General features: G+C 39.5%; 11 protein-coding genes and 1 pseudogene across 24 annotated transcripts in view; all 12 read left to right on the forward strand.

Annotated features, from left to right (window-relative positions):
* Positions 1–892, forward strand: part of LOC114827627 (proline-rich protein 4-like) — a 2709-nt gene extending 1817 nt beyond the window's left edge. Inside the window, exon 2 of the mRNA XM_029109725.2 lies at positions 1–892. This exon is cut by the window's left edge and continues 510 nt beyond it. Coding sequence (XP_028965558.1) covers positions 1–536 — 536 coding nt within the window. The 3' untranslated portion in view covers positions 537–892.
* A 28509-nt stretch (positions 893–29401) lies between these two features.
* On the forward strand, positions 29402–29989 carry LOC114827410 (uncharacterized). The gene has a single exon (XM_029109195.1). The coding sequence runs from the start codon at positions 29402–29404 to the stop codon at positions 29987–29989; it is 588 nt and encodes a 195-aa protein (XP_028965028.1).
* Positions 29990–31200: 1211 nt separating this feature from the next.
* On the forward strand, positions 31201–80433 carry LOC103428372 (uncharacterized). Of its 9 annotated transcripts, none has more exons than XM_070806621.1 (28): positions 31201–31442; positions 31561–31734; positions 32248–32343; positions 39642–39711; positions 39819–39952; positions 47979–48119; positions 48200–48357; positions 49245–49413; positions 49514–49612; positions 49806–49883; positions 49969–50028; positions 50166–50323; positions 50576–50774; positions 61637–61722; positions 61819–61923; positions 70554–70631; positions 71948–72036; positions 72269–72417; positions 73844–73965; positions 74057–74164; positions 74549–74659; positions 75209–75891; positions 76065–76172; positions 76460–76573; positions 76935–77319; positions 78159–79651; positions 79784–79993; positions 80107–80433. In XM_070806621.1, exons 1-20 carry the CDS (start codon positions 31335–31337, stop codon positions 74085–74087), a joined length of 2304 nt encoding a protein of 767 aa, XP_070662722.1. In that variant the 5' UTR covers positions 31201–31334; the 3' UTR covers positions 74088–74164; positions 74549–74659; positions 75209–75891; positions 76065–76172; positions 76460–76573; positions 76935–77319; positions 78159–79651; positions 79784–79993; positions 80107–80433. The 9 variants fall into 9 exon arrangements, with proteins under 9 accessions (XP_070662722.1, XP_070662724.1, XP_070662723.1 ...); XM_070806623.1 differs by having other exon boundaries at positions 48233–48357; XM_070806622.1 differs by having other exon boundaries at positions 31567–31734.
* LOC139188799 (protein ANTAGONIST OF LIKE HETEROCHROMATIN PROTEIN 1-like) lies at positions 43477–44960 on the forward strand. The gene is made up of 3 exons (XM_070806631.1): positions 43477–43968; positions 44062–44287; positions 44382–44960. Exons 1-3 carry the CDS (start codon positions 43498–43500, stop codon positions 44837–44839), a joined length of 1155 nt encoding a protein of 384 aa, XP_070662732.1. The 5' UTR covers positions 43477–43497; the 3' UTR covers positions 44840–44960.
* LOC139188800 (uncharacterized) lies at positions 45069–46067 on the forward strand. The gene is made up of 2 exons (XM_070806632.1): positions 45069–45376; positions 45474–46067. The coding sequence occupies exons 1-2, from the start codon at positions 45278–45280 to the stop codon at positions 46008–46010; spliced, it is 636 nt and encodes a 211-aa protein (XP_070662733.1). The 5' UTR covers positions 45069–45277; the 3' UTR covers positions 46011–46067.
* A 2271-nt stretch (positions 80434–82704) lies between the features above and the next one.
* On the forward strand, positions 82705–83549 carry LOC103428365 (peptidyl-prolyl cis-trans isomerase 1-like; annotated as a pseudogene).
* Positions 83550–84889: 1340 nt separating this feature from the next.
* On the forward strand, positions 84890–88889 carry LOC103428366 (probable magnesium transporter NIPA6). Of its 4 annotated transcripts, none has more exons than XM_017330382.3 (9): positions 84890–85474; positions 85665–85721; positions 85822–85912; positions 86007–86167; positions 86273–86400; positions 86499–86549; positions 87152–87244; positions 87365–87488; positions 87976–88889. In XM_017330382.3, the coding sequence occupies exons 1-9, from the start codon at positions 85351–85353 to the stop codon at positions 88068–88070; spliced, it is 924 nt and encodes a 307-aa protein (XP_017185871.2). In that variant the 5' UTR covers positions 84890–85350; the 3' UTR covers positions 88071–88889. The 4 variants fall into 4 exon arrangements, 3 of the variants coding, with proteins under 3 accessions (XP_017185871.2, XP_008364693.2, XP_017185872.2); XM_008366471.4 differs by having other exon boundaries at positions 84987–85474; positions 86499–86636; XR_011572096.1 differs by having other exon boundaries at positions 85015–85474; positions 86499–86636; positions 87138–87244.
* A 1938-nt stretch (positions 88890–90827) lies between these two features.
* Positions 90828–93404, forward strand: LOC114827628 (eukaryotic translation initiation factor 4B3-like). Its single transcript, XM_029109737.2, has 2 exons — positions 90828–92221; positions 93044–93404. Exons 1-2 carry the CDS (start codon positions 91032–91034, stop codon positions 93150–93152), a joined length of 1299 nt encoding a protein of 432 aa, XP_028965570.1. The 5' UTR covers positions 90828–91031; the 3' UTR covers positions 93153–93404.
* Positions 93405–94612: 1208 nt separating this feature from the next.
* Positions 94613–97046, forward strand: LOC114827411 (pollen-specific protein-like At4g18596). Its single transcript, XM_070806634.1, has 3 exons — positions 94613–95375; positions 95576–96041; positions 96489–97046. The coding sequence occupies exons 1-2, from the start codon at positions 95303–95305 to the stop codon at positions 95959–95961; spliced, it is 459 nt and encodes a 152-aa protein (XP_070662735.1). The 5' UTR covers positions 94613–95302; the 3' UTR covers positions 95962–96041; positions 96489–97046.
* Positions 97047–97973: 927 nt separating this feature from the next.
* On the forward strand, positions 97974–100858 carry LOC114827629 (probable amidase At4g34880). The gene is made up of 5 exons (XM_029109738.2): positions 97974–99085; positions 99367–99581; positions 99712–99948; positions 100039–100234; positions 100337–100858. The coding sequence occupies exons 1-5, from the start codon at positions 98543–98545 to the stop codon at positions 100697–100699; spliced, it is 1554 nt and encodes a 517-aa protein (XP_028965571.1). The 5' UTR covers positions 97974–98542; the 3' UTR covers positions 100700–100858.
* A 4614-nt stretch (positions 100859–105472) lies between these two features.
* Positions 105473–108740, forward strand: LOC103409876 (probable amidase At4g34880). 3 transcript variants are annotated; one of them, XM_070806635.1, is made up of 6 exons: positions 105473–105686; positions 106383–106867; positions 107103–107317; positions 107421–107654; positions 107738–107927; positions 108096–108740. In XM_070806635.1, exons 1-6 carry the CDS (start codon positions 105650–105652, stop codon positions 108594–108596), a joined length of 1662 nt encoding a protein of 553 aa, XP_070662736.1. In that variant the 5' UTR covers positions 105473–105649; the 3' UTR covers positions 108597–108740. The 3 variants fall into 3 exon arrangements, with proteins under 3 accessions (XP_070662736.1, XP_070662737.1, XP_070662738.1); XM_070806636.1 differs by having other exon boundaries at positions 105519–105686; positions 106401–106867; XM_070806637.1 differs by having other exon boundaries at positions 105520–105686; positions 106410–106867.
* Positions 108741–108893: 153 nt separating this feature from the next.
* On the forward strand, positions 108894–111807 carry LOC103409899 (probable amidase At4g34880). Its single transcript, XM_029109739.2, has 5 exons — positions 108894–109621; positions 110036–110250; positions 110448–110687; positions 110759–110957; positions 111106–111807. Exons 1-5 carry the CDS (start codon positions 109067–109069, stop codon positions 111682–111684), a joined length of 1788 nt encoding a protein of 595 aa, XP_028965572.1. The 5' UTR covers positions 108894–109066; the 3' UTR covers positions 111685–111807.
* Positions 111808–142144: the final 30337 nt, after the last annotated feature.

Raw genomic sequence — 142144 nt, forward strand, 5'->3', positions numbered from 1 at the left:
CTCTCCCTCCCCACATCCCAGTGTACAAGAAGCCTCTTCCACCACCAATCCCAGTATACAAGAAGCCTCTTCCACCACCAGTCCCAATATACAAGAAGCCTCTTCCACCACCAATCCCAGTATACAAGAAGCCTCTTCCACCACCAGTCCCAGTATACAAGAAGCCACTTCCACCACCAGTCCCAATATACAAAAAGCCACTTCCCCCACTAGTCCCAGTATACAAAAAGCCTCTTCCCCCACCAATTCCCATATACACAAAGCCATTTCCACCACCAGTCCCATTCTTTAAGCCAAAGCCAAAGCCACATCCATTCTTTAAGCCAAAGCCAAAGCCACATCCATTCTTTAAGCCTCACCCTCCACTGCCAAAGATTCCTCATCCATTCTTTAAGCCTCTCCCTCCATTGCCAAAGATTCCTCACCCATTCTTTAAGAAGCCACCAATCCCACCACTCCACCCAAAATATTACTTCCCCCACCCAAAGGATGGCAAGTTCCCACCCATGCCACCTTTGGTTCCTCAATATCCTTAGGTTATTAAAGTACCATATACCATTTCCAGTTATAAGTAGGAGCATGAATATTGTTGTGTGGTGAAGTGAAAGCATGAAGGAAATTAAGATCAAAATAAATTAAGCCTTCAAAAGTTCAAGCCTTGAAGAAAAAGAGAAGCAAAGATCAGAAAGATAGCTAAGAAAGTGGAACACTTGTTTATTTATGAGTTAATATTTGACTTGTTTGGATTTTATTTCTTTAAATTGTAATATCCCATTTGTTTTTGTAGATTTTCGTATGCATATGGCTTCTGTTACAGTGTTACTTTTCATGTGTTTCATAGTAAATATTCACTATTCTGTTGTGATTCCTTTTGGGATTACAGTTGTGGGAATTCAAGTTTTATGTATTGTATATCGCATACAAGTTAATCATGGCTCAACGTAACATCTTAGTAATCAAAATTTTTAACAACTAAATTTTTCGTTTCATTAGACGTTAGTTGTGTGTATTTACCACTTAATACATTATTTTTTTAATACAAGTGATATCAGGAGGTAGGATGATTTGAAAGTGTTGTCTACAAACTTAAGAAGGGGGCAATGCTAGATTCAATTCATTTTCTTCTCCTCTGGGATTTGATGACACCTTACTATTGTCCTTTTCAAAGAGGCGTATTTAGCTATCATCCCCCATTGAACTATTGGTGCAACGATCGATTCTTGGTGTGGATGCAAATTTCTGCCTTTTCTTCCTTTAACGAAAATGTATCTGCAAAATAGTAACACCTAAGATTAAGGTCAAAAACCTCACGCGCCCATGATGAATTTGGGGGGGGGGGGGGGCATTGGCCAAAGAATCTTTGATGCCAAAGTTAGAATTCTAAAAAGAATGTGTTAGGGGTTAGCAAAAAAATCTCCTGAATTTTAGAGATAAAGTGGATATTTATAGAAGAAAAGGAGAAAGTGGGACGGCTTTCTAGGGTTTAGGGATGGCCGGCCCTGGGTTGTGTTTACGTTGGAATATTCCAAGATATTTGTGTAAATAAATATGTTGGAGGAATGTATTAATGACAAGAATAAGAAATTATTCTATTATAAATACCTTTGACTTTTTCTACCTGCTCATTTAATATGGGCATTCTTGTCCTTCTTGAGAAATAATCTATGTGTCAGCTCCATGATTTTTGGGATTATTTTTAGCCCCACAAATGCCCCCACATCTACTGGGCTGCTCGCAGGAAAGGGTTGGAGGTGTAGAAATCCAAAGCTACACAATTTAAGGTAGATTCTCACTTTGACTTGGAATTTAAATTCTTCTAGGAAATGGATTTTAATCACCACCAAAATTTATTTAAGCCTACCTTAAGCAGGGTATTAAATAAACTTGGAGGTAAATTAAAATTCCTACAAGAAAGAAAGAAAGAAAGCCAAAGGATATTTGTTCCCTCTCCCCTAGCAATCTTCTTTGCTTGCCCGTGCAAATAATTGTGTTTCGTTGCTTTACTTCTCCAAGATAAGAAAAAATTAATCTTCTCTTTCTTCTTAATTTTTCAGAGCCATGGGGCTTGAAGTAATGTCATGGGATTAATGACTACAGGCTCAATTGGAAGTACTTTTAAAACAGATGTAAGTGCTTTTGCTGAAAATATTTTTGAAACTAATCCATAATTAAAATGCAAGTGAATCCTTAAAAAAACACTTAAAGTCATGCCTACAAGAAGTACATAACTTGTTTTTGTAGGAAAGCACTTCAAGTACTCTTGGAACCCAATCATTTTCTCTAAAAGCGATTTAAGTCATTTTAAAAGCATTTCCAAACGAGTTATACTTCAATTTCACTCTTGTTCACCATTTAGTGTAAAATCCATTGTATGCTTTCAGTTATGCTAAAAGAACATAACAAAATATCAAAAGTTTACTCACTCCAATTTAAAAGCCTTGTACTATGATAATTAATTTGGAATTTCTGGAGCAATTGTAAATATCATGTGCATATGACAATTTGAAATAGTAAACTTTCAAAATTTTGCCTAGCCGGGAAATCCAAAAGTGGGCCAAATTTTGAACGGCATTTTTGAGTCTTAGGATAGGTACAAAATATGTGGTTGTCCTTTGATTTTGTGTCTATAAAAGACAACACAATACACTCCATTTCCTCATCCCTCAAGCAAAGAACTCCATAACTAAGGATGGCAATTTAACCCGTCAAATCCGATCCCCGCAAGTAATCGATCTGAATGGTTCGGTTTCGAGCATAAAATTTCGAGTATATTACGGTTATGGGTAACCGTCGGGTAAATTTTTCGGTTTCAGGTTCGGTTATGGTTATTGGGGTATCCGCCCTAAACCTATACACAAAACTGAACCATTTCATCTATTAATAAAAAACTATAAATATTTATTATATGAAAAGAGGTTGTTAATAATCATGCATTGAAGCTGCACAGATATGGAGGTGGACAAGTGTGAGGAGACGACTCTGCATGATGTGAACATGGAGGAGGATATGAGGAGGAAGCAGCAACAGGCTCAGCATGAGGCCCATGATGAGGACGATGACTTGCCTGGTGGTGCTCAGAGGGTGCAATGCGCCCAACATTGATGACTAATGCTAGTTTTTTAAAACTTGTACAAGTTAATAATATAAATAAATATATAAATATCATAATGGGGAAAACCATTCCCCAATCATAAATCCGTCACCCAACGGGTTTGGTTATGAGGAAAACTCGTTCGGGATTTCTACGAGTTGGGGTTCGGGGAAAATAAATGGGTTTGGGAATGGGGATGACACATCTAAACCCAATCCACCTCGTTGCCATCCCTATCCATAACCACTCTCAAACAATGAAATCTTCATCTTCATGTTCACACTCTTGCTCCCCTCCCACCTCTCTTGAAAATCTTTTTCTTCCCGTTCTCACTCTTGCTCACCTCCCACGTCCTCTCGAATCGAAGACATAGGTTCTTGGTGTTAGAGTAAATGTAGAAATATAGAGAATACTCCGAAGGATGACTTTGAGGTATGACTTGAATCGTTTCTTTAGAGTGTTATTTGCCCCCACTTGAATGAGTTTGCTAAAGGGTTCTTGGCAAATCACTTCCAGGATACAACAAAGTATAGAATATTTGATTAGCAAAACCGAATTATATTCCCTTAGAAATAACTAGAAAGAAATTGTATGAATGTGATGGAGAGAGAAGAGAGCAAGGAATGTAGAAACAAATTTCTGAAATTGTGTGTGAAACATTATGCCACAATAGGTATTTATAGACATTAAAGCACACGTTCATCGAGTCATTTAATTTTAGTTGAAGATATACAACCCTTCTTAATAGTGTTAACTCAAAAGACATGTATTCTATTTGGAATTTTCAGAAAATAAATATTGACTAATTACATCTTTAAACTCTACTTATACAATTTAAGTAAGCATCATGTCTTTTAACCAAAAGTTGCAGTTCAACCAAAAGGTACAAGGTTGAATTAAATCCAACCTTTCTATACATATGTTGCCACACACATGCTGCGGATCGTAGCAGCACCAGGTCATATATATTCATATATGTTATGGCCTATATTTAACTAATAAGGGAAGGGGGCTGGTGACACAGAGAGAGAATATATATAGAGAGAAATGTATGTAGGGTTGTGTGGAGGAATGTGTGTGTTATTCCTCTTACATAGTGCATTTATTTATAGTAATTGTTTGTACCATACTTGACCAATCCCGAAACTACAGAGTACCAGTCAACGTTATACCGTCAAGAACCCAGAAGATTTTCCCTCCAACCAGGAGGCCAATCACAACGCAACACGTGTCGACATCATAAGCCAATCAAGCGCGACACGTGTCAACATCAGAAGCCAATCACAACACGACACGTGTCAATGTTAGAACAAAGCTAGAAACTCTCATCTATAAAAGGAGATCATTCTCCCACAATATTTCCTAATGTCATTTGTACTAAATCATTCACTAGTACTCACTAAAGGAGAGCTTGAACCTATGTACTTGTATAAACCCTTCATAATTAATGAGAACTCCTCTACTCCGTGGACGTAGCCAATCTGGGTGAACTACGTACATCTTGTGTTTGCTTCCCTGTCTCTATCCATTTACATACTTATCCACACTAGTGACCGGAACAATCTAGCGAATGTCACAAACTTGACACTTTTTGTTGTTCCAAAGTCTTCACTGATTTTGTGCATCAATAGTAATAAAAGGGAGAAGAAATCCTTCATCCCCAAGGAATACAAGTTCATATAGGAAAGAATAACTAGAATAAAAACTAATCTAGGATTTACACAATTACACTTAAACTAGAAAGTTTACAACACTCCCCTTTGAGTGTGTAAATACTTAAGGTAGATTCAACATCATGTAGAAGTTGAGAAAGTCGACTCATTGGCACTGATTATGGGAACACGCTAATCTTAATAAGGTAGGAACTTGCATAAGGAAGTAAGTCTCACTAAAAACCCCTATGGCTATAGTAAAAACCCAAGTGGGGACAAAACCCATAGTCTAAGGAAAAATGCGTGAGAAATGCAAAGTCAAATGAAACGTCTACGGGACGTCATCAAGGATATGATAAACCCAATGTGGGTGTCTCGTTAAAATCTAGTTAGGTAGCAAAAACCCAGTGGGAAAAATGCTCATAATTGTAGGGAAAACAAGTACATTAAGATCAAGCATGTATACTTCAAGATACTCCCCTTGAGTCTGACACAATTCTAAAGAGAACTAGCAATGTTACAACTCAAAAAATTTATGCATACCAATTCCATGAACAAGCTTCTAAAACGTCGTCTTCGATAGTGATTTGGTGAAGAGGTCGGCTAGATTTTCTTGTGAACGGATTTGCATGACTTCAATCTTCTGATGCTCTTGTTGTTAATGTGAGAAGAAGAACTTCGGCGTAATATGCTTAGTGTTGTCTCCTTTGTTGTAACTCTTCTTGAGCTATTCAATGCATAGTGCGTTGTCTTCATAGATCATCGTCGAGACATCCATGATGGGGTAAGGATCGCAGAAGCTTCAAATAAGGCCCACAAGTGCTTTCAACAAAAAAAATTCCTAAGTTGCTTTGTGTAAAGCGAGAATTTTAGCATGGTTAGACGAAGTGGCAACTAAGGTCTGTTTAGTTGACCTCTAAGAGATTGAGAGCTCACCTTGTGCACGGTAAAGACATAACCCGTTTGAGAGCTCACCTTGTGCATATCAGATAAGTATCCTACATCGACATACCAACAAGGTGAGAATCGACTCGAGATAAGGGGGTGTGGCATCACTCAAGGATCCGTAGGCATATAACAAGCCCAAATTCGTAGTACCCTTAAGGTAGCAAAAAATCTCTTTAACGCCAATCCAATGTCTACGTGTTGGTGCATTACTGTAACTTGTCAAAAGATTAACAACGAAGAAGATGTCGAGTCTAGTGCATTGAGCTAAGTACAATAAAGTGCCTATCTCACTTAGATAAGGAACTTCAGGCTCCAAAATCTCTTCATCATCCTCATTTGGACGTAAGAGATATTGGTTTGCATCTAGCGATCGAATGACCATAGGAGTATTTGAAGGCTTCAGTTTATCCTCGTTAAAGCGGAGCAACACCTTTTGGGTGTAGTTCATTTGATGTACTAAGATTCTATCCCAACGGTGCTCTATCTCGAGACCGAGACAATATCGAGTCTTTCCTAGATCTTTCATCTTAAATTCTGACTTCAGGTGCACAGCAGTTCTCGCGAGCTCTTTAGAAGTTTCGAGATAAGGTTCATGTCATCGACATATATTGCAACAATCGTAAAACAGAATGTGACTTCTTAATGAACACACAAGGGCATAGTTCGTTGTTCACATATCCCTGACTAGTCAAATATTCACTTAGACGGTTATACCACATTCTTCTGGATTGCTTCAAACTGTAGAATGAACGCCTCAACTGAATTGAGAGCGTGTTCTAAGGTTTGGAAATATTTGATCCAATCAATGTAAGTCCTTTGGGAACTTTCATATAAATTTCCGTATCAAGATCCCTATAGAGATACGCAGTTACTACGTCCATGAGCTGCATACTCAGTTTTTTGGAAACTACCAAACTGATAATGTAGCGAAAAGTAATCACATCCATAATGGGTGAATAAGTTTCGTCATAGTCAATCCCGGGGCGTTGTGAGAATCCTTGCGCAACAAGACGAGCTTTGTAACGCATAATTTCGTTCTTCTTATTAAGCTTCTGATCAAAAACCCACTTGTAGCCAACAAGTTTCACATGTGGAGGAGTAAGAGCTACAGGTCCAAACATCTTATGTTTCACAAGCGAATCGAGTTTAACTTGGATTGCTTGTTTGTAGTTTGACCAATTGGTTCTATGTCGACATTCATCAACGAAACGCGGTTTAATGTCATCGCTCAACATGATCCCAGTAGCTACTACATATGCTAATGCATCGTCGACGATCATCTCATTTCTACACCACACATCATCTAGGCTAGCATAATCTACCGACCAAAATCTCACGATTATCGGGAGGTGGATTCATCTCTTCAAGAACACTTCCGTAATCTAGAATTTCCTCACTAGTTGGATAGAATTAGTAAGCGACGGTCAGATTCACAGTAGGCTCTTCAGGTGCCTGTGCTATGGGCTTCCTTTTTTGGGGGTGTGAATCCTTTGAACCAAGAGGTCTGCCACGCTTATGTGTAGGGGCAGATGATTAGTTAACCGCTAATGTACGTGGATCGGCCAAAGTGGCGTCCCAAGCCTCTAGGAGGGAAATTCGTCGTACATTTGGTACATCCATTTTTACAGGCATATTCGCAGCTGGAATATGTCATCTTGTCACTTGCACTAGATCAGTGAATGCATCTGGCATGCTCTGAACTATGCTTTGGAGATCTAATATGCGCTGCACTTCAGTTTCAGATTGAGCGGTGCGGGGATCTAAATGAGACAAAGTGGGAGTCGTCTATGATAATTCGCGTCGTTCTTCAGGTACGTTGACGTTCTTATCTCCCCCTAATGACGGGAAGACTGTCTTATAAAAGTGTCAATCCGTGAAATGAGAAGTAAACAGATCATCTGTCAAAGGTTTTAAGTAACGAATGATCGAAGGAGAATCATATCTGACATAGATTCCCATCTTTCACTGAGGCCCTATTTTTGTATGTAAGGACGGCGAAATCGGTACATAGACCGCATAACCAAAAACGCTCAGATGCGATATGTCGGGTTTGTATCCGGTAACCAACTGAAGAGCACTATATGGTTAGGTTGCAACAGGCCTCAAGCAGACCAACATGGATGCGTGCAATATTGCATGACCCCAAGCAACGATTGGGAGCTTGGTATGTGTGACCAACGATTGAGTAATCATTTGTAAACGTTTAATGAATGCCCTAAACTTGATAACATGAGCCAACAATTTAGAGAATGCAGTGTTCCTTGTGGACAACAAGCACACATGTGACCACCATGTGGAAGCATCAAACAAAACCATAAAATATCTAAATGGTTCGCATGGAGGGTGAATCAGTCCATAAATATCCCCCTGAATCCTGTGTAGAAAAATAGAAGGATTCAAATGAATCTTGTCATAAGAAGGCTTAATAATAAGTTTGCCCATGGAGCATGTTTGACATTCAATTCATTGAATCGAACCTAAACTTCAGGTTAGTGGATGCCAGTGTGATGATTTGAGGATATGGCGCATCGCTGTTCGTCCAGGGTGTTCCAAATGATCATGCCAAAGTGTAATTTCATGCACGGTCCTAAAGGTAGGGCCGGCCACACAGTGGCTTTCTATAGGGCGTATAGTTGTAGTATACAGACCACTTGGGATATGCTCCATTTTTTCTAAAATACACTTCTGGCCATATACATAGGAAGTGATGCACAAAAATTCAACTTCGTTTTCTACATAGGCTTTAGCGTGATAATTGTGGATGCAAATTTCTTCCTCCTCTATCTTGGACGATTTTGCACCTACAAAACAATTAACACCTTAGGTTAAGGCCAAGAGCCTCACGCGCACACGATGAATGGGGGGCGCTTTGGCCGAAGAACCTCCGATGCCAAAGTTAGAATTTAGAGAGAATGAGTGTTTAGAGAATTTTGGGATTTTTGCCAAAGTGTTGGAATTAGCTTTTTGGTGAGAATGGGAGTATATTTATAGGGATAGGAGGTGGCTAGGGTTTTTAGGTTTAATTTAGGTTTAATTAGCCAATTTATTATGATAAATTTGCTAATTAAACATAAAGGGAATAAATGGATGGTTATAGAATCAATTAGCTAGCTTAATTGGGGTAGTAAAGTGGGAAAAGATAGGGAAGGTAGAAAGCTTAAGAGGATGGCCGGCCATGTGATGTTTTAGGGTTGAATTGGTTGTATTTTGTGGTTATTTGGATATAATGGATGGTTTATTGAGAATTAATGGGTTAATTAGGCAATAAACCCATTAATTAGCCAATTAACATAATTTAAAAGGAATGTGTTTGGGAATTACCTTGTAGAAAGGATTTGATGAGATGGACTTTGAATTGTTACCTATTTTGGGCACTTCTGTCTTGGTTGAAAGAGGGTTGCCCGCTGCTTGCGCGTAGTAACCTCGTTGTACTGCAAGGGTATTTTTTTCCTTTTTGTCCAAAAAACACACGTGTCGCCTTGTGAATATTTTTGGCTCCACAAACGCCCCCACACCTGTTGGGCTGTTCGCAGAAAATGGCAGCAGGTGTAGAGATCTTCTTGCTTTAGGAAACTTAAGACTGCTTCCTATTTTGATGTTGATTCTCTCTTTAATAGGAAATTAGATCCTTCTAGGAAAAGGAAATAAATTTCTCTCAAAGCCTATTTAAGTCCACCTTAAGTCTTTCGTTGCTTTCTTCGTCTTCTTCGTGCCGCACCAATGTAAGAAAAATTTAATTTTTCTTGCCTTATTCTTGGATAGTGCTATTGCGGGGTAGCCGTCGGGGTGGTGCGGCACGTCGGCTGGCAGGGGCCAGGAGCTGGCTCAGCATGAGCTGAGGAGATGTCGTGGCAGGGACCACTGCTTGGGCAGCTTGGCTTGGCTTGAGCCAAGGGCAGCTTGTGCAGCTGGGGTCGAGGATTGTGGCGCTAGGGCACAGTGTTAGGCGAGCCGCATGGCTCATGTCCTTTGGGCTCTTGGACCTGACTCGGGCCAGGCTGGCGATTGAGAGAAATAAGGAGATTGCGGGTCTCATGGGCTGCTGGAATGTTGGGCATGCAGGCCTTCTGCATGCTGGAATGCTGGGTTGAGCTCCCCTGCTGAGTACCATGAATGTCGTTGGCTGCTTAGTCTTCTTTGCTGAAAGAAAGGTGGGCTGCTCCAGAAAGATGAGGTAAAGAGGATCAAGGCGGATGCATTGGCTCGTTTGATCGCTGTCGTGGAGCTTACTATGAATGAAGATGGAAAGAAGAGATCTTGCCCGCCTGCTCATGAGATGCCTAGTTAAGAAAAAACTGAAGACTTCTTCTGCTGCTCATGAGGGTCCGCTTGCTACCGAGAGGTATGTGATTGACATGACTTCTTCTAATGGGAAGAAAAATAAGGCTGCTAGATCTGAGCATGTGGCGTCTTCCATGTTGAGAATGGCTAGTACAATTGTGGATAAGATTGCTCAGCGTAAAGGTTTTATCATGCCCCCAGTGCCGAAGTCTGTACCAGGACGTTCTTTGGGAGCCAAGTCCGGTTCACCTTTGTAGAGACTTGCTATTATGAAGAGTGGTAAGGTGGACTCTGCTGCTAAAATGGCGTCAAAGCCTGTTCCCTTTGCTGCTGAGATTGATTCGCCTCAGATTCAAGATCTTAAGCTTGCAATTTCTGAGCTTCGTTTCGCTGCTTATGCTAAGAAGGGAGTGGATGAGCTGCAGCGCGTCTGTGTTAGTCTGCTTAAGAAGAATGAGCAGCTGAAGGGTGAGAATGATGGGCTTGAGGTTTTAAGACCTTCTCTATTTCTCCGAAAGACTTGCTTGCTTTTACTTTTAAGGCTTCCATTGGTGAAGTAGTTGGAGAAGTTAGTGCCCAGACTCGGGCAGCCGGGGGTGAAGCACCGGATGATGCCGTTGCTAAGAGTGTTACGGCTGTTGAAGGTGTGGCGACCGAGTAGTCATGGGATGTCCAAGTTGCTGTAGTGTAGTATTTTAGGTAGCCTTTAGGATTTTCTTTGTTTTTCCTTGTAGCTCTTGTTTTGCTTGAACTCCTTCGGCCTTTGCTAGTTGTTTATAAACATGTTTTCCTTCGTTTTTCTTCATCTTCACTTCTTTTGTTCATGCCCTAACCTTTAGACTTGATAGACCAGTAGCAGGCATGCTACTTTTTTATAAGCAGACAAGCTCGCGTAACCTATGCAGCCGTAGGTGTTGGTGTAGAACTTTGCAAAGTTGTTAGCCATAGGGTTGGCAGCCGGATGCCTTACTTACAGAATAAGACAAGTCCGTGTAACCACTAGGCTGTTAACCTTGACTTTCTTCAATTCCGTAGGTTGCGTAGCAAGTATCACAACACTTTAGGACTTGGTGTAGGTTGTTCCGCGCTTGGCAGAGGTGAAGCTTATCGACTACGTAGCATGTCGGCAGTGGATAAAACTTCGTATATGCGCGCTAGCTTGTTTAACCTTTCACAAGAATGTGCGGTTGTATAAGTCTAGCGCGGCTTTACTGCTCGAAGGGCAAGCCGTAGGCAGTCTTCCGGAATCCGTAGGCTACCTTAGTACACTCGGTAGCAGCTTTAGGATTCCAGGGCAGCCGTCCATCGGATGTACTGCGTAATGTGCCCTCTCCGTCTCTAGGGCCCGGTTCCCCACGGATTAGGCTAAGAGACCCAAAATCCTTCAGTGAGCTAAGCCTTGAAAAAGACCATTGCGGCTACTTCTAGGAATCTCGGCGCAAGCCATCGTGCATCTAGTTATACTAGGGCAGCCAGGCTCATCCACGTCTGGATATTCGGAGTGTAAAGTTTATCCTCCCGTCTTGGAGAGATGACCCATATGGGTGTCGGGGAATTGGTTTACCCTCTCGCACTGGAGAGCATGGTTGGTCCCTCGGGGGGCGCAATTCCTGCGATGGGTCCCTAAGAAGGGTACAGTCTTCTTTTGAAGTGCTGGAGTGATCACTTGTTGTAAGCATGCAGCCGAGCCAAGTTGTGATTACTTATGAATTCCTCATTGAAAAACCAATGAAACGAACGAGAACTTAGCTGTAAGGTAGGAACTGCATAACAACTGGATAGTCCTCGACTTGTGAGGTGGTGCCCGTCGAGCTTCTTAAGTCTTCGGGCCTTGATGTAGTCGGAGGTCACACATGGTACTTCTTCAGATTGTAGGCGCTCCATTACTTTTCGATCTTTTTATCGCTTCATGGTAGCGGGGGTATAATTACTCTTACCGCCTATTCTGCTGAGCTTGTACGGACCTTCCCAGATGAGATCCATCTTTTTGGATGTTTCGGCCTGCCTATTGCCTTGAGGATATCTCAGCATGGACATATGCTGCTTGATGCCATATTTTTTGAAGAACTTCGCCAAATCTTTGCCCACGAATTGCAGGCCGTTGTTGGTGACGATGGATTAAGGGATGCCAAATCGGTAAATGATGTTCCTCCATATGAAGCGCTCTATGTCCGTCTGAATCGTGGTCGTCATGGGCTCTGCTTCCACCTATTTGGTGAAGTAGTCGGTTGCCACGAACCACGGCTGCTCGCAAGCCTTTGTAGTTGGATGCGTCGTTGACATGCGAATGCCAGAAATCTCCATTAAGGGAATATGTGCAGCTAAAGTAAGCTCGACTGCCTTCGGGGCATCGTTGGGCCGAGTTGTTGCGTTCGTAAAAAAACTTTGCATTTACGAGGGTCTACGCCTTTATCGTCGCCGGTTTGGATTCGGCGGAATAGTGCATCATGATGATGACTGCAGGTAACTGTAGAATACAGGTAGTCGGGCCCTCAGTTCTTCTCGCATGATGGTAGAGCTTATTGCTACTTTAGATACCGTCAAACATGCGAATAAGTCCTCCGCTGCTTCTAGGAAGGTGATGTCGGGTACTTCTTCAAGTCATTGAATGTGCATTGGCGAGCCTCATCCCAAAGTGCATGCTTCTCTGCTAAAGCAAAAGAGTCTGCCAGAGTTAGATCTTCTTTCATGATCAATTTTTCGAATAGCGGGTGGTCTGCTGCAAGTCCTTTTTGGAAGGCTGCTCTAGCTATCGAGTCATTGCATCCGACTATTTTTGCCTTCTCTACTTTGAACCTCCTCACATAGTCGCGAAGCGACTCCTTTGGGTTCTTCTTGACGTCGAACAAATGGTCAGACTTCTTTTTGATCGAGCGATAGGATGAATATTCTTTGGTGAAAACCAAAGAAAGTTCGTAGAAATTCCGGATGGATTGTGGCGGAGGGTGTAGAACCAATCTTGCGCCTCGCCTTGTAGAGTGGTGGCGAATATCTTGCACATGAGATCATCGTTGTTTCGATAAAGGATCATTGCACTTTGGTAACGTTTTAAGTGTCTCTCCGGGTCTTCATCCCCTTTGAAAGATGTGAAATGTGGCATGCTGAAATCGCATGGAGGCTCTGCCTGCTCAATCTCCTCCTTGAAGGGTGGCCTGCTTATGTTGGTTATGTTCCATCGTAGTGCCTCGTCGGTGACCTCGTTGCGTTGGAAATCATGCAATCGCTTGATCAAGAGTCTCTCTACTTCTTCCTGAATTTACCTTTGTTGGGGTAGCAGAGCTCTCGGCTGCCCCCAGTCATGACTTGCTGGTCTAGGTTGCTCTTCCATGTGTTTGGCTCGTCTATGCCGCGGATGCAATGCATGTGATGCGTTCCTAGTAGGCGAGCGAGTTCTTCGCATGCTGCTGGTTGAACTTGAGCTGGATTGAGTGACTGCTTCTCTCCGTCCGTCGTGCTGCCTACTCTGATGTGAGGTGGAGGACGCTCCTTGTGGGCTTAGCTGCGAATAGACACTTTGCCCGGAAGGTTGTTCATGTTGACTATCGGAGTATAACCCCAACCGTGAATGTATGCTCCTCTGTGGGCCTAGTCGAGAGTGCATGCTCCTTCGCGCTCTAAGACGGGAATGTAAACTGCCCAAACGTTCGGCTCGTGGCTGCTTGCCGGGATGCTGCTGGAAATGTCCGTCTGCCCTTGTCCTACTTCGGGATACCTCGTCCGGGGCACGTTGGATCCCAATGTGTTGCAAAAGTTAATTCACCAAGGTTGTCTGTTGTGCAAGGGCGCTCGTCAACTCTATGACTTGTCGAGACAAGTGTTGTTCGCCATTTGGATTGGAAGAGCTTGGAAGGAATGTGCCTCCTTTGGCAGTGAAAGGGTGGTAGACTTCGGGCGCGAGATTTGAGTTGGGAAATGTCAAACCCGTGAAAAAATGTGGTAAGAATGCCCCCGGTTCGATGGTAGGTCCGGATGGTTGAGATAGTCTTGGGCCGACTTGGGCTGCTTGGAAAGCCACTAGAGCAGGATAGGCAGTAAGAGTGGGCTGCTCGTCGGGAGCAGGCTGGGTCATGAAAGCAGGCTACTTGGTAGGAGCAGGCTGAGCCACGAGAATGGGCTGCTCAACGGAAGCAGGTTGGGCCACGGGAGTCGGCTGCTTGACGGAAGCAGGCTGGACCACGAGAGTGGGCTGCTCGTCGGGAGCAGGTTGGGTCACGAGAACAGGCTGCTTGGCAGGAGCAGGCTGGGCCACGGGAGTGGGCTGCTTGATGGAAGCAGGCTGGACCACGGGAGTGGGCTGCTCGTCGGGAGCAGGCTGGGTCACGTGAGCAAGCTGCTTGGCAGGAGCAGGCTGGGCCGCGAGAGCAAGTTGCTTGGCGGGAGCAGGCTGGGCCACGGGATTGGGCTGCTCAACGAAAGCAGGCTGCTCAATGCGCGGTGCATGTGAATACGAGGCTTGGGCTTGGGTCTACGTAAACTTGGATGGCACGGCTTGGGTCATGGTCTTGGTACCGTGAGCCTTGGATGGCACGGCTCGGGCCGTGGTGAAAGCTCCATGGACCTCGCCACGAATGGCTACTGAAGTAGCCACCGCGGTGGTTCCCATGGTGGCCGTGGTGAAGGCACCATGGACCTCGCCGTGGGTGGCTACCGAGGTAGCCACCGCGGTGGTTCCCATGGTGGAAACTCGTGGTGGTGATGTCGCTCCCCTTATTGTCGCATTTTGCCTCATGGATCTCCGCAATCCCATTTCTTGTATATTAGAATTTTCATTTGTGGAATTTTCTAAATTTCTAGCCATTATATTTTGCTTATACGTTTTATTAAAGAACCTTTGCAAGTAAAAAATTCTAATAATAAGAACGTATGAAAAATATTCAAATGGACTAAAAAATAAAAAAAAAACCTTTTTGTGCGAGAGTCTTCTACGAGTATGGATTTCAACTCTCAATGAAAGCACCAATTTGTGGATGCAAATTTCTTCCTCCTCTATCTTGGACGATTTTGCACCTACAAAACAATTAACACCTTAGGTTAAGGCCAAGAGCCTCACGCGCCCACGATGAATGGGGGGGGCTTTGGCCGAAGAACCTCCGATGCCAAAGTTAGAATTTAGAGAGAATGAGTGTTTAGAGAATTTTGGGATTTTTGCCAAAGTGTTGGAATTAGTTTTTTGGTGAGAATGGGAGTATATTTATAGGGATAGGAGGTGGCTAGGGTTTTTAGGTTTAATTTAGGTTTAATTAGCCAATTTATTATGATAAATTTGCTAATTAAACATAAAGGGAATAAATGGATGGTTATAGAATCAATTAGCTAGCTTAATTGGGGTAGTAAAGTGGGAAAAGATAGGGAAGGTAGAAAGCTTAAGAGGATGGCCGGCCATGTGATGTTTTAGGGTTGAATTGGTTGTATTTTGTGGTTATTTGGATATAATGGATGGTTTAATTGAGAATTAATGGGTTAATTAGGCAATAAACCCATTAATTAGCCAATTAACATAATTTAAAAGGAATGTGTTTGGGAATTACCTTGTAGAAAGGATTTGATGAGATGGACTTTGAATTGTTACCTATTTTGGGCACTTCTGTCTTGGTTGAAAAAGGGTTGCCCGCTGCTTGCGCGTAGGAACCTCGTTGTACTGCAAGGGTATTTTTTTTGCTTTTTGTCCAAAAAACCCAGGTGTCGCCTTGTGAATATTTTTGGCTCCACAATAATTATTATCTCTAATATCCTTGAAACTCAACAACGTTCTTCCGAAATGCGGAGAATAAAGTGTCTCATCAATGGTCAAAATTATACCATTGGACAACATTATACGTGCCTTACCATATCCTTTAATCAGGTTGGATGAGCCTGAGAGGGTTGTTAGAGGTGATTTTTTAGGTATGACGTTAATGAAATAGATGCGTTCACTCAAAATGGTGTGCATGGTTGTACTATCTGCCAGACAACTAACTATCTCACTAGTCATACCTAGAATAAAAATTAATTTGAATTGGTCACATGCATAAAAGTTCTAAAAACAAATATCCATTCAAAATAATTTTAATTATCCAAGGATGGTAATTAATTAAAAATCTAATATCCAAAACCAAATCACTAACAAATAATCCAAATATAAAGGAAAATTGTTCAAAATTAAACAAAAAAACAAAAAACAAAGAGGGGGTTCGGCCACTAGGTGGAATTCGTCCTCATTGTCTAAATTTCAAGTAAAAAAATAGTTTATGTCTAAGATTCTAATCTTCCATAGGGGTAATAGCCTCTTGAAAGTCAGAAACCTCCATCTTGGTACTCTCTGGTTCATCCACTTGCATAAAGTTTGATTCAAATTTCTTATGACGAGAATGATATTCAGCTACAACCTTCTAGGGAGCTCAGCAAATATGAAACCAATGGTCCTTTGAACCACAGTGATAGCACATGTCCGCATCTATGGTTTCAGGTGCTTTGCCTTTATTCTTGAAGTTTGGGGCCTTTGAAAGAGAGGTTAAGGCGCTTCTGGGCTCTGTTGCCTCCCTTGGATGGGCTTTGGCTCTATTGACCTTGATAGGTTGGCTTCTGGCCACCCCTACCATGCCTATGTTGACATTTTGGGCATTTGTTTGTGCTATAATGTGCTTCAATCACAGCAGTCACCTCAGTAGGTCGAGCTTGATGATTTTTCATTAGCAGCTGATTCTTCTTTTCAGCGAAAAGTAAACCAGAGATTAAATCTGAGAACTTAGTGAACTTTTGAGCCCTATATTGTTGCTACATAACAATATTAGTAGCAGAGAAGGTCGAATAGGTCTTTGAGAGGAGATCATTTTCAGTCAAAGTCTCGTTACAGAACTTGAGAAGTGATCGGATTCGACAAACTTCATAATTATATTCATTCATAGACTTAAAGTTTTGGAAGCTCAAATGCTGCCAGTCATGTCTTACTTCAGGCAAGAAAATGTCCTTTTGGTGATCAAAGCGATCAGCCAAAGCGACATATAGTGCTCGTGGATCCTCCTCAGCAAGGTATTTGGTTTGCACTGCGTCATGAATATGTCTTCAGATGAAGATCATGACAGTTGCCTTCTCAACTTCGCCAACCTGGTTGTCCATCTCATCTTCAGTGGTGGGACGCAAGTTCTTTGCAGTGAGGTAGAGTTTCACATCTTGGGCCCACTTGAGGTAGTTTCTTCCAGAGACCTATAAAGCGGTGAAGTCGAGTTTGTTCAAATTTGACATGTTCCTAACACAAAATAAAGAACAAGATGTGATTAATGTAATGGAGAAAAATATTACTCCATTCACATAGAAGTAGAACATTCAGGTTCTAATAGACATGTATTGGTTAAAATTCGCACGAAAAAGCTTCGGATTTTCATGGGTTATGTTTTTAAGGAAAACTTCAGATTTTCAAACAAGGCATGATTCTAGAAACATTAGTTTTCAAAATACTTATGAACTTCAGGTTCATATGTTCCTACAGACAAACGCAAATATATATACAGAAATATGCAACAAGAATATATGCAAATATAACTTCAGGTCTAGAATTATAATTAAATTAATTATTTGGACTTCGGGCCAAATTTAAAGTGTGGGTGAAAATATATATAATCCAAATTGTCTAAAAAAATAAACAATTAAGCTCGGGGCCCAAAAACATGGGCTAAAGCCCACGAGTGGGTTGAGCAAATTATAGCCTTGCGGCCCAGGCCCAAGAATGGGCTGGAATGGGCTTATGCCTAACATGCAGGCTGGCCTAGCATCACAAATTATTAGGATGCAGGCTCAAGCCTAAAGTAGAGGCCCGAGGAAGGCTTTGATCTGGTGTGACGAGTACATGAGGGGCACTAAAAATTTGATTTTGGGCTGGTGGTACGTGGGTCGGGTCCAACAGAAAGCCCAATTGGTTTGTTGGATATGGGTCGTGGCAGCAAGAGCAATCAGCAAGCCCAAAAGATGTTGTGTGATGCAGGCCTAAGGGTCCGAGGCCCACTAGGGCTTAGGTCGAGAAAACCCAAGACACCCCAGCGGTGCTGGGTGTTGGATTCGAACTGGAAAAAGCTCCAACGTCACTTCAGGCGACTTGCACGGGTGGTCACGATACGACGATGCATGGGGGTTCAACTAGGAACCCAAATCTTGGACGGAAAATCAGGTTTCAACGTCGGAGGTCTGAGAAACCTTAAAGATTCAAAGAATCCTTCGAAGAATTCACTGATGGTTCATCGATTTTTTTGAGAAAAATCCATCGCCACCAACGATGGTGAGTTCCCAAACACTACTGCAGGTCATGATTTCCTAGGAAAAACAGCGATGAGGCCGTGGCCAACTACAGGCGGCGCTGGGTCGTGGGTTCAATACCAAAACGGCGTCGTCTCATATGGAGCATAGGTTCGACTCTGGTGCATCGCACACAGGTCATGGGTTCGAATAACCCTAATAGTTTTCATTTTTTTTTTCAGATTATAAAATTCAATTGCATGTATATTTATATAAATAATTTAATGCATGGGCATATATTTGATGTAATTAATGGCAATATCAAATTCACATAATTCAACAATTATGGATATAATATAATGCATGCACAATTTATGTATAATCTAAAATTTGAAAAACGTAAAGTTGGGTCATGCATTATGATGAATATTCATGCTATCAGGGCTACAAAAATATCGAGATAAAAATCGTTGTTTTGGAAGAACCTGATTGCGTGATGATATTGGTGAACTGGTTTGATGCAGAAAACTTCCACGTCAGATTCCTAATCACAACGGTAGGAGCGTGCTAATAACGTGTTGTGGCCTATATTTAATTCACAAGAGAAGTGGGTGGGGGAATAGAGAGAGAAGTATTTGTAGGGTTATGTAGAGGAATGTGTGTGTTATTCCCCCTACATAGTGCCTTTATTTATAGTAATAAAAAAGGAGAAGAAATCGTTCATCCCCAAGGAATACAAGTTCTTATAGGAAAGAATAACTAGAATCAAATCTAATCTAGGATTTACAAAATCACACTTAAACTAGAAAGTGTACAACAATATATTATATATTAATATATATATATAATAATTATTGAAATCTCTAACACGTGGGAGTTGTATGAGTTTGAAACCATTGTAGGGAGGATTACTAAGCATGAGGAAAATCATGCAAAGAACCTCACATCGTTGAAGTAGAAATTGAAAAAGGCTCGTTGACCCGTGAAGAGGATCGCAGTAAAAGAGATTGAGAAGTTCATGTCATCCCCTGCATACATTGACGCAATGGGCGAGCAATACAACCAAGGTTATCGGTTGGGACTTCGTGAGAGGTTTGAGATATTTCGCCATTATGCAATGAAAGTGGATGTGAATGAGAAGTGGGCGACAATTGACTACTACAAGGCACTAGTCGTTGGAGCCACTATATGGTTTGTCATAAAAAAGGACTTAATGTTTCATTACTTCAATGTTATATATGTAATTTATTATTGGGAAGTGAGCCATTTACTTAATCAAGGGACCAAAATAGGACTTTGGGACATGCACACTGCATGCTCAGCACATGCACATGCATTAGTTTAGATAATGCACATGTTTTCCTCCCACAACCTAGGTTGAAGAGATTTCTAGGGGTAAAACATAAAGAAACGTAGCTGCATACTCTAAATCTTTAGATAATTCCTTAGTCCACACATGAAAATAATGAGAATTCAAGGCCACAACATTAATATTTAACAAGTAGGAGTTCCAAAGAAGACATAAACCCCCCGTTCTACTAACGGGATCATAGAAAACCCAACTATCAAAAAATGATTATACCAACTAGTAGGGACCTTGTCCAACGAGACCTTAGTTTCTTGAATACAAAAAAGGTCCAAACTTTTACCCCTGCATAATAAATTAAAATTACTTCTAAACTTTCTAAAATTACTTCTAATAAATTAAACTTTTACCCTTCGTCAATCCAATTCAAGGATTAAAAAAGTAAAAATAGTAAAGGATGGGTATGCTAAAGTTTTCGTGGGTCGGTTGTGTTCTCGGGATTTTTGGGGCCCCGTTCTCCATGTTTTCTACTTAAGCTAGGTTTTAATCATTATTACTCCTCCTTAGTTGGCCATCCTAAACCCAATTTTGACTCTTCGTGGGCATCATGACTGATGTTGTGCAGTTTTTTTTAATTATTTCGTTTGGTTTTTGTGCCTGTATGACGGTTGCCTTCTCCCTAAGGTGGTCTATTTATTCTGGGTTGCTCTATGTTGTCACTTTTGTCCCTAATTCCTTCTATCTCTCTTGCATTTCTATTTATTATCTCTTTCCTAACTTTACCTGTCACATCCCGACCCGAGCCCCCACCACAAATTGGGCTCGACTCCACCGTAACACGATATTGTCCGCTTTGGGCCCCGACTACGCCCTCACGGTTTTGTTTCTGGTAACTCACACAAGAACTTCCCAGTGGGTCACCCATCCTGGGAATGCTCTCGCCCGAACTCGCTTAACTTCAGAGTTCTGATGGAACCTAAAGCCAGTGAGCTCCTAAAAGGCCTTGTGCTAGGTAGAGATGGGAATATACATATAAGGCTTACAGGATCCACTCTCCTAGACAATGTGGGATGTTACAATCTACCCCATTAGGGGCCTGACGTCCTCGTCGGCACACTTTCGGCCAGGGATTGGCTCTGATACCAAATTGTCACATCCCGACCCGGGCCCCCACCACATCCCGGGCTCGACTCCACCATAGCACGATATTGTCCGCTTTGGGCCCTGACCACGCCCTTACGATTTTGTTTCTGGGAACTCACACGAGATCTTCTCGATGGGTCACCCATCCTAGGAATGCTCTCGCCCGAACTCGCTTAACTTCGGAGTTCCGATGGAACCCGAAGCCAGTGAGCTCCCCAAAGGCCTCGTGCTAGGTAGAGATGGGAATATACATATAAGGCTTATAGGATCCACTCCCCTAGGCGATGTGGGATGTTACATTACCTTTATGACCAATTCTCAAGCCCTTACTTCGAGCTCTTCCCACCCCATGAGGCCTATGTTTTATGTTAACCATTACATTCCTAGATGGGCTAACCCTTTCCCTATTCGACAACTTAGAAGGAACCCATTTTGAAAAGGTTTTTGGTACGTTCACCATGACTGTGGTGTCACCAAGGTGAGTACTTCGTTATGTTTATCCTTGAATGTGGAGTACATCCAAAGCAAAGTTCTTATGGGCAAGATGTTCGGGTAACACCTAGAGGCTAGGATTATCAAGTGGAAGCTTGGTCTTCTCTGGAAGAATGAAGTCAAGAACACATTTTATCCGAATCATTATGATAAGAACTAGTTTAATGTTGTGGTGGAAAATTGGCCGTGGTATATTCGGTGCAAAATTTTCACCTTGAGCGGTGGACCACTAAGTTTAGTGACATGAATACCATCAACAACTTGATTGTTTAAGCAAGGCTTCTGTGTGTCCCGGTGTAATACAAGGAGGCTAATATTATCAAGGTCTTCACTAAGCCTTCGGGCAATATCATTCGAAAAGGTGCCGTCATTCTTGGTCTAAATGGGCTCTTTGTCAAGATTCTAGTTGAGGTTGACCTAAGTTAGGAGATGAGGATAGCTGTTTCTTAATTGACAGGGTCTTTAAGGATGAGCTTCTCATCTATACTGAGGATACTCGAGTAGAGGATGATGTTATGGATGCTCTTCAAAATGATGTCATGTTATGTTTCCTAACGGTGGTTCTCCACGAAGAAGAGAATGCTAAAGTTGAAAAGCCTGGGCAACAGGCTGGTGCTGAGGTAGCTATACAGGACAAGTTGCAAAAGGAATATGGTAAGGTAGCTAACTACAAATGGGTTCCTAGAGCTGACCTTGTAAGCTATTGTTTAATGTTAAGTTTTTTAATTTGATTTTTGGTGGGGAGTTAGTTGTTCTCCTGCTCTTTGGCAATTTAATTGTTGTCTATGTTCTTGTTGAACCTTGTGATTATTTATTGTGTGTGGGTATGGTCATGAAGTTTTTTTTTTTTTTATTAAGAGTGAGTCTTGTTATATGTGTTTTGATTTGTTATAATCAAGATGTGATAGTTGTGAGAGCTAGTACAAATGTTGATTCTAGAGGTGAGTTTGTCGGGGATGCCGTTGAAGGGAGTGTGGCTTCCCCTATGCCTAAAGTTGGTGTTTTGAGTCCAAGTAAAAGAATCTAGAAAGAGTTTGCAAATGAGGTGGGGATTAGCTATCTGGAAGAAATAGACGGATGAAGTACCTAGTGTGGAATTGTAGGGGCATTGATAGAAGTGAATTTAGGAGTAACTTTAGTTTTTTATGTAACTTGAACAAGATGAATCTTTTTTGTTTGTTAGAGATTAAGATGGGTATAGATAAAATCCAAAAGAATTTCTTTGGTAGGTTTTTTGATGAAGTCTTTTGTTGTAAACTTCTTGGTAGAACATGTGATTTGTGCCTCTGCTGGAATTATATCACTATTAAAGTTAATACCATTGCTTTGACTTCTAGATTTTTTTTTCATTGTTGGGTGCAAGATTTGAGTAATAAAAGGCAACATTTCATCACTTTTGTGTATGTTTACCCTAAAAAGCAGTTGCAGCTTGCTCTTTGGCAAGAAATTATAAACTTAAACTATGCCTTGGTGTTTTATAGGTGACTTTAACAACATCATTATCATGTCTGAGAAAGTTGGGGGGGAACTAAAGTGTGAGTGGTGACATGTCTAATTTTATTAACTTCTTAAATCATGGTTGCTCCACCCTAGATTCAAGTTCTTTGTTAAAGATGTTTGGCACTGCCATAGCACCGTTTGTGGTAAGGATCTGTTTACTAGTTGTGTAGGTACCTTTAAACACTTGGTTAGTAAATAGAAAAGGGAAGTTTTTGTTAACGTTTATGAGCGGATATTATAGAACCTTGCATCCTTCGAGGTAAATCAATGTTTGCTTTCTTTAATTATAGATGAAGAAATTCGATCAGTTGTTAATGCTATTACAACCTTAAAGGCCCCTAGTTTGGATAGACTTTAGTGCCGGTTTCTTCCATGATATTGGGAAGGACCTAAATGTTTCATTACTTCAATGTCATCTATGTAATTTGCTTTGTTACATCCCACATCGTCCAGGGGAGTGGATCTTTTAAGCCTTATATGTATATTCTCATCTCTACCTAGCACGAGGCCTTTTGGGAGCTCACTGGCTTCGGATTCCATTGGAACTCCAGAGTTAAGTGAGTTCGCGCGAGAACAATCCCATAATGGGTGACCCACTGGGAAGTTTTCGTGTGAGTTCCCGGAAACAAAGCTGTGAAGGCATGACTGGGACCCAAAGCGGACAATATCGTGCTACAGTGGAGTTGAGGCCCGGGATGTGGTGAGGGCCTGGGCCGGGATGTGACATGCTTAATCTTGGGACATGCACAAAAATGAGCAATTTGCTTAATCTTAGGACTTTTAGGATATGCATAGTACATGCTTAAAGGATGCACAAAATATTCCCAAAGCATGCACAATACGTGCTCAAGGCATGCATAGTACATGCTCAAGGGATGCACAGAACATGCTCACTACATGCTCAACACAAAATATGCACACTGCATACTAAAATTACTAATATTACTAAAATTACGATAACATTTACATGGCAAGACAAACACCGCTCCACTAAGTACTAAAATTATGATTACATTTAAGCGAATAAACCGCAAAATGTACGATAGTTGAAGAAACAGAATTGTTTGGTTATAACAAGAAAAACTAGTCAAATAAATGTTGTCCGTATATGACTTTGCAGAAACGCACTACCTCATATGAACTCGATCGCAAGCTTTAGTCTAAAAAACCCCATGTCTTCGGAATGATGTTGTCGATGGCCAAGCCGGTGGATAAGTTAGTCGGCAAATTTAAGCAAGAAAACTCCGCAATCTGCCCTACCACATAACAATAAGTGCACGTTACAACACACTCGATATTTAAGATGAAGTTAAAGACAAGTAAAAAAAAAACGTATTCATTGTCCTGCTGCCCATATTTGGTTCATGATCAATGCTAAACAGTTTATCCATTGTTTTCTGGGTTAGGCTTAAATTAGGTCGCGCCTTGTCGAATCTTGTCACCTTCAGAAGACTATGAATTACAAAACAAAGATGCAAAAGTTGTTTCTTCACTTTTGCCCACATTGACCTCGAGAAATGTGAATCATAAATCGTGATGGTGCGACGTACAAGATGGACATAAGCCAATAGCCAGTTATCGCCGTTTACGGGACATGGGATGAATACTTTGTCGATATCCTCCCATGCACGCATGTGTGGTGTCACGCTTGCATGCCTAATGCGACATTGACCAAGTGCCACGAAGGCATAAAAATCGAAGTTTCTTTCACCTTTGCCTTAAAATTTGTTTTAGCGTTCTCAAAATCCGTAGCTTCTTTTTTCATTTTTGCTTGCACCGATGCATTGCAACAAAATTAAAAAATTTCTCACAAAAAACAAAAACAAAGGACATGTCTGCCTATTTGTAAATGACAAAGAATTCATATTACAAACATAAGTAAATAGAATCGAGGGTAAGAATAAGAACATAAAACTTTCCCAAAAAAAAATAGTACATCGTTCCCAAAAAAATTTAGGATGCTCTAACGCTCACTTCCTCAGAAGGTAAAGGTCGATGTTGATGTGTTGAATCCAAGGTGAAATGCATTGTAGGCAATATTAAACACTTATAATCACTTATAATGTGGTAAACATAAAGTAGTTACAAATTCAGAAAAAATGCTTACGTTGCTGTGCAGAGTACCCTCCGAATAGTTGAGTATGGCAAAAAAATCCCAACCCATAATAGCCAATGTGTATAAGTCGATTATATCACTGGTACAAAAAAAAAACACATGTTGTTATTCCAATTTGGACAGTTGTTGAATATTCAATTGTTTGAAATACCACTGAAAGTGGACGTACCTTTGCGAATGGGCCCAGTTTGTCATCGATGAAAACCTCCACATCATGCTTAGGGATAATCCGCAGGGGATCCGGGCAACTCCGACATCCTCAGCTCGACTATCGGAAATTTATCTTCTTTTTTTTAGCCTTGGAGAAGGGTGAAAAGGTGCACGAGCTGCATTCCTTTGCGTTTTAGTCGCATCCCTCATTGAGAAGCAGCTCGAAATTAGATGGACTGGTAGTTTTGTTCACGTCGACGCCTTTCTCATTTTGGCCATTATGCTTGCTAACCTCCATGTCGTTGTCTCCCTCTCAAAGATACACAACTTGGCCTTCTCCTAAGTTACCATCCAATTTAAACTCCAATATATGCATGAGTGATTGGGTGACATCCTTTGCATACTGTGTTGAACAAGACAACATCAAAAGTCAGAAAAGTGACATCTCATGTCGATACGACTGTGTCATTTCCTGCAAAGGGACTTTTGTTCGGTAATAGAGGTGTGGGGTTATGCAAACGATGTTGTTCCTACCGACTTATCAGGGCTCAAGGTCTTCTGAAATGATTGGCTGGCTGCGTCAACCTGTAGACACTCAACCTCGGCAGCCAGGGCCCCCGGGCACCCTGCTCAACCTCTAGTTCTTCCAAAATTACCCTCAACTAGAGCTCAATCAACTGTGCAAACTCATCAAACTCTCTCCTTGGAATAAACTCATAATCATGCGTATGAAAAACAAAGATTTCATAAATTACCCCCGAAAATGAGATCCATTCACAAAAATAATAAAACAATGTGTCTAAATTCAAACTATAATGTACAAACTGCTGAATTGGAAATTGATGGCAACACTCGCTTCCTTTGGTGTCCTGCCTTCGTGTTCCTTTTGCCTTTCGATGAAGGAGTCACCTTGGAGTCATGATCAACATTGGCAAAACCTTTACATTCGCGCTCTGGTGTTGCATTCGTAAAAGGCTTAACTTCGTCAAACATTCTACTTCAGTAAGGGCTTTTTTTGCCTCGGTAGAAGTAATGGGCTGGACTACAAGCTGCATTCGACAAAATTGGTGTTGCATAAGTTAGTACGATCAATTTTATTTAAAGTGCAGTAAGTTTATTAAAATTGGAAGAACTTGTTGCGGGATGATATGAAAATAACATGTGTCGTTTGTTGAGCAAATTCAACCCTCTTCAACTTCTCATGCGACATATTTACATTGGTGTCCGCATGGCAAATTCAAGGCAATAACTCAGGGTTCTCCATCAACACCCTTAAGTTCTTTTTGTCTTTAGGTATGACAAAGTTTCAAACAACTAAATCTGCAAAATTGAAAGTTATAATGTAAATAAATTGCAGCGGAAACAAATGTAAAGTACGTTAAACTTATAACAAAAAAGGGAAAAGAAATTACCTGTAATGCATACAAAAACCCCTTTAGGTTATAGGAATCCTGGGTACCAGCCCTTGATTTCTCTACTCTTTTTCTTTTAGAATGTTGTACTGGTTAAAGCAGCGATGGTCATGATTGACATCAACAATTGGAAGGACACCAAACCCCAATGATAGGTCACCCCAGTTTTCTTCATTGTCTACCAACTCAAGCAGATGGTAGTCAATGGATGAGTCATTTTCCTTCCCCAAAATAATAAAGTGGACGAAGTACAGCATGCCCAGCTTGTACAAATCATCTTCATTTTGGCACTCATTGAATTAGTCCTTCAATTGTTTTAGGGTTATCTTCTTCTTTACCCTGAAATACATCTCTTTAATATGACATTCATTTTCCTTTTGTTTGGGGGGAATTCTCCGAACTTCAATTCGTTGATCAAATAAAATTCGCAACTTTTGAAAGTTGTGACATCTTCCTCAAACATGAAGGATAATCATATATCACTCTATCCTTAATAGCCTTAAGGATAACATAGTGGTTAAGCTGGTCAAACCAATCAATGCAGTCCACGTCAACCAAATGGCCAAAACAAGAATCCTCGAATTTCTTGAGTTGATCTTTTGAAAATCAGCCTTTTATATTACACAGACACCCTAAGGTGTCTGATAGACACAGAAGATAGTAGCAAGAAATAACTCGTCCAACGGGCACACAAGTTCTGACAAATGATACTATTTGACTTTCGACCTGCAAGATTTTCCACAGAGCCTTTGAATCCAACAATGACAAACATAAGTTTTATACACACATGAAAGTAATAACATAAACATGCACACATGATATGGATAGTATATGCACATTATATGCTCAAATTCAACCCATTCATGAACCAAATTCAAGCAAGTATGCCTAACATCTACACATGCACAAAATATGAACCAATTCATGAACCAAATTCAATCAATTAATTTCCATCAATATCAAAAGCACATGCACAAAATATGTACACAATATGCATAAATGAAGATTGAACAAACCATGAACAAAATTAAATTCAAAATACATGCAATTCCACAACCCTAAAGCTAATCCGTTAATTTTCCTCAAATTAATTGTACAAAATAGTCAATCGCACCCAAAACCCTAAGGGGGCGTTTGTTTGCCCTCACTAAGTGGGACTGGACTAGACTAGATTAAGTGTTTGTGTAATTCTGTGTTTGATTCCCGTGGGGACTAACTTTAGTGGGACAAAGTGGGACTCACATGGACTAACGGGTTCGCTAAAGGGTCTTACCTAAACCCCCCAAAATTGGGCGGACTACTAAGACCAATCAGCTCCACTTTCCTCGCTTCACCTTTCCCATCTACTTCTTCCTCACTTGCTCATCCATTTTCAAAACCAGATAGTGGAATCTGAAACCTATAATTCAACCCAGAATTCAAAACCCATTTTCAAAAATCCAACCCAGAATTCGAAACAAAAAAACAAAAAAAAATTATAAAATCGCTACATTTGAAACCCAATCGTTCCATGAGTTGCACATCAATCGTTCTAGTACCACCAGAATCCAAATTGCGTCGTGGGTTCTGTTGATTGTGTGACTTGTTCATTTGCTTGGCTATGAGAGAGGGAGTTTTTGTCGACGACGAGTGGGATGAGCACCGATACCTCTACACTAAGAAGGAGAAAGAGGAAGTAAAGGTGTGAGAGAAAGTGAAGAGGGCGAGTTGTGTTGTCTGCAAAGTGGTGAGAGAGGGGGAAATGGGAAGCAATTGTACTGAGATAGAAAAGGGGAAGTAGCTGCTTCCAGAGTAATCCATTATCTTCTAAAAAATAATGGCAGAAAATATTTTATAATATAATATTTAGTTTATTATTTTTATAATTTAAAAAAGAATTAACAATATAAAAAAAATAGTGTGGGTCTTGAAAAAAATTTAGTTCATAGTTTAGTCTGGCACTGCACCAAACACTTCACTATTCTTGTCCTACTTAGTCCAAGACAAGCCAGTCCAACTTAATCTCTGAAGTTAGTCCAGTTCGAGATAGTTTGGTGCAACAAATGCACCCTAAATTTTCAAACTGGGAAAACCTAAGTTCAAATAATGAAAATTCAATTCAAAACGTATCTTTTTTTATTATTATTATTTTGCCATTAGTATTGTTTGAATCCATAAATACCAAACTCGCCTTGGCCACGAAACTTATAAAAAAATGATTGTAAAGTTGGTGTTGGTTAGAAAATTGGACAGAATTTGGGTCACGCCGTTTGGCTATTAAAGTTCTTCGAGCTGGGGATTGGGCAAGAGAGATTTTCAGACAAATAGTAAATGCTAGAAAATGGGTCAAAAAATTGGACAAGGATTTCAAATCTTGTCGTCAGTTAGAAAATGGGTTGTGCCGTTTAGGTAAGGGGTTTGTCGAGCTGAGGGTTGTGGTTTTCGAACAAGAACAGAGTAAATGTTGAATGGGTTGGATGAAATAACCCATTTATATTGGAGGGAAATTTAGTCATTTCAAGTTTTAGGAAAATCCTATTCCTGTCATATTGTTATGCATATCATGTGCATGGTCTATACATATCCCAAAATTTTTTATTTTGGACCTAAGATTAAGGAAATGGCCAATTTGTGTTATTTTTCCATTTTTTTATTACCATCCTATATCATATTGGGGAGATACCTCGATCACACTAGAAAAGTGTGGGTTTGGGTTTGGAGCTGTAAAGCCCCTCCAAAATGAGAAACTTTCTGTGGAGGGCTCTCTGTGATGCTTGTGCCACCAAACTTAACCTGTATCGACGTCGGTGTGCTATTTCCCCACTTTGCCTCATTTGTGCAGAACGAGAGGAGACTATGAAGCATATTCTTCTGCTTTGCCTGTGGGCATCTAGGGTGTGGAAGGAAGGTCCATTGAGCCTTTAGATTGATCAAAGCTCTATCACAACTTTGGGCGAGTGGTTGTACTCAGTTGGAAATCAAAATCTGGGCAATAAGGTGGACCTTGAACGTATTATCTCCTATTTGGTCTTTTCGTGTTGGTTTATCTGGAGGGCCATATGTGATGCAATTTTCAATGAGGTTCATCATTCTCCTTTCAGAACTATTCGGGTTATAGTCACTGACATGGATTCTTTTAAGTTGGCCTCTTCGTGTATTCGACCATCAGGTGCTGATAGAATCACCCTTGCTCGTGGTGTGTATCGACTTGTTCGATGGTCTCCTCCCCCTGTTAACTGGAGGAAGATAAATGTTAATGCTTGTTGGAGGAGAAACTTTCTATGCGGTAATATTGGGATTGTGGTCAGAGACAGCTACTCGGGTTGTAACGTGGTGCGGAGTGTGAGGGTGCATGCATTTACTATTGAGATGGTGGAGGCTCTTGCCGTTCTGGAAGGGTGTTTATTGGCAAACAATTTACAACTGCTGGAGGTGGTGATTGAATCGGATGCGCAAGTTATTATGCGGTCCCTTAATTCTCTTTCTCTGAGTTGTGATTGGGACCTTTTCCCAAATCTTATCCCTGTTCTGGAGATTGGGAGGAGTTTTCAATCATGCTCCTGGTCCTGGGTTCTGCGAGCAACAAATAGGGCGGCAGATTTCGTCGCGAGGAATATATCACCGGAGATGTGCGGCTTCAGCTGGGTTGTTAGACCTCCATCTTCGCTTGTAGGTATTTTGAACAAAGACGGTCTTCCTTGTCCTCCTTTGTAAAGGTCGGGATCCTTTTTGCACAAGTAGATGGGACGACGCTGGTGTCCTGCGGGATGGCGTCGCATTGTGTCCTGTTTATCTTGGTCTTTGCTCCCTAGGCTTTCGGGGAAGCTCTCTTTATGTTGTTTGGCCTGGTGCCCTTCTGCTTCTATGAATTGTTCTTTCAACCAAAAAAAAAAAAAAATGAGGGTTTCTGTGGAATTATATTTTAGTTCATAAATTGTCTTGATTTTTTTTTCCTATCAAGAGGTTGATCATTTTATTCTAAAAGGAGATTCAGATTTCTTTCAATTACGTTTTTTTTACTATTTTTTAATTTTTTGACATTTAACCCTTTCTATTAGAAATGGCCTAATGATTTTGAAGGCCCCTAAAGCTGACATTAAAAAACCCAGCATATACCCGCACCAAGCCCAAACCTGAGCCCAATCGAAAATCTAATTCTTCATCGCTTCTGACCCAACTAAACCAAATGGGGTGTATTCAATTGAGAATTTAAAAGACTTTAATAGATTTATAAATTCATGAATTTTTATGGAATTTAATTGATTTGTATAGATTCCATATAAAATTTTGATTCAATTTCTTCAAAATCTTATAGGGAGGTGTGAGATTTGTGGATGTTTTAAGATACACTACGAAATCTCTCTAATTCCCTCTAATTTCTCAACTTTCTCAAATTCTTTAAAATCAATTTGTAATTGAATACAACTCAACTGTTATAAACTTATTTAAAATCTTAATTGAATAAAGGGGGTGTATTCAATTGAGAATTTAAAAGACTTTAATAGATTTATAAATTCATGAATTTTTATGGAATTTAATTGATTTGTATAGATTCCATATAAAATTTTGATTCAATTTCTTCGAAATCTTATGGGGACATGTGAGATTTGTGGATGTTTTAAAATACACTACGAAATCTCTCTAATTCCCTCTAATTTCTCAACTTTCTCAAATTCTTTAAAATCAATTTGTAATTGAATACAACTCAACTGTTATAAACTTATTTAAAATCTTAATTGAATACATTCGGATTTTTAAAGACTTTAATAAACAATCTTAAAATTCTAATTGAATACATCTTGAATTTCAGAGAATCACTTAAAATCTTGATTGAATACACCTAAATTCATTAAAATAATTAAAATACCACAAAACTCAATTGAAATACAAGCAAAGTTTTGAAGTCCAAATTTTCGCAGATACAGTTTTTCTGAAGCGCGAAAAAGAATAAAATATCACAAAATCACAAAATAATGGGAGGGTTTCCGATTCTGAAACTGAAAAACCCTCTTCTTCTAGGGTTTTAAGTTCACCCTCTCTGAGCTTCGAAGCTCCGTCAATGGCAAGCACTAAGCCCGTCGACGCCTCCCTCTGGTGGGACTCTTTCTCTCTCTTACTAACCGAGCTCGAAAATGCCTCTCTGTCGTCCGACCTCCCTCCCATTCTGGTAAACCCCCATCTCTCTCTCTCTCTCTCTCTCTCTCTCTCTCTCTATATATATATATATATATATACATGAATAAAAATGTATGAAAAGTTTTGAACTTGATTGGTATTTTACTAAGGTAAAGACATTGAAGGACAATCATGCATGGTTCGTGGACACAGTGTCTTGCTTCAAGCCGCCCAATGAGAATTCGAGGGAGGCTTTGAATTCACAGCAAATGAAAATTGGGTCTCATCAGTTGAATATAAAGCCTGAATTGAAAGATAAAGCTTTGAAAATCAGCTCCTATTTGGTGAGTTTGTACTGCTGCTTTTATCCCACTTTTACTTCTAAAATGTGTGTACATCTGGTGGATATATATACATACATTTTGGATTTTCAAATCAACTAAAATTCCGAATTTGAACTTCGGCCTAGTGTAAAAGTTTTTGTTTTTTGCTTTCGGGCTCAGCGAGAACTTTGATTTCGTTTTCGAGTCTCAATTACTGACTTGTAAAACTAATCAAGCAGTTTAGGAATAATGAAATATGTTATAATGGGACTTTTTCTGAGCTTGGAATGATCCACATGCAAAATTTCAACAATTGGGTGCTGCTTGGCTGATTTAATTACATGTTCTCATGTTTTTGGAAGCAGATAGATAATGATATTCTGTATAACATTTTCAACAATTGGGTGCTGCTTGGCTGATTTAATTACATGTTCTCATGTTGTTGGAAGCAGATAGATAATGATATTCTGTATAACATAATGATGGTCATTGATTCTCCATTTGCTACGAAACTTATTTTGTTGTTTGTCTCAGTGTCTGGATGAGGTGCAATTGTACATTCTTGTTGAAAGGTCTCTTGAGAACAAAGATGTAGCTCTTGACTCTATACTGCACGAGTATTTTCATGCAGTTAGTATCTCTCTCATTGCCTGGCTGATATGAGTGTTGGATGCTATAACAGTTCCTATGTTCTAAGTACTTGGTGTGAGGGTTGGATGAGCTCGGTGCAAACGAAATTATTTGCTGCTTACATAAATACAACAACAACAACAACAACAACAAAGCCTTTTCCCACTAAGTGGGGTCGGCTATATGAATCCAAAAACGCCATTGCGCTCGGTTTTGTGTCATGTCCTCCGTTAGATCCAAGTACTCTAAGTCTTTTCTTAGAGTCTCTTCCAAAGTTGTCCTAGGTCTTCCTCTACCCCTTCGACCCTGAACTTCTGTCCCGTAGTCACATCTTCGAACCGGAGCGTCAGTCGGCCTTCTTTGCACATGTTCAAAATCACCGGAGCCGATTTTCTCTCATATTTCCTACAATTTCGGCTACTCCTACTTTACCTCGGATATCCTCATTCCCAATCTTATCCTTTCTCGTGTGCCCACACATCCCACGAAACATCCTCATCTCCGCTACACCCATTTTGTGTACGTGTTGATGCTTCACCACCCAACATTCTGTGCCATACAACATCGCTAGCCTTATTGCCGTCCTATAAAATTTTCCCTTGAGCTTCAGTGGCCTACGACGGTCACACAACACGCCGGATGCACTCTTTCCATCCAGCTCGTATTCTATGGTTGAGATCTCCATCTAATTCTCCGTTCTCTTGCAAGATAGATCCTAGGTAGCGAAAACGATCGCTTTTTGTGATCTTCGCTAGATTGCTCCGGTCATTAGTGTGGATAAGTATATAAATGGATAGAGATAGGAAAGCAAACACAAGATGTACGTGGTTCACCCAGATTGGCTACGTCCACGGAATAGAAGAGTTCTCATTAATTGTGAAGGGTTTACACAAGTACATAGGTTCAAGCTCTCATTTAGTGAGTACAAGTGAATGATTTAGTACAAATGACATTAGGAAATATTGTGGGAGAATGATCTCGTAATCACGAAACTTCTAAGTATCGGAGTGTGGTGTCGTCTTGACTTGCCTTATCTGTCTCATAGGTAGATGTGGCATCTTCTCTGGAAGTACTCTTCCTCCATCCAGGGGTGGTATCTTTAACTGGTGGAGATGCACAAGGTAATGTATCAATTTCACTTGAAGCTTACTTGTAGTTTCAGGCTTGGTCAAGCGCGATACAAACCATGTAGTAGGAGTCCCCCAAGTCGCCGAGCTAGGGGGTCTGCTGAAAGAGGTGACAGACAAGGTAAGCAATCAGAGCTCCGACTGATTGTTCACCTTCTCCCCATCTTGCAGCAGCATGAAGGATAAAGAGAAGAAAAATGAGAAGAGATGATATGAGATACTTTTGCTTTTGAAGAAGTAACTTTCCACAGGCTTATTCTTGAACTGAGCTGGAGGGTTTTCTGGTTTCCTCCAGAGTATAAGGCCGACTGAAGAATTTGAGGGTCAAAACAAGTCCATCAAATCTAGAGTACGTTCCACCCTGCTGATATGGGATACTTTTGCTTTTGACAGAGTAATGAATGTATCGGCACGTGTGCTGTTACGCTTGTCTCCACATGCTTCCTTGTATCCTTCGCACTTGCCCTATCTGTTCCTCAAGCAGATGCGGAATCTTCCCTGGAAACATAAGATGTTGAAGATGAGTACTCGAGAGCAATGCCAGGTAAGTAATCAGGTAAGGGGTTCCAGGCAGTCAGTTCCTGGCTGGAAGCTTGATTCCAAGTGCTGACTGATTGCTCTCTTTCTCCTTGTCTTGCAGGTAAAAACAAGGCCAAAAGAAAAGACAGGGAAAAAGCATGATATGGGATACTCTTGCTTTTAACCCTGATGATATGAGATATTCTTGCTCTAGTATAGCTTGTTTGCAGAGGTATTATCGGGGGGAAAGAAAGCTGAATATTTCGAAAGGCTTCGTTGGGAGTGCCCTCTCAGATATGATGAAGGGTTGAGCATTTTTGCAGGTCTGCCTGTCCGTTGGGGATGGAGGTCGACATATATAGGAGTCTCCCTAACAACAAGTAATAATGCTATTCCTTTACCCTGCTTGGTCATAGCACGGTAGTGGGAGCTGCCAGTTTCACTTGTTTTAACTCTGTCAGAGCACTTTGAAAAAGTGGTCTGTGGTATCTGGCTCTCGAGATTCGGAGAACGATGCCTCTTCGATTTTTGAGAAAGCAATCATGATGGGGGTATGACTCTCGAGATTCGGAGAGCAGTGTCTCTTCGATTTTTGAGGAAGTAATCATGTTGGGAGTCTGGCTCTCGAGATTCGGAGGACGGTGCCTCTTCGATTTTGGAGCAAGCAATCTTGTTGGGAGTGTTGTCTCGAATGTGAGTAAAGGTTGGGCATGTTTGCTAGTCTACCTTGCCACGAAGCACAAAGGTTGACACACAGGGACTTTCCAATTATCCAGCAATGGTACTGTTCCTTTACCCTCTCTTCGATTTTGAGAAAGTAGTCATGTTGGGAGTCTGGCTCTCGAGATTCGGAGGACGGTGCCTCTTCGATTTTGGAGCAAGCAATCTTATTGGGAGTGTTTTCTCGAATGTGAGTAAAGGTTGGGCATGTTTGCTAGTCTACCTTGCCACGAAGCACAGAGGTTGACACACAGGGACTTTCCAATTATCCAGCAGTGGTACTGTTCCTTTACAGTTGTGGGTAATAATATGGTAGCTAGACCTTCAAAATTTATGTGTCTAAACTTTTGTTAGTGCTGTTTCTTTGCTATTCTTTTACCTTTCTTGGTCAGAGCGATGTAGTGGGAGCTGCAAGCTTCACGTGCTCAACTTTGGCAAAGTTATTTGTGGTACCCATGAGCTATTGTTGCGTGTGGGAAGTGGGTGATTGAACAGTAAGATTCATGTGCTTTCTACTTCACCAGAAGTCTTCGACAGAATGCCCATAATTTCTGCAAAGCTGAGTGTGCGTGTGACAGGTGCTGACAAGGCTAGAAAAGTAGGTGCCTCTTCGATTTCTGAGATCGGCCCTCGTGGTCTCTGAGCAGCCCAGCTTTTGAGAAAGCGAGCGCCTCTTCGATTGATTCGGAGAACGATGCCTCATCGATTTTTGAGAAAGCAATCATGCTGGGGGTCTGGCTCTCGAGATTCGGGGAGCAGTGTCTCTTCGATTTTTGAGAAAGTAATCATGTTGGGAGTCTGGCTCTCGAGATTCGGAGGGCGGTGCCTCTTCGATTTTGGAGCAAGCAATCTTGTTGGGAGTGTTTTCTCGAATGTGAGTAAAGGTTGGGCATGTTTGCTAGTCTACCTTGCCACGAAGCACAGAGGTTGACACACAGGGACTTTCCAATTATCCAGCAATGGTACTGTTCCTTTACCCTCTCTTCGATTTTTAAGAAAGTAGTCATGTTAGGAGTCTGGCTCTCGAGATTCGGAGGACGGTGCCTCTTCGATTTTGGAGCAAGCAATCTTATTGGGAGTGTTTTCTCGAATGTGAGTAAAGGTTGGGCATGTTTGCTAGTCTACCTTGCCACGAAGCACAGAGGTTGACACACAGGGACTTTCCAATTATCCAGCAGTGGTACTGTTCCTTTACCCTTGTGGGTAATAATATGGTAGCTAGACCGTCAAAATTTATGGGTCTAAACTTTGTTAGTGCTGTTTCTTTGCTATTCTTTTACCCTTCTTGGTCAGAGCGATGTAGTGGGAGCTGCAAGCTTCACGTGCTCAACTTTGGCAGAGAACTTTGGCAAAGTTATTTGTGGTACCCATGAGCTATTGTTGCGTATGGGAAGTGGGTGATTGAACAGTAAGATTCATGTGTTTTCTACTTCCCCAGAAGTCTTTGACAGAATGCCCATAATTTCCGCAAAACTGAGTGTGCGTGTGACAGGTGCTGACAAGGCTGGAAAAGGCTGGAAAAGTAGGTGCCTCTTCGATTTCTAAGATCGGCCCTCGTGGTCTCTGGGGAGCCCAGCTTTTGAGAAAGCGAGCGCCTCTTCGATTTTTGAGATCGGCCTTCGTGGTATTTGGGCAGCCCAACTTTTGAGAAAGCAAACGCCTCTTCGATTTCTGAGATCAACCCTCGTGATCTCTAAGCAGCCCAGCTTTTGAGAAAGCAAACGCCTCTTCGATTTCTGAGCAGGCGCCTCTTCGATTTCTGAAGCTTCGTCGAGTGCAGATTTTTATAGGGGCTGGCATTAAGTTCCAAAGCACACTTGAATCTCCACCAGTAGAAGCTTCATTCTTGCACTTCTAAGATCTTGATTTGTCCGACCTCTTCTCTCTTCAACACCTTTGAAAATGTCTGGCCCCTCCGACCGTCGTTTTGACTTGAACCTTGTTGAAGAGGCAGCCCCGCCTTCTCCAGACAACATATGGCGCCCATCCTTCGTCTCCCCTACTGGTCCTCTTACCGTTGGGGATTTCGTGATGAAGAATGATATGACCGCTGCGGTGGTGGCCAGGAACCTTCTCACTCCCAAAGATAACAGACTACTTTCCAAACGGTCTGATGAGTTAGCTGTTAAGGATTCGCTGGCTCTCAGTGTTCAGTGTGCAGGTTCTGTGTCTAATATGGCCCAACGCCTATTTGCTCGAACCCGCCAAGTTGAATCATTGGCGGCTGAAGTGATGAGTCTCAAACAGGAGATTAGAGGGCTCAAGCATGAGAATAAACAGTTGCACCGGCTCGCACATGACTATGCTACAAACATGAAGAGGAAGCTTGACCAGATGAAGGAAACTGATGGTCAGGTTTTACTTGATCATCAGAGATTTGTGGGTTTGTTCCAAAGGCATTTATTGCCTTCGTCTTCTGGGGCTGTACCGCGTAATGAAGCTCCAAATGATCAACCTCTGATGCCTCCTCCTTCTAGGGTTCTGTCCAGTACTGAGGCTCCAAATGATCCCCCTCCGGTGCCTTCTCTTTCTGGGGCTCTACCGACTGCTGAGACTTCTCCTAAGCAACCTTTGTGAAGGCTCCCTCTTGTGTGCTTATTTTGACTCATGTATATGTACATATTTGTAGCTTATCGGGGATATCAATAAATAAGCTTTCCTTCATTTCAACGTATTGTGTTAAATACACCAAAGCCTTCTTCGCTAAGTTCTTTGAATTTTCTTTTGTTAAAGCTTGTATGTTGAAGCTTTCTGAGTGGAGCATGTAGGTTGGGGTAGTGTTCCCTTAATTTCCCGAGTGAGGAAAACTTCTCGGTTGGAGACTTGGAAAATCCAAGTCACTGAGTGGGATCGGCTATATGAATCTTAGAACGCCATTGTGCTCGATCCTGTGTCATGTCCTTCGTTAGATCCAAGTACTCTAAGTCTTTTCTTAGAGTCTCTTCCAAAGTTTTCCTAGGTCTTTCTCTACCCCTTCGGCCCTGAACCTCTGTCCCATAGTCGCATCTTCTAATCGGAACGTCAGTAGGCCTTCTTTGCACATGTCCAAACCACCGTAACCGATTTTCTCTCATCTTTCCTTCAATTTCGGCTACTCCTACTTTACCCCGGATATCCTCATTCCTAATCTTATCCTTTCTCGTGTGCCCACACATCCAACGAAGCATCCTCATCTCCGCTACACCCATTTTGTGTACGTGTTGATGTTTCACCGCCCAACATTCTGTGCCATACAGCATCGCCGGCCTTATTGCCGTCCTATAAAATTTTCCCTTGAGCTTCAGTGGCATACGGCGGTCACACAACACGCCGGATGCACTCTTCCACTTCATCCATCCAGCTTGTATTCTATGGTTGAGATCTCCATCTAATTCTCCGTTCTTTTGCAAGATAGATCCTAGGTAACGAAAACGGTCGCTCTTTGGTATTTCTTGATCTCCGATCCTCACCCCTAACTCGTTTTGGCCTCCATTTGCACTGAACTTGCACTCCATATATTCTGTCTTTGATCGGCTTAGGCGAAGACCTTTAGATTCCAACACTTCTCTCCAAAGGTTAAGCTTTGCATTTACCCCTTCCTGAGTTTCATCTATCAACACTATATCGTCTGCGAAAAGCATACACCAAGGAATATCATCTTGAATATGTCGTGTTAACTCATCCATTACCAACGCAAAAAGGTAAGGACTTAAGGATGAGCCTTGATGTAATCCTACAGTTATGGGAAAGCTTTCGGTTTGTCCTTCATGAGTTCTTACGGCAGTCTTTGCTCCTTCATACATATCCTTTATAGCTTGGATATATGCTACTCGTACTCCTTTCTTCTCTAAAATCCTCCAAAGAATGTCTCTTGGGACCCTATCATACGCTTTTTCCAAATCTATAAAGACCATGTGTAAATCCTTTTTCCCATCTCTATATCTTTCCATCAATCTTCGTAAGAGATAGATTGCCTCCATGGTTGAGCGCCCTGGCATGAACCCGAATTGGTTGTCCGAAACCCGTGTCTCTTGCCTCAATCTATGCTCAATGACTCTCTCCCAGAGCTTCATTGTATGACTCATTAGCTTAATACCCCTATAGTTCATGCAATTTTGTACGTCGCCCTTATTCTTGTAGATAGGCACCAAAGTGCTCATTCGCCACTCATTTGGCATCTTCTTCGTTTTCAAAATCCTATTGAAAAGGTCAGTGAGCCATGTTATACCTGTCTCTCCCAAAAGTTTCCACACTTCGATTGGTATATCGTCTGGGCCTATTGCTTTTTTATGCTTCATCTTCTTCAAAGCTACAACCACTTCTTCCTTCCGGATTCGACGATAAAAAGAGTAGTTTCTACACTCTTCTGAGTTACTCAACTCCCCTAAAGAAGCACTCACTTCATGTCCTTCATTGAAAAGATTATGAAAATAACCTCTCCATCTGTCTTTAACCGCGTTCTCTGTAGCAAGAACCTTTCCATCCTCATCCTTGATGCACCTCACTTGGTTTAGGTCCCTTGTCTTCTTTTCCCTTGCTCTAGATAGTTTATAGATATCCAACTCTCCTTCTTTGGTATCTAGTCGTTTATACATATCGTCGTAAGCCGCTAACTTAGCTTCTCTGACAGCTTTCTTCGCCTCTTGCTTCGCTTTTCTATACCTTTCACCATTTTCATCAGTCCTCTCCTTGTATAAGGCTTTACAACATTCCTTCTTAGCCTTCACCTTTGTTTGTACCTCCTCATTCCACCACCAAGATTCCTTTTGGTGTGGGGCAAAGCCCTTGGACTCTCCTAATACCTCTTTTGCTACTTTTCGGATACAACTAGCCATGGAATAGGGTACACTTTTTTACCACAAAAGGGAAAGAAAAAAGAAGAGGGACATTTATAGCTAGTGGTCTGTCTCACTTAATTTGTTTCTGTTTTCCCCCTTCTATTCCCTCATGCAGGTGATTATTCACTATTACGTTGAACGCCAGTGCCTGCTGAAGTGCACGAGGAGTATTCTCACACATGCTTGTAAGTCAATCATCAATCCCACCCTCCATTTAAACTTTCTATGGCATCATGGATACATTTTTAGAGCTGAACTTCAACAAATGTTTGAGAATTGGTCATTAATACAGTGTCTTTTGGAAGCGTCTCTGGAGAAGCTAATGCTATTAAGGAGGAAGTACTAAAGTTGATTTCTGACGGAATGGAGGCGAAGCTGATAAATGTGCTGCAAGTCCTTTTCTCCTCCGATCACCCTGAACAAATGGTATGCATAAATCCCAATTCAAGAACGGACTTTGTTTGATTTTGAGTCTTCTAAACTAGATGGAAAATATGATATTACCCCTTAAGTTTATAAATCCCTACTCCCTAGTGTAGCAATTAGGTTGTTTTCCCCGCTTCAGGCGCCCTTTTGATCTTTTCGTTTTTATGGGATGTGCTATGCCAAATTATGAAGTTCATTGACATCAAAATTACATCTTACTGCATTGTTGACCATCTTTGGCTACAATGTCAGTAGTGGGGGACAGGAAGCTGACACAATGGACAAGGTAACTCTTTGGTATTTTATCTTTTACTAGGTTTTCATATTGTTATTTGAGATAGTGTGTTGAAGGAGGTTATGTTAAGTAAAACTGAGGTTGTAGTGACCTAAGGGTGTGTTTGTTTGGGCTCACTAAGTTTCATTGGACTGGACTGGACTATAGTCTAGTGTTTGTTTCGCACGGGAATTAAGTTTAATGGGATTAGCCGGTACTCGCTCCGACTAACCCCTTCGCTAAAAGTTCTTAGCGAGAACCCCAATTCTCACGGGATTGCTAAGCCCTTCTTTGAGAGCGTTGCTCGTTCCTCATTCTTGGTCGTCTTTCTCGTCGGTCCTCCTCCTCGCTGATCCTCCTCGCTCGTCCTACTCCCTCGTCCTGCTCGTCCTCATCTGGTAAATTCCAAATCCGACGACCTATTTCTATGATTTTGTTTTGTAGATTGTGAAATTATTATTGGGTTCTGATCGATTTTGTTGTTTTGGGTTCAAAATCTATGACATTATTAATGGGTTCTGATTGATTCCTCGTATAATCCTTTTATTTATGATATACCTTCTTATAATTTGAAGAAATCAAAATCAGTTATGATTTCAATGTTCGATCTTTTGATCTACCATTATTTTCCATATATTAAGTGAATTCTCTAGCCCCCTTGCCTATTTGGACAGTCTAGTTTGAGATGATATAGTAGTTGATAGCTGTGAGTGCATCAGTCATTTTTAATGTCCACTGGGATTGCAGTTTTGTTGTAGCTTTGTATAATCGTGATACAATATGATGCTTTTACCATTGCCATTGCATTAGTTTCATCTGGTCCCATAGGGTCACAGGGTTAACTTAGTTGTTCGGTTGATGTTTGCGAGAAAATGGTGTTATCCTTGTTGTTCAGAAATAATTTTGAATTTTGATTAGAAAGATTGTCAATTTTTGTGGATAATTTTAGTTTTTTTTCTTCAATTTTATGGTTTTGAGCACAGTATCAGCATCCCTTCCTTTCACCATATAGTATGTACTTGTGGCACAAGAGAAGTACCAAGTATCGTGTAGGTCCTTACCGATGCTTGTTCTCTCAACGAACACAACTATATATATATATATATATATATATTTGGTGGTGAGGATTTACTTCTATGAGGTATTTCGTTATCTAATTTCTTCAAAGTGGTGGTGTTACTAGGTTTGCCAGATCCTCAGGGATGCAGCCACTAGTTACAACATGATTATAGTTTTCTATTAAGTAGAATCATCATTTCTAGGTGTAGCGCCTTTTTGAGCTTTGATTGTGAAAGAGGAAATTTTCCTCTGTAACTTGTTAGAAATAGTCTAGTTGTGATTGTGACTATGTATTGTATCTAACACTTGTGGCTTTTACTTGTTCGTTCACACCTCATTTTGTTATTTTATTGTGTTGGATTGGCGGTCCATTTTTTACTGGTACCATGCATGTAGAGGCTTCCTTATTGGTAATGTAAGTAGGAATTGGTATGCTATGTTGAGGTTGGAGCTCTTGTCTTGTTTCGTTATGTGTCTAAAATTCGTGAGTGAGTGTGAGATGAGTGAGTGGGTGTGAAATGGTTGGCCATTCATGTCTGATCTTGGTTTTCAACACCTCTAGGCATTTGAACTCAGATTTCTGTCTTTAAGTATATGCATTCTTCAGATGCTTACTTAAAACCAACTTAGTGAAAATGATTCAATGTTAACGGTTGATCTCATTTTCTTTTAAACAGTTTGATTCGAATTTGATTTAAAGAGGAAACAGCGCTTTTGAGCATTTCGTCTCTTGACTTCCTAAGGTTAATTGTTTCTTGTTATCAGACATACTAGAAAGGTCGACATATAAAAGATAAATACAATAAAGGTTAACAACTATTTAGAAACTTTCCCTATATTGGACAATCTCAGTGTTGACTTGTTGTGAAGTGACCTAGAACAAGCCAATGATCGGTACTCTTGTGTTCGCATAGGGTAAGCTTTTGTTTGTGCCTTTTGATCTTGTTAGGAAATAGAAAGGAATTATAAATATGCAAATTAAAAAGGAATAGATTCTATTGAATAAGTTTACAACTAAATGAATCCAAAGCCTTTGCTCTAAAAATATTGTGCTATTGTTGAGACCCCTGCTGATTCTATTGATGGAGTTTCGGTTACATATTTTCATATAAAGCAATATACTTAAGACTAGGACAACATATTGATGGAGTTTACTTCTTTTGATATAGTTGCCTTGTTTCATGCTTACTTCTTTTGTCTAAAGCTTAATTATGATGTCCAGTGGAAGTGTTAAGTTTTCTGGGCATGTGCTTTCACCTTCTATGTATGTAACAGGGACTTTTGTTGGTATACATGGAAATAAGACTCATTAGCATTCCTGAATTTTGTGAGACGGGAGTTGTTGTTGTGTTAAACTTGGGGAATCTTGAATGTCGTACATTCAGTGTGTGTGTATGCAGTATGTGTGCAGTGTGTGTGTGTGCAGTGTGTGTGTATGCAGTGTGTGTGTGTGTGCAGTGAGTGTGAGTGTGTGCAGTGTGTGTGTGCAGTGTGTGTGTGTGTGTGCAGTGAGTGTGTGTATGCAGTGTGTGTGTGTGTGCAGTGAGTGTGAGTGTGTGCAGTGAGTGTGAGTGTGTGTGCAGTGTGTATGCAGTGTGTGTGTGTGCAGTGTGTGTGTGTATGCAGTGTGTGTGTGTGTGTGCAGTGAGTGTGAGTGTCTGTGCTTTGTACTTGGTTTATAACCATGATATTACAATGTGAATGTTTTGTATTGTGTGGGGTTGATGCTGAATTGCATTTTTTTGTGGTTGTTGGTTGCAGAGAAGAGGAGCATAAACGGAAGGCTAAGGCTAAGGCTACTGCATTACAGGTGTCCTTTAATTTCCCTCTTCACATGCAATGCCTAGCAATGATAGCAATCCTCATACTAGTGTTCTTAGACACATGTTTATAGATATATAAGAGTAGAACATTTTGAATATGATGCCTCGGGTTAATGATAACTTTTTTTTTTCAACGCCACCTGTATATTTGTTGCCTCGGGTTAATGATAACTTTTTTTTTTCCAACACCACCCGTATATTTGATGCCTCGGATTGTGACTTCGCTAGTTACTTTGATCTAGTTCATTTCGTATCATAATCACTTCATTTCCATCACCCTTAATAACAGTAAATATTACATATATAATGTCCTGAATTTGTTTTTTGTTTTTTTTTTTGTTTGGATAGATATGGATCGAAGGAAGCTTTTATTGATCTTATTGTTAGAGATGTCTTACTTGGAGACAATTTGTATTTGTACGATTCTTGTGGTGATGATGCTACGTGGCAAACAGAGACATGTTGAACGACCCACATTGACTAACCGTTCACTTATTAGACGAGAGATTAGTTTGTGTTATCTGAATGGTATAATAGGGAATACTGATACTGAATGTGTTAACGAATTGAGAATGGATAGAAGGACTTTTGGCATATTATGCGACTTACTTCGTCAAGATGGGAGGGTAAAAACTGATGGTTTGGTGTCTGTAGAGGAACAGGTGTGTATGACTTTACAAATATTAGCACATCATACTAAGAATCGTAGTGTTGGCGGTAGATTTTATAGGTCGGGAGAGACTATAAGTAGGTATTTCAATAGAGTATTGCAAGGAATTTTGCGATTACAAGGTATTCTACTAAAAGTCCCCCAGCCTGTGCCTATTGATTCTACAGATGCTAGGTGGCGATGTTTTAAGGTATGATGAGAAATTTTTTTCATTTTCCCTAAGCTTTAACTCTTCATTCCCTTTGTATAAATTAACAAAAAGTTTTTTATTTTTTATTTTAAGAATTGCTTGGGAGCATTGGATGGAACACACATTGATGTGCATGTACCTGAAATTGACAAACCAAGATACCGAACAAGAAAGGGTCGAGTCGCAACTAATGTGTTAGGTGTGTGTTCAGGAGATATGCAGTTCATATATGTGTTTCCGGGGTGGGAGGGTTCCGCATCAGACTCTAGAGTGCTACATGATGCAATTAGTAGGCCTAATGGTTTTAAGGTACCAGCGGGTAAGACTATTACTTAGTCTCAACTTTCTAAGTTAGGTTTAGTTATGTTTGTCAACTACAAAACACTAATAAGGTCTGTTTTTTTTTTCATTAGGTTGTTATTACCTTGTAGATGGTGGTTATACAAATGGTGAAGGATTCCTTGCACCCTATAGAGGAATACCTTATCATTTATCTGAATGGGAGGGACGAACACCTTCTAATAAGGAAGAATATTTTAACATGAAGCATTCTAAGGCAAGGAATGTAATTGAACGCTGTTTTGGCTTGCTAAAAGGAAGGTGGTCGATACTAAGGAGTCCATCTTTCTATCCGATAAGGACACAAGGTCGAATAATTACTGCTTGTTGCCTACTACACAATCTTATTAGGCAAGAGATGTCAGTAGATCCAATGGAGAATTTGCCAATAATAGAAGATGGACAAAATACAGAAGAAGGTGAATATGTTGGTAGTGTTCAAACATCGAACCAGTGGACTGCAATGAGGAATGATATGGCTCAGGAAATGTATAATGAGTGGAGAGCAATTAGGAACCAGCAACCGAACTAGCTATATGTTTTAATGATAACATTTTATTTTAGTATTCCTTTTTATCATGCATTTGTTAGATATTAGCACAATGATTGGATGGTATGCAAATTAATTGGATATTATGCAAGTTGATTGGATATTATTTAAATTGATTATTTGTATGGTATTTTCCTTCATTAAAATATTTTTTGTTTAGGTATGGATAACGAAAATATTTTGAATGCTACTCAAGAGGCAAAAGGAAGAAGGCGTAAATGGGAAGCATTTGAGGAAGAAGTATTACTAGGAGTTCTTGAGGATTTTGTTGCTCGGAAGCAACGGTGTGACACCGGTGCTTTCAAACAAGGTATTTTGGTTGAAATAGCAAAAGCTATCAATGTTTTATGTCCTCATTCAAATATAAAGGCAAATCCACATATTGAGTCCAAGTTGAAGAAATGGAAAAAAACATATAGTATGGTCGTTGACATGATAAACACAAGTGGATTTGCATGGAATGATGTTAAAAAGTGCGTTGAAGTTGACAGTGATGACGCATGGCAAACTTATGTGCAGGTTCATATCCTATTTTATTTATGCATTAGTTATATTCTTGCTCCTATATTTGTTACGCATGCTAAATTTTAGTTTTGCTATGTTGATATAATCTTAGAGAAATAAAGAAGCCGATGGATGGAGAAGCAAACCTTTTCCACTGTTTGATAGATTTGCATATATATTTGGAAAAGATCGGGCTACGGGTAATGTAGCCGAAACCCCTGCTCAAATGGTGGAGGAACAAAGTCATGATCATGTTGGTGAAAGTGATATTGGAGGTGAAAATTTTGTTTCTTCAATGAACCAACAAAGCCAACAAAGCACCCCATCTGAAAATAGCCAAAGAAAGAGGAAAAGAGCTGTGGGAAGTTCAAGTGATGGAACCGAGGCAATTATCAGTGGACTGAAAGATTTTTATGTTGAAAGTGGGAAGAGGATGCAAATGGTAACTGAAGCTTTAGTTCAAGGTACTGCAGATCATACTGACATAGCTAATGAACTTGGAGAAATGGGTATCTCTCCTATGGATCAAATTGATGCATTGTCTCTTATTTTGGATAAACCAAAAAATGTGGGAGTGTTCAGGGCAATCAAACCGGAACTCAAGAAAGTGTTCGTCCAAAGGCTTTTAAGCGACAACGCAAGCGGATGAGGATTTTGGCTAATGTTAACATGGATGTATTTTATTAACGTTAACATGGATGTATTTTATTAATCATACAATCTTATCTTATGACTTATAACTTAGCTTTGCACTAGTATTTTGGCTTATGTTAACTAGCCATTTTGTAAATTATAGAGATCTATTTTGGCTAATGTTAACTAATGTTAACTAGGATTTTCTAAATTATGGAGATCTTATGTACTTGTATTTGTTGAAGTTGCATGTATTGGCCACTATTATAGCGCGTTTACTAATCCGTAATCAAATTGAGAGGAATCGGATTGAGGAGGAATTTGATTGAGGAGGAATTGAAATGAGGTGGAATCAGAATCAGATTCTTGTTGAAATTGTTTACTAAAACTGTCTGGAATCGGAATACAATTCCATAAAGCTGTTTACTAATTCAGCAGAATCGGAATATAAACCAGTATGATTACTAAAATGCCCTTGTCCCAAATCAAATATTTTATATACTTTTTTTTAATAAAATTTGATATAGTATATAATAGTAACAAACTGATTTTGCATTGAGTAACAAACTGATTCTGCATGAAGTAACAAATTGATTCTGCATTGAGTAACAAACTGATTCTGCATGAAGTAACAAACTGATTATGCATTGAGTAATAAAATGATTCTGCATGTATTTAGGAGTTACTTTAGATCGATTGAATTTACTCTAGGTCGACTGATAAATAAAATGGGTCGACTGATAAATAGAATGGGTCGATAAATAGAATGGGTCGACTGATAAATAGAATGGGTCGACTGATAAAGGCAACAGTCAGCCCTTTTACACAGAATTAGTTCAATACATAAGCCGACTGAAGTAATTGGGTCGACTGATAAATAGAATGGGTCGACTGATAAATAGAATGGGTCGACTGATAAAGGCAACAGTCAGCCCTAGTTCAATACATAAACCGACTGAAGTAATTGGGTCGACTGATAAATAGAATGGGTCGACTGATAAATAGAATGGGTCAACTGATAAAGGCAACAGTCAGCCCTTTTACACATAATCAGTTTAAGTAAAGCATTAACTTTAACATTTCCATCCTAAATTTTTTTTCTGGACTTTTACACTACGACCCCTTGTGGTAAGATTCCTGGCTCCGCCACTGGTTGTGCATAATGTGAATGAGCATAGAATTATGCTTAATGAGCAAGAAGGACATGGAAAGAAATTGTTAGGAGCATTTTCAGTCTTAACTCTTCAAGCTACATTTGCAAATTAAACCCAATTCTATTAGCAGGTAATAGAAACAAAACAATTGTCAATTTTTTTTTTAAGATTCATAATATACATGGCAAAAATATGCTCCAATTAACCCATATCATGAGATTTGTAGCATTACTCTATTACACAATGGCAAAAATTTGTAGTCCTAGTCTAAGCAAACACAAATCTGGTGAACAGTACTGTTTTTCTTATCCTGCTTCTTAGTCCGAGACTGCACCAAACGCTTCACTAAGTTAGTCCAGCTTAGTCCAGTCTAAGCCAGTCCAGCTTAGTCTCGGCAGCTAGTCCAGTCCGAGACAGTCCGGCGCAACAAACGCACCCTAATTGGACTGTGGGAGTCATTGCTATGACACAGTTGGGGGAAGTTTAAAGCCAGTTATTAACAACTATCAAGTCTCTGCTCGCATGTGATGTGCAGTAGCCTAAGAAACATATATTTGGGTGGGGAACATCTATTTAGTTGTCCCTGTCTTACATTCATGCGAGGCTGTAGGACAGAAGATGTGAAACAAATTTTAGCTTCAGCAAGTGGGACTATCCTATCATACTTGACAATCTAAAGTTTCCTATTTATATTTGAAATTACGTTGATGCCCATGTACAAATACGCGTCTCGACATATGTGTACACGTCTACATGCACATTTTTTTGGGATTGAATAATTATGTATTTGTTACAAAACCTGATGTTATCTTGTCTGGTTGTTTTATTAGGATATTGATCTTTTCACTTTGTGGGCTGAGGAGACACTAATTGAAGACAATTTGGTTTTGGACATTCTTTTCCCTGCTTATTATGAGTCATTTTGTACTTGTAATGGTGAAAGGTGGAAAACTTTGTGCGTGCTCTATAAGGTATTTTGTTATCTTCGTCACAGAATTCATTTATGAAGTACTCTCTTATCCAGTCCAAGCTCAATACATTTTTCCTGCAGGGAATTTTATCTGGGTCTTATAACTTTGAAAAGCTGGCAGTATCAACTGAAGCACTACGTTCTTCTTATCAAACAAAATTCCAGCTGCTTCTAATCCTTATAGAAACCCTGGACCTGGAAAGTCTTCTCCAGATGGTTCATGATGCAATCCCTTTCAGGTTCTTAGCTAGTTAGGATGCATCTATGTATTTACTCTGCAAGTCATGATCTAGTGACAGTAAATATCTTTGGTCAAATTGTTGATTTTTGCATTAAATATCTAAATTGTGGAGTTCACATTTGTTGCAATATTTTTTGGCTTATGTCATTACTCAATGAAGATTCCTTTTGGCGGAGACCAAGGGATGAACTGTCCTGAGGTGGAATCCACTTGTAAGGCAGACGCCCCATGCCTTTAGTTTGCCTCATCTTTAAGACATGGTGTTGTAATTTAGACAGGACCGAGTTAAAATAACAAAGGTGGATTTAAGTATTGGTTTCTATCGGGTCAGAAAATTCTGCTAACCATGAAAACCAAGCACATACGATTTTGTTCTTTTATTATTATTTTTTTCATGTGAATGCAATATGATTGATACTTTTATATAACTAAGAATCACTGACCCATTACAAGGTCGAACGTTTCCATACCCAAACTACAGAATCCTGATTTGAGTGAACCTTCACTACTATCTGATCTATAAGCATGCTTTTAGCCAAGCCTGTGATGCTACTGTGACTGGGAATTCAGGACAATCTATATTTTTAGGTTTGCAATCGGAGGACCATAGGATAATCTTATTTGCAATTTTAAAATGCCATGAAGGCAACTATGGATATAGATAAGCTAAATTGTGCTGGGTAACTTTCTTTTTATTTATTAAAATGCAAACTGTTAAGCTTCATCAGTATCATTCTAATCAATGGTTGATTCCGTAGGGCTTATATGCTATTGTTGGCTCTGTTCTTTGTGTCCATTATTAAAATTTCCAGTTTATACATCCTTTAACTATATCCTTTCTTATTTTCTTTTTCTAAATGTTAGAACACTTGTGTTATTCCTCAGGCAGGGCACATTTGTTTTTACTTTGGCTGATGTCCAAGAGATGGAAGCGATAATTTCAACATTCAATGCTTTTGAAACAAAAGAAGCAGGTCCATTAATTCTAGCCTGGGCTGTGTTTCTTTGTCTGATTTCGTCACTTCCAGATAGTGAAGAGAGCAATGTACTAATGGTATGTGGTTCTGTGCATATGTTGTCTCTGATTCCAGTCTGCATGAATAATACAAATAATTAATGTGTTTAGTTTAGTTTTATTTTATTTTATTTTCCAGGAGATTGATCATGTTGGTTATGTTCGTCAAGCATTCGAGGCTGCATTGTTGAATTATTGTGTTGAAATCCTTCAAAGTGATGTATTGAAGGAACCAGATGTAAGTTATTCTCAATTTGTAAGTGTATGTGTTTAGAGTGATCAGTTTCTAGGGGTGCCCCATATGTTCAAGTTTTCTGCTTGGTTTTTTCGTCTCTTGGGATCCATCTTGAGGTGTTAACGAGTTTTGCATCTCTTCCCTCAGTCTTTTCATTTCCTAAAGAGTGATCATTTTTGTGTTTTGTTTTCTTTAGGGGCCTGCTGACGGCTACCGTAGTGTGTTGAGAACTTTTGTATCTGCATTTATTGCCTCTTATGCGATCAGTCTTCAGGTAAATGCATAATGGACCTCTGCTAAAACCTTGTTAGCATTTTTTTGGATGTATTTCTTATTTCTTCTGTCCTTGTTTTGTGCAGCTGGAAGATAAATCTCTGAAGTTAATACTGGATATTCTTTGCAAAATTTATCAGGGAGAGGTTTGGACACTTGTTATATTTCAGCATCTGTGACTTCAATATAAATATTTTATAATTATAAAGTTCAAATTGTGATTTTTGTTTGAATAGTGTAATTGTTACTCAATTCTAAATGGCAGTTCTTCTGAATTTTGCAGGAGTCACTTTGTATCCAGTTTTGGGATCGTGAAAGTTTTATTGATGGCCCTATCCGGTCTCTTCTTTGCAACTTAGAGGGTGAATTTCCTTTCAGGACTGTGGAACTAGTTCGCCTTTTATCATCACTTTGTGAAGGAACTTGGCCTGCAGAATGTGTGTGAGTAGAATTATTTGGCATGGTCGTTCAAATTCTGGTTTTTGATAAACAAAATGAGTGTAGACCTGATCACTATATGGGTGTAGGGTTAAACTTTAATTTGGTTATCGAAATCCTCATTCGGGAAGTATTTGCTTTATTAGTTGAACTTGATAATACTAAGAATTTTTGTAACAATTAATTATATTCGTTTATCTAAACAATTAATTATTATGTTGTTCTCTCATTGTTGTGTAATCATCCTGTCAACAGGTATAACTTTTTGGATAAGTCTCTGGGTATATCATCCCTGGTTGAGATTAATGGCTCCTTTGGGGAGGACAGGTCTCAAATTGTGGAGACGCACCTCCCGTTGCATGTTCCTGGATTTGAAGGTCTGGTCATTCCCAGTAAAACCTGTGGACATATTTTAAGATTAGTTAGTGGAAATACCGCTCTTGTACGATGGGAGGTAAATGGCCAATTACTTCAACTAATATTGGTAATTGCTTTGTATTGGTGAATTTTGTATGTTCTTGAGAAATATCACTAGACTTTCAACTGCTTGTAAGTGCACAGGTATTAGGTTATACTTTAAAGAGCATTTTCCAATGTTAGTGCATTTATCTCTGTGTTGTTTTTCTCCTTCCTCTTCAAAGTTTTGTGAAATACTCTTTCAAGTGTAGTTCGAAAATTGAATAGGCATTTTCAGGAATTATCATGTGAAAAGTTCTTACCTATCCTCAAAGGGTTAAATTTTGTCTTTTTTATGTCCCAATTATACACACTACACGTGCGGCATCAAAATTTTATTTCCTAAATTATCTTCCTTCAATATCGTTTTTTATTTCATCTTCCTTCACTATCTACATCATTAGCAGTGACAAGATTTTTTCTGAGATAATAGGTTACATGTAGTCTTACTTATTGGGTTGTGAAACAGTATATTCAAGGAGAGTAATAGAAGATATCCAATTCTATTTTCAATTTGGTTGCTGTTTCATGCTAATTCATGCCTATTTTGTACAGTATACACAATCTGGGGTGCTAGTATTGCTCATGCACCTGTCTCAGGAGCTGTATTTTGACAGAAATGACAAGGCTCTTCTTATTCTTGACCTATTTAGCTGGATGGTTACCTTTAACACAGTATTGACACACCCCGATCCTAGAATCAAGGCGTGCTGGCCGTCATGTGAGCGTGACGTAACCAAAAGTGCAATGCAGAAGCAAAAGATATGAGAAATACGAAGGAATAAAAAACCAACTACTAGCAATAATATCCAACTAACATGCTAGAGTGAGTTTAAGTGTGCAGTACACAAGTTCAGAGCATAACTACTAGGTGCAGTCAAGTAGGACTATAATTAAATTACAACACCCGCAAGTGAGTCCTACATGCAGGAAGTCTGTCAGAACGCCGAAGAAAACCTCGTGAGCCACCAACTGCTAACTAGAACCTGGAGGAGCGCAAAACAAAATTGAGTGGGTCAGTAAAACCAAAGCTTTTCGAAAACATTTCCTCAAAACAATTCTAACCCCTCACTGTAAAACCTGTATACTTTCCCAGAAAATAACATAATAGTATATAAATCCTCATATATCTCAAATCATCAATCTTTATCAAATCCAGAAAATATGCTATGCTATAAATGTCAATAATAGAATATGGATGCATCGATATAACAGATGACATAATGAATCAATCGAAGACCCTGCAGTTGGTCTTGTACGGTTAATTCCATAGCTCATTATCCCAAACCAACCGGAGTCACCACGGTGACCTGTACGGCACTACTCTGCACATAAATCGGAACTACCTGAAGTAGTCTGTACGACAAGAATGGTGTACTAATACGCTCTAGTGCTTCTCTCATCAACCATCTGCGTGCATAATCTAAGATCACCTATTAGTCGGAACCACCTCTAGTGATCTATACGACTAGCATGTTGGAACCCTCCCATGGTCTGTACGACATGCACCTACTTGGATCCAAGGTGAGCGTGCGGTGCGGTGAATAATATAAGCACTAACACCAGGGGTGCAGGTTATGAGCTCTCAACACAATTTACATCATCAATGATTCACATGAATAACATAAAACTCACCTGATACTTACCTGTGCGTCCACAACACCAATTCACATATATATATATATGCATCAATTATCAATTCATATATTTCATAATATGCATGCATGGCATTTTAAAACGTATTTTCATTTAAACTCAATTTCTGGGAAAAATATCAATAGTATATAGGTATAAACAGAAATACTGCCCACTCACTAATAAGTCGAAGGGTCGTAACCCCCGTGACGTCCCTGGATGCGCTCATCCTCGGGATAGGTATCACCTATATGCGAAACAACTATAAAAATGTTAATTAAAGCACATAACCGACAATTCGTAATAACTTCTCATACGGTGCTCAATTTGGATATATGAATATACCACAGTGACCTACTCGACGTCACGGATGTCGAGGTATTTTTAGAAAAAAATTATAAGGCTGCACGCGCCCCCACGCGCCGGCATGGGCACGAGTCTACGCGTCCCCACGCACGTCTCCTACCTTGGGCTCACCGGACTGGTTTTTCCGGTGGCCGGAAAACTGGAGATTTTTCAATCTCCTTGTTCTCTGTCATTTCTCAACCATTTTTCACGTATTTTATGTCAAAATGATGCCCTAAGCATGTAGATTCATGTTACACTACTTTAAGGCTCTAAAAACTACGAAATCTCACCGGAAAAATTCCAAGAAAACCGGCCAACTTTGAACTCAACAATCCCGACTTCCAAAACCTTCAAACTAAGTACTCCGAGTTTCCTTAGGACCTCACTAAGCTCACTATAAGTTTAGAATTCCTTGAAAATCAACACATCACAAATGCATGAACAGTACTCAAATCGGACCTCGGGTTTTCAACGTGATTTCGAGGGTTCTACGTTCTGGTACCATTCAACTCAGGAGGTCGAAAGGATGAAGAACCTTACCTTTTTGGCGTCGATCCGCGATGTTTTGAGGGTTTTGTGCTTTGGTCGGTACAGTTCGAAAGGGAGAGAGTGAGACTGAAACGGAGAGGAGAGAGAGAGAGCACGGGGGAAAGGAGAGGGTTGTCTCGTGTGTGTGTTGTGTGGTCCACTCAAAAACAAATCACTACTTCATTCCCTAACCACACAAATTTACAACCCAAATTTTAATCTAACTTAAAAAAAATTCCAAAAGCTTATGGAATATGTGTAATTAGTCCAAATAATATGTCACACACACATACCTTAGTAACCGTCAAGGGTAATCCTGTCATTTCACGTTCTCGATAAATAAAATCCCGGGACGGGCTGCGACAATCTTCCCCCCTTATAGAATTTCGTCCTCGAAATTCATGCAACCAAACAAGCCACTTAATACTCATAAAACAATCTAGGATACATCTCTCTCATTCGATCTTCCGTCTCCCAAGTAGCTTCTTCTACTAAGTGGTTCCTCCACAATACTTTTACCAAGCTCACTGTCTTATTCCTTAGAACCTTGTCTTTCCAATCCAAGATAGTCACTGGTTCTTCATCATACGTCAAATCCGGATTAATCTCCAAAGGTTGAAGAGGAATCACATGTGAAGGATCTGAAACATAATGTCGAAGCATCGAGACATGAAACACATTATGTACCTTAGATAACTCCAGAGGCAACTCCAATATGTAAGCAACTTCACCAATCCTCTCAGTGATCTCATAAGGTCCTATGTACCTAGGACTTAGTTTGCCTCTCTTTCCAAACCGCACTACACCTCTCCAAGGTGATAATTTCAAGAATACCAAATTACCCACATCATAAACTCGATCAGTAGCATGTCTATATGCTAAACTCTTTTGTCGATCTTGGGCCGCTTTCAGGTTGGACTTAATCACCTGAACATTTTGAGTAGTCTCATCCACAATCTCTGGGCCCTCTAGCACTCTTTCACCAACCTCTGACCAACACAATGGCGTGCGACAAGCTCTACCATAAAGTGCCTCAAATGGTGACATACCAATGCTCGAATGAAAACTATTATTGTAGGCAAATTCCATCAAGTCTAGGCGATCATGCCAAGAATCACCAAACTGTAACACTGAAGATCTCAACATATCCTCCAACGTCTGAATAGTCCTCTCTGATTGTCCATCGGTTTGAGGATGATAAGCAGTGCTGTAAAGCAGTTTCGTACCAAGAGCTTCCTAAAAAGCTACCCAAAACTTAGAAGTAAATCTTGGATCTCGATCAGATATAATATTCACTGGAACTCCGTGGTACTTCACAATCTTCGTGATGAACAACTTAGCCAATTTATTCAGAGGATACTTTTCCCTCACAGGAATGAAGTGTGCTGACTTAGTAAGCCGATCTACAATCACCCAAACACCTTCAAATCCATTTCGTGTACGCGGAAACTTATACACAAAATCCATAGTTATATTTTCCCATTTCCACTGAGGAACGGGAAGTGGTTGCATCCAACCAAAAGGCTTCTTTCTTTTAGCTTTGACTTGCTGACAAACAATACACCTACTTACATACTCTGCAATTTCCCTCTTCATACCCGGCCAATAATAAAATAGTCGAATGGTATGGTACATCTTAGTTCCTCCTGGATGCATCGCATAAGCCGAACAATGTGCTTCATCCAAAATTTCCTTCTTTAATTCCTCATTATTCGGCACATACATTCTGTTCTCCTGCATAAGCATGCCATCTGATTCTCGAATCCTGAGGTCTTTCTTTTTCCCTTCATTTCTTAATTGAATCATTTCTTAGATCTCTTCATCAACCATTTGAGCTTCAAGTACACGATTAACCGAGACTGGCCTGACTTGGAAACTAGCAAGAAAAGCTTCTCTTTGTTCTTCTAACTCCAACCTTACTCCAGTAGCTCTCAAATCTGCAAGAAGAGGAACATGACAAGCATACAAAGCATTGAGTCGACCTTGAGGTTTCCTACTCAGTGCATCAGCTACCACATTTGCACGACCCGGATGATACTCAATAGTGCAGTCATAATCACTTAATAACTCCATCCACCTTCGTTGACGAAGATTAAGATCATGCTGAGTGAAAAGATACTGAAGACTCTTATGATCTGTGAAGATCTTACACTTCTCACCATAGAGATAATGCCTCCAAATCTTCAAAGCAAAAACAATGGCTGCCAACTCAAGATCGTGAGTAGGATAATTCCTTTCATGAATCTTAAACTGTCGAGAAGCATAGGCAATCACTCTATTATGCTGCATCAAAACACATCCCAAACCATTCAAAGAAGCATCACTGTAAATCTCAAAGTTACTGTTATCATCAGGAAGTACCAATACTGGAGCATGAGTGAGGCAATATTTCACCTGCTGGAAACTTTGCTCACAATTCTCATCCCAATCAAACTTAACATCCTTCCTGGTTAACTTCGTTAGTGACAAAGCAATCATAGAAAAATCTTGAACAAACCATCGATAATAACCTGCTAGACCCAGAAAACTCCGTACCTCAGTGACGGTTCGTGGTTGTTCCCAATTCTCCACTGCTGCTATCTTTTGAGGATCTACTTGAATTCCTTGTGCCGATACTACATGCCCAAAAAATACCACTTGATTCAACCAAAACTAACATTTACTAAACTTGGCATACAACTGATGCTCCCTCAATTTCTTTAATACCAAGTTAAGATGTCGAATATGATCTGCTTTAGACTTAGAGTATACCAGAATATCATCGATAAAAACAATAACAAACCTATTAAGATATTGCTGGAATACCTCATTCATTAGCCTCATGAAAGCTGCAGGTGCATTAGTCAATCCAAATGGCATCACCAAAAACTCATAATGTCCATAACGGGTTCTGAAAGTCGTCTTAGGTACATCAACATCTTTAATCTTCAACTGATAATAACCAGATCTCAAATCAATCTTAGAGAACACACATGCACCTTTAAGCTGATCAAACAAATCATTGATACGAGGCAAGGGATAACGGTTTTTAATCGTTACCCGATTCAATTGCCTGTAATCAATACATAATCTCAAAGTTCCATCTTTCTTTCTCACAAACAACACTGGAGCTCCCCAAGGTGAAGTACTAGGTTGAATGAAACCTTTATCAGTTAATTCCTGTAACTGAATTTTCAACTCTCTCAATTCAGCTGGAGCCATTCTATATGGAGTCAAAGATATAGGATCCGTACCTGGAAGCAAATCAATAGAAAACTCCACATCTCTATCTGGCGGCAATCCAGGCAAATCATCTGGGAACACATCAGGATAGTGCCTGACTACTCCAACTTCCTCCACACTGCTAGGAACAACATCATTTAACACCACATGTGCTAAGTATCCTTGACAACCTTTCGATAACTTCTTTGCTCTCATGGCAGAGATAACACCATGTCTCACCCCACTGCTTTCACCTACAAAAGTAACCTCTAGTAATCCAGGACGATGAAAAGTAACAGATTTCCCGTAACAATCTATATGGGCACGATTATAATGCAACCAATCTGCCCCTAAAATCACATCAAAATCCACAATATCTAACGGGATAAGATTAGCTGGCATAACTACACCATCTACCATCACTGGACACCCTGGGTAAACACTATCAACGTAACATTTGTCCCCTCTAGGCATAGCAAACTCTAAATCAAATCCTAGAGGTGTAGGGTGAGGTTGAGTCATTTGAGCAAACGTATGAGAAATCACAGAATGTGTAGCACCACAATCAATCAAAACTCTAGCAAAGTGACCAAGGATATTTAACATACCCATAATCAAGTCCGGATGATTCTGAGCATCTTGCAGTGAGATGTGATTAACACGTCCCTGAGCTTACTGTCGTCCACCACGACCTTTGTTGCCTTGGTTACCTCGCCCCTGAGAAGTATGTCCCTGTCCTGACTGGCTAGACTGCCTAGGCGGTCCTGCGCTGCTAGTAGCAACCTCTCCCTGTCGGGGCTGACCTCCCTGATGCCACTGAGATCCACTAGTTGGCATGGAAGAATAAGAAGTATAACCTCCAGGGTCTTGGGAATACCCAGTCTGAGAATAAGGATCCTGGGAATACTGATACTGTCCGGGAGCATAGGGAGCAATATCACCCTGGTAGTGGTAAGCCCCACCACGACCCGTCTGACCATAACTGCCTGATCCAAAGTTCTGCTGAATCGGCGCTGGAGGTGGCATAGTAGACTGCTGAGATCTCTGCTGACTTTGGGGACACTGGGCAACCCTATGACCCATATGTCCACAAGTGTAGCAAGCACCACCACTTCTCCTACACTCTCCATGATGTCTGAAATTACAACGGCGGCACAACGGAGCACCAGAACCACCAGTACCACCAAAATCTCTCTGTCTCTGAAACCTGGGTCCACCAGCAAATCTTCCACTTCTCCTCGGGCCTGTGACACTAAATCCTCCACTGGAAGAACTCGAGCTCGCTCCACTTCTCTTGAAATTATGTGTCTTACGGGGTCCCTGAGTGGAGATACCTTTACCCCTATCCTCTTTCTTCTGATTAGCATTCTTATCTTCATCATCCTCACTGTTACTAGGAAGGTTGTCGGAATCCTCCATCCGAACCAAAATCTCAGAAAACTCATGATAATCGGTGCAAGGAAGTGCACTAGCAAAAGTCCGCCATTTCTTTTTAGTTCCCAGCTTAAAACGGCGAAGCATCTTTGCCTGATTACTAGCTGTATCAGGATCATAACGAGACAAATCGGTAAATTTCCTGTAATACTCATGCGCCGACATATCCTTTTGCTTCAGATGAGTAAACTCCTGCTTCTTACGATCAATGTACTCCGGAGGAACAAATCTTTTCATAAAATGCTCTTTGAATACTTCCCAGTCAGCTGCCATCTCAGGTGACATAAACTTAGTCTGATTAACCCACCAAGTTGCTGGCTCTCGTCCTAAAAATCAAGTAGTGGTCTCCACCCATCTATTAGCAGGAATATTCCCTTGACTCTGCATCACCTGGAAAGTCTTCTCAATATGGTCTAACCACTTTTCTGCCCCTTTATGACCCTCATTACCCATGAAACGGTCCAATTTCATGTTGTACATAGTCTCCAGGGGTGTTCTCTAAGGAGGAGGAGGAGGAGGATGGATTGCATTCTGGAAGGCATGGGCCATCGCTTCCCCTAATTGAGTTATATCAGGGAAATTAGACTCAGCAGCACGACGTGCTTACCTACGAGGCTGCATAGTTCTGACAGAAAACACCAAAAGATCATTAGAACATTAACAATTTATACAGGACTGCAACCTAGGCTCTGATACCAAACTGACACACCCCGATCCTAGAATCAAGGCGTGCTGGCCGTCACGTGAGCGTGACGTAACCAAAAGTGCGATGCGGAAACAAAAGATATGAGAAATACGAAGGAATAAAAAACCAACTACTAGCAATAATATCCAACTAACATGCTAGAGTGAGTTTAAGTGTGCAGTACACAAGTTCAGAGCATAAATACTAGGTGCAGTCAAGTAGGACTATAATTAAATTACAACACCCGCAGGTGAGTCCTACATGCAGAAAGTCTGTCAGAACGCCGAAGAAAACCTCGTGAGCCACCAACTGCTAACTAGAACCTGGAGGGGCGCAAAACAAAATTGAGTGGGTCAGTAAAACCAAGGCTTTTCGAAAACATTTCCTCAAAACAATTCTAACCCCTCACTGTAAAACCTGTATACTTTCCCAGAAAATAACATAATAGTATATAAATCCTCATATATCTCAAATCATCAATCTTTATCAAATCCAGAAAATATGCCATGCTATAAATGTCAATAATAGAATATGGATGCATCGATATCACAGATGACATAATGAATCAACCGGAGACCCTGCAGTTGGTCCTGTACGGTTAATTCCATAGCTCATTATCCCAAACCAACCGGAGTCACCACGGTGACCTATACGGCACTACTTTGCACATAAATCGGAACTACCTGAAGTAGTCTGTACGACAAGAATGGTGTACTAATACGCTCTAGTGCTACTCTCATCAATCATCTGCGTGCATAATCTAAGATCACCTACCAGTCGGAACCACCTCTAGTGATCTATACGACTAGCATGTCGGAACCCTTTCATGGTCTGTACGACATGCTCCTACTTGGATCCAAGGTGAGCATGCGGTGCGGTGAATAATATAAGCACTAACACCAAAGGTGCAGGTTATGAGCTCTCAACACGATTCACATCATCAATGATTCACATGAATAACATAAAACTCACCTGATACTTACCTGTGCGTCCACAACACCAATTCACACACACACACACATATATATATATATATATATATATATGCATCAATTATCAATTCATATATTTCATAATATGCATGCATGGCATTTTAAAACGTATTTTCATTTAAACTCAATTTCTGGGAAAAATATCAATAGTATATAGGTATAAACAGAAATATTGCCCACTCACTGATAAGTCGAAGGGTCATAACCCCCGTGACGTCCCTGGATGCGCTCGTCCTCGGGATAGGTATCACCTATATGCGAAACAACTATAAAAACGTTAATTAAAGCACATAACCGACAATTCGTAATAACTTCTCATACCGTGCTCAATTTGGGTATATGAATATACCACAGTGACCTACTCGACGTCACGAACGTCGAGGTATTTTTAGAAAAAAATTCTGAGGCTGCACACGCCCCCACGCGCCTGCATGGGCACGGGTCTACGCGCCCCCACGCGCGTCTCCTACCTTGGGCTCGCCGGACTGGTTTTTTCGGTGGCCGGAAATCTGGAGATTTTTCAATCTCCTTGTTTTCCGCCATTTCTCAACAAATTTTCACGTATTTTATATCAAAATGAAGCCCTAAGCATGTAGATTCACGTTACACTACTTTAAGGCTCTAAAAACTATGAAATCTCATCGGAGAAATTCCAAGAAAACCGGCCAGCTTCGAACTCAACGATCCCGACGTCCAAAACCTTCAAACTAAGTACTCCGAGCTTCCTTAGGACCTCACTAAGCTCACTATAAGCTTAGAATTCCCTGAAAATCAACACATCACGAATGCATGAACAGTACTCAAATCGGACCTCGGGTTTTCAACGTGATTTCGAGGGTTCTACGTTCTAAAAATGGTACCATTCAACTCAGGAGGTCGAAAGGATGAAGAACCTTACCTTTTTGGCATCGATCCGCGACGTTTTGAGGGTTTTGTGCTTTGGTCCGTACAGTTCGAGAGGGAGAGAGTGAGACTGAAACGGAGAGGAGAGAGAGAGAGCACGGGGGAAAGGAGAGGGTTGTCCCGTGTGTGTGTTGTGTGGTCCACTCAAAAACAAATCACTACTTCATTCCCTAACCACACAAATTTACAACCCAAATTTTAATCTAACTTAAATAATTTTCCAAAAGCTTATGGAATATGTGTAATTAGTCCAATTAATAGGTCACACACACATACCTTAGTAACCATCAAGGGTAATCCCGTCATTTCACGTTCTCGATAAATAAAATCCCGGGACGGGCTGTGACAGTATGGTTTTCATCATTAATTGCTGGAGTCTTTATGGTTTTCATCCTTTTTTAGCATTTATTCGATTTGGCATATGCTAATTGGCTGAGGCATACACTTTTCGTTAAGGTTTACGACTTTTGGGATAAAATGACACTTTAAAACAAAATAAAACATGCCCAAAAAGACATAGTTTAAGGTACTAACAGTAAAAGGTTCAGAAACCGCCTTTTTACTCCAATAACTTGGTGGTACTTTGCATGGTGATCGTTGTTATGATGACGAAGAGGACTAGAATGAGTGAATTGGATTTTCCCTTATTGGAATTGCCTTTTGATTATGCTTGTTTGGATTTCCTATTCAAGTTTGATGGTCTGGTTGAATTATATGTTTAATGGTTGAATGACAGTTGGTAATTTTTTTTTATATTTTTGTTATTATAGTTCAAGTTTTCAAAGGGTTATGCCTCAACGTGTCAAGGCTAAGGCCTTGTCAATGCCTTCGCATTTTAAAGCATTTGTTAATAATCTTGATTAAGCTGTTTTAAACAAATGTGGATGCAGTCAGAATATTGAAATAGTTTTCTCTTGGGTTGCCATAAATATGATAACATTTTATCAGCCTCCACTGTTAAAACACCAACTTCTGAATTCTTGTGCTGTTTAGAGTGGACAGAGAATAGTTTAGCTGTAATTGATCCTAACCTTGCCTTGTTTCCTTCCCCTCTCCCCTCTCCTCTCTTAATTTCTTACCATCTCTGTAACCATCTCTACTTTACCAAGTTTTTAATATTGGTATTTTATTTAGGCTGTATGTTTTGCTCTGATGGACATTGGGAACTCATCACATTTCCAATCAACGGGCATGAATGGGCAGACAGAAAGTAATATGCGGTAATTAAGCAACCTTTTTGTTTGTGCTTGTGTGTTTCCTCTTTCTTGCCTATATTATCATGTCTTGTAATAGGCAATTCTTGTTTTACCATCCAGGTTGGTTGAGGTCATTTGCACTTTGGTCAGAAAATTATCTCCTACTTCGGACGGTGCCGCTCTGATGTCCGTGGGTATAAATATCTTGGCAAAGATGTTAAGATGGTAACTTTATCCCCTATTGTCTTTTGAGTTCTTCTGTATCTGTGTGTCTTTTTAATCAGGGTATTATGAAATTAAGTTTTGAAAGTTTCAAAGTCTTTATGCTATTATTTAAAGCCTTCATTTCGTAAAATTATAGCAATAAGAAAAACTGAAAGAACTAGGGATATGATGGGGACTTGTAGCTCCAGTGGTACAGAGCCGTTAACTCCACACCCAAGTTCCAATCCAAACCTCCTCCTCCCCCTTTGATATCCTCTCCACCAGGAGGAAATGCAGATGACACACAGGAATGCATTTTCTACTAAAACAAAAACATTAATATTTATTGATATGATGAAAGAATAATACACTGAACAAGTTGATAGTCCATTGTATGCAAACAATTCTAAATATTTAAAATTTTAAGTTAATCTCAATATAAATTTTTAGCCTTGTCGCATGCAATTGATTAACTCCGCCGTGTAAGTTTATCTTACATTGCCGGTCCCAAGCCCGGATAAAGGAGGAGGGGGAGGGCGTCAGGTAGTCGACAGCCGGCACTCCATGATTACGTCGAATCCTTATGAAAATGAATCCAGAACAAAATCGCGCTAAAGCTAGGGCGTCACCCGTAAGTGGCGCGCTGTGTGGCCCGAACACAGTGATAAGTGAGCAAGGGTCGCTGTATCTCCATCGGCACCCGGATGCAGTGTTAAATGAACAAGGGGGCTATAGAAACTTCTTTTCGAACGACTCCACTCAAAGTTGTTTGGGAGCATATGCTCCTATCAACTTTACACGGGACACACAAAAGAAGTACTTTGATCCTATTAGACGGGGAAGGGTGAAGAAGCTAGGACAGAAGGGTAGAGTTCAAGAGAGCAAAATGCGTTTAGGAACGTGGAATATAGGAACCTTGACGGGAAAATCTATGGAAGTAGTAGAAGTTATGGTGAGGAGAAGGATAAATATTATGTGCCTACAAGAAACTAAGTGGGTTGGGCGTAAGGCAAAGGATCTAGAAAACTCAGGGTTTAAACTATGGTATTCGGGCACAAATAGAACGAGAAACGGTGTTGGCATCATCGTGGACAAGACCTTGACACAAGATGTTGTAGATGTCAAGAGGGTAGGAGATAGAATCATGGCAATCAAGATTGTAATAGGACAAGAACTTATCAATGTGATTAGTGCGTACGCACCTCAAGTAGGGTTGGATACGAGTTCGAATGAGAAATTTTGGGAAGACCTTGGAGACTTGGTGCAAGGAATTGCTCAGACGGAGAAGTTATTTATAGGAGGAGATTTAAATGGACACGTGGGCAGGGAGACAGGCAACTATGGAGGTTTTCATGGTGGCCATGGTTTTGGGGAGAGAAACGAGGATGGGGAAGCTATCTTGGAATTTGCAATGGCATATGATCTCTTCTTAGCCAACACCTTCTTTAAGAAGAGAGAAGAACATGTGATCACCTACAAGAGTGGGTCGTCAAAAACACAAATAGATTTTCTTCTAATGAGGAAAGGGGATCGTATAACTTGTAAGGATTGCAAAGTTATACCAGGAGAGAGCGTGGCTAATCAACATCGCTTGTTGGTGATGGATGTACATATCAAAAGAGTGAGAAAAAAGAACAAGACTTGGAAGTGCTCAAGGACTAGATGGTGGAATCTAAAAGAAGAAAAACAAGCCATTTTCAAAGAGAAAGTAATCACCCAGTGTGTGTGGGATAGAGAGGGGGAAGCTAACCAAATGTGGGATTCCATGGCTAGTTGTATCCGAAAAGTAGCAAAAGAGGTATTAGGAGAGTCCAAGGGCTTTACCCCACACCAAAAGGAATCTTGGTGGTGGAATGAGGAGGTACAAACAAAGGTGAAGGCTAAGAAGGAATGTTGTAAAGCCTTATACAAGGATAGGACCGATGAAAATGGTGAAAGGTATAGAAAAGCGAAGCAAGAGGCGAAGAAAGCTGTGAGAGAAGCTAAGTTAGCGGCTTATGACGATATGTATAAGCGACTAGATACCAAAGAATGAGAGTTGGATATCTATAAACTAGCTAGAGCAAGGGAAAAGAAGACAAGGGACCTAAACCAAGTGAGGTGCATCAAGGATGAGGATGGAAAGGTTCTTGCTACAGAGAACGCGGTTAAAGACAGATGGAAAGGTTATTTTCATAATCTTTTCAATGAAGGACATGAAAGGAGTGCTTCTTTACGGGAGTTGAGTAACTCAGAAGAGTGTAGAAACTACTCTTTTTATCGTAGAATCCGGAAGGAAGAAGTGGTTGTAGCTTTGAAGAAGATGAAGCATAGAAAAGCAGTAGGCCTAGACGATATACCAATCGAAGTGTGGAAAGTTTTGGGAGAGACAGGTATAACATGGCTCACTGACCTTTTCAATAGGATTTTGAAAACGAAAAAGATGCCAAATGAGTGGCGAACGAGCACTTTGGTGCCTATCTACAAGAATAAGGGCGATGTACAAAATTGCATGAACTATAGGGGTATTAAGCTAATGAGTCATACAATGAAGCTCTGGGAGAGAGTCATTGAGCATAGATTGAGGCAAGAGACACGGGTTTCGGACAACCAATTCGGGTTCATGCCAGGGCGCTCAACCATGGAGGCAATCTATCTCTTACGAAGATTGATGGAAAGATATAGAGATGGGAAAAAGGATTTACACATGGTCTTTATAGATTTGGAAAAAGCATATGATAGGGTCCCAAGAGACATTCTTTGGAGGATTTTAGAGAAGAAAGGAGTACGAGTAGCATATATCCAAGCTATACAGGATATGTATGAAGGAGCAAAGACTGTCGTAAGAACTCATGAAGGACAAACCAAAAGCTTTCCCATAACTGTAGGATTACATCAAGGCTCATCCTTAAGTCCTTACCTTTTTGCGTTGGTAATGGATGAGTTAACAGGACATATTCAAGATGATATTCCTTGGTGTATGCTTTTCGCAGACGATATAGTGTTGATAGATGAAACTCAGGAAGGGGTAAATGCAAAGCTTAACCTTTGGAGAGAAGTGTTGGAATCAAAAGGTCTTCGTCTAAGCCGATCAAAGACAGAATATATGGAGTGCAAGTTCAGTGCAAATGGAGGCCAAAACGAGTTAGGGGTGAGGATCGGAGATCAAGAAATATCAAAGAGCGACCGTTTTCGTTACCTAGGATCTATCTTGCAAAAGAACGGAGAATTAGATGGAGATCTCAACCATAAAATACAAGCTGGATGGATGAAGTGGAAGAGTGCATCCGGCGTGTTGTGTGACCGCCGTATGCCACTGAAGCTCAAGGGAAAATTTTATAGGATGGCAATAAGGCCGGCGATTCTGTATGGCACAGAATGTTGGGCGGTGAAGCATCAACACGTACACAAAATGGGTGTAGCGGAGATGAGGATGCTTCGTTGGATGTGTGGGCACACGATAAAGGATAAGATTAGGAATGAGGATATCCGGGGTAAAGTAGGAGTAGCCGAAATTGAAGGAAAGATGAGAGAAAATCGGTTACGGTGGTTTGGACATGTGCAAAGAAGGCCTACTGACACTCCGATTAGAAGATGCGACTATGGGACAGAGGTTTAGGGCCGAAGGGGTAGAGGAAGACCTAGGAAAACTTTGGAAGAGACCTTAAGAAAAGACTTAGAGTACTTGGATCTAACGGAGGACATGACACAAGACAGAACAAAATGGCGTTCTAAGATTCATATAGCCGATCCCACTCAGTGACTTGGATTTTTCAAGTCTCCAACCGAGAAGTTTTCCTCACTCGGGAAATTAAGGGAACACTACCTCAACCTACATGCTCCACTCACAAAGCTTCAACATACAAGCTTCAACAAAAGAAAATTCAAATAACTTAGCGAAGAAGGCTTTGGTGTATTTAACACAATACGTTGAAATGAAGGAAAGCTTATTTATTGATATCCCCGATAAGTTACAAATATGTACATATACTTGAGTCAAAATAAACAAACAAGAGGGAGCCTTCACAAAGGTTGCTTAGGAGAAGTCTCAGCAGTCGGTAGAGCCCCAGAAAGAGAAGGCACCGGAGGGGGATCATTCGGAGCCTCAGTACTGGACAGAACCCTAGAAGGAGGAGGCATCAGAGGTTGATCATTTGGAGCTTCATTACGCGGTACAGCCCCAGAAGACGAAGGCAATAAATGTCTTTAGAACAAACCCACAAATCTCTGATGATCAAGTAAAACCTGACCATCAGATTCCTTCATCTGGTCAAGCTTCCTCTTCATGTTTGTAGCATAGTCATGTGCGAGCCGGTGCAACTGTTTATTCTCATGCTTGAGTCATCTAATCTCTTGTTTGAGACTCATCACTTCAGCCGCCAATGATTCAACTTGGCGGGTTCGAGCAAATAGGCGTTGGGCCATATTAGACACAGAACCTGCACACTGAACACTAAGAGCCAGAGAATCCTTAACAACCAACTCATCAGACCGTTTGGAAAGTAGTCTGTTATCTTTGGGAGTGAGAAGGTTCCTGGCCACTACCGCAGCGGTCATATCATTCTTCATCACGGAATCCCCAACGGTAAGAGGACCAGTAGGGGAGACGAAGGATGGGCGCCATATGTTGTCTGGAGAAGGCGGGGCTGCCTCTTCAACAAGGTTCAAGTCAAAACGACGGTCGGAGGGGCCAGACATTTTCAAAGGTGTTGAAGAGAGAAGAGGTCGGACAAATCAAGATCTTAGAAGTGCAAGAATGGAGCTTCTACTGGTGGATATTCAAGTGTGCTTTGGAACTTAATGTCAGCCCCTATAAAAATCTGCACTCGACGAAGCTTCAGAAATCGAAGAGGCGCCTGCTCAGAAATCGAAGAGGCGTTTGCTTTCTCAAAAGTTGGGTTGCTCAGAGACCACGAGGGTCGATCTCAGAAATCGAAGAGGCGTTTGCTTTCTCAAAAGCTGGGCTGCTCAAAGACCACGAAGGCCGATCTCAGAAATCGAAGAGGCTTGGCTTGCTTTCTCAAAAGCTGGGCTGCTCAGAGACCACGAGGGCCGATCTCAGAAATCGAAGAGGCACCTACTTTTCCAGCCTTGTCAGCACCTGTCACACGTACACTCAGCTTTGCGGAAATTATGGGCATTCTGTCGAAGATTTCTGGCGAAGTAGAAAGCACTTGAATCGTACTGTTCAATCACCTACTTCCCACACGCAACAGTAGCTCATGGGTACCACATATAACTTTGCCAAAGTTCTCTGACAAAGTTGAGACACGTGAAGCTTGCAGCTCTCACTACATCGCTCTGACCAAGAAGGGTAAAAGAATAGCAAAGAAACAACACTAACAAAGTTTAGACACATAAATTTTGAAGGTATAGCTACCATATTATTACCCACAAGGGTAAAGAAACAGTACCACTGCTGGATAATTGGAAAGTCCCGATGTGTCAACCTCTGTGCTTCGTGGCAAGGTAGACTACCAAACATGCCTAACCTTTACTCACATTTGAGAAAACACTCCCAACAAGATTGCTTGCTCCAAAATCGAAGAGGCACCGCCCTCCGAATCTCGAGAGCCAGACTCCCAACATGATTACTTTCTCAAAAATCGAAGAAAGGGTAAAGGAACAGTACCACTGCTGGATAATTGGAAAGTCCCTGTGTGTCAACCTCTGTGCTTCGTGGCAAGGTAGACTAGCAAACATGCCCAACCTTTACTCACATTCGAGAAAACACCTCCAACAAGATTGCTTGCTCCAAAATCGAAGAGGCACCGCCCTCCGAATCTTGAGAGCCAGACTCCTAACATGATTACTTTCTCAAAAATCGAAGAGAGGGTAAAGGAACAGTACCACTGCTGGATAATTGGAAAGTCCCTGTGTGTCAACCTCTGTGCTTCGTGGCAAGGTAGACTAGCAAACATGCCCAACCTTTACTCACATTCGAGAAAACACTCCCAACAAGATTGCTTGCTCCAAAATCGAAGAGGCACCGCCCTCCGAATCTCAAGAGCCAGACTCCCAACATGATTACTTTCTCAAAAATCGAAGACACCGCTCTCCGAATCTCGAGAGCCAGACCCCCAACAAGATTGCTTTCTCAAAAATCAAAGAGGCATCGTTCTTCGAATCTCGAGAGCCAGATCCCCGACAGGATTGCTTGTTCGAAAACCGAAGAGGCACCACTTTCCCAACTTCAAGAGCTGGATCTCCTTGGATAAAGCTTGTCTGTAATCTTCACACGCAACATCAGCTTTCCAGATACCACAGACCACTTTTTCAAAGTGCTCTGACAAAGTTAACACTTGTGAAGCTGGCAGATCCCACTACCGTGCTATGACCAAGCAGGGTAAAGGAATAGCATTACTACTTGATGTTAGGGAGACTCCTATATATGTCGACCTCCATCCCCAACGGACAGGCAGACCTGCAAAAATGCTCAACCCTTCCTCTTATCTGAGAGGGCACTCCCAACGAAGCCTTTTGAAATATTCAGCTTTCTTTCCCCCCGATAAAACCTCTGTAAACAAGCTATACTAGAGCAAGAATATCTCATATCATCAGGGTTAAAAGCAAGAGTATCCCATATCATGCTTTTTCCCTGTCTTTTCCTTTGGCCTTGTTCTTACCTACAAGACAAGGAGAAAGAGAGCAATCAGTCAGCACTTGGAATCAAGCTTCCAGCCAGGAACTGACTGCCTGGAACCCCTTACCTGATTACTTACCTGGCATTGCTCTCGAGTACTCATCTTCAACATCTTATGCTCCCAGGGAAGATACCGCATCTACCTGAGGAACAGATAGGGCAAGTGAGAAGGATACAAGGAAGCATGTGGAGACAAGCGTAACAGCACACGTGCCGATACATCCACTACTCTGTCAAAAGCAAAAGTATCCCATATCAGCAGGGTCGAACATACTCTAGATTTGATGGACTTGTTTTGACCCTCAAATTCTTCAGTCGGCCTTATACTCTGGAGGAAACCAAAAAACCCTCCAGCCCAGTTCAAGAATAAGCCTGTGGAAAGTTACTTCTTCAAAAGCAAAAGTATCCCATATCATCTCTTCTCATTTTTCTTCTCTTTATCCTTCATGCTGCCTGCAAGATAGGGAAAATGTGAACAATCAGCCGGAGCTCTGATTGCTTACCTTGTCTGTCACCTCTTTCAGCAGATCCCCTAGCTCGGCGACTTGGAGGACTCCTACTACATGGTTTGTATCGCGCTTGACCAAGCCTGAAACTACAAGTAAGCTTCAAGTGACATTGATACATTACCTTGTGCATCTCCACCAGCTACAGATACCACCCCTGGATGGAGGAAGAGTACTTCTAGAGAAGATGCCACATCTACCTATGAGACAGATAAGGAAAGTCAAGACGATACCACACTCCGGTACTTAGAAGTTTCGTGGTTACGAGATCATTCTCCCACAATATTTCCTAATGTCATTTGTACTAAATCATTCACTTGTACTCACTAAAGGAGAGCTTGAACCTATGTACTTGTGTAAACCCTTCACAATTAATGAGAACTCCTCTATTCCGTGGACGTAGCCAATCTGGGTGAACCACGTACATCTTGTGTTTGCTTTCCTATCTCTATCCATTTATATACTTATCCACACTAATGACCGGAGCAATCTAGCGAAAATCACAAAAAGTGACCGTTTTCGCTACCTAGGATCTATCTTGCAAGAGAACGGAGAATTAGATGGAGATCTCAACCATAGAATACAAGCTGGATGGATGAAGTGTAAGAGTGTATCCGGCATGTTGTGTGACCGTCGTAGGCCACTGAAGCTCAAGGGAAAATTTTATAGGACGGCAATAAGGCCAGCGATGTTGTATGGCACAGAATGTTGGGCGGTAAAGCATCAACACGTACACAAAATGGGTGTAGCGGAGATGAGGATGCTTCGTGGGATGTATGGGCACACGAGAAAGGATAAGATTGGGAATGAGGATATCCGAGGTAAAGTAGGAGTAGCCAAAATTGAAGGAAATATGAGAGAAAATCGGTTCCGGTGGTTTGGACATGTGCAAAGATGGCCTACTGACGCTCCGGTTCGAAAATGTGACTACGGGACAGAGGTTCAGGGCCGAAGGGGTAGAGGAAGACCTAGGAAAACTTTGGAAGAGACCCTAAGAAAAGACTTGAGTACTTGGATCTAACGGAGGACATGACACAAAACCGAGCGCAATGGCGTTCTAGGATTCATATAGCCGACCCCACTTAATGGGAAAAGGCTTTGTTGTTGTTGTTGTTGTTGTTGTTGTTGTCGCATGCAATTGATTAGCAACTGTTACTCAAAGCTGTCTTCAACTGGAAATGTGTTGTTGGCTATGTATTGGGTGTGAGTTACTTTTGATCTGTTATAGAGTTGATGTTATGATTCTGATGTTTGATACGGCTCATTGTTGTAGGTTTGTTCTTTTTTGGGTGGACTTGTTCACTGTGCTTGTAATTTTGCTTTGATATTATTATTAATAAAGTTCTGTTTCCTTAACAGCCCAATCTTTTATACAATGTATTTTGAACTTTTTTTTTTGTGGATAAATAATATATCTTGAATTTCAGAGTGTTATATTAGCCTATAATTATTGCTTGTATTGTTTTTGGCATAGACTGGACCTGAGCACAACCTGTTTTTCTAACATGCATTCACTGTGGCAGTTCCCCTTCTCGTGTGTCTGAGGTCGCCTTAAAAGCAAATATATTTGGTTTCAGGAATGGCCACAATGATCCATCAAGGTGAATGCTTTGAGAAAAGACTAGCTTTCTTTGTTCTGCTGTTATCATGCATGCATAAAAATGTGCGGTTTACATTCCTACCTTTAAGTTAATTGAGGTATACAATTATCTAAAGTGGAGCTTTATTTAAGTTTCTCATTTGGAGGATTTTAGAGAAGAAAGGAGTACGAGTAGCATATATCCAAACTATAAAAGATATGTATGATGGAGCAAAGACTGCCGTAAGAACTCATGAATGACAAACCGAAAGTTTCCCCATAACTGTAGGGTTACATCTAGGCTTAGACGATATAGTGTTGATAGATGAAACTCAGGAAGTGTTGGAATCTAAAGGTCTTCGCCTAAGTCAATCAAAGACAGAATATATGGAGTGCAAGTTCACTGCGAATGGAGACCAAAATGAGTTAAGGGTGAGGATCGGAGATCAGGAAGTACCAAAGAGCGACCGCTTTCGCTACCTAGGATCTATCTTGCAAAAGAACGGAGAATTAGATTGAGACCTCAACCATAGAATACAAGCTGGATGGATGAAGTGGAAGAGTGCATCCGGCGTGTTGTGTGACCACCGTATGCCACTGAAGCTCAAGGGAAAATTTTATAGGACGGCAATAAGGCCGGCGATGCTATATGGCACGGAATGTTGGGCGGTGAAGCATCAACACGTACATAAAATGGGTGTAGCGAAGATGAGGATGCTTCGTTGGATGTGTGGGCATACGAGAAAGGATAAGATTAGGAATGAGAATATCCGAGGTAAAGTAGGAGTAGCCAAAATTGAAGGAAAGATGAGAGAAAATAGGTTACGGTGGTTTGGACATGTGCAAAGAAGGCCTACTGATGCTCCGGTTAGAAGATGCGACTACGAGATAGAGGTCCAAGGCCGAAGGGGTAGAGGAAGACCTAGGAAAACTTTGGAAGAGACTCTAAGAAAAGACTTAGAGTACTTGGATCTAATAGAAGACATGACACAGAACCGAGCGCAATGGTGTTCTGGGATTCATATAGCCGACCACACTTAGTGGGAAAAGGCTTTGTTGTTATTGTTGTTGTATATTGCGGGCCAAATTGTTTTCCTGTTATAATTGTCCATCTCGTACATATTTTCATGAGAGCGCTCTAATTGTTCACATTCTTACCTTTAAGTTAATTGAGGTATACAATTATCTACTTGTTTCCAGTTGTGTTATAATTGTCCATCTCTTACATTTTTTCCATCTCATACATTTATTTCTCTTTATGGCACTTCTTCGGCTTTGCACTTTCCTTTTTTGTTCTAATATTTTCTATCACTTTGTTTATTTTATTTTTGTTTCCAGTGGAACATGGTTTCTTTCTGGGAAACTGGCAAAGATGCTATTAATTGACTGTGAGCAGAATGATAGTTGCTGCTCATTGACTATATCAGGTATAAGTTAAATCATTCATTTTGCCATCTTCTGTTTTGCTAATTCTTGCATTGATGTTATGTGCTTTTGCTGGTATAACATCATCTAGTTCCATCTTGATTTGTTTTGTACTAAAATATGTTGATACATACAATAAAATAGGAAGTACTGGATTTTTTTTTAATTTGTTTTTTGTTTTATTCTTATATCTTAGCTTTCTGCTTTGACATGGATGATTTTAAAACGTTGCAGTGCTGGACTTTACCCTGCATCTCGTGGAGACAGGATTAAAAAATGATGCTGTCCTGGATTTAATTGTTTTCTCCATTCAGTATGTTCTTGTTAACCATGAATACTGGAAATTCAAGGTGAAGCATACTCTTTGGAGAGTAACATTGAAGGTACAGCCTTGATGAAAACTGATGGGGTTCAGCCTTCTGGTTTGTGTATAACTAACATAAATTCTGAGCTGGTCCTATTAATTGGATTGCCTCCCTATATCAGCCTTGAACCATCAAACGCCAAGAAATGACAAGAGAGTAATTTTATCATTAAGAAATTCCTTTAGATTTATAGAAATGAAAAGAAATTTGGCAAATCAAGTTTTTTTTTTTTTTTTTTTTTTTTGTTCATACGAGCGGTAGGTCTCGGGTTCGAGACTTGGGAGCAGCCTCTTCATAAATGGGGGTAAGGCTAGCCGACATTCACCTCTCCTAGACCCTGCGTAAAGCGGGAGCCTTGTGCACTGGGTACGACCTTACGAGGTCAAATCCATTTGCCCTGCATGCATTTGATATCCTATTTGTTGTATCTTGTTATGCTGTGACGTATTTGGTTAATGAGTGCGAAGCCTTTTGTCTTTCTTATGCCTTCTGCATTTGTTCTTTAATTGATGTAACTTAACCAGTTAAAGAGTATGAGGCATATGACTCATGAGTCTTTCAAATAAAAATGAATGAGAGTACAGTTATATAGGAAGGGGGCTTAGTTAAGAGGTGGTTGTAAAGACTTCCATTGGGAAGATAATCTCTTTGGCCTTTTTCCGTTCGTGTTCGATTTGACATTGATGCCACTATGTGAGCCTTTAATGTGGTGGCTATAGGTTTGAATTAAGGTCCTTGGAATGATATTTCAAGCGAAGTTAGTTATTTTCTACATGATCTTTGGTTACTTGTGGGAATGGGGGAAGAATTGGTTCTTAGGGGGATGACTAGGTTGAGTACCTTCCTTTTGGCTTTCTGTATCTACGTTTAGTTGGTTATAATTTGTCATTGATGTGCCAATTAACAATCTCTGCTCTCCTACATTCCAAACTTCCAATGAGCCGGAATTTCAATTTCCGGAGAAATTTGAATGATTTTCTCTCCTTTTGTTCCGTAGTTTGAATAATGTTCCAGAACTGTTGAGTAGATAACAAGCTGGTATAGGACTTGTGTACCTTTAATGGATTACTTGTTCTCTGTTGTCCTAATTTCACCTCATTCTAGTAGTGTTGTTCTGTTTATTATCGAAGAAAAGAAAAGAATAAAAGAATCAAGTTGAAAGCATATTTTTAAGCTGATACACGTGAGCCCAATAGCCAAGCTTGTAAAAGAATTCCTATCTGAAATTCTGTCTGCATCAATGTGTGCATGTTAGGGAACCGCAATGTGCATCAATGCATGCATGCATGGTACTGAACATTGTTTTCTGCACCTGAATGTCGCTTCTCAAGGCTAGTTAATCTACTCTATTTACTCAGTTATTGAGGTCTCTGAAATGAAACTTGGTGTTGTAAATGTCGATTACGGTGGGAGGGTCAATTTTTACATTATTTTACTGGTTCAGGTGCTAGAAGTGATGAAAAAAATTATTACATCAGTATCATACTCTGAAAAGTTGGATGAAGTCATCCTGGATAGGTTACTGTCTGATTCGTCCATCCATAGTAAACTACCCAAGCACTGGAGGTGGGTTATGTTATGTATCTTTTAATCTTATTTGGTAATGACCTGCTGTTGTTTTTGTTCTAATCACTAATTTGAGAGCATTTTTCTGCAGAGACTTTATTTCAGCCGGCTCATTGATCTAACAGAGATTGAAGGTCTACAGATGGCTATATGTTCCGTTTTAGATATCCTTTTCATCATGCTCTCTAAATTTTCTAAGGTATTTGGAAATAAGCTTGTTGAATACACATTTTGATTGCATGCTATGTTTGAAAGACTTTTAAAGTTGCACATGTTACAATTTTTTGGGATTATATTAGATGATGCGCAGATGTGTTCTGTTTCTGTTCAAAAGTGAGTTTTCTTGATGTACGGTACAAGTTTAAAAAATAAACCAACCCTCTAGCTTGCTTTAAAAAGTAAATGAGCAATGAACGGTATAACGAAATGTTGTGTGTTCTTTTACCTATTTTATGGAGTATTCTGTGCTTTTGCCAACTATATGCATCTGTGATGGATATCTTTCTTTATTTGAAATATGATGGTTGCATTTTTATTTTGTACTGTAGGTCCATAGTTGATGTTCAGTTATGTTTATTTTCAGGATATATCTTCCAGTCCTCCATTTTTTCATCAAGCAGTTTTCTCATCAGCTAGCAGACCAATTCCTATTGTTGCAGCGCTTGTGTCCTTGATATCTTACTTTCGCAATCCTGTATGGCCTTTCTCCATACTCAATTGTTATTGATTACATTCTCTTCATTGCGTTTGTAAATACTATAGTTATATGGTTCTTCCATTTCGGTAACTGTGTATTTACCTGTACATTATCAAATTATAACGTTGTTTTTTCTTTTTGTTATTTCTGCTGGAAGAGTTCCTCATTTACTTGTCTCCATATCTATGTGATTGTTGCTATGTAGGAGTTGCATGTCAATTTGTTTCTGTTTTATATACTTTGTAGAACACATGGATTCATAGGAAACTTGTACTTGTATTCAGTGGTTTGTTACTCAGACCGTTGGGCATGATAGGCGTAATGCTAATCTTTTTTACCTTCAAACCAGAATGCCCTACTTGATTGTAATGGCTTTGTGCACATCTTATTTGCATTTAATTATGAAAAGGTTGGGCAGACTATAAATATGGGGGAATGTGTCCTTGTTGACTTGACCTTAATTGTTTGCTTTGCTTGGTGGTAGGTGGGATAATAATCTCATAATTGTTGAGCATCTTTATTAATATTCTCAAGTTCTCAATGCAGGGAATACAAGTTGGTGCTGCTAGGGTTTTATCACTGTTCTTGATGATGGCTGATTTTTTGGTCGGATCGGATTGGAAACAAGCATTCCAATCCACTCCAAAAGGGGTTGGAATCAAATATTAGTTCCAATTTCGGATTTTGGATTATGAGAATTTATCAGAAATTTCAAAATTGATTTTATCTCGGAATTTTTGGAATATAATTCGTATCTCTTGCATTTTGCAAGACTTTGAAAATTTTCAAACTTTTATGTATCCACCATTCAATATTTTTTCTGAATTTTTGCAATATTTGTAGGCCGCTGCATGTGTGTTATGAGATAAAATCATATTAGATAAAATAAGTTCTAGTCTTATTTTTTATTTTTCTACGAATCTATTAATTTTAACTTGTGAATTATGTCTCTGGTTTTGTTTTCACTTTGGTTGGCTGTTTATCACTTCTTTTTTCATCTTCATACATTCTGTGAATTTGTTGGTTATGTTTTATGAGTTGAAGCTTTTGGTTTTCCTCTTAAGTTCACTGCTCTAGGAAATAGTCATTTTTTGTATAAGAAAGTTTCTCATTATTGTGTTCAATCTGCTTCATGACATACGTTAGTACTAACCTATTATCTACACTAAGGGGTGGGGGAGTGGCTTTGGCGAGAATCGAAAATAAGACCTCTCACTTACAAGTGAAGAGTAATACCACTGGACCCTATTGCAATAATGTGGTTCAAATTCGCCTTTGGCGAGAATCGAAAATAAGACCTCTCACTTACAAGTGAAGAGTAATACCACTGGACCCTAATACTAAGTGGCTTATAGCTTCTTAATTTTTAGAATGCAATATTCATACCTCTGTAACTTCACAGGTTGCTGCAAGTGTAATCACTGCTTGTGTGATGGTGAACTTATCAATTGGTGATGCAGGAAGTTTGTCTATGTCATTAGTTGAGAAGTCCAGTAACACGTCAAATAAGGTTCATTCCCTTCTTGATTGTGTTACTTAATTTGTAATCCAAGATGATTGTATGCTGAGAAACCCATAAAAGGTTCAATTTAGTTTCTAATTTCATAGATTCTCGTATTTAGTACTTTCCGTTTTAGTAAAATTGAGATTGTATAATTTGCATCATATCTGATTGCTGTTATCTTTCTTCTCACCCTTCTTCATTGGCAGCTGAGAAGTCATCCTGCTTTTTCTGAATTGTTAGCTCAATACTCACAGCATGGTTACAGGTAACATGTGTGCTATTGTTAATTTCAGTTGGAATTTCTAGGTAAGGCTAGCCGACATTCACCTCTCCCAGACCCTGCGTAAAGCGGGAGCCTTGTGCACTGGGTACGACCTTTAGCACTGCCACTTTTGAACAAGGCATTTGTAAGTCAACAAACTGCCTCTATACAGTACCTCTCCTGAGGATTCTGGATATTTATAACTGCCCCTTCCGGTCAATGTGTTCTTATAGTGTGAGCTGTGTTATGTGTGATACTTTAGTTTTGAGTTCTTGTCTTTGACAGACCGTCTAAGTGGTGACATGCAGTCATAAGTTTGGGAGGTTAAATTTGCATAGGCTTTGAATACCATATTTGGTTTTTTTTATTTGTTTCACATATACTCTTTTAATAACCTGTGTTATATCTCAAAAGAATGCTGAGACTACCACGTGGATAATGGAATCAATGAATAATGCGTGTTATGTATGTGCCCATGTATGAATAATATATAATCTTATTTTCAGTGCAGGGAAAGAGCCAAACTATTTGATACTTAGTGATCTCTACTATCATCTGCAAGGACAGCTTGAAGGCCGTGAAATCCGTGCTGGACCATTCAAAGAACTCTCTCAGTTCCTAATTGAATCAAATATTTTTCAGACTTACCAACACAAGGATGATGGTGATCTTTTTGTGACTGGAAGAGATACATACTTATTTGATCTTAAATTTGTACGTGCTGATTTGGGGTTAGATCTTTGGGATTATTCAAAATGGAAAGAATCGAAGGCAACTGCAGAAACAATGTTGCATCACATGAAAGCTGCAAACTCAATGGCGATGCTTACAAGTTCGAAGCTTTCTGCACTGAGAGCATTAAGAAGTGTCTTAACTGTATACGGGGAGGATGTGAGTACTCTCTTAGAGTTTCTAATTGCTTTTAGATGCTTTCTTTAGAAATTTGATATGCAGTGTCCTTCCGTTGAGGAATCCCTCAACGAAAGGGGTCTGATAATATCTGTAACTGCATTTTAGGGTTGGATATTTTAAGGATCATGCAGATGTAAGAGATGTAATGTTTTTGAAACATGTTACATCTGATGCTAAACAAATGTTAATGCCTAATATTCTACAGGAACCTGTAAAGTTTGTGTAAAAACTATTTCAAACATTGATTTCTCATTTCAAATCTTTTGGAAGTTGAACAGCATCAGTGATATTGCAGTCTGTGAACTCTATGCTATACCTATGTCATGTCTACTTAAGTACTGAAGAATGCAATCAAATAACTAGGACCTACGGCTAGAGTAGTAACTCTCATGATATAAGATGTGTCAAGTTTGTATTGTTCAAAATCGGGGTATGAATAGTAAAAGCATGTAATGGTAACTGGAGAATGTGGATTTCATTTCGAAATACTCTTTTAATTAATTTCTATTCATCTTACAATGAACGGTTGTGAAGTCATTGCATTCCCGTTAAATCAAGAATATGACAAGAAAAACCGAGATGAGGAGGTTTTGAGTGTTTTGACATATAGTGAAGGCTACTTTGTCTTCGATAAGACACATGATCTAAGCCTCCTGCTTTCAACAGTAGCATCTAGATGCTGATCAGCACGGTATTTTTGTCCTTGTGTTAAAGGTCGATGAATTTTTTTGTTGTGACAGTTTAGTTCTTGTCACTTTGTTGCTTTTACAAATATCTTATTTCTTTTGAAATTAAGTCATGTGTACCTGCTACTGCAGTCACTGGAGACAAAGAGTACAGTGAGATGGATCCCTGATCAACTTGTTTTCTCATGCATAGATCACATATGCCTGAGCTTCCACAACACAGTAGAATCATGAGCTCCAGTACCCAGCGCTTCTGAAGATATCTTTCACTTCCTTGCGGCTCAAGCAGAATTGCTTCTCTATCTTATGATGTATGCACATAAAAGCCTGCCTTTATCTGTTTGCATTCTCGTACTAAAAACACAAGGTTCTGGCCTTTAAGTGTTGAGTGATTTCAGAGCATTAGTTACCGGGCCATCAGTTATGGGGGTTGACACTGTAGTAAAGCTCTTACTTATGTTGCTTCTCTCAGCAGTGGAGTTTGGTTGTCATAAGTTGCATTTGGTTGGGGCAAGAGATATAATTTCTGTCGAAGACATGGCTAAAATATCTAATGTGAGTCTTGGTCTACTACCAGTTCTCTGTAACTGTATTGCTACTGCTGAGCACGGAACCCTCTCCCTAACTACTATGGACTTGATACTTCGAAATTTCTTGACTCCCAACACTTGGTTCCCCATTATACAGAACCACCTCCAGCTTCAGCGTGTGATTCTGAAGCTTCAAAATAAAAATTCTCTTGAGTCTGTGCCTGTTATAATGAATTTCTTTTTTACTCTTGCCCGTTTTAGGCGGGGTGCAGAAATGCTTATTAATTATGGCTTTCTCTCGTCTCTGAGATTCTTGTTCGCTGAATACTTGGATGGTACGTCTTCTTCCGAAACTATTGATAACAGAAATTCCAACTCATCATCTAAGAAACTGGAAAAGCCTCCGCAAATATGGGGACTTGGTTTGGCAGTCATCACAGCTATGGTTGAGTCATTAGGAGACAGTGCTGCTTGTTCCAATCTTGTGGAGAAAGTACTACCTTACTTCTTTTCAGAGAAAGACTATATGATTTCTTACTATCTAAGTGCTCCGGATTTCCCATCTGATGATCATGACAAGAAAAGACCTCGGGCTCAGCAGAGACAAACTTCTCTTACTGATCTTAAAGAAACTGAGCACACTCTCATGCTAATGTGTGTGCTAGCAAAACATTGGAATTCCTGGGTTAAGTCTATGAAAGAATTGGATTCCCAGTTGAGAGAGAAAAGTATCCATCTTTTAGCCTTTATCAGTAGGGGAACTCAAAGGCTTGGAGAACCTTCTAGTCTTAGTGCCCCTCTGTTATGTCCTTCTGTCCTTAAAGAGGAATTTGATGGCTGCAAGAAACCCTCATTTATCAACAGTAAAAGTGGATGGTTTGCCCTTTCTGCCCTCAGTTGTGTTTCAAAACCAAAATTCTCCACCATCCCTACCACATCTACTGCGCTGGTTATTAAAACTCAAGCAACTGTAAATGGCAGTCACATTTCTCAGTCATATTTCTCTGACTCTATTGCCCTACAGATCTACAGAATAACTTTTCTCCTTTTGAAGTTCCTGAGCTTACAATGCCTGAGATCTTACATGGCTTACAGGTACGACGATAAATTTTGTTCTTTGATTAGCTTTTTGTTTCGTTATGCAAAACTATATCTGGTCTACAATAACTTGTAAGTTTTGAGGTGGCGTTCCTTTTTAATGTGGATGTGTTATTATCTCTAATGTAGGACCAAGCAATTACAATTGTTACAGAGCTGTGTGAGGTTAACAGATCAAACGAGATTCAAATTGAAGTCCAGAGTATCTGTTGCTTACTGCTACAAATAATGGAGATGGCCTTGCACTTGGAACTCTGTGTTCTGCAGATATGTGGCATAAGACCCGTACTAGGTCGTGTGGAGAGGATTTTTCAAAGGAAGTTAAACATTTAGTAAAAGGTAAAAACTCCCATTTATCTGCATGTCTTCCAGTTGCATTGAATACGTAGTTTGTTACCAAGCTACTGGACGTTCAGTGAGTACTTGATGTTTTCGTGTAATGTGTTTTGTAGCGACGGAGAGACATGCTTTCCTCAAACCATCTGTGAAGTCCTTGAAACAGATATTATCGGTCGTTTATCCCGGATTATTACAGGCTGACGAGTTTCTGTGAGATAGTCTTGTGCATATAGGCGAAAACCGAAAACTGTAAGGCTTTGCAATGTAATGTAAAAACTCTGCATCACTTAAAAGGAAGGCTCAGATGAACGGCTTTAGAAATATTCCACATTTTGGTTATAAAATTGTGGGGTTTCGTTGAGCCATTGTTTTTTGTATTATATATTGAATTGCTTTTAAAAAAGATGTGTTGTATGATTGATGGGCAAGATTTTGTTGAATCCGTCGGCCATTTTTCATTGTCGCGTGCGAATTTCCTGCCCTTCCCTTTTCCAAAGTTGATTCCGTCAAGAGTCTCTGTCTCTGTCTCTCGTGTAATTTACACGAATTTTGATTTGAAGGGAAGATCCATGGGACGGAGTAATGAGATTCAGGCCCTTTAAACAAAGACATCTTTTTCTTTCTTTTTTTTGGAAACATAGGGAATAATTGTAGAATTCATTTCGTATTGAATTTTAATGATTCGATTTGTCTATTTTGTAAGTCTTGATTCATAGATCATTTTTGCAAAATTTCAATTCAATTCGATACCATTTGTCTATTTACTAGTCATAATGAAATTTCAATGTTTTTAAGAGCATGGTGTGTTGTCAATTTCTTTGAACTAAATTAGATGCCTAAGATATTTTTGATTTGGTTAATATTTTACAAGTTAATCTATGAAATGCAACTTGAAAAATAAATAATTCGAATTGTTAAAATTCGACGTGATGTGAACCCCACGACTATTTTTCATTTTTGAGAAAAATGGAAGTCTTTTCCCTTAAAGACTCTGATTGTTACTACAATACTCAGCGATGTGCCTCACATTGTTTTATTGTCCTTGCTGTGCCACTTCTATATTTGTGTAAATACAGTGAAAGAATTTTATATACATTTGTTTATTTTTTGCACATCTGGTTTCAATTCTGACTTTTGATTTCGCTACCAATAACTGAAAAAAAAAATGCAAGAGGTGAAAATCAATTTACAAAAATAATATCCCTAAATACGCAAGTTTAGAAAGTTGGAAGGACAAAACTTGAGATTCATAGGAAAAATCTAAAAGAAAAACTGAGACAACTGTCCAAGTAACGGTGACCACGTAATGAATGCTACGAGAACATATGTCCAAGCACTTAACAAAAATTGCCATTTTGAAATAAATTGAAGATAATCCCCTAACTTTACTAAACAAAGTGCCCTCCTCTTTTTAGGAACAATGACCCTTTAACCATATTACTTCTATTCATTTCTGATTTATATTTTCCATTATGAAGAAAATTAACAAACTAATCTTAATCTGCTTGTTGGTTGGATCAATCCGAAAGAGATCTTTTAATATGTCTAAAATACGATGCGGTATATCATATTTTATTATATAAGTAGGGGATTTTTTTTTTCTTTCAAGTATTCATCTTTTCGTATAATAACATATGATATATGTGTATGTTTCGAGCACTTTGAAAATCTCACATCAACCCACATTTCCATGGTTGGTGGATCCATGCTCCACGGGTATAATCATATTTAATAAATATAAAAATATAAAAATTGGTTCCCCTGATCCGTAATTTCAGATCTTTTGGCTTCATATATTTGTTGACATCTGAATAACCTCGTGAAATCTCCACTGTTGGATCTGCTCCAGAGAAGGTCAGTAATTCAGTCAAATTGTCAGTGTTAACTTTTTATTAAATCCACACCCGAAACCCCCGAATAGCATCTTATCTTCTCCTCATGTGTCGACGAACCCTTACCCGAAAGCAAAAATGGTTTCAAAAGTAAAGAAGATATGTCTTTCACCAAGATCATCAAATCAAATGATTTGAACTTTTAAAATTTCATTCAACTATAAAATATTATTATAGTTTTGAAAAGTTTAAAACAAGTGGATCGTTGGATAAAATTTTAAATGTCTGAATCACTTAATCATATGATATTGGTAAAAAAATCCGACAATGATATATTCTCTCAAAAGTGAAATTATGAGAGAGTCGCTTTATAATATTATATTTTATAACGATGGAACGAAAATTACTGTAAAAATCAGACTCAAAAGTGAGACTCTAACTCAATAATAACTCATGTTATGACACAGTATCTTCTGTTATTGAAATGAAAATTAACGTTAAATTATAAGATGACAGTCGACCTCATCCGAAAAATAACAAAAGCATATACCCAGCATACCCACTTCATTCAACCTCGGATCCCAAAATACACCACGGTTAAAAACCCGACCCAACCACGGTTAGCCCGTCCCTCTTCGGATTCGCTCCACGTTTTTCAATCCAACGGATGAAAAAAACTTGACCTAGACATTCCCCGCAGAAACCCTTTTATAAAGGGAACTTTAACGAAAAGCACCCGGTACTGTTCACTTTAACGAAAAATCACATTTTTACACTAAAAAGTCAATCTTGGTACTATTCACTTTACCCTTTATTTTGTCCTTATTATTAAAACTCAAAGTTTTCAAGCCCTTTTCATTAGTTTTCATTTTATAAACCCCCGCGTCTTCGTGATCTGGTCCACGCATCACAAACCCCAATCCCACTCTCTTCATTCTCTCCTCTAGAACGAACCGCAATGGCAAACCCTAAGGTTTTCTTTGACATGACGATCGGAGGCCAGCCGGCCGGCCGAATCGTGATGGAGCTCTTCGCCGACACCACCCCCGCACCGCCGAGAACTTCAGGGCTCTCTGCACCGGCGAGAAGGGCAACGGCCGCTCCGGCAAGCCCCTCCACTACAAGGGATCCGCCTTCCACCGCGTGATCCCCGGGTTCATGTGCCAGGGAGGTGACTTCACCGCCGGAAACGGCACCGGAGGAGAGTCGATCTACGGCGCCAAGTTCGCCGACGAGAACTTCAAGAAGAAGCACACCGGACCTGGAATATTATCCATGGCCAACGCGGGTCCCGGAACCAACGGATCTCAGTTCTTCATCTGCACAGCCAAGACCGAGTGGCTCGACGGCAAGCACGTGGTGTTCGGGCAGGTGATCGAGGGTCTGGATGTGGTGAAGAACATCGAGAAGGTCGGATCTGGACAGGGAAGGACCTCGAAGCCGGTGGTTATCGCCGACTGCGGCCAGCTATCCTAGACGCCGCCGCTTGGGCTGCTGATGTATGGACGATGGAAACGTCGTCGTGTTATGTGATGAGTGTTTAAATTTGGGTATTAAAGTAGGTGGGGTCATATTAGGGTTTGGGTTATGGACCTTATTATGGTTTTAATTTTCTAATTTTCCGTATAATGCTCTTCCGGTGGTTTCTTTGCTGAGACTCTCAGATTCTTTATTCTGTATTGAAATGAGCTATTATCGTTAAATAAAATAGGTCTTGTTCTCAATTATCATTTAATTATTATTTGTTAATTGTTGATCCACTTGTGTTTATGATAATTTGGGTGGCTAGAAATTTAGTCAAATTTATGAATTTATGATTTTGGATTGTTGTGCTTGTTGGCATCTTCAATAACTTGTATTGGAAAATGAAATGTTGGAGGAGAGCTTGTTTTTGTGGTTACAATCTAGTAATGTATCTTATTGTATTACTTGTTTATGAACTTGTAAATTCTTTTTTAAAGAATTTTAATGAAAAGTTTTGGGTACTGTTTATTTTGACTAAAATTTATATTTTTACACTAAAACTAAAATGTACTATTTAATTTATTTTTTATTTTATCATTATCGTTAAAATTTAAAAAATTTCTAATAATTTTTATTAGTGTTCCTATTCTTTTATTTTATTGCATAAAAGAAGGGAGAGATAGGAGGGGTGGGTTTTGGATGATGTCAGATATTTGATTATTTGCAGGCAGATGATGATTTAGTCATTTTCTCAACTTGTGATAAATTTCTTATGTCAACGTTAGGGGTGGTCCATCCAATGCATACCATCAATATTTATTTCAGATATATTAATATTCTCTTTTGGAGCAAGAAAAGTTGGATTTGAATTATGAACAGTGGTTTTGGTGAAGTCCTTTTGTAATTCTATAGCCACCACGGCTTGCGGTGTTTGTGTATACTTTGGTTGCCACACGTGTTACTTTTTGTTTGGAGATTTGGTTGCCTTGCATGCTACGGTCACTCACGTATGTGTTATATATACAGTCTTTGTTATCTCTCAACAAAAAAAAAAAAACACAAAACAAGAATCCTGCTACAAATTTAGCGGAGAAGGACACTCCAAAATCCAATGGGGAAGGAACAACTGAGCATCTAAATTTTCACACAATCCAAACACCATCACAGAAAGTTGGAGAGTAAACTTAAATTATTCAAACACCAATCCAAAACCCCCAGTCCACCTTTTGGCGCATCCGCCCGCCGCTGTCATCCAACTGATCACCTGATTTACTGTAACCCTCCCGTTGTAGTGGATGCATGCAGTAGATGTGCTGTGCCCATAAATCAACTGCCCAGCCTGTGCACAAGCTTGTGCATGTGACACCTGTCCTCTCCCTCATAACTGGAGTTTAACAGCGTTAAAATTTAAATAAATTGAAAGACCGAACAAAGCTACTGCTACCGTCGCCAAAGCAGATCCAACGCAACATGGCTTCCAAACCCATTTGCCGCCGGCGAGATCCACTTCGGCGAAGGCGAGTTGAAGTTTTCTTATTTTTCCTTAATTTTATTTTTTTTATTTTTTCCGTCAAGTTAACAGAGTTAACATGTTGTTAAGTCCTAGGACACTTGTCAACATCTGGATGTATGCAAAGGGACTTTGGGCACAGCAGATTTGCACTCGTTGACGTGGCGCCTGCCAGAAGAGGAAGGACACGCTCGTCATTTCAGTATGGCCCCGCAACAAGTCACAGGCCAAGAGAATCTGCTCCCGCAACATGGGGGTAACCAGCGCGCCAAGCAGGGAATCATTACCTCGTTCCGGACGGCCACCGGAAACTTCCCACAAGACGACGGAACTTGCGAGTCGCAAGCAAGAGAGGATTTCAACCTTAGCAAATAAATCAGGAATAAATATTTAGAATTAGTAGAAATTACAAATCGCAATCAGATCGCTCGCTCTCTCTTTCTCTCTACTCTTTGAGAGCTTTGGAGGCGTATTGCAATTTATAGAGAAATAGAGGAGAGAGAAACCCTAGAGAGAGAGAGAGAGAGAGAGAGAGAGAGAGAGAGAGACCGATGGGGGTTTCGGAGAATACAAAGGGGTTGATACTGGCGATGGCGTCGAGCGCCTTCATCGGGGCGAGCTTCATCCTGAAGAAGAAGGGTCTCAAGAGCGCCGCCGCCGCCGGCACCCGAGCAGGTAAATTTTAGTTGAATGTAATCCCCAAAATATTGTGAACTGGAGTAAATTACAAATATTTAATCAAATGATTCAATTTTAAAAAATTCTTCTAATTGATGGGTTCCAGAAACCCAACTGGCTGATTGATTTGTTATGGTGATCTCATTGATTTGTTTGATTGATAATTTGTCTAATTTGAGTTGTGTAGGAGTTGGTGGGTATACATACTTACTAGAACCTCTCTGGTGGGCTGGCATGATCACCAGTAAGTGTAGCTCTAACACTTTCCCTGCAGAAAATTTGACTGAATTCCTAAGTAGATATGAGTTACTGATATTCGGTTTTCGATTTTTCCAACTGGGTAGTGATTGTTGGGGAAGTTGCCAATTTCGTGGCTTATGTATATGCTCCGGCGGTTCTTGTAACACCACTTGGTGCACTGAGTATAATCGTCAGGTAAATGCACTTGTATAACACTCAGTTCATTTCTGTGCTGATTATTGTCTGAAAGTTTGTGTTACCAACTTACGGGTTTGTTGGATTTGTCCAGTGCTGTTTTGGCTCACTTCTTGTTGAAGGAACGAATAACGAAAATGGGTATTGTGGGATGTCTTACCTGCATCGTGGGATCAGTTGTGATTGTGATCCATGCACCTCGGGAGCATAGTCTAAATTCTGTAGAGGAAATCTGGGTCCTGGCGACCCAAACAGGTTCGTGAATCATGACTTCTATCTCGTCCTTTTCTCTTTCAATGCTACTTGTCAGAAAACCTTCATTGGCTTGTTTAACTTGTCGTGTTTTTCCTTTCTACACAGCCTTTCTGATTTATGTTGCAGTTACAATTACCCTAGTGTTAGTTTTGGTCTTGCATTTTGAACCTCAGTATGGACAAACGAACATACTAGTCTATTTGGGAATCTGTTCCTTGATGGGTTCACTTACGGTAACTATCCTTTTCTTGTTTGCTAAATACGTATAGTCATTTTGTTCTTATATGTTCAAATTGTTAGGTGCTTAGCTTTGTACATTGTGCTACTTCAGGTTGTAAGCATAAAGGCAATTGGAATTGCTATAAAGCTGACCCTTGAGGGAGTAAGTCAGATAGCTTATCCACAGACATGGTTTTTTCTGACAGTTGCAATAATCTGCGTTGTTACACAGTTAAATTACCTTAACAAGGTCAGTATTGATCTTTTAATTTTGGCACCTTCCTCCAAGACCATCGTCACTAGCATTTATGTGGTGACTAGCCATTTTTTTGCTAAATGTCTGCTCTTCCTGCAATGCCTAATTTGTATTTGCTTTCTTAGATCCTGTTCAGCCCATTTGTTTAGCTTTTGACTACATCGTGTTCCTAGCCTATAAAGGAGGGGCAATTGATGTATACCACTTTTGCTATATAACGTGTCAATTTACTATATAACTTGTCAATATAATAGCAGTAGATAAAGCATAGAGTATTTACGTTCTGATAAATTTGGAAATTTCTCAAAGTCTTTTCAATTGAAATTTGAAAGTAAGTTTAAGTTGGTTTACTTATTGAAAAATTCAGCTTATCACATGCTGCTTGGATGATAATCTTGTTGGTATTCTCCTTCAGCCATCTTTTAACTCAGATCTCTCTAGAAGTTCGGATTATAAATAATTACGTGCTGAGTCTGGTATCACTTATGTTGCCAGCATCTTTGTTTCAGGCTTTGGATACATTCAATGCTGCAATTGTTGCCCCAGTATATTATGTGATGTTCACAACTCTGACCATAATTGCTAGTGTAATAATGTTCAAGGTAGATTTCTCGATCTATATACTGGGGTTTCCTTCTGATGCCTTAGTTTGTTACTTGTTTGTCATGCAATTATGAAGACATCGGATTCCGATTTCACGTTGTTTTCTTTATTCTATGCAGGATTGGTCTGGCCAGAATGTAAGCAGCATAGCCTCTGAAATATGTGGATTCATCACTGTGCTGTCAGGAACCATCATACTCCATGCAACAAGAGATCAGGAACCACCTGCTCCACAACCACAAGGTATATATATGGACTTTGTTTCCTTAACCTGTATTATCTGGGATTTGGGGCTCTTTATTATACTTAATTTCGCCTTTAAATTCAAATCAATATAACAAGTAAAAATTCTGATCTAATAAACAGCATAAAACAGATGCTGCAAGATATTTGGTTTCCTCATGATAGGACAGGAATAAAATTTACAATGTGGTAACATTCCATCACCATTGTAACTACGACTCTGGTTGAGCACCAAAAGAGAAAAAAATAGTTTGCATGGTGTGTTTCTTTATCGGGTTGAACTGTTTCAGGAGTTGGTGTGATTAACACATTGGTTTGACTAAGGATCATGTTACAGTTACACTTACAGTGGACTATAATATCTACTTTCTTTGCTTGTGATTGGTACCAGGAAACTCTCTTCACAGTGCTTTTAAATCTTAGTATACGGTAAATCTTTGTATTGGGTATTGACTTGAACTTACAGTAATTCTTCTCTTCATCGCAGGAACTGTAACATGGTACATTAGAGGAGATTCAGTGAAGAGTTCTGAAGATGAACGTTTGCTCACTTTACAGAATTCAGATTATCCTGAACCGTGATACCAATTAATCTGCAACAATCATCTTGAAGAATGCAATCCCAAGCAATGAAGCTGTGCTGCAACTATCATTTTGATAGGAGTGAGTCTGTGGGCATCCAGCACATTGCTAACCATTTTACCCTTACTCTTCTAAACAAACATTGCACTCCCATCCACCGTCCCCATTCGTCCCCTTCCCTCCATCCCATCGCTGGCCTGTTTTATAATTTCTTTTCTTTAGCATGTGTTGGGTGCCAATAGAACCACCCTTTAAAGAGTGTTTGCAGATGGGGAGCTCATGGTTTCTTCTAGGCAGATATTGGAGCTATTAGCAGATTGCGGAGTTAATTTTATGTGCTTCATCGGCCAGCAGATGAGGCTCTCAGTGAGGTGTGTTTGTGGCACCCCTCTGAATGCTAAGTCCTGAATCCTCCTCCGTCAGGAGTGGGGTTACAGTTCTGTATCAATACCAGGGAATAGAGAGACCTGTGATACTGGCAATGTCCAATCTCTCACGACGGGCTAATGGCATCTGTACATAATGATGCTCAGCTTCTCATTCACTAGTTTCGTTCATGATCCTCGTTCATGTCCGAATGAGTTTGATTGTTTCCTCTCTTTCTAGTGTGTATGTCATACCGGCATTGATAGATTATAGAATAGAGCTATAGACAGAGTTACGTTTTAACGGGCAAATACTACATGGAATATGTAAATCTTGTATAAACTCTTCAATTTTGGGTTCTCTTGTCAATGAGTTTACCTTTTTTCTGAAAGAAAAAAAAGACATGGATGGCTTCACTCACAAATGTGAAATGTCCATTTACATGTATCCGAATCTGCAGATTGTGCAATATTTTACAATTTGAATGTAATCTTTCCAAATTGCTTTAGCCCATAAGAAATGATAAATAGTGGGTTCTAGGTAAAAAGGGAAAAAGGGAAAAAGGGGAATCACTCATTTCAATTTCAATCCTATGGCTATCGACACATATGGGAAAATTGGAATAAGTTTATAATGGAATGCATTCAATTCAACAAAAAAGACCTTAGAGGTAAGGTAACGCTCTTGACCAGTTAAATTATAAGTTATTTTTGGGTATAAGTGTGTCAATGCATATTTTAAACTCCTTCGAAGTTAAAATTCTATTTATTTTTCTTAGATAATGACTTTAGCACCTCCGTTCTAAAATACCCCATGTTGAACCAACTAGCCTTTTGTTTCGTGATAGAGGAAACAGAGATTGTAAGGTATCCCCCTCATTACAAAAAAATATACTCCCAATTCAAATTTGAAAATGTGTAGAAATTACACTAAATTTGTTAGCCCTTTTTTGGTATATGAGAAAATCTAAGTTGTAATCAGGTCCCCTTTTCGTTTGTATACGGGGAATTCTAAGTTTTAATCGTGTTATATGTAATGAGAGATGCTAATAAATTATTAGTCTTTAACTTGAATACGACAAATTTGAAGTTGTAATCGGATCACATGTTTGTTTGTATGCAAAAAATTCTAGACTTTAATCATGTCATATGTAATGAGAGATACTAATAAACTATTAGTTTTTAACTTGTATACAATAAATTTGAGGTTGTAATCGAATCATATGTTTGCTTGTATGCGAAAACTTTAAAAGTGCATTTCAAGTACCATTTTACTTGCATAAGAGAAATTTCGCCTCGCACCATAAAGATACTAATAAGGAAAAATTGAAGGGAAATTTTATTTAAACCCATCTAACCTATTTTTACACCCAACTTACTATTTGCACTCATTTGATTTTTAATTAAACTATTAATATCTCTTTAAACCCAAATTTAATACCTAATATACCCCCATAAACTCAATTCAATATGTAAATTTATTTTTACACCCATTTGATTTTTAGAAGCTAAATTTGATGGGAGGAAGCTCCTCCTGTAATCTGAACTTGATTTCTTTGGTCTGGCCCCGTACTTATTCCATTCCACAGGACACTCCCACCAGGACTTTGCATGGGGCCGCCATGCTCCTTGACAGGCCATCCAAACAAATTAGGATTAGTAGATGCTTTTGTGGCAAGTGATTCCATGCACCTTTTTGGAATGTTGAGTTCTTCAGCATAAAGGAGCATGTCATCACAAGTTTGAAGTGTCTTTAGAGAGTCCTTGCAATTTCGAAGAACTACTTGATTGAGAAAGGCTTCACTTTGTGTGATTAAGTTGTCCTCCCCGTACTCTTCAGTCATTTCTAGATGTTGGAATTGACAATGAGAGAAACTGGAAACAACCAAGGTTGAGCAGAATCGTATAGTTTTCTAATTGCAATTAAGGCTAATGAAATTGCTGATCGTATCGAAGTCAGATCATGGTTTTCTAATTGCAACTCATGGTTTGCCAATTCATAAATTGAAATCAAACCAACAAAAAATTCATAAATTGAGTCATACCTTGGTTGGAGGATTCAAAACTTCAAAATCACCATCCATCAATAAAAAAAACTTATTTTTCTCTATGACAGCTATTAGGGTTTTAGCTAGAATGAACCTAGGATAAAAAAAGAGTGATCGTAGGGTTTAATTATAGTGTTTGGGTTTATTGATAAATTTGAGTTTTATTATTAATTTCATTTTGTACTTAATAGTAATTATGCAATAGGGTAAAATATAAAATTAACATTTAAAATTTAAGTTGGGTGTAAAAAAAGATTAAATGGGTTTAAATAAAATTTTCCAAAATTGAAAATAAATAAGTCAGATTTCCTCTCCATATCAAAAAACCAAAAAAATAAAAATAAAAATAAAAAACCTCGCAGATTCCCCATCGGATTCGGAAAATCATAAACTCCAACCAACCGTCGGATCAGATCCCCATCCCTTACCCTATATATTCGTAGAACCCCTTCACCGCTTCTTCACAACGCAACCCCGAAAACCGACTTCGCGCAAGAGAATAAAAAGGAGCCACCTTTTCAGTTTTCCACAGAGCTACCACTGCAACCATGGCGGCCACCGTGTCTCCGTGGGCCAAGCCCGGCGCCTGGGCCCTTGCCGCCGAGGAGCAGGAAGCCGAACTCGAACAGCAAGCCAAAGAGGAACAACAACGCGCCGTTGAGCCGCCCTCCGCTGACTTCCCATCTCTCTCTGCAGCCGCCGCCACCAAGCCCAAGAAGAAGAAACAGACCATCTCCCTCGCCGAGTTCAATAACTTTGGGGCGCCCAAACCCAAGCCCGCGGAGCATCCCTTGGGCCTGACGCACGAGGACCGGATGCATTTGCCGACCGGTCCGCGCGAGCGAACAGCCGAGGAGCTTGATCGGAATCGGCTCGGCGGCGGGTTCAGGTCTTATGGGGGCGATCGGGGAAACAGCAGGTATTCCAATGGTGACGAGTCTTCGGAGTCGAAGTGGGGTTCGGGTCAGAGGAAGGAAGGTGGGTTTGGGAGGGAATCGAACCGAGATGAGCCTTCGAGAGCGGATGAGGTTGATGATTGGGGCGCCAAGAAGAAATCGATGCCGGGAAATGGGTTTGAGAGGAGGGAGAGAGGAGGACCTGGAGGTAGTTTTTTTGGTGGGTCACAGTCGAAGGCTGATGAATCCAACAGCTGGGTGTCGAATAAGAGCTCCATGCCGTCGGAGGGACGGAGATTTGGCGGTGGTGATGGCGGGTTTGATCGGGAGAGGAAAGTAGGGTTCCCATCTAATGGTGGTGCTGATTCTGATAATTGGGGGAGGAAGAAGGAGGAGACTAATGGTGGGTCTGGATTTGATAGAGAGAGAAAAGTTGGGTTCGTTTCCAATGGCGGTGGTGCGGATTCTGATGTTTGGGGGAAGAAGAGGGAGGAGAGTAATGGTGGTCTTAGTGAGAGTACTGCGAGGCCCAGGCTTAATTTGCAGCCGAGGAGTTTGCCTGTGAGCAACGAGACCTCACCAGGTTCGACCACTGCACCGAAGCCCAAGGGCTCTAACCCATTTGGTGCTGCAAGACCGAGGGAAGAGGTGTTGGCGGAGAAAGGGAAGGACTGGAAGGAGATTGATGAGCAGCTTGAGTCTGCTAAGATTAAGGAGGTGACGGAGATAGCGAACAGCGAGTCGTTTGGGAGGAGGAGTTTTGGGATGGGAAATGGGCGTGCTGGTGATCGAACTGAGAGAGCTTGGAGGAAGCCTGATTCGGCTGATTCACGGCCCCAGAGGTTGGTTATTTCAGTAATATGATTGATTGGGAATCTGAAATACTCGAAGTTAGGATGCTTAGTTGTAAAGTTTGATCCTTTCTATACTTTTGCATGTTGATTTTGATTGTATGTTGCTGTTAGAATTGTTTGAATGAGCTTTTGGGAAATGTTGCTTGATGGAACAGTGACTTCGCATATTGGTTTTATGTTGTGTGTGTGTGTGTGTCATTCAGTTTTTCTTTGTATAAAGGGATAGTTTTGGTCAACTCTCTAAACCTTGTGGGGGAGATGTAGGGCATTCATTTACACATCTATGTCCAAGGGAAGCTTATTGAACTCTTGACAATGTTTCTGTATTTCAAAAGAATTTTACTCTGCTGACCATTGTCTGCTATCTTCTTGATTGGTGTTTACGAAATTCTTGGTGGTTTGATGAATTGAAATCCACTTCTGAGGTGTTTTGTTATGATCCGTCTCATGTGTGTGCATAGACAAAATTAAATTAGTGGCACTTTTTCATTTTGTACCTTATTACATATTTTGAATGTTGAGCGGTGATCCGTAGATGTGTATCCTTCTGCTGTTTGCACAAAGAAAGAAGGTGTTTTACGCACTAATTGCGGTTGCTAGTATAAGCTAATTTCTGAATACTGGGCTAGAAGGATATAACCATCTTCAACGTAATCATTTAAAGTTTAAGGCTCATGCAACCATGCATTCCTCGTCCGTTAGTTTCAACTTTGTAACTTGTCACTGTGCGATTGCATGTGCTTCTAACTACGTGTTCCTATTTTCAGATTTTGTTAAAAATTTGATCCTCATTGTTTTCTTTGGGTGCAGTGCTGATAAAAGTGAGACTAGGAGCAACTCTGAGGAAGCACAGAACGAGCATGTTGAGTCAGAGAACGGGCATATTGAACCAGGGAATGAGCATGTTGATGAAAATTGAGGAGGAGGTTTTACAAGTTCGGTGTAAGGCATGGGAAAAGATTTAAGGTTACTAGAGAGCTTGGATCCATGAGGCTGTTGAATTTTCAGTTTCTATAATTTATGTTCCCTGCTGCAACTGTTATAACATTGAACTTGAGACGATTTTTGTAGGCTTTTTAAACAGTTATACTAGTTTTGCTCATAGGATTTGTTTGTATGTTGTATTTAAGATTGAGTACTGTTACTCTAATTATTATTTTTGACCCTTAAAGCTCCCCCGGTTCCCACATTTGTTGAGCGCTTGTGCATGGTGTGCAGATTTTGGTTTTGAAGTTGTGATCAAGTAAATCTAGAGTTTTCAGGTGTTCTCTATAACTTTCTTCTTTTCTTTGACATGAGATGTTGTATAACTTTGTAGGTTTCTGTTTGTGTGATCGATATGTTGCTGAATGTCTGCTTGGTGCGAGATGAACAGGGAACGATACAGGACGAGGGTTATAGCTTACTGCATTTATGTATTCTGGGTTCATGCATTTGTTCTGCTATATTGAAAATATCTGGTTCATATAATAATGTAATTGATACCATGAGCAAAATTTGAGGCAGTGATTCTCTATGCACGGACGTCCATGAAGAAGAAAGTTGAGGTTTCATTATAAAATTAATCGGTCATATGGTGAGTAGTTTAATTTACTTATAAGTTCATGCAAAACCCCTTCTCTCATCAATGTGAGATTCATTCTTAACTGTCCATTTTTTACTTAAATGACTGACGCATTGAGAAACTGTAATTTAAACTCTTTAACTCTTTTTACACTGAAACGGACGTCCTGTCTAAAAAAGAACGAGGTGTTTTTCGTCTCCCACACATAAAAATAAAAAGTTCACCTTCTTCATGTGCCCTAGCTATCACATGGACAGACACGAGAGAAAGGCCATACCTTTTGCAGATGTGTATTGGCTGGCTTTGCAAATCATCACTCTCTCTCTCTCTCATGATCTCATCAATGTGTGGTGCTACTTTGACGGCCAACGAAAACCCTCCAACCAGCAACTGCTTGGAATTCATATGATACCATCTGGCGGCAAACCGACCCACGGCTCTAATAATGGTAATATGGACTTTTTATTTTATTGCCTAGAAAGCAAAAACTCAGGCCCACCGACTAGTGTTTTCTTTGCCAGTTCTCAAAATTAACAATGTTTACTATAGTCTATTGGTATTCTTTTTCATTTGTAAGTGAAATTTTAGGTTTGATTCTTTCAAAATGCGAGTTTCAATCACATTATTGCTAGCCCATTGTAAGCTCAGTTCACCCTCTCCTCTTAGTATACATAATATTGTTTGTTAAAAAAAAAACAATATTTACTCATATAATTTAGGGTACCCTATAATTTACTTGTACTATTAATTTCAGTTGAAGTTCACATGAAAAGCGTTTTCAACTTTTGACTTGCGTAACTGGAGGTAACTAGCTAGGTTTACAACGAGACTTAGGTCTCATTACTACGTATAATTTAGAATCCACATGCATAGATTTGATACAGAATGATTGTAATACTATTGCACATGGATGCTAAGTTATACAAATCAACAAAAAATAAACATTTGATCGAAACTAGTATTGGAAGTAAACCGTAAACCGTAAGCATAAATTTGGTAAATTTAAAATCAGTACTTAAATTTATTAATTATCATGAACCGTAAGTATCACTTGTGACTTTCAATCAAAATTTAAAGAGGTTCCAAGTTTGAATCCGCCATCTTATTTGACAAAACTCATGCATGGAATACTGCAATTAAATCTCCAACTCATGCACATTAAGTTAATTTCTAGATGTAGATGGTTTAGGCCATTAACTGTTGGTCCATGGCACTTGTGATTCAAACATTAGTTGTAATGAAACCAAGAATATGGGGTTATTAGAACCAAGCCTTAAACGTACCTCTGCAAGTCTGTACTATCAATTGTCCCTCCTAGTTTGAAAAATAGTGTTCCATTTCCCCTCACCATAAATATTGGCAGTTGAGAGTTGGCATATAAGCATTGCTTTCACTCCTAGTTCTTCACTCTCTCTCTCTCTCTCTCATGGATTGGCCGGAGAAATTCTTTCTTGTAGCAATTCTGGTTTTGTTTGTAGGCCATTGATGCAGCTCAGGCAAATACAATGGTGAGTGGCACTGTCTTCTGTGACCAATGCAAAGATGGTGACAGATCCCTCTTTGATTACCCCATCTACGGTGAGTTCCCTACTCTGTAATTCCCAATACTACATTCTCCTTTTTAATTTATTTTCGGCGATTGAAGCCGAAAGAAAGTAAGACATCCGCTGTTGTAGATTTGTTAGTATGATCTGCTATACACTAGCATAGTAGAATTTTTGAATCACATTCTCTACTTAGACTCTTAATGCTGAACTTATATGCTTTGATTTTTGTAGGAGTTAAAGTACAAGTGGCATGTAGTGACAGTAATGGGCAGATCACAATGTCAAGGGAAGAGACTACAAATTGGTTTGGAAACTATGCCATCGGGTTTGATGGGACACCAGATTTGAGCGGCTGTTATGCTCAGATTTCTTCAAGCACAGGGAGTGGCTGTGTGGTTAGTGCTGGTCCTGCTCAAAATCTTAGACTTGTGTTTAGAATGTTTGACATGGGGATGTATGTTGTGGACTCTTTGCTCACTCAGCCTGCTCAGCCCATGTCATTTTGCCCCAAGTCATCTAATCCTGTGCCTGCACCGGTAACGCTGGTTAACCCTCTGCCTAAACCAGTGACGCCGGCAAGCCCTCCGCCTTTTAGGCTCCCCCCCCCAATGCCTTGATTGCCGCCACTGCCACCACTGCCCTCGTTGCCTCCAATGCCGCCAATGCCCTTCTTGGAAGCTACAGCATGCCCACATCAGTAAGCTATTCATTAAGCAAATCGCGTTCGTGTTGGATTGTGTCATTCATTCTTTCGCAAATCACGATTTGACACATTGTAGAATATCTATAAAAAAAAAGTTTACACTCAAGTGTAAACTGTGATTGGCAATCAAGTAAGAATGACTTTCACCATAGGGATGAGCCAAATATGAATTTACCAAGTTGTACTAGACTGAAATGCATTAGGGTTTAGGGCTGTTTAGCACAACTAATTCACTACAAAAAATTAAGATTTGTTTCTCCGTATTAGTGTATACATGATTGTTTCATGACAAGTTGACAACTAACTCTTGATATAGTGATATTTCTTTTTTCAAACGAATTCCAAGTTCGAACATGCCTTCCCTTTCTATTAGCAAGAAGAAATGTGTTCCTAGTTGGCAAGCCTCTTTTGCTGACTGTGTGATCGGATTGTGATTCTCAGACAGTGGACACTACCAGAGCACAAATGCTACTGGAGGGCAGTGAACCCGAACACGAAGGTAGCCGTTATTTTTGGACCGGTGGTGGCTAGGAGATATGGGACTGACCTCACATTGTGGCAAGGCCTACAGGGAAGAGGAGACCCTTATAGGACACTCCTAAGGGAAGGGATCACTGCATTTCTCAACTCCTACAGCAGCCTTCAATTTCCTTACAATTCAATTGCTGTGGTTCAGCATTTGAATTGGGCCTTGATGGGCTCCAACAGAAATGTCCTCCTTAAAGGATTGAGGTTCATTAGGGCTAATTCAGGTTATGGGAAAGTCCCTTGCAAATTTACTGCTTGCAAGTGATTTGTGTTTAAGCTTGCTTCTATGTTTATCTTAGGCTACAATTATGTATTTTTCATTTTAGAGAGGAGGAGGCCGAGAGTCGAACTCTAATTATTATGAGTATAGAGTTAAAGTGCTCTGCCATTGAAGCTATAAGCTCTTGCGTAGTATAATATGTACCACACATTTTTATGTATTTTATTTGAACAATAGTTCATCTTCGTCTATATTTTTTGTGTTGAGTTGTATTTCATCCACATCTTACCAATTTGAAGATTATATTCATACTTACAAGAATGAGCCAACACTTCAATGCAGAGGGTAAAACATAACAAATTACTACGTACCAAGTAGGATTCATCATTGAGCTCAGCTAGGCTCGGGCAGTGCCCAACGGCCTTTGGGTTGGGCTAGGTCCGATGGATCGTGGATGATCCATTCCTTGACCTAAACTCATGGGTGCTTGGTAACTCTTGAGGTACATGTGTCAACAGGTAAAAGACAAATTAATGCTCGTGGCTTACTTAATTTTTATCTAACTACTCTTATTTAGATATGCAACTTAAATGTACATTTTTTATGTGCACTAGATAAAGCCCCACATTTAACTTTGGGTTTTCTAGTGGTGATCCATGGCAGCTCCATCAGTGTACTTTCATGGAACCTCGTGACGGAGGTTGAGTGGGAGTTTGCGGGTGGTTGGTGGCTGGGGAAGTTTAGGATGGCTACTGAGTTTTGCAAGTTCACATGCATTATCTTCAAAGAAACAAAGGATGACTCTACACTGTAGTAGTGAGGCATTATTGATAAGTCGATAGTAACAGTAAGGCATCACACTTGGGTTTCAATCAAATGAAGCGGCCCCAGTCACAAATCGGTGACAATGATGTCTCGAGATTATCAACTTGCCCACTTAAAGTCTTATTTAGAATTAGAACGTCAAACTCAAAATTAATTGATAATAAAATGTAATCATCTCCACATCAACGTCAACAATGTGATACACATGATTGATACAATGTGCAAGCAAAAGACAAAAAATTAAAAAAATTTCACCACCATTAACCATATTCTGCATAATCATCGTGAAAAAAGTGACAGAAATATTGATGCGATTTCTTCCTACATGTACGAAACAAAGGAACAATTATTTCGACCCACTATGCTTCAACCTGGTTTCACACTATGCAACCTTATCTATATATCTCAAGATATTATGTTGCTTTCACATATTTTCTAAGGCAACCATCAAAGAGATAAGATAACGAGGGCTTGTTTAGTGAGCTGGATGAGATTGAATTATAGAGATAAGTTTGGAGTGGTAGGGATGGATTACATAACTCATGTGTATGGTTGGGTTACATAACCCATCATATTTCTCTTATTTTGAATTCGTAGTCAATCTAATCCGTGTTACAATTTTTCTCACCAAACATTGACTGGATTACATGTCCAATTTAATTAGAAACAACTCATTCCATTCTGTCCACCAAACGGGGTCTCAAAGTATCTTTTTAAACGTGCCCGGCAAATTGTAGTGATGCTGGTCCTTGTGGTCACAGTACCAACAGCAATAATGGTGCTGGAATTGGTGGAAGCAGTGGGCAGATTTTTTTCTGTTCACACTATTTCATAGCTGTTTGTGATACTTTTCTACTTTCGGATCCTATAAATTTGTTTACACCAAGTTTGGAGTTGCAGAGGCTCCACTAATACTGCTTCCATGGAGAAACCAAACCTCCATCACTTCTCATCCTTACTTCTGGTTTTTCTGTTTACATTGTCGCTTGGGACTCGGACAACGGCGGGCCGGAAATTCTCGATCAGGGAAGCCACCATTGACGATCTCCAACTCGCTTTCAAGCACAACCTACTCACCTCAAGGCAACTTGTCCAGTTCTACCTTGGAGAAATCAAAAGACTCAACCCTTTCCTTAGGGCGGTCATAGAAGTGAACCCGGACGCGCTTTACTTGGCTGACAAGGCGGATTATGAACGCAAGACTAAGGCGCCGTCCGCGTCACACTCTAAGTTACATGGGATTCCTATTCTGGTCAAGGACAACATTGCTACCAAGGACAAGTTGAACACCACAGCTGGCTCGTATGCTCTGCTTGGCTCGGTTGTTCCTCGTGATGCGGGTGTTGTCACCAAGCTGAGGAATGCCGGGGCTATTATACTGGGAAAGGCCAGCCTGAGTGAGTGGTCCCATTGGAGGTCCAACGGTGCACCTTCCGGTTGGAGTGCCAGAGGTGGCCAAGGGGTGGTGAGTAGAGGATCATTAAATTTAGTTCCCTCCTACGTATATATAAAATACCCTTCACTATCACTTGTATGATTAATCAATGTTTAATCGCCGAATATTTAATATGTTATGCTGTGAAACTGTCGAGCTAAAACTTACATTCAAATAATAGTAAACCTGATTAGTTTTGCAGACTGACAATATAGCTTGACAGACTGTCTCCTAAGATAACATTTCTATAGTTTAGACTGAACAAGGCAGAAAAAAAAATCAACAGACTAAGCTTGTTAGGTGGAATGCAGAACCCTTACAATTCTCTTGCAACACCTTGCGGCTCAAGTAGCGGTTCAGCAATATCAGCGGCAGCAAATCTGGCAACAGTGACACTCGGGACTGAAACAGATGGATCAATTTTATGTCCATCCAGTTATAACTCAGTCGTGGGCATCAAACCAACAAACGGTCTTACTAGTCGAGCAGGGGTAGTCCCAATCTCCCTAAGACAGGACACAGTTGGGTAAGTGGTGATCAATTTACGTAATTTCTACACAATATAGAGGACGCTCTTGCGTAAACTTAGTTTTGGATAAATTTTAGTCTTATTTACTATTTTTTCTCTCTTTGTTTGTTGGTGTTGGGTTGAACAGGCCAATTTGTAGGACAGTATCAGATGCTGCTTATGTTCTTGATGTCATTGCAGGCATCGACCAGAACGATGTTGCAACGACTAAGGCATCGAGGTACATTCCCAAGGGTGGCTACGCACAGTTCCTCAGGCGTGATGGGCTTAGAGGAAAGCGAATAGGGATAGTGAGAGCCTTATTTAACATCTCCGGCCAAACTTCGTCGACTCCAATTTATGAAAAACACTTCAACACGCTGAGGTAACAAAAAAAATCATAGATTAGTCTCAATCGGAGACATGTATCTATTCTTATGAAATACTAATTAAGTTGTTGGAAAATTAAATTTAGGAAAGGTGGTGCTGTTTTGGTGGACAATTTGAAAATACCACATTTTGATGAAATCTATTCCGATGGAAGTAGTGAAACTACTGCACTGTCAGCTGAGTTCAAAATATATATAAACACATACCTTAAGGAGTTGGTGGCTTCGCCAGTCCGATCCTTGGCGGATTTGATAGCCTTTAACAATAAAAACGCTAAATTGGTGAGTACATAGGTGCAAACTGATGTTCTTCCCAAACTACGGTCTTCGTTCTGAATAAGTAGGCTGTGGAAACTAAAACGATTTTGATTACTTGGAATGCAGGAGAAGGTGAAGGAGTATGGCCAAGGCCTATTTTTAGAAGCTGAAGCAACAAATGGAATAGGAAGTGCAGAGAAGGCAGCATTGTTAAATTTGGCAAGATTTGCGAAGGATGACTACGTGAATTTAGTGACGAAGAACAAGCTAGATGCCGTGGTGGCTCCTCTTGCACAAGTGTCGCCGTTGCTAGCGATTAGCGGCTCCCCGGGTGTGGTTGTCCCAGCAGGATATGATGATGGGGTACCAGTTGGCCTTTCCTTTGGGGGGCTGAGGGGTTGGGAGCCAAAGCTAATTGAAATGGCATATGGCTTTGAGCAAGCAACTAAGATTAGGAAGCCTCCTTCACTTACAAAGTTGAAGTTTTAGAGCTACACTAAGTTGTAATGCCCGTGCGCTGTTGCATAATTAGAAATCAACTTTCCAGCAGTAAATAAATTTGAGCTACTAAATGTATGTTAGTATAACATTGATAAATCTAAATAAAAATATCTCAAGAGAGGAATAATTTTATTTGCTGCAGAAAAATTCTTGTTTTGTTATTTTACAAATGCAATTCGCTCCAACTTCCTTGGTATCATTGCTCATCTCAACAACAATCTTTGACATTCTAAACAACTAAAAACGAATGCACAATTTCTCAATCAAAATTAGAAGCAAACCGATTCAACAATGAAAACATTTGCAAACAAGCTGTATAAGCATTAAATGTGAAGGGGGAACGAACCTTCTGCATGGTCTTCTTGAAGCATGTTTTATGTTTAATTATAGATGCATTGAGTCACTTAGTACTATGGTATATTGGTATTCCTCTTCACTTGTAAGTAAGAGGTTTTAGGTTTGATTCTTGCTAAAGGCGAATTCGAACCAAATTATTGCTAGCCCATTGTGAGGCTAAGCTCATCATTTTCTTTTTAGTGTAGATTATATCGTTTGTTCAAAAAAAAAAAAAAAAAAAACCCATAGATGCATTGACAAAATCATCAATGTGATTCTTTAAATCCTCCAAGAAAGTGGCTTGCTCGATGCGACTCTTCGCTATTGTGCTTTTATTATGACTAGTTGGACCACCTATCCATTAGACCCATTATATAGATAATATCATTAGACCCATTTACATCTCAAACCCTACTATCATTGGATGTATTTAAACTATTTTTCTTATATAAAGACGATTATGAATGAAGATATGAATTTACTTTGATTTATTTTCCATTTTTTGCATTTACTTTTTTGCAATTTCCCTTTGTCATGTCTAATCCTATCATGCTCGTTCTTCTTTTAACATGAAGTGGCGGCTAGGGTTGCAGCAGTAGGTGATGGCTCATGTTGAGTTTTATGTGATTCCATTGTTAGTAGCACCTGATACAGAAGTCATTCATTATAGAAGATCTAAACGAATGACAGACCAGTGGGTTTCAATTTTAAATAATGCAAACCGATCATTTTAAAAATTCAAGCCACTGCAACACATTCAGTACTATCAATATATGCAGGATAAAAAAAACTTAAGTAGACTTAAGTAGAACCAACCAACAAATTCAGTTTGATTTATTTTACTCTTGGTCTAAATGTTACTAGCAAGAATGTCCCCGCTCTGCTGCGGTATTTGAAACCGTTAATTGTGCTTTCAACAAAATAATTCTATAATTTAAATCATCCAAACTTGGTGAACATGGTATTTTGTCTATCATTATATCCTTCCTCTCACAATTTTTATGGAATAAAAATCCAAACTTTAAACAATTCTTAACATAATTTTGCAAATAATCTTGCATTTAAGCACGTTCAAAACCAGCAGCTCTTTCAATTTCTTTTCTAAAGGAAGAAAAGGAAAAGTGTTCATCGCTGATATTGTGCATCCAATATACTGGTTTCTTGTCTACCTTCTCCTGCTGAGACCATCTTCAAAGGAAATGTCAAATTATAAGAGTCAAATTACAATTGATGGTTGATGTGATAATCTGAAGCCTTATGTCAAATTTTGTACTTCTCCAACCGAACTGTTAAATATTATTTTATTATTTAAATAGAGCTTTAAATGATTGTAATTATTAAAAAAATGTTGAAACAAAATTTTTATTGATTGAAATGTTAGTAGAAAAAGGGATCCACTATTAAAATGAATTAAAAATAAATTTGACATCAAATCGTTAAGCCTTAAAATCCAATCAGCAAATAACATTTCATTTAGAAAGACTTTTAATGTTAAATATGTACATTGACATTCCACCTAGAATTTTAACATCTCCCTCGAAGATGCTCTAATCCTGTTATCAAAAACCCATCTCATTCTTTCCCTCAGAGACTTGAAACCCAATCCCAACGTCCATGTACCACCTCCCAATATCAATTCCTAACAAAATAAATGCAAAAGCAAAATCAGCAGCACTTTCAAATATATTAAAGGAAAAGTGGGAACTATTATTAAGAAGGGTATTGTTAGAGAGACTAAATTCAGAAACTAAATTTATAAATTAAATGATGTGTCACTAATAGAAATGAGTACGTTTATAAATGTTTAAGTAATAAATCAATCATCAACTTTTATATCCTTTAGTTTCCAAAATTTAGTTTACAAATTTAATCTCCCTAACATTACCATATCAAGAAAGGTGCAAACGAAATGCATTCATCACTGATATTGAAGAGAAAACGAAGTGTATTAGTATATTTATGGGTAAATTACATTTTACTCCCTCAGGTTTGGATGTAATTGCAACCTTATATAACATCTTTAAAACATTTCAATCTCATACATTAAGTTATTATTTTATTTTAATTTCATATAACCGATAAAAATTTTGTTAAATTAGTTGTTAAGTGATGATGTGGTAGTGGTGGGCTCTACAATTTTATTGATATGGCTGTCAGCTTGTGCCACGTGGCAAAACAAATAAAAAATATATAATTAATAAAATATCTTTCTTTTGTTAAATTTTTGTATTAAAAAAAAAAGCCAAACCCTCCTCAGTCTCGCGCCATTCAAGCCATCAAGGTATAAAATATCGATAATATCGGAAATATCGGTAGTCTAAAAACACGAAAATATCGATGGAAATATCGAGATATTATCGATAAAAATAATATGGAAACCATGGAAATTGTAAGAAAAACTTGGAAATTTTTATTGAAACTTTGTAAGATGTTTATTTAGTCAATTATCTATTAGTTTATCACAAAAAAATTGGAAGGAAATGCATTGCATGATAGATTTAACTGATTTAAGTTGATTATTTAGCGAGCTGGCAAACATTGTGAGTGTAGAAAATATGTAGTAATTAATGAAAGAAGTTTAAACACACCATAATCATTTATATATAATGAATTAGTACAATATTTTACACTTTATACATTGTATGGTAAGATACATGAGTGACTTAGTACCACATAGAGCTCCTATGAGGTTCAAAATTTTCACTATCTTCGTCATCTCTATGTGTAGAGTAAGTGTATTTTAGCATATTTTTACAAAAAACATAAGTGATATGGTGGTCAAGGTGTTGAAGGAGTAAAATGGGAGAGGTTCGAACCCCTTTGGTGTTTTTTTAAATATAGAAATCCTTGGTGTTTTTTTAAATATAGAAATTTATCCTAAATAATAAATATTAGCTTGCAAGCCTTGCAGACATCTTAACGACCATATAAATATTACAAGCTGAATATGTAATCATAAACACATCTATAATGAGTTGGATAAAACTCAGGTGCGTGGTTGACAAAGGGTGGGGTTCGAATCCACTTGGTGTATTTTTTTTATTTTTATTTTTTTTATTGGGGAAGAACCTTTCCAAAGAAAGGAGACAATTTTTTTTGGGGAAGAACTTTTTTGTTTTATGTCCCCTACCCGAGACCCCCTTTCTTTCTTTCTCTGCACACTCTCTTCTCTCTCGAAACCCTCTCATCACTCTCACTCTCTCTCCCGTGATTACCCTAGTACACGGCACCCACACCATCGTTCCGTAGACGCCATCACCATCAAAACCTCGTCTTTCTCTCTCTTCCTCTTGTCTCTGCAAGATCGACGAAACCCAGAAACCTCCGGTGAGTTTTCTTCACTTTCTCCGGTTAGGTAAACTTTGGGTTTAACTCTATTCGTTCTAGTTGAAGCTTGGGTGTGTGTTATTAAGTGTTATACTCGTAATTTTCCAAGATTTTGGAACGAGATCAGGTCGGGGGAAAGCTCACCCAACTTCGGCGAACCCGTGACTGTTGAGGAGCTTTCCGAACACCTTCGGCCATTTCACGGCAAACCAAGGGTATAAACTTACTCCTCTCTCTTTCCTCTTCACGTTGGTAATTAGATCGGAGTCTAAGGTTTGCGTTTGTAATCGGTCGGAGCTGTAGAAGCTCCGGCGTTCTTCTTCGATTTGCACATATCCAAAATATCGCGATATTATTAATATTATCGATAATATCGCGATATTTTGACGAAAACTCATTAGATAACCATTAAAATATCGGTAACTCAAAAAACCGATATTATCGGCCATATTTCGCCGATAATATCGGCATTTAAGACCTTGCAAGCCACTGTAACAAATTCAGTACAATCATCATATGCAGAGTAAAAAAACCTAAGTAGAACCAACCAACAAATTCAATTTGATTTATTTTACCATTGGTCTAGATGTTATAATTGAAAACTTGCTTATGTATCGAGGAAAAGTATGTTGAAAATGCATAAATTTTCTTCCCAATATACATGAGTTTGTAAAAGGAAATACTATTATGAAATTTGAATTTACTTGGTCAAGTAATGAGTGGCCTTTTGTTAGTACCCCGGTCAATTCTTGACAAATATATTATTTTACTTTCTTTGATAATAGCTAAAAATATTGTCAGTAAATTATTATTTCAATTCCCGAAATGATATGAGGATTTAAAATATTGAAATAGAAAAATGCTTGTTAAAATGTACAAAGAACGGCGCTTAATTGTCAAGAAAAGAAAATTATGACAAATTTATTTTTTTATTTTTTAACTTGTTAAAAAAAGAAGTAAATAGACATGGGGTTACGGTTAAATGCATACACGACTACAAACAACCGTTTATAAAAAGTTATGAATATTAGTATACCCGATTATTCAATTATCCAATAAATAAAGCAGTTCGCTGCTTGTCATAACCGCACAACAAATATATACTAACCTAAGATATCTTAATTTATGTTAGCAACAAAAGCAATAGATTAAACAATAATAAATGCAGCAGTACAAAAATAAAGTTGAAAATATAATGAATTATACGACTCCATTCCCAAAAGCATCGAAAGCATATAGCACCAGACAGAGGAGAGAAAGTGAGGTAGTGTGTCAATGGCAGCTGGGGATGACTTTCCCTTGACGGGTGGAGGTGAGTTCGATTTTGTTTGTTTGATTCAATTTAGATTTAACTTGGTTTTTAGTTTGATTAATTTTGTCTTAATTTGGTTTGCATTAGACTTAAATTACAGATTATTTGGTTTCAATCTGCATCTTTTTCCTGGGTTTTGGATGAATACCTTCACAAATTAGCCTGCTTGGTATTCTTCTTATCCAATTTTTTCTGTTTTTGAAACTAATGAGTATTAAGTAATGTAGTTATATTCGTTCTTTTTAAAAACTATAAATTATTTTAGATTTTAAGCCTTCTTCTTTCTTTCTTCTGGGTGTGTTTGCTGATATCAGGAAATTTCAAAAATATCGTTTAACGTCGTCGATATCTCACCAGGGAGACAACACTTTTTAAACAAAATGATGTGGTTGTTGATGATGGATTATTACTTAACGTGCTTATTTTCTGGTGACACGTTATTTGGTTTGCAAATTTGATTTAAAATTTTGGTCTTCACAGCATTACCCTCTCAACAATATCAAGTAAAAGTTTATCTAGTTTGGAAGAATTCTTTAGTGTGACTGTTAGATCATCACGTGACATTCTATTTATGTGTTCTAGGTTCATGAATATCATCTGTCTTCAACCTATATTATTCAAGACATGTAAACTAGTAGCATCATGTACAAAACCTCCCTCACACTTCATCCTTATTTCTGGTTCTTCTCTTTATAGTGTCGCTCGGGACACAAGCAACTACAGTCCATGGATTCTCAATCAAGGAAGCCACCATAGACGATCTCCAACTCGCTTTTGAGCACAACCAACTCACCTCAAGGCAACTTGTCCAATTTTACCTTTCTGAAATCAGTAGCCTCAACCCTTTCCTTAAGGCGGTCATAGAAGTGAACCCGGATGCGCTTGACCTTGCTGACAAGGCTGACTATGAGCGCAAGACTAAGGCGCCGTCCGCAACACTCTCCAAGTTACATGGCATTCCCATTCTTGTCAAGGACAACATTGCAACCAAGGACAAGTTGAACACCACAGCTGGCTCTTATGCTTTGGTTGGCTCAGTTGTGCCGCGTGATGCGGGTGTTGTCACCAAGCTGAGGAATGCCGGAGCTATCATACTGGGAAAGGCCAGCTTGAGCGAGTGGTCGAATTGGAGGTCCAATTGTGCTCCTAACGGTTGGAGTGCCAGAGGCGGCCTAGGGCGGGTGAGTTGGGGATCCTTAATTCCCTCTTATATAGCGTACCTTCACTTGAACTTGTTTGCTAAAATTTTACTGTTAAGTTCTCTTGCTAGATGCCCGCTATGTTATGTTACACCTTTCAATATGAAAAGTACATTCAAATTCAAACAAGAGTCCGCTTTGTGGTGTGAAAGCATTTCTATAATTTAGACCAGACAAGAATAAAATCAACAGACTAAACCATTTACGTGGAGTGCAGAATCCTTACAATATTGAGGTGACGCCTAGTGGCTCAAGCAGCGGGTCAGCAATATCGGTGGCAGCAAATCTGGCAGCAGTGGCACTGGGGACTGAGACAGATGGGTCAATTTTAAGTCCGTCCAGTTTTAACTCAGTAGTTGGCATGAAACCAACAGTCGGTCTTACTAGTCGAGCAGGGGTTGTCCCAATCTCCTCAAGACAGGACTCAGTTGGGTAGGTGGTGATCAATGTCAATTCTTTTTCACTATGCTCCTATGTAGCATTAATGGATACCACTACTTTTCTTCTCATTGTTTCTTGGTATTGGATTGAACAGGCCCATTTGCAGGACAGTATCAGATGCTGCTTATGTTCTTGATGTAATCGCAGGCATTGACATCAACGATATTGCAACAACTGAGGCATTGCAGTACATCCCTGATGGTGGCTACGCACAGTTTCTCAAACTTGATGGACTTAAAGGAAAGAGATTGGGGATATTGAGAAAATTCTATGACTTAAATGATACTTTCTTGACCCAAACTTTTGAACAACATGTCAACACATTGAGGTAAGTAGTTTCCACTCTTGTATTAATCTCAACTCGAGACATCGGTCTATCTGATGACATAACACTATATATATTCAATTTAGGAAAGGAGGTGCTGCTGTGGTAGACAATTTGAAAATGGCTCATGAGGTCAATTTCCGTGCAAGTGGCGAACACGCTGCGTTGTCATTTGAGTTCAAAGTATCCTTAAACAGATACCTTAATGACTTGGTGGATTCCCCGGTGCGATCCTTGGCAGACGTGATTGCCTTCAACAGGAAGAACTTGAAACTGGTAAGTAAATAGGACTCGGTTTATTCCTTTCAATTTCTCGTCGTAGACTTTGCTTTACATGTTCAGTTGATAACTAAATATGGCAGTCTAGTGGGTAATTTTTGGGTAATACATACATATACGGCTCATTTTTGCGTAAGATTTACAAGGAAGAATGGTCATTCGCAGGAAAAAATCGATGAATACGGACAAGAGCTCTTCGAAGCATCCGAGAAGACTAATGGAATAGGGGAAAAAGAGCAGAAACTGTTGTCAAAGTTAGCGACACTGTCGAGAGATGGATTTGAGAAGTTCATGACAGATAACAGACTAGATGCCTTGGTGACCTATTCTAGCAGTGCGTCTTCTATCCTTGCAATTGGTGGTTTCCCGGGCATTGTTGTGCCAGCGGGATATCATGACACTGAAAACTACCCTTTTGGCATTTGCTTTGGGGGACTAAAGGGCTCGGAGCCAACGTTGATTGAGGTCGCGTATGCATTTGAGAAAGCAACTAAGATCAGGAAGCCTCCGCCTCTAGACCAACTTATCTCAAGTACCGCCACTCCTACTGCTCCCGATCAAGTTGAGTCCGCGACATCCACCATCGCTGCAGCCACAGAAAGACTCGGCCTAGCCGCTCAAGAGCACCCCCAAGGAAGTCTCTTGCAAGAAACTGGTCAAATATAATCGACCTCAAGACAACAAGGCTCCCTGCTTGGGGGGACATCTATTCAAATGAAATGATAAAATTCATATGCTAGTAAATATTTCTGTCTTAGAAAATCATATGACATCAAATCTTATTGAGTATGCGCAATGACAGTTTCTCAACTCCAAACTGTTCAACATCTCAACACAGGTTTCGGGTTTCCAAATAATTGTAAACCTGGAATTTTATGATCATCGTAAACTCTCTTAGTAAGATGTTGGTCATTTGTTAAACAACAAATTTGGTGTCAAAATATTATCGACAATGAATTGATAACGTTCGTAACGTTTTGTTCCTGACAATTAGATTGCTTGCAATTGGGGACATAAGCAAATTACTCAACTTGCTGCAGAACAATAAACAAATGAAATCACAAAAATATTGATTTTCAAACAACCTTTGTTTAAATGGCAAGAAAACCCATCAATTTCTAGCTTTCATCCGTTCCATGGCTACCACCAATTCAAGGCAGAGACTTTTCTCTCTCCTCTCGTTTCTTATTCTAATTCTTCAATCCAAAATCTCATCTGGGTCCGAAACCCCAATTGAAGAATCCACCATTGACGACCTCCAGATCGCTTTCAAGCTCAAGACTCTGACTTCACGGCAACTGGTTCAGTTCTACCTGGACAGAATCCAAACCCTCAACAGCCACCTTAGAGGGGTCCTGGAGGTGAACCCAGATGCGCTTTCCCAGGCCGATTCCGCCGACGAAAAACGCCGGAAATGGGAATCGAACCCATCAGCCAGAACCAGAGCACTGCCGAAGCTGCACGGGATTCCCATTTTGCTCAAGGACAACATTGGCACCAAGGACAAACTTAACACCACCGTCGGCTCCTTTGCGCTGTTGGGTTCCAAAGTTCCGAGGGATGCCGGGGTTGTGGCGAAGCTGAGGAGCTCTGGGGCTGTGATTCTGGGGAAGGGTAGCTTGAGCGAGTGGTCGTATATCCGGTCGTTTTCCGCGCCGTACGGATGGAGTGCCAGAGGCGGCCAGGGTGTGGTGAGTTCGACTTAGACTTGACTATCAGCTGCTTAAATGTTATGTATCGGTGTGTGATTAGTAGGGGCCACTGAACAGTCTTTGAAACCTTTAACATATGATATATCTATGCAGTAGCATTATAAAGTTTTGAGTTTTGATCATTGTCAAGTTGATAGTTAGTTGTTCACGATCCCGAAAACTAGTGAGATGTTCTGCTAAATTAGCGTTTGCACCGAGTTGTGATCACCTTTAGAACGTTTCTGTGTTTCATTGAAGCGTTGTGATCAGTAAATGTGATTGCCATTTAAGCACTGTGAAATTTGGTTGCGGTATGCATGAATCAGTCACTAAATTCTACTTCATCTGTGGATTTCGTATATGAATTTGGCATGAACCAGAATCAAAGACGTGTGGTTTTGTTGCTATATGCAGAATCCTTATAATTCATCGCTGGAAGTTTGTGGATCAAGTAGTGGACCGGCAATATCTGTATCTGCAAATATGGTAGCTGTGGCTTTAGGGACAGAGACTGACAGCTCCATCTTATGTCCGTCCAGTTATAACTCGGTAGTAGGCTTCAAGCCAACCGTTGGTCTCACTAGTCGAGCTGGAGTCATCCCAGTGAGTCCGAGACAGGACACAGTTGGGTACGTGATGGCTTATTGTTATCTAACAAATTTACTTTGCGCCTGAAGTTTTTTCTGTTTCTTTATGTGATCATCCATTGACACTTTCCGTTGCTGAAAGTTTTGGTAATTTGGATTAATTGATCAATTGTAACATCTGTTTATCTGATTAGCTCAAAAGTGTGAGTAACAAAGTGATCATTTGGAACTTGGAACAGGCCAATTTGTAGAACAGTGGCTGATGCTGTTCATGTCCTGGATGCCATTGTCGGTATTGATAGCAACGATATCGCAACGCATGAAGCATCGCAGTACATCCCGGTGGGTGGCTATGGACAGTTTCTCAAGGCTAATGGTCTCCAAGGAAAGAGATTGGGGATAGTAAGTCGCTTGTTTCATGAAGTCAAGGATGATTGTTTCTTGAATCAAACTTTTGAGCAGCACTTTACCACACTGAGGTAACAGAATGCTTTTTTAGGTGCACTTTCTAGTCTATAATTATGACATACTATTCCTTGCTGCAACGTAGGAAACAAGGTGCAGTTTTGGTTGGAAATCTTGAGATAGCCAACATTGAAGATATTCTCGATTTATCTTTGAGTGGTGAATTTGTAGCAATGTTAGCGGAATTCAAAATGGCCTTGAACCCATACCTAAGTGAACTAGTTGAATCTCCGGTGAGAACCTTGAGAGATGTGATAGCATTCAACAAGAACAACTCAGTTTTGGTGAGTGTAGTAGTGAGTACAAGACTGTTTATGCATTGATGTCTTTGTCATTTTGTTATTCCAAAATATTGTGTAGCATACAAGTTTAAATTAGATGCATTCGATAACCACAAACGAACAGTGAACGAAACTTACTGGTCATTTACAGGAAAAGATGAATGAATATGGACAAGATCTCTTAGAAGCTGCTGAGAAGACTAACGGTATAGGAGCACAAGAGCAAGAAATATTGTCAAATTTAGCAAGACTGTCCAGAGATGGATTTGAGAAGTTGATGAAAGATGAGAACCTAGATGCGCTGGTGACTTATTCCAACTCTGCTCATTCAATCCTTGGAATTGGTGGTTTTCCAGGCATTGTTGTGCCGGCAGGATATCATAATGTTGACAAGTACCCTTTCGGCATTTGCTTTGGGGGACTAAAGGGTTCGGAGCCAAAGCTGATTGAGGTTGCGTATGCATTTGAGCAAGCAACTAAGATCAGAAAGCCTCCGCCTGTTGGTTCTCGAGGCCAACTCCTCTCTACCACCGCTACTCCCACTCCTGAAGTTGAGTCATCAATACCCACCATTGCTGCAGCCACAAAAAGACCCGTCCTAGTCACTCAAGAGAACCTCAAGGAAAGCGCTTGCATGACAGCAGTCGACATGAATTTTTCTAGAAGGATACTTGGGGCAGTTTTAATAAGAATCAGTTTAATTATGCCGCTAATTGTCCATGAGCTCTAAAAACTCAAGTCTAATGCGATTGTTGTTGTGTGGAAAGGTTGTACATTGTACGTTCAAATCCTGTATATCGAACGGAAAAACAATTATGCTTCTGGTGAATAAATAATGTGTCATTAGCACCTGTGAGTGTATGGTTTTGCAGGTTGTATTGATATGGTTGTATCATTAAAACCCCGATTATACCAATACAAGCAATTATGCAGTAGAAGTTATATTTACTCGGTCTGGGACTGCCGGGGTACGAAATGGTCACACAAGTTTCTACGTCAAAGAAAAATACTAAAATTTATTCCCAAGTGGAAAAATACTCGGAAGCCATTTCTTCTTGTAGATAAATTACAGTTTGATATGCTCATATAAATTTTTGTTTTTGCTTCAATTGAGTTACAACGTGTCGGACTGATTTGCACATAAGGAGCCAAGCAGTATCCTCCGTGGATCATACTCTTATCTGAACTAGGCAAATAGACCATGCCCAGTTGAGATTATAAATTGCCAATTGGTCCAGAGTTTTTGTTTATTTAACTTCCAAAAAACCAGGCAAGTACAATTGTTTCATCAAATCAGCTACTACATTGTTTTTCCGTGGCCTCAAAACTTTCTCTCTTCCCATTGTTTCTTTGGATTCTTCTGGCTATAACTTCATTTGGTTCCCTAACTTTCAGAGTCCATGGATTCTATATCAAGGAAGCTACAATATCTGACCTCCAACAAGCTTTCAAAAACAGCCAACTCACTTCAAGCAAACTTGTTGAGTTCTACCTTCAAGAAATCTGCCAGCTAAACCCTCCTCCTCAATGCCGTCATAGAGGTGAACCTAGACGCACTTTACCAAGCTGATAGGCCGACTATTAGCGAAAGAGTAAGGGCCCTGGTTATTACTCTCTGGGTTACATGACATTCCAATTTTACTCGACTATTGGGAATAAACTTTTTCATTGATTTTAATAATAATATTACAACCTGTATATATACAAGTATTCTCAACCAATGAGAGAGACACCTCATTCTAACTAACTAAAAACAACTATAACAAACTATCCAATATCTACATAAGATCTTTTACACTTGCATTTACATTTTTACCCTCAATATCCCCCCTCAAACTGAACTGAGGCTGGCGAAGAGCAAGTTTGCCCCCAAGAAAGATAAACCTTGATTTGGACAGAGCTTTAGTACAAACTAGAAAATTTTGCCCGCAAGTTGCTGCGGGATTAGAAATTGTGTGAAAAATTTATGTTTAAAGGTATAAACACATCAACTTATATCACATCTAATTGAATTACTGCAACAACATATTGATGCACTTAATATGAAAAATCCATAAACTACTCGACAACATGAAATCCAGCAATCTCTAAAGATGAGAAATAAATGTAGAAATCCAGCAATCTCTAAAGATGAGAAATGAATGTAGAAATCCTACCTCATTCATATTAAAACAATTAACAAATTCTCAGTAAATGATCACAAAAGAGGTATAAAAAAGTAAATATCTTAATTTAAAAAATGAGAGATATAAAGAAAGGGAAATGTTATTAGCACTCCAAAAATCTCATTCTACACTCCTCACAAGTGTATTTTTCTTTCTAATTATAGAAAGTTTGGAGTGCAAAATGAGATTTTTGGAATGCCAATAACAATTCCCTAAAGAAAAGGTTTATAAGTTCTTAGTCCTCATACATATTAAAACAATTAACAAATTCTCAGTAAATGATCACACAAGAGGTATAAAAAAAGTAAATATCTTAATTTAAAAAATGAGAGATATAAAGAAAGGGAAATGTTATTAGCACTCCAAAAATCTCATTCTACACTCCTCACAAGTGTATTTTTCTTTCTAATTATAGAAAGTTTGGAGTGCAAAATGAGATTTTTAGAATGCCAATAACAATTCCCTAAAGAAAAGGTTTATAAGTTCTTAGTCCTCACCATAATAAAAATAATGATATCGTTTTAACATTAACTTTGATTGATTTCCGTCACCAGCATTAATAAAACCAATGACTTCAACCTGTTCCAGCAAATGACCGAATTAGATGCAAGCCAACCAACTTCGAATTAAACCAAATAAAAAAAAATTACAATTAAACTAACCTCTTCTTCCCATATGAAGTAGTTGTTGTTCCCTGTTTTGCCTTTGTGAACAGTACATTCTTCTCAACTACACAAAAAATGCATACTCCAAATGCTCAGCAACATTATGAAAACTATACAACAACAACAACAACAACAACAAAGCCTTTTCCCACTAAGTGGGGTCGGCTATATGAATCCTAGAACGCCATTGCGCTCGGTTTTGTGTCATGTCCTCCGTTAGATCCAAGTACTCAAGTCTTTTCTTAGGGTCTCTTCCAAAGTTTTCCTAGGTCTTCCTCTACCCATTCGGCCCTGAACCTCTGTCCCGTAGTCACATTTTCGAACCGGAGCGTCAGTAGGCCTTCTTTGCACATGTCCAAAACCACTGGAACCGATTTTCTCTCATATTTCCTTCAATTTTGGCTACTCCTACTTTACCTCGGATATCCTCATTCCCAATCTTATCCTTTCTCGTGTGCCCATACATCCCACGAAGCATCCTCATCTCCGCTACACCCATTTTGTGTACGTGTTGATGCTTCACCGCCCAACATTCTGTGCCATACAACATCGCTGGCGTTATTGCCGTCCTATAAAATTTTCCCTTGAGCTTCAGTGGCCTACGACGGTCACACAACACGCCGGGTGCACTCTTACACTTCATCCATCCAGCTTGTATTCTATGGTTGAGATCTCCATCTAATTCTCCGTTCTCTTGCAAGATAGATCCTAGGTAGCGAAAACGGTCACTTTTTGTGATCTTCGCTAGATTGCTCCGGTCATTAGTGTGGATAAGTATATAAATGGATAGAGATAGGAAAGCAAACACAAGATGTACGTGGTTCACCCAGATTGGCTACGTCCACGGAATAGAGGAGTTCTCATTAATTGTGAAGGGTTTACACAAGTACATAGGTTCAAGCTCTCCTTTAGTGAGTACAAGTGAATGATTTAGTACAAATGACATTAGGAAATATTGTGGGAGAATGATCTCGTAACCACGAAACTTCTAAGTACCGGAGTGTGGTATCGTCTTGACTTGCCTTATCTGTCTCATAGGTAGATGTGGCATCTTCTCTGGAAGTACTCTTCCTCCATCCAGGGGTGGTATCTGTAACTGGTGGAGATGCACAAGGTAATGTATCAATTTCACTTGAAGCTTACTTGTAGTTTCAGGCTTGGTCAAGCGCGATACAAACCATGTAGTATGAGTCCCCCAAGTCGCCGGGCTAGGGGATCTGCTGAAAGAGGTGACAGACAAGGTAAGCAATCAGAGCTCCGGCTGATTGTTCACATTCTCCCTATCTTGCAGGCAGCATGAAGGATAAAGAGAAGAAAAATGAGAAGAGATGATATGGGATACTTTTGCTTTTGAAGAAGTAACTTTCCACAGGCTTATTCTTGAACCGGGCTGGAGGGTTTTCTGGTTTCCTCCAGAGTATAAGGCCGACTGAAGAATTTGAGGATCAAAACAAGTCCATCAAATCTAGAGTACGTTCGACCCTGCTGATATGGGATACTTTTGCTTTTGACAGAGTAGTGGATGTATCGGCACGTGTGCTGTTACGCTTGTCTCCACATGCTTCCTTGTATCCTTCTCACTTGCCCTATCTGTTCCTCAGGCAGATGCGGTATCTTCCCTGGAAACATAAGATGTTGAAGATGAGTACTCGAGAGCAATGCCAGGTAAGTAATCAGGTAAGGGGTTCTAGGCAGTCAGTTCCTGGCTGGAAGCTTGATTCCAAGTGCTAACTGATTGCTCTCTTTCTCCTTGTCTTGCAGGTAAGAACAAGGCCAAAGGAAAAGACAGGGAAAAAGCATGATATGGGATACTCTTGCTTTTAACCCTGATGATATGAGATATTCTTGCTCTAGTATAGCTTGTTTACAGAGGTATTATCGGGGGGAAAGAAAGCTGAATATTTCGAAAGGCTTCGTTGAGAGTGCCCTCTCAGATAAGAGAAAGGGTTGAGCATTTTTGCAGGTCTGCCTGTCCGTTAGGGATGGAGTTCGACATATATAGGAGTCTCCCTAACATCAAGTAATAATGCTATTCCTTTACCCTGCTTGGTCATAGCACGGTAGTGGGAGCTGCCAGCTTCACATGTTTTAACTCTGTCAGAGCACTTTGAAAAAGTGGTCTGTGGTATCTGAAAAGCTGATGTTGCGTGTGAAGATTACAGACAAGCTTTATCCAAGGAGATCCAGCTCTTGAAGTTGGGAAAGTGGTGCCTCTTCGGTTTTCGAACAAGCAATCCTGTCGGGGATCTGGCTCTCGAGATTCGGAGAACGATGTCTCTTCGATTTTTGAGAAAACAATCCTGCTAGGGGTCTGGCTCTCGAGATTCAGAGAGCGGTGTCTCTTCGATTTTTGAGAAAGTAATCATGTTGGGAGTCTGGCTCTCGAGATTCGGAGGGCGGTGCCTCTTCGATTTTGGAGCAAGCAATCTTATTAGGAGTGTTTTCTCGAATGTGAGTAAAGGTTGGGCATGTTTGCTAGTCTACCTTGCCACGAAGCACAGAGGTTGACACACAGGGACTTTCCAATTATCCAGCAGTGGTACTGTTCCTTTACCCTCTCTTCGATTTTTGAGAAAGTAATCATGTTGGGAGTCTGGCTCTCGAGATTCGGAGGGCGGTGCCTCTTCGATTTTGGAGCAAGCAATCTTGTTGGGAGTGTTTTCTCGAATGTGAGTAAAGGTTGGGCATGTTTGCTAGTCTACCTTGCCACGAAGCACAAAGGTTAACACACAGGGACCTTCCAATTATCCAGCAGTGGTACTGTTCCTTTACCCTCTCTTCGATTTTTGAGAAAGTAATCATGTTGGGAGTCTGGCTCTCGAGATTCGAAGGGCCGTGCCTCTTCGATTTTGGAGCAAGCAATCCTGTTGGGAGTGTTTTCTCGAATGTGAGTAAAGGTTGAGCATGTTTGCTAGTCTACCTTGCCACGAAACACAGAGGTTGACACACTACTTTCTAATTATCCAGCAGTGGTACTGTTCCTTTACCCTTGTGGGTAATAATATGGTAGCTAGACCTTCAAAATTTATGTGTCTAAACTTTGTTAGTGTTGTTTCTTTGCAATTCTTTTACCCTTCTTGGTCAGAGCGATGTAGCGGGAGCTGCAAGCTTCACGTGTCTCAACTTTGTCAGAGAACTTTGGCAAAGTTATCTGTGGTACCCATGAGTTACTGTTGCGTGTGGGAAGTGGGTGATTGAACAGTACAATTCATGTGCTTTCTACTTCGCCAGAAATCTTCGACAGAATGCCCATAATTTCCGCAAAGCTGAGTGTGCGTGTGATAGGTGCTGACAAGGCTGGAAAAGTAGGTGCCTCTTCGATTTCTGAGATCGGCCCTCGTGGTCTCTGAGCAGCCCAGCTTTTGAGAAAGCAAGCCTCTTCGATTTCTGAGATCGGCCTTCGTGGTATTTGAGCAGCCCAGCTTTTGAGAAAGCAAACGCCTCTTCGATTTCTGAGATCAACCCTCGTGGTCTCTGAGCAACCCAGCTTTTGAGAAAGCAAACGCCTCTTCGATTTCTGAGCAGGCGCCTCTTCGATTTCTGAAGCTTCGTCGAGTGCAGATTTTTATAGGGGCTGACATTAAGTTCCAAAGCACACTTGAATATCCACCAGTAGAAGCTCCATTCTTGCACTTCTAAGATCTTGATTTGTCCGACCTCTTCTCTCTTCAACACCTTTGAAAATGTCTGGCCCCTCCGACCGTCGTTTTGACTTGAACCTTGTTGAAGAGGCAGCCCCACATTCTCCAGACAACATATGGCGCCCATCTTTCGTCTCCCCTACTGGTCCTCTTACCGTTGGGGATTCCGTGATGAAGAATGATATGACCGCTGCGGTAGTGGCCAGGAACCTTCTCACTCCCAAAGATAACAGACTACTTTCCAAACGGTCTGATGAGTTGCCTGTTAAGGATTCTCTGGCTCTCAGTGTTCAGTGTGCAGGTTCTGTGTCTAATATGGCCCAACGCCTATTTGCTCGAACCCGCCAAGTTGAATCATTGGCGGCTGAAGTGATGAGTCTCAAACAGGAGATTAGAGGGCTCAAGCATGAGAATAAACAGTTGCACCGGCTCGCACATGACTATGCTACAAACATGAAGAGGAAGCTTGACCAGATGAAGGAATCTGATGGTCAGGTTTTACTTGATCATCAGAGATTTGTGGGTTTGTTCCAAAGGCATTTATTGCCTTCGTCTTCTGGGGCTGTACCGCGTAATGAAGCTCCAAATGATCAACCTCTGATGCCTCCTCCTTCTAGGGTTTTGTCCAGTACTGAGGCTCCGAATGATCCCCCTCCGGTGCCTTCTCTTTCTGGGGCTCTACCAACTGCTGAGACTTCTCCTAAGCAACCTTTGTGAAGGCTCCCTCTTGTTTGTTTATTTTGACTCAAGTATATGTACATATTTGTAACTTATCGGGGATATCAATAAATAAACTTTCCTTCATTTCAACGTATTGTGTTAAATACACCAAAGCCTTCTTCGCTAAGTTCTTTGAATTTTCTTTTGTTGAAGCTTGTATGTTGAAGCTTTGTGAGTGGAGCATGTAGGTTGAGGTAGTGTTCCCTTAATTTCCCGAGTGAGGAAAACTTCTCTGTTGGAGACTTGGAAAATCCAAGTCACTGAGTGGGATCGACTATATGAATCTTAGAACGCCATTGTGTTCTGTCCTATGTCATGTCCTCCGTTAGATCCAAGTACTCTAAGTCTTTTCTTAGGGTATCTTCCAAAGTTTTCCTAGGTCTTCCTCTACCCCTTTGGCTCTGAACCTCTGTCCCATAGTCGCATCTTCTAATAGGAGCGTCAGTAGGCCTTCTTTGCACATGTCCAAACCACCGTAACCGATTTTCTCTTATCTTTCCTTCAATTTCGGCTACTCCTACTTTACCCCGGATATCCTCATTCCTAATCTTATCCTTTCTCGTGTGCCCACACATCCAACGAAGCATCCTCATCTCCGCTACACCCATTTTGTGTACGTGTTGATGCTTCACCGCCCAACATTCTGTGCCATACAGCATCGCCGACCTTATTGCCGTCCTATAAAATTTTCCCTTGAGCTTCAGTGGTATACGGCGGTCACACAACACGCCGGATGCACTCTTCCATTTCATCCATCCAGCTTGTATTCTATGGTTGAGATCTCCATCTAATTCTCCGTTCTTTTGCAAGATAGATCCTAGGTAACGAAAACGGTCGCTCTTTGGTATTTCTTGATCTCCGATCCTCACCCCTAACTCGTTTTGGCCTCCATTTGCACTGAACTTGCACTCCATATATTCTGTCTTTGATCGGCTTAGGCGAAGACCTTTAGATTCTAACACTTCTCTCCAAAGGTTAAGCTTTGCATTTACCCCTTCCTGAGTTTCATCTATCAACACTATATCGTCTGCGAAAAGCATACACCAAGGAATATCATCTTGAATATGTCCTGTTAACTCATCCATTACCAACGCAAAAAGGTAAGGACTTAAGGATGAGCCTTGATGTAATCCTACAGTTATGGGAAAGCTTTCGGTTTGTCCTTCATGAGTTCTTACGGCAGTATTTGCTCCTTCATACATATCCTGTATAGCTTGGATATATGCTACTCGTACTCCTTTCTTCTCTAAAATCCTCCAAAGAATGTCTCTTGGGACCCTATCATACGTTTTTTCCAAATCTATAAAGACCATGTGTAAATCCTTTTTCCCATCTCTATATCTTTCCATCAATTTTCGTAAGAGATAGATTGCCTCCATGGTTGAGCGCCCTGGCATGAACCCGAATTGGTTGTCCGAAACCCGTGTCTCTTGCCTCAATCTATGCTCAATGACTCTTTCCCAGAGCTTCATTGTATGACTCATTAGCTTAATACCCCTATAGTTCATGCAATTTTGTACATCGCCCTTATTCTTGTAGATAGGCACCAAAATGCTCATTCGCCACTCATTTGGCATCTTCTTCGTTTTCAAAATCCTATTGAAAAGGTCAGTGAGCCATGTTATACCTGTCTCTCCCAAAACTTTCCACACTTCGATTGGTATATCGTCTGGGCCTACTGCTTTTCTATGCTTCATCTTCTTCAAAGCTACAACCACTTATTCCTTCCGGATTCTACGATAAAAAGAGTAGTTTCTACATTCTTCTGAGTTACTCAACTCCCCTAAAGAAGCACTCCTTTCATGTCCTTCATTGAAAAGATTATGAAAATAACCTTTCCATCTGTCTTTAACTGCGTTCTCGGTAGCAAGAACCTTTCCATCCTCATCCTTGATGCACCTCACTTGGTTTAGGTCCCTTGTCTTCTTTTCCCTTGCTCTAGCTAGTTTATAGATATCCAACTCTCCTTCTTTGGTATCTAGTCGCTTATACATATCGTCATAAGCCGCTAACTTAGCTTCTCTCACAGCTTTCTTCGCCTCTTGCTTCGCTTTTCTATACCTTTCACCATTTTCATCGGTCCTATCCTTGTATAAGGCTTTACAACATTCCTTCTTAGCCTTCACCTTTGTTTGTACCTCCTCATTCCACCACCAAGATTCCTTTTGGTGTGGGGCAAAGCCCTTGGACTCTCCTAATACCTCTTTTGCTACTTTTCGGATACAACTAGCCATGGAATCCCACATTTGGTTAGCTTCCCCCTCTCTATCCCACACACACTGGGTGATTACTTTCTCTTTGAAAATGGCTTGTTTTTCTTCTTTTAGATTCCACCATCTAGTCCTTGGGCACTTCCAAGTCTTGTTCTTTTTTCTCACTCTTTTGATATGTACATCCATCACCAACAAGCGATGTTGATTAGCCACGCTCTCTTCTGGTATAACTTTGCAATCCTTACAAGTTATACGATCCCCTTTCCTCATTAGAAGAAAATCTATTTGTGTTTTTGACGACCCACTCTTGTAGATGATCACATGTTCTTCTCTCTTCTTAAAGAAGGTGTTGGCTAAGAAGAGATCATACGCCATTGCAAAATCCAAGATAGCTTCCCCATCCTCGTTTCTCTCCCCAAAACCATGGCCACCATGAAAACCTCCATAGTTGCTTGTCTCCCTGCCCACGTGTCCATTTAAATCTCCTCCTATAAATAACTTCTCCGTCTGAGCAATTCCTTGCACCAAGTCTCCAAGGTCTTCCCAAAATTTCTCCTTCGAACTCGTATCCAACCCTACTTGAGGTGCGTAGGCACTAATCACATTGATAAGTTCTTGTCCTATTACAATCTTGATTGCCATGATTCTATCTCCTACCCTCTTGACATCTACAACATCTTGTGTCAAGGTCTTGTCCACGATGATGCCAACACCGTTTCTCGTTCTATTTGTGCCCGAATACCATAGTTTAAACCCTGAGTTTTCTAGATCTTTTGCCTTACGACCAACCCACTTAGTTTCTTGTTGGCACATAATAGTTATCCTTCTCCTCACCATAACTTCTACTACTTCCATAGATTTTCCCGTCAAGGTTCCTATATTCCACGTTCCTAAACGCATTTTGCTCTCTTGAACTCTACCCTTCTGTCCTAGCTTCTTCACCCTTCCCCGTCTAATAGGATCACAGTACTTCTTTTGTGTGTCCCGTGTAAAGTTGATAGGAGCATATGCTCCCAAACAACTTTGAGTGGAGTCGTTCGAAAAGAAGTTTCTATAGCCCCCTTGCTCATTTAACACTGCATCCGGGTGCCAATGGAGATACAGCGACCCTTACTCACTTATCACTGTGCTCGGGCCACACAGCGCGCCACTTACGGGTGACGCCCTAGCTTTAGCGCGATTTCATTCTGGATTCATTTTCATAAGGATTCGACGTGATCATGGAGTGCCGGCTGTCGACTACCTGACGCCCTCCCCCTCCTAAGAGACATTCTTTGGAAGATTTTAGAGAAGAAAGGAGTACGAGTAGCATATATCCAAGCTATACAGGATATGTATGAAGGAGCAAAGACTGCCGTAAGAACTCATGAAGGACAAACCGAAAGCTTTCCCATAACTGTAGGATTACATCAAGGCTCATCCTTAAGTCCTTACCTTTTTGCGTTGGTAATGGATGAGTTAACATGACATATTCAAGATGATATTCCTTGGTGTATGCTTTTCGCAGACGATATAGTGTTGATAGATGAAACTCAGGAAGGGGTAAATGCAAAGCTTAACCTTTGGAAAACTATACATATACAATATTGTATATGTATTTGGACATAAGGTATAAAACTTTACTAAAATAATCAAGCTTAAATTTAACAAAAGAAGTAATTGCGAATTGGAATAAAAAACAATATAATAGTTGTTAATAAAAATTCTGACTAAATTTTACAAATAGCATCATAAATTGTTAAAAAATTAACACCATTGAAGGGAACTTTAACGAAAAGCTCCCAGTACTGTTCACTTTAACGAAAAACCACATTTTTACACTAAAAAGTCAATCCTGATACTATTCACTTTACCCTTTATTTTGTCCTTATCGTTAAAACTCAAAGTTTTCAAGCCCTTTTCATTAGTTTTCCTTTGAAAATACTCATCACTCAAATATGTAATTCTATTAAAAACACCATTGAAAATCCCAAGGAAAGGGGTACATATTACTAACCTACCAAACAATTTCTATAGTCATACCAAAGCAAGGAAAGGGGTACATATTCTTAACTTGCCAAAAGGGTTAATAAATTATACCTTTTTTTTAAGGGCTTGTATTCTCTTATCTATATCTTGAGCTGGACCTGCTGATCTACAACAAAAAAGGGTGTAAATACACCAATGAAACAACTTTTAACAGCAAGACTAAGAATAAAATTACTGTATTTAAACATCTCACATACCTCAGCAAGAGTAGTAGTACTACAGTCTGTAGAGGGTGTGCAGTTCTTGGTCTCTCCAACTTCAAACCTTGTCCCACATCAGAAACAATGAGATCATTGTCGATAGAAAGTACAATTTGAAAGTTGGACACAAACTACTCAAACTCGGGCAGCTATGACCAAATGATGATAATTGTATCAAAAAGAAAAAAAAAACAACAAACAACACTCCACATACAATTTGGATTGAAAACTGTATTCAAAATTCCCCTCCTTATTTTATGACATAAAATGAGATACACTGCTATTACAAACAACTCTTCGCATTTGCTATTATAAACCCACCATAAGATACACTGCTATTATAAAAAAAAACTTCACACATAGTGCACAACCTATTTGAAATCTCCATCACTCATTTGAACGAAAATAATGAAATTGTAACCGAGTATGTATTGAAAGAAGAAGGAAGTGAATGAGAGAACTATACCACTCTTTTGGGAATTCAGAAGAGAAGGCTGAAATCAAGAGAGGGCATTGCCATCAATGCCTGCACATTAATACAACAACTGTGCACATTAAAAACACTTCTTATTGTCACCAATATTCCACATTAAAAAGGCTAAAACTAAAAGAAGGGTTTCAAAGAAGCAAAGATGTAAAAATGGTATCACAAAACATTAACATTATTGAGATTTAACCCCCCTAACTTTACACATTGATTAATATAAATTCCAATTAAGAAGAAACCCATCAATCTTCTAAGCATTGACATGTAAATACCTCAAATATTATAACAAAGGCGAATAAATTTAAAATTTAAATAATTAAACAAAAAATAAATTAAGAGAGATAATCTAAACTTGGCATATTGAAGGTTCGAGTAAAAGTACTTGTAGATCTTCTCAAGAATGGTGGTGTTGATCTCCGAGAACGTCACCTCGCCGTGCTCCATTTCAGCAAAACTCCCTACCAACAAAAAACAAAAAAAGATTTCACCCTGCAATTTCAAACCCTAATCCCCAAATTGCTGCTCCACTAAAATCAATTTCAAACCTTAATACCTTAGGTTCTGTAAAAAAATAATCAGAATATGAAAAATCAAATTTGAAATTCTCAAATCTGGAAGTTGAAATTGAAAATTTCAAGAAGCTACCTCCTGTGAGCAGAGGAAGAGATTGATACCTTACCCAATGTTGGAGGTGGTCGGAGTTGACCAAAATTGAGATTTACATCAAGCACTGAATTATGGGATTGAGAGGGTTCTTTCGATGCAGATTTACATCAAGCATTGAATTTTTTCAAGGATCAATTATAACCACACAAAACCCAGATGCAGATTTACATCAAGCATTAAACTTTTCAAAAATTCGAATCAAATTTCATAGCAAAAGGCAAAAACCATCCACAATGAGGCAAAACCCAGATGAAAAAACTCGCCCTTGATCGTCAGATCCCACCACCAGATCTCAGAATGCCACCACAGAAGCCAAATAGAAATGGAGAGAGAGAGAGAGAGAGAGAGAGAGAGAGAGAGATAAAGGAGAACGTACGAGCTTGTGAGGTCCAAATAGTGTCAAGAACCATATCTAAGCTTTGGTTTCTGACGTTTCAATGGAAGATAAGAATCTGAGGAAGAGTGACAGATGAGGAGAGGAGATGAACGAAGAGAAGACCGCATAGAGAGAAATGGAAACGGAAGGAAAAGTCGGGAAGAAAGTCCGAGTATAGCCTTCGATGATGATTGACGCGTGGCCAAGAAAGAAAGAAACAGAAGCCAAAAGAAAGATCAAGAAAAAGGAACAAAAACAGAGGGTTAAACGATGAATGACCTGTGGCAAAGATGGGAAAAATCAGAACTTTGATGTACCAAACAAACAACAAAACGTGGAAGTGAGAAGAAACAAAGGGCATTTCCATCATTTCACTGTTCACGAACAGTGAAAAACAGTGCTAGGGGGAACCCAGTTTTAATATATGTATAATGTCAGCCACTTGATCCTATAACCAACGAAATGCAGAGAAATCTCTTTTGCCAAAACTTTTTCACGAATGTAGTGGTAGTCTTTTTCAACATGCTTAGTCCTAGCATGGAAAATAGGATTCTTGGCTAGAGAGATAGCTGTGACATTATCACAACATAGCTTTGGATTACAAGGTAATTGAAAACCAATGTAAACAAGAAGTTTGCATATCCGTGTTATCTCTACAGCAGTGTTAGCTAATGACCTATATTCAGCTTCTGTGGAGGATCTTGCCATTGTAGACTGCTTTTTGGCACTCCAACTGATAATGGAGTTACCCAAAAACACACAGAAACCACCAGTAGACTTTCTATCAAGGGCACAGTCTGCCCAATCGGCATCTGAGTAGGAATTGATACTTGGTGTTGAAGAACTCTTAGAAAACCAGAGGCCAAAATCAATGGATCCTTTAAGATACCTCAGGATTCACTTGACTGCTTGAAGATGAGACACTTTAGGGCAGTGCATAAATTAGCAAACAAGATTCACTACAAATGAAAGATCTAGTCTAGTCCAGGCAAGATATTGTAGTGCTCCAACAAGTGATCGATACTCAGTAGGGTTATCCAAAAGTGGAGAATTATGATCAAGCTTGGATGTGCTAAGTGGAGTAACACAAGGTTTGCACCATCCATTTGAGCCTTATGCAACACATCCAAAATGTATTTAGTCTGAGAAATGAAAATACCCTTTGAAGATCGTTTAACTTCAATGCCAAGAAAGTAATGTAAGGAACCAAGATCCTTGATTGGAAATATAGCACTCAACTGTCCAATAACTTGTTTGCAGGCTTGTGAAGAATGACCAGTGACAAGTATGTCATCAACATAGACAAGAATGAACACCAACTGATGATCTTTCTTAACAAATAAGGAATGATTAGATTATGAACCAACAAATCCCAAAGAAAGTAATGCACCATTAAGCTTTTCATACCAAGCTCAAAGAGTTTGTTTAAGTCCATACAAGGACTTATGTAACTTGCAAACAAAATTGGGTTGTGTAGAATCCTCAAATCCATAGGGTTGTTACATAAATATAGATTTTGTGAGGTTACCATGAAGAAAAACATTGCTCACATCAAGTTGTTGAGAAACCAATCATATTGGGCAACCAAAGTGAGAAAAAGTCGAATTATTACAGGTTTTGCAATTGGACTGAAGGTTTTAGTGCAGTCTAACCCTTCTTGTTGATGGAATCCCTTTGCAATAAGCTGAGCCTTGTACCTGTCTATGGAACCATCAGGTTTCCTCTTGATTCAAAACACCCACTTGCAACCTACAAGGTTCTGAGATGGAGAGGAAGGAACCAAGGACCAAGTACCAATGTTTAGAAGAGTATTAAACTCTTCTTGCATTGCTTTTCACCAATGAGGATATTTGGATGCCTAGAGATAAGTAGATGGAACATAATCAACACTGAGATGAGATGAGATTGGATGTTTAGTGGCATTTAAGGCTTTAGGTTTGAAGATACCAGATTTTGATCTGGTTTGCATTAGATGAATATTGGTATTAAGATTGATGTAGGATGGGTTGGAATGGTGGTATTTGGTTAAGGCAGTGGTGGAGAGGAATGAGAAATTGGAAGAGTATTTGGTGAGTGGGAGATAGAGGATGAAACTTGAGAATGAGGTGTTAGGGTTGATGTTTGTAGGCAAGGACTAACTGAGGTGAATGTTAGAGTAGATGGGATAGGATGTGATTGTGATGAAGAGTGAATGTGGTGAAGGGATGAATTTGATGGGGATGATTTATGAAAAGGAAAATTACCCTTATAAAAACTAGCATGCCTGGAGATGTAGATCATATTAGAGATAAGATCCAGACACTTATACCCTTTTGTGATTTAAACTGTATCCCAAGAAAACACAATGTTTACTCTTTGGTTCTAACTTAGATGTAGTGTAAGGTTTTAACCAAGGGAAGCAGTTACAACAAAAAACTTTAAGAATGGTATACTTTGGAGCTTTCTTGAATAAGGATTCCCAAGAAGATGATTTTGTGGCAGTGGACATTCTGTTAATGAGATAAATTGTTGTAGAGAAAACATGAACCCAATACTGATGTGGAACCTTTGAAACTGTCAATAAAGTTCTTGCAGTCTCAACAAGATGTTTGTGTTTGTGCTTAGCACACCCATTTTGTTCTGGAGTGTGAGGGCAGCTTAGTTAATGTGTCATACCAGTTTGTGCTCAGCACACCTATTTTGTTCTGGAGTGTGAGGGCAGCTTAGTTTATGTGTAATACCATGAGCAAGTAAGAACTTAGAGAAATTTGAACTCAAGAATTCACCACCATAGTCTGATCGTATAAAAATAATCTTGGTTCCCAACTGATTTTCAATAAGAGCTTTGAATTGAACAAATGTAGAGAGTACATCAGACTATACTTCAAGGGATAAAACCAAGAGTACTTGGTATAGTCATCGACAAAGATCACATAGTATATAACACCATGGATAGAGGTGACAAGAGCTAGTCCCCAGACATCGGTGTGAAGAAGCTTTAATGGCTTTCTTGTGGTACAAGATACAGAGACAAAGGGAAGCTTAAAGCTTTTGCTTATAGCACAATCTGAGCAAAAAACTTTATTTGTAGTACTAGACACATAAATAAATGAATTTGAGACCAACTTATTTAAGATTTTGACAGAAAGATGACCTAGTCTTTGATGCTAAAGATCCCTGAAAGCCTTTGTAACAGCAGCAAAAGCTTTGTGATTACCAGCAACAGATGATGATGCATGAAAAGGGTAGAAACAATCTGTAGACATGTAAATTTCGTTGCATACAAATGATGAATCACAAAGCTCCATGTGACATGATTCATCACAAATGGACAAGTCATCAATGACATGTGGCACAAATCAAGCAAAGGAAATATAAAATCTTCCTAAAAATCCGCACAAAGGAGAAAACTCCCTTAAATTCGGCAAAATGGTCTAGATTGGTCCTAAACTCAGAAAGAAAGTTAAGGCATCTTCATAAAACAAGCAAGAATTGAAGATTGCTCACAAAATAGGCAACAAGGCCGCATAATTTCGGCCAAGGGAGTAAAGTGGCTGAAATTAAGACACAAAACATGCCTAAATTCTCCTATGGACAAATTTGGACATAAATCAAAGCCAAATCCACCCAAAGGCAAGCTTTGAAAAGCTTATAAATACAAGGTCCTCACACAAGCATAAGGGTCGAAAAATCTCTACACAGAATAACCTCTGCACAAATCTTTTAAGACTAATATGATGTTAAAGATCTCTTCGAAGAACATTCAACCAAAGCCAAAGCTTTCTCTCGACCAAAGCCGAAACACTTCCTTTAAGAATCAACAAGCGCTCGTGCCGATTCCTTCAAGACTTTGTTGCAAGCTTATAAACTTGTAGCAACGTTTGTTTCAAGATTAAGTCTCCAAGACCCTCGAAGCAACGAAATCCCGCATCAAACACTACCTTTGCCGCACCCTTGAGGTGAAGATCATCCACGCGGTGTTTTCAAGCTCAAAACTTGAAGTAATCGTTCAACTGTTTGTCTGAGATCAAGTCATCGCGACCCTTAGATTAACAATCACGCATCTACATCAAATTTAAAGACTGAATCAAAGGAAAAGTTGTAAACAGAGATTTTAACCTACAACTTCAAATCAATACAAATCTACTTTGTACACGTGTTCTCGTTTCATTCGTTACAAAATTTTCGTGTTTATACCATCACGAACTGGTCTTCTAAAAAGCATCTTCTCGGAAGAAATATCCTTCACAGTGAAGTGGAAAGGATAAAGATGCATGGAACACTTTTCAATCAGGCACATGAAAAAAAATTTTCAATTGAAAACGATGAGTACTAGTATATAAGGTAGATGAGCCAGAGTGAAAGATAGGCAAACCTTTGCTATCACCAGTGTAGACTTGTTCAGAACCATGATAAGCTTTAGAATTTTGAAGATTGGTGTTGTTGTTGGTTATGTGTGAACTAGCGCCAGAATCTACAAGCCAAGTAGGTGCAGAAAAGGTAGATCCAGTATTTGCAACCATGGTAGAATGATAGGAAGTGTCGGTGTAGCTTGCAATCAATTGCTTCATGATCATATTGGTGGTAGATCTGACAAGGAGTTCGTTTTCCATAGGAATTATAGTATGAACGACCACCACAAGTGAAACGTTGATTGTTCTGCCGATAACTGTTGTGCTGTTAGTTGCCCCTGAAATTACCCCTGCCTTGATAGTTTTTAGGGTTTAAAGAATTGCCACGATGTTGAGAGTAATTTTGAGAACAGCCTTGAGAGAAATTGTGTAGAGAAGCATTCTGAGCGTTCTATGCCTGAGAGTTCACATGTGGCGTGGGAAGAAGACCGGCAGAGGAATTATATGCCAGAAAAGAAGCAATAATAGGCGATTTCTTGTGATTGTTCAATTGAATCTTTTTGCTCATAAGAAGGCCATGTAATTAATCAATTGTAGTAGATCCGATGCGAAATTGAATAGCATTAACAAAGGAATCATACTTCGATGGCAATCCATGAAGCGTGACGGAAATAAGCTCTAAATCCTCAACTAGAGCTCCAACCCTCACAAGAGCATCTGTGATTTCCACAATTTGTTGGAGAAATTGAGCTGCTGTGGATTCTCCTTTAGTGATGTTATGCAGATGAGATCTGAGATCATGAATGTGAGATTGAGATGCAGTAGTTAGTCTTGATTCCAGTTTAGCCCAAAGTTCTTAAAAGGAATTAACTTCAACAGTATAAGGAATTAGGGTTTCAGAAAGTGTAGAATTGATCCAGATGATGATATTTTGATCATTCTCATACCAAGAAACATACTCTGGATTGATAAGAGAGGTGTGATTGTCAAAATCATCAAGTAGCATTTGAGGCAGTAAAGGTGTCTATCCATCAACTATGCCGGTGAGATTGTAGCGACGAAAAATTAGAGCGAACAAAGCACTCCAAATGAGATAATTGGTAGTTGTGAGCTTAATCGGCACCATCAATCCAATGTTCTGAATCATGATGGAGGAAGTCGTCGAAGGTGTGATCGTGACAGAGGAAGTCATCAGATGAGGTTGATGAACCCGAGTTGTAGAGTCAGAGAAGGGAGAAGCAGAAGCAGCCATTGATGTCAAAAGCTAGGGTTTTGGAGATAGAGAAAGTGCAAAGATAGCGATTGCAATCGCGGAGAAAGAAGAAAGAATAAATTGCAGGCGGTGAAGCGTGTTTGGATCAAGCCATGAGATAGAAGGCAGTTGATACCATATTAGGAATAAACTTTTCATTGATTTTAATAATAATATTACAACTTATATGCAATTATTCTTAACCAATGAGAGAAACACCTCATTCTAACTAACTAAAAACAACTATAACAAGCTATCCAATATCTAAGGAAGATTTTTTACACCTACATTTATATTTTTACCCTCAATAAGGACAACATTGGAACCAAAGATAAGCTGAATACCACTACTGGCTCATTTGCTCTGCTTGGCTCCATGTTGCCTCAGGATGTGGCCAAGTTAAGGAATACTAGATCCATCATATTGGGGAAGGCTAGCTTGAGTGAGTGGGCTCAGTTTAAGTCTCTTATAGCACCTGTTGGTTGGAGTGCCAGAGCTTATCAAGGAAAGGTTAGTATGAAGTTATTGTCAAATGCTTGTGAACTCTGAGTTTTGACTAAGAATATGCACATATATAGCCGGTTACAAACTTTTAATCAAAATAGAACTGTAGGACACTAAATAGAACTCTGGGGACACGTCTCAATAATTTGTCCTGCAAGTTTCAACTCTGTAGTGGGCATCAAATCAACTGTTAGTCTCACAAGCCGGGCATGGGTGATTCCGGTAATCCCCAGACAGGACACCATTGGGTACGTTATGTTAATCAAAACAAACACATTTTCCTGAACTTTTCTGCTCTGTTCAAGAACCTACTTGTTTTACAAGAGTAATGTTCATTACTTGTTTCAACAATATATTTGTGCAATGGCTATTAATGAATTGTGTTGTGTTTAACTATATTAGACACACCACGAGAATAGTGTTAGACGCGGTTAATGTTCTTGATGCCATTGTAGGCTATGATTACAATAATCAAGCAACCCGAGAATCGTCCAAGTACGTTCGACATGGTGGTTATAAACAATTCCTTTAGAGATATGGACTCAAAGGAAAGAGATTGGGAATAGTTAGGAATTTGATCTTCACTTCTCGCAACGGATCTCTCCGAGTTCAATCCTTTAAGAAACATTTCAAGACTCTAATTTAAAAACATTTGCACTTCCCAACTGTTATTCTTAGTCTTTCGGCAAATTACAGACAAGCAAGTGTTGTTTTGGTAGACCATCTGGAAATAACCAACCATTGATGTTATCTTGAACTTCAATTTGAGCGGGGAAGCAATAACATCACTGGCTGAGTTCAAATTAGCCTTAAATGCATATCTAAAAGACCTAGTAATATCTCTAGTTCGATCTTTAGCAGATGTAATTGCCTTCAATTTCAAATTGTTGGGTGTGGTAAGTAATTGTTGACTTTTTGTATATATTCCTGTAATCTTGGGATTCTTACTTTAATATGTTTTTATGTAAATTATTTCTTCCCTTATTGATAGGATTGTAACATCTTATAAATCCCTCATTGAGAGATGAATAATATATACAATTATTCCAAAAGAGCATTCTCTTCTTGGTATCAGAGCCTAGGTTAAGGAAGAAAAAAAAAACCCTGCTGTTGTGTGCAAAATCCAGATCACCAAGCCGCGCGCCAGATTGTGTAGCGCGTCGTCCAATCATTAGCCACACCGCCAGTTGTGCTGTGCGCCGTATAACCAACGAGCGACGCTGTCGTTGTTGGATTGATCCCTTTTGTTCGTTTGCTTCGCTGCACCAGAGTCTATACGTATTGTGTTGAAGCCCAGAACTCAGATCTCCATATCTGCCACTATTGGCTATCGCATGCTGCAATCCAAAATCTGAACCCAACCTTGCCTGAACCAACCAGATCCGCCACTGAACTTGCTCGCACCTACCATCGCACCAGTCCACGAACCATTTGCTGTAAGTTTTTGTTTGCTTGCACAAATCCCATATGCTGCAATCCCTTTGTATTTGCACAGACTGAAGAAAGGAAACAATTAAAAAGGGAGAAAACGCAGAAGCATTGCTGCGTTGGAAAAGAAGAAAAGGAAAAGAAAAAAGAAAAAGAAGAAAAGAAAAAGGAAAAAAAAGGAAAAAACAGGAAAAAAAAAGGAAAAAAAAAAGAAAAAAAAGGGAAAATCATTGTATTTTTTTTAGTTGCAGTTTGTATTTTTTTTTTTTTTTGAATTGCAGTTTGTTTTTTTTTTTTGTGGCCCACACGCTACAATTAAAATGGCTCGCGATGAAATCATTACTGCTCGGACCCGTGCTTCTTGCTATCATCCATCCAGCAATTGTCCTTATTATGGTTGGAGAGGACATTCTAAAAATCGTTGTTTCGAACTTATTGGCTATCCTGTTAATTGGGACAAGACTCGTGATCCCCGGTGTAATAAGCCGCGTGCATTAATTGCTGAAACTAAGGTACATTCTGAACATACAGTTAACGATGGTAAGGCTTTAAAGGTTTCTGCATCTGTTACGAATAGTACATGGATAATTGATTCCGATGCTACTGAACATATGACTTGTGATTCTAGACAGGTACAAACCTTAAAACCATCCACCAAAACTATTGTCAGTGTTGCCAATGGTAATCCTGCCCCCATTATTGGGGAAGGTGCTGTCTCCCTTTCAGATACCCTTAATCTTGATACCGTGCTTGTTGTTCCTTCACTTGATTATAATTTATTATATGTTGCTCAAATAACCGTTGCCCTACATTGTCTTGTTATTTTTTGGCCTTCTTTTTGTGTTTTTAAGGATATTCGGACTCGCAAGACGATTGGTTATGGTATCAGAAAAGGGATGCTTTACTACTTGGAGCTGACATCGAACAGTACCCAGATGTTGACTCACGCTCTTATTGTGGGAGGATCTCAGGGGGAGCGGAATAAAGCTTCAGACGTTTGGTTGTGGCATCGTCGACTTGGACATGCTTCTTTCGGTTATTTACAGAGGTTGTTTCCTAGCCTATTTATTAAGAATGACGTTTCTACCTTTAAATGTGGTGTTTGTGAACTAGCTAAAAGTCATCGTACTTCATTTCCATCCAGTTTGACAAAAAGTTATGTTTCGTTTATGATAATTCATTCTGATGTTTAGGGACCATCTAAAACTGCTACATTTGGTGGTGCTTATTGGTTCGTTACTTTTGTTGATGATTGCACACGTATGACTTGGGTTTGTTTGATGAAGTCAAAAAGTGAAGTTCCTTCCTTGTTCCAGCAATTTCACAAAATGGTGCAAGTACAGTATAAGTCACAAATACAGGTTTTCAGGAGTGATAATGGTGGCGAGTATATGAACTCTGACCTTCGTGCCTTTCTGGATCATCATGGTATTGTTCATCAAACGATATGTCCATACACTCCACAACAAAATGGAGTTGCAAAGCGAAAAAACTGTCAACTTCTGGAGGTTGTCCGTGCTTCCTTACTCGAGGGGCGTCTCCCGTTATCCTATTGGGGAGAAACTCTCACCTCGGCTGCGTATCTCATTAATAGCGTTCCATCTCGATCTGTTGTTTTTCAGACGCCTCTTCAGGCTCTCTCCTCACATGTTGATGCTCTTGCAGTTCCAAATCTTCCACCTCACGTGTTTGGCTGTGTGGCTTTTGTTCATCTCCATAAACAGTAGAGGAGTAAGCTTGAACCTCGAGCCTTACGGTGCGTGTTTGTGGGGTATGCTTCTAATGAGAAAAGATATCGCTGCTATCATCCTCCGACAAAAAAGTTGTTTGTCACTGTGGATGTTGCATTTCATGAAAAAGATATGTACTTTGCCCATTCTGAGTCTGCACTTCAGGGGGAGAATCAGACATAAGTTCAAACTCTTGATTATAATATTCCTAATGTGAATCATTTGGGTTTAAGTGGTGATGTATTGGAAACAAGTGGTGATGATTCACAAAAACATAATGATGTGAATCATTTGGACTTAAGTGGTGATGTGTTGGAAACGAGTGGTGATGATTCACAAGAAAATAATGATGTGAATGACTTGGAATTAAGTGGTAATGCCTTGGAGTTAAGAGGTGATCATTCACATGAAAACAATGTTGATGAGCCGACACCGCCAAAAAATTCACTGCCAACCTCATCACCATTAGACAGCTCATTGTCGTCAACTACCTCACAGTCGATCTCACCACCCTTGAGCCCCAATAACCATAAGCCATCGTCTTCGATCCCGGATACATCACCACCACATCGTCTCCCTAACCGTGTCAATCGAGGCATTCCTAAACTTACTTATGAAGCTGACCCTAAATGCAAAATTGGATACCCGATGAATAGACCTAACCAAGAATCTAATGTGTTATACCCTTTAGGTAATTATGTGTCTACCAGCCACCTATCAAAATCAAATAAGTCATTTGTGTTTCAATTATCTATTGTATCTATTCCTAACAGTGTGCAGGAAGCTTTAGCTGATCTACGTTGGCAAGCAGCAATGAATGAAGAATTGAAGTCGTTGAAGAAGAATGCTACCTGGGAAATCACGGACTTGCCAGCTGGCAAGAAACTTGTGGGATGGAAATGGGTCTATACTATCAAGTACAAAGCTGATGGGATAGTGAATCGTTTCAAGGCAAGACTGGTAGCAAAAGGGTACACTAAAAAATATGGAATCAATTATACAGATACATTTGCCCATGTGGCCAAGATTAACACAGTTCGTGTTTTGTTATCCTTGGCTGCGAATCTTAATTGGCCCTTACAACAGTTTGATGTGAAGAATGCCTTTTTGCATGGAGATTTGACAGAAGAAATTTATATGGATCTTCCACCAGGATGTAGTGCTCCAGATAAATACAAAAGAAAGGTATGCAGGTTGAAGAAATCCTTGTATGGTTTGAAGCAATCTCCTCGAGCATGGTTTGGAAGATTCACAAAATCTATGAAAGCATTTGGTTACACACAAAGTAATTCCGATCATACTCTGTTTTTGAAAAGACGAAATGGAAAGTTTACTGCACTCATTGTGTATGTAGATGATATGGTTGTAACAGGGAATGATCCAGAAGAACGTGTAGCCTTGCAAAGATACTTGTCTACAGAATTTGAGATGAAAGATCTTGGATCCCTAAAATATTTTCTACGGATTGAGGTGTCGAGACTCAATTCTAGAATATACTTGTCTCAGAGAAAGTATATTATTGATTTACTACACGAAACCGGCATGTTAGCTTGTCAGCTAGTAGCTACACCATTAGAGGAAGGATTGAAGCTTAGTGTTGATCCTAATCAAGTACCAGTTGACAAAGGGAGATACCAAATGTTAGTAGGCCGTTTAATGTACTTAGCACACACAAGACCAAACCTTGCATATGCCTTGAGTGTAGTGAGTCAATACATGCATGATCCTGGAGAACACCATATGAATGCAGTGATGAGGATTTTGAGATATTTGAAGGGAAGCCCTGGCAAAAGAATATTGTTTAAAAGGAATAATCATCTTAGAGTTGAAGGTTATACTGATGCAGATTGGGCAGGATCAACAGATGACAGGCGCTCAACGTCAGGTTACTTTACATTCATTGGGGGTAACTTGGTTACATGGAGGAGTAAGAAACAAAATGTGGTTGCCCGGTCTAGTGCAAAAGCTGAATACAGAGGTATGGCCTTAGGGATTTGTGAAATTTTATGGCTTAAGCTTCTGCTAAGGGATTTGGGTATAAAACATGATCAGCCTATGAAATTGTTTTGTGATAATAAAGATGCTCGTGACATTGCACATAATCCAGTACAGCACGATAGAACAAAGCATGTTGAGGTTGACCAGTTCTTCATCAAAGAAAAATTGGAAGGGAAGATAATTGAGGTACCAGCAATAAGAACAGAAGATCAGTTGGCAAATATCCTCACAAAGGCTGTTTCAAGTTATAAGTTTTCAAGTTTCCTACACAAGTTGGGCATGTGTGACATATATGCACCAACTTGAGGGGGAGTGTTGACTTTTTGTGTATATTCCTGTAATCTTGGGATTCTTACTTTAATATGTTTTTATGTAAATTATTTCTTCCCTTATTGATAGGATTGTAACATCTTATAAATCCCTCCTTGAGAGATGAATAATATATACAATTATTCCAAAAGAGCATTATCTTCTGTAATATGTAGAAATTTTCATTTTGGTCTTTACATGTAATTAGTGTCTTTGCTGCGTATGACAAGAAGGGTTGTGCCATTTGGGATAACTTTTGGGGGGCTAAAAGGTTCTGAGCCAAAGCTTTTACATATTGCCTATGGCTTTGAGCAAGCTACTAAAGTTAGGAAGTTTCCTACATTTCTACCTTGAAGCTTTAGAACCCAAATTACTTTTTATAATTTTGTCTTTGAACCATGAACGGTGATGTATTGTCTATTGTCGATCCAAATTTCCGCCATTTCTTACTTTGACGAAAATGCAGCCTACTGAAATTTGGTAGACATGGAAGTATATATGGGGGAGTGGCCGGCCATGGTGTTAGGGTTTTACCCTACACATGGCGGCATCCTATTGGCCAAGATTTATTGAGAGAATATTTCCAAGATATTAAATATGAAATATATCTTGAGATAAAGGTGTAATATCCCTAATTGATTTGAATAGGGATTACTTACTTGATGGAGTCAATCTTCAATTAGGAATGTATTACAGATAGGATTTGGTAATTAATCATTATCTTTAATGCCTTGACTTTTGCTTGCCATAGGCAGGTGAGCTGTAGGTATTCAGCTGCTTGGACCTTCAGGGGTGCTAAGCTACGTGTAATAGTATCTGAGAAGGTTGCCCATTTAATGAGGGCAACTTGTCTTTCTTGAGCAAAAGTTCATGTGTCACCTCTAGGATTTTTAAGATTATTTTAGGCTCCACATCTATCATATCTTTAAATGAAACCCTTTTGTTTCATACAAGTAAAATACCAGGATGTTGAGAGCAGTTCACATTAAAGAATATAATGAAAGTCTCATCCTATAGTTTTAGGATAGAATCCTTGTTCTAGTATGGGAGAATTCTAAGTGGTATCTAGAAGTAGATATTGCACCCTCTTAGAAATTACGATTACTTGCGGCGTACGCCAATTCCTAGATTGTAAGAACTCCAAGACTTTAAGATCTGATTGTATCCATATCTGGATCAGATTGCACATTTGCGAAACAAGCATGGTCATCCAGTGAAGTTGCTCGAACTTCGCCTATCGCCCGGGAATAAGGTGATAGTGGCATTACTGCTTCGTCTGAAGTTGTTAAGTCCATGACCGAATTTCTAAAATAACTGTATTCAGATTAGCCTTACTTATGCCCTAGAAAATCATGGTCTCATAATTGTCCCTAATTAGGTATTTGAAAGGCAACATGTTTCCCTTGAAGATGGACAATTATCCAAGGACCATGCCTTTCAGAGTAAGCTGGAATACGTACCGTTTAGTCTTCTTTCTTCGTGTGGCGATCAGATGCTTGTAGAGTATGTAATGATGGGACTTTGTGTTTGTTGTGTGTGCACAAAAAACAAGAAATTACCTCCGATATTCTTCACTGATGTCTAACCGTCATTAAGCCTATTAGAGTAAAACACTTGGAACTTTTCATCCTTTGCTTCCTAGTTTAATCCGTCAATCTTTTCAAAGTAGGTAACTTTGAAGTAAGGAGTACTGAGGCAAAACACAAGTAAGCTTGTGGGGCCGAAACAGAGCTCAAAAGCCTCACCCCTCCCCCCGGTGACATTAATTCAGAAGAATATCACCTCCCAAACTTATATTTATAAAGATTTTCATTGCGATATCCGGAGTACCACCTTACTCCGATACCAGGTATTAAATATTAAACTCATGGAAAACCTTTTGCACCAGGCTCACGGTAATGCATTAACTTGATTAAGGATAAGAAAGTGTCGGATTGTACCGAGAATGACCTCTAGATTTAAATGTCAGTCTAGCATGTTTGAGTTGTCTTTGTTTGTTGATTCCGTTTGTTCTTTCACCTTGCCCCCATTCTAGGTTAGATGATTTCAATAGTGCAACGTGTAACCAAGAAGGGATTTCCTTCTTAGTCTGAATTGCTGATTCATCCCTAGTAAATCTTAAATGAAGTTTTGTTAGGGATTTGGTCACTTGCATGTAGGTTGGAAACACTTTTTGAATCCTTGTCATACCCTATGCATCGAACTTGAGCGTTTCCGATCAGACTACACTTAGCTGGCTTGGGTAAGGCATATCTGCATGTTGGAGCTCCATTGGAATAAAATTTATCTTGAGGATTTTCTAGTCTGGATGCCTCCTTCGGATGAATGAGGAACAATATTCCCAAGATATTAATTAAGAGATGATATCTTAGGATGATGATGGAAACACTCATGATTAATTGTGATTAAAATTCCTTACTTGATGGAGTTGATCTTCAATTGAGAATGTATTAAAGTTATGATTAGTAATTAATCATATCTTTAATGCCCTTGACTTTTCCATGCCACAAGCAAAGGGAGTTTTGAGTAGACGCAGTCAGCTGCTTGGACCTTCAGGATTCTGAGTTGCATATGTGAACATTTGTATGCCCTACCATTTAATGAGAGCATTTGTGTCTTTATTGAGAAAAAATCCATATGTCATCTTTATAATTTTTGGAATTTTTTTTTGCTCCACAATTATCCAGTTCAGTAAAGGGACAAGTTTAGCCTTATGTAATATCCATAAAAAATTGGACCATCGATTTATGAAAAGAATTATGTATTGTTGGGATTGTGGTTTGCTTTGAGGCCACAGTTGCAAATTTTATCTTGGACTTGGTACTTATGTTTTATTACCAAACCGTCGAGAATTTATAGTAATGTTGTAATCGTAACATCCTCCAATAATGACAACTATTATAAGGATGCTAAACATAACGGAAAGAAGGAGAAAATACCTTGTCATTATAAAAGAGATTCATAAACCAAGTGTCATGATGACAAAACTTATGCTTGCAACCCCATCAAGAATTAGATGTGACCGAAGACATAAATGAAATATGTTGAAAGAATTATGGGAATAGTCATGACAGTAGTAATGATCGGGTGCATAATGTTTAAATCTTTAAGTTAGCACCCTGAGCTCAATAATTGGTGATGTTTTTGATATTTTCAGTTTTCCAATATATGTATGCATGTATGAGATTGGATGTTTGATAACAGAAATATTCTTTGACAAAGATATTATTGGATCTTTGTATTGACTTCTCACTAATTAACCGTTTTGAATGATTTATTAGCGTTGTGGTACATGGAAGGAATTATGTCCGTAGATTTAAAACCACCTTGACTTGCATTAGTGAATTACATAAAATCAATATCTATGCTGGCTATTTGATAATGAGGGTGCTTTCAAATATAATGCGCTTATAATGTCTATCTATTAAAACATAAGGCATATGTATCATATGAGTCAAGTGGGAGAATGTAAGAATATTTCAATATTGTAGTGGCTCACATGACATAGTCCATGTGTGAGATATTCGATTTAATGAATATTCTTTTGAAAGTAATCCTACTTGTCAAATTATGAGAATTGATTTCCTATTTTATTACCATGATGGGTGGTATTTGATGATGGACTTCATTGAGAAACAGGTCATCTCTCTGCCTATAATAGTTCACATAATGAAAACACGTATTTGGGTTTTAACGTGCAAGCAAGGCTAGAGAGAGAAATCCTAATTTCCTCCACACCGATAGCTCGTCTATGGATCGCTCCAAGATATAGATTGTAGATGAATTGACAACTAATTATCAAGGTGTGACTTACGTATTCTACATTAATCGTTTGTGGAAACATGAAATTCAAAATCTTAGCTCATGGATTGGGTCTTATGAATTTAACCAATTTTAAGTTTGCACTTTGTTGATAATCCAATGCCTTTTGAGCTTCGTCAAGTTTAAGTCTCATACTTGCTACTTAGTACTACGGTCTAGTGGTTCCTGAGAGGTCTTCTATTCAATTCTCACTAAAGGCGAATTTGAATCACATTATTGCTAGCTCATTGTCAGGCTAAGCCCAACCCCCTTCCTTGTAGTATAGATAATATATTTTGTTAAAAATAAAAAAAAAATCTCATACTTGAAACTCCGTCATTTTCTGATTGAAGTTTCTTTTAACTTCCTCAATGAAGTAGAAAAAGATAATGTTCTTTTTTTTTTGGAACTTTTTGTTAGTTTTTTTTTTTTTTGGACTTTTAACGAAACACTCCCGTTACTGTTCACTTTTAACGAAAAACCACATATTTATCTTTCCTTGGTACTATTCACTACACCTTTATTTGTCATTTTTCATTAAAACTAAAAAAAAAATTGGATTTTTCGTTAATTTTCCTTTTTCTTTATTGGTCCATGGAAATGTGGTTTTAAGTGTATAATTGTTGACCCTAAAAACTAATTTGGGTCAAAAAAATAATACATTCATATCGCCAGCAAAGAATCAAAACTTTGCTCACCAAGTCCAGTATAAAACACAAAATGTCGCCAGCAAAAACCACAAGGCTAAATGTCTTTGGTGTTTAAACGTTGTTTGCCATGCAAACCATGCGTTGGATTATTTTAAGGGAACTTTAATGAAAAGAGTTTCTCAAAACTTTTAATTAACCAAAAACCATCTACTAACTTTATTTAATAAAAAAAGCTTAAACTTCAATAAAAATGATTCAAATTTTAATGAAAATGACAAAAGTTTTACATAACAACAAAACAAAAAAAACAAAAAAAAACATATAGTGACGCGCGGTCCCCATCACACACACACACTCTCTTCCTCACTTAGCCGATCAACCTCTTTCTCTCTCTTCCTCTTTCATATATTCCCATCCATTTTTTTCTCTCATTTCACCTCACCCATCCACATCAACTTTTTTTTTTCTTTTTTTTTTCACCTCTCCCCACTCTTCTCTCTCCTTTCACCTCACTCCATAAACCTTTTATTTTTATTTTATTATTTGTTTATTTGACTATTCTTTGAATTGTTTTAGAACAAACTAAGTAATAATATTACAAAATAAAGAAAAATTCCATTATTCAGTTTTATGAACATTAATACTGTGATTATTTCTTAAACAGAACATTGACTACTTCTTAAACTGAACACTATTTCTTAAATTGAACATTGACTACTTAAACCGAACACTATTTTTTAAAACAAACATTGACTACTTCTTAAACTGAACAGTATTTCCTAAACTAAACACTCACTATATCTTAAACGGAACACTAATACTATCATTACTTCTTGAACTAAACACTGACTATTTTGTAAACTGAACAGTGACTATTTCTTAAACTGAACGCTAGTACTATTACTATTTTGTAAACTAAACACTGACTATTTCTTAAACCGAACACAATACACTATATATTAAACCAAGTAATAGTACTATCACTATTTCATAAACTAAGCACTGACTAATTTTCAAACCAAACACTAGTATTATCACTGTTTCGTAAACTAGTACTGTCATTATTTCGTAAACTAAGCACTAACTATTTCTTAAACAAAAAACTAACTATTTCGTAAACTAAGCACTGACTATTTCTTAAACAAAAAACTAACTATTTCTTAAAATCGAACACTAGCACTATCGCTATTTTTTAAAATATTTCCTTACAAATTACTGTCATGTATTGATGTCAGCAATATATTTTTTTTATCTCAAATTTCTCTCTCTTTTTAAATTATTTTTGGAGTTTGTTGATGTCAGTTTGAAAGGATTTGGTTGGCTCTACCCTCACAATCTCTGCCTTACACTCCCTCTCTCTCTCTCTCTCTCTCTCTCTCTGAACCTTTTCCTTTCCGATGAAATATTTAAAAGGTAATTTGGGTGCTGCTTTTGCACTGTTTATTTTCTGTTGAAAATTACTACTTTTCTTTTCTTTCTTTCTGTACGTAAACAGATTTCTCTCTCTCCCTCTCTAAAAGAATAAAAGCCATTGAAGCTTCACTCTCACGTTTTCCTTCCTAATGAAATGTTTTAAAAATAATTTATTTCATCCATCCATTCCATCTCATCATTCATTGTACTACTCCCACTACTTATTTTGCACTGCACGTTAGTCTTCTTATCAGTTCTATCTGCTCAGTCACAGCAGAGGCTTGATTTGATAATTGAATTGGTTGGTGCGTGCTTACATGCGGTTAGGTTGGATTGTTTTTTATTTTTTTTTTATTTTTTATTTTTTGTCCTTATCATTAAATAAAGTTTGTATATGGTTTTTGGTTAAAATTCAAAATTTTCAAGCCCTTTTGATTAGTTTTCCCTTATTTTAATGAGCCAAATTATCACTCCCATCATCAATTTGGCCTCTATTGACTAGTCTAGATTCTTTATTTTCGTTCTCGATGAACACATAGGGAGTAGATCAGTGCGCATTGGATTATGCTAATTGAAACTAAAGATGATACTAGGGGAAAGAATAATGCTAGAG

The sequence above is a fragment of the Malus domestica genome, chromosome 10 (assembly GCF_042453785.1).
Source record: "Malus domestica chromosome 10, GDT2T_hap1".
Lineage (NCBI taxonomy): Eukaryota > Viridiplantae > Streptophyta > Magnoliopsida > Rosales > Rosaceae > Malus > Malus domestica.

Bases quoted from the DNA above. Each gene is read 5' to 3' on its own strand.
- LOC114827410 (XM_029109195.1), top strand. From the start codon at position 29,402: ATGGATTCTTTTAAGTTGGCCTCTTCGTGTATTCGACCATCAGGTGCT.
- LOC103428372 (XM_070806621.1), top strand. From the start codon at position 31,335: ATGGCAAGCACTAAGCCCGTCGACGCCTCCCTCTGGTGGGACTCTTTC. The intron at 50,324-50,575 runs GTGAGTAGAATT...TCCTGTCAACAG, and splicing joins ACTTGGCCTGCAGAATGTGT to GTATAACTTTTTGGATAAGT. The intron at 61,723-61,818 runs GTAATTAAGCAA...TTTACCATCCAG, and splicing joins CAGACAGAAAGTAATATGCG to GTTGGTTGAGGTCATTTGCA.
- LOC139188799 (XM_070806631.1), top strand. From the start codon at position 43,498: ATGTCTTACTTGGAGACAATTTGTATTTGTACGATTCTTGTGGTGATG. The intron at 43,969-44,061 runs GTATGATGAGAA...TTTTATTTTAAG, and splicing joins CTAGGTGGCGATGTTTTAAG to AATTGCTTGGGAGCATTGGA. The intron at 44,288-44,381 runs GTAAGACTATTA...TTTTTTCATTAG, and splicing joins TGGTTTTAAGGTACCAGCGG to GTTGTTATTACCTTGTAGAT.
- LOC139188800 (XM_070806632.1), top strand. From the start codon at position 45,278: ATGGTCGTTGACATGATAAACACAAGTGGATTTGCATGGAATGATGTT. The intron at 45,377-45,473 runs GTTCATATCCTA...ATATAATCTTAG, and splicing joins CATGGCAAACTTATGTGCAG to AGAAATAAAGAAGCCGATGG.
- LOC103428366 (XM_008366471.4), top strand. From the start codon at position 85,351: ATGGGGGTTTCGGAGAATACAAAGGGGTTGATACTGGCGATGGCGTCG. The intron at 85,722-85,821 runs GTAAGTGTAGCT...CCAACTGGGTAG, and splicing joins GTGGGCTGGCATGATCACCA to TGATTGTTGGGGAAGTTGCC. The intron at 87,489-87,975 runs GTATATATATGG...TCTTCATCGCAG, and splicing joins ACCTGCTCCACAACCACAAG to GAACTGTAACATGGTACATT.
- LOC114827628 (XM_029109737.2), top strand. From the start codon at position 91,032: ATGGCGGCCACCGTGTCTCCGTGGGCCAAGCCCGGCGCCTGGGCCCTT. The intron at 92,222-93,043 runs GTTGGTTATTTC...CTTTGGGTGCAG, and splicing joins GCTGATTCACGGCCCCAGAG to TGCTGATAAAAGTGAGACTA.
- LOC114827411 (XM_070806634.1), top strand. From the start codon at position 95,303: ATGGTGAGTGGCACTGTCTTCTGTGACCAATGCAAAGATGGTGACAGA. The intron at 95,376-95,575 runs GTGAGTTCCCTA...TGATTTTTGTAG, and splicing joins CTTTGATTACCCCATCTACG to GAGTTAAAGTACAAGTGGCA.
- LOC114827629 (XM_029109738.2), top strand. From the start codon at position 98,543: ATGGAGAAACCAAACCTCCATCACTTCTCATCCTTACTTCTGGTTTTT. The intron at 99,086-99,366 runs GTGAGTAGAGGA...GGTGGAATGCAG, and splicing joins CCAGAGGTGGCCAAGGGGTG to AACCCTTACAATTCTCTTGC. The intron at 99,582-99,711 runs GTAAGTGGTGAT...TGGGTTGAACAG, and splicing joins CTAAGACAGGACACAGTTGG to GCCAATTTGTAGGACAGTAT.
- LOC103409876 (XM_070806635.1), top strand. From the start codon at position 105,650: ATGGCAGCTGGGGATGACTTTCCCTTGACGGGTGGAG. The intron at 107,655-107,737 runs GTAAGTAGTTTC...TATTCAATTTAG, and splicing joins CAACATGTCAACACATTGAG to GAAAGGAGGTGCTGCTGTGG. The intron at 107,928-108,095 runs GTAAGTAAATAG...GGTCATTCGCAG, and splicing joins ACAGGAAGAACTTGAAACTG to GAAAAAATCGATGAATACGG.
- LOC103409899 (XM_029109739.2), top strand. From the start codon at position 109,067: ATGGCTACCACCAATTCAAGGCAGAGACTTTTCTCTCTCCTCTCGTTT. The intron at 109,622-110,035 runs GTGAGTTCGACT...TGCTATATGCAG, and splicing joins CCAGAGGCGGCCAGGGTGTG to AATCCTTATAATTCATCGCT. The intron at 110,958-111,105 runs GTGAGTGTAGTA...GGTCATTTACAG, and splicing joins ACAAGAACAACTCAGTTTTG to GAAAAGATGAATGAATATGG.